At 46.7% G+C, this 141,152-nt stretch overlaps 5 protein-coding genes and 1 pseudogene across 9 annotated transcripts; 3 read left to right on the top strand and 3 right to left on the bottom strand.

The window, feature by feature from the left end:
- Positions 1-8,919: 8,919 nt before the first annotated feature.
- LOC128334411 (dipeptidase 2-like) lies at positions 8,920-29,167 on the bottom strand. Of its 4 annotated transcripts, none has more exons than XM_053271228.1 (11): positions 29,010-29,165; positions 25,510-25,794; positions 23,108-23,234; positions 20,146-20,275; positions 19,107-19,254; positions 18,042-18,111; positions 16,521-16,697; positions 13,973-14,060; positions 11,182-11,257; positions 10,831-10,966; positions 8,920-9,576 (listed from the first exon to the last, which is right to left on the bottom strand). In XM_053271228.1, the coding sequence occupies exons 2-11, from the start codon at positions 25,701-25,703 to the stop codon at positions 9,391-9,393; spliced, it is 1,332 nt and encodes a 443-aa protein (XP_053127203.1). In that variant the 5' UTR covers positions 25,704-25,794; positions 29,010-29,165; the 3' UTR covers positions 8,920-9,390. The 4 variants fall into 4 exon arrangements, with proteins under 4 accessions (XP_053127203.1, XP_053127205.1, XP_053127206.1 ...); XM_053271230.1 differs by lacking the exon at positions 29,010-29,165 and adding an exon at positions 27,998-28,086; XM_053271231.1 differs by lacking the exon at positions 10,831-10,966 and having other exon boundaries at positions 9,415-9,576; positions 29,010-29,167.
- Positions 29,168-32,975: 3,808 nt separating this feature from the next.
- Positions 32,976-53,408, bottom strand: LOC128334470 (dipeptidase 2-like; annotated as a pseudogene).
- A 3,666-nt stretch (positions 53,409-57,074) lies between these two features.
- LOC128334469 (dipeptidase 2-like) lies at positions 57,075-79,341 on the top strand. The gene is made up of 10 exons (XM_053271334.1): positions 57,075-57,214; positions 58,900-59,026; positions 60,552-60,681; positions 63,686-63,833; positions 68,734-68,806; positions 72,498-72,674; positions 73,795-73,882; positions 75,341-75,416; positions 76,563-76,698; positions 79,147-79,341. The coding sequence occupies exons 1-10, from the start codon at positions 57,075-57,077 to the stop codon at positions 79,261-79,263; spliced, it is 1,212 nt and encodes a 403-aa protein (XP_053127309.1). The 3' UTR covers positions 79,264-79,341.
- Positions 79,342-84,613: 5,272 nt separating this feature from the next.
- LOC128334468 (galanin receptor type 1-like) lies at positions 84,614-98,378 on the top strand. Its single transcript, XM_053271333.1, has 3 exons — positions 84,614-85,303; positions 87,971-88,036; positions 98,061-98,378. Exons 1-3 carry the CDS (start codon positions 84,614-84,616, stop codon positions 98,376-98,378), a joined length of 1,074 nt encoding a protein of 357 aa, XP_053127308.1.
- A 3,999-nt stretch (positions 98,379-102,377) lies between these two features.
- DDX28 (DEAD-box helicase 28) lies at positions 102,378-104,617 on the bottom strand. The gene has a single exon (XM_053271300.1). It carries the CDS (start codon positions 104,295-104,297, stop codon positions 102,663-102,665), a length of 1,635 nt encoding a protein of 544 aa, XP_053127275.1. The 5' UTR covers positions 104,298-104,617; the 3' UTR covers positions 102,378-102,662.
- Positions 104,450-134,262, top strand: DUS2 (dihydrouridine synthase 2). Of its 2 annotated transcripts, none has more exons than XM_053271301.1 (16): positions 104,450-104,775; positions 106,237-106,384; positions 107,340-107,385; positions 108,502-108,593; positions 110,476-110,519; positions 112,338-112,402; positions 114,004-114,047; positions 117,310-117,375; positions 119,449-119,519; positions 119,679-119,765; positions 122,654-122,822; positions 123,789-123,910; positions 128,936-129,079; positions 131,443-131,530; positions 132,652-132,725; positions 133,111-134,262. In XM_053271301.1, exons 2-16 carry the CDS (start codon positions 106,259-106,261, stop codon positions 133,337-133,339), a joined length of 1,467 nt encoding a protein of 488 aa, XP_053127276.1. In that variant the 5' UTR covers positions 104,450-104,775; positions 106,237-106,258; the 3' UTR covers positions 133,340-134,262. The 2 variants fall into 2 exon arrangements, with proteins under 2 accessions (XP_053127276.1, XP_053127277.1); XM_053271302.1 differs by lacking the exon at positions 104,450-104,775 and adding an exon at positions 104,806-104,951.
- The last annotated feature ends 6,890 nt before the right edge of the window (positions 134,263-141,152 follow it).

Below are 141,152 nucleotides of genomic sequence, written 5' to 3'. Positions count from 1 at the left end.
CAACTGTAATGAAAGCTTTTTGTGACATAAGTTTGGATGGAAGACAGTGCTCAGTGTTTGTTTGTTTGTTTGTTTGTTTGTTTTGAGTATGTGTTTTCATGAGACAGGAGACCCATAAGGATCTCTGGCCAATGCCTGGTCAATTTCAATTTTGGCACTTTGAAATGTCAGGCAGGATGGCCCTCCGTGTTGGTGTCTGTCTGTTCCAGCACAGGACACCTGATATTCAGAGTTATTTGGAGAAATTTCTCCTCGGCTGTAGCCTTATCAACCCTTTGTAGGAACATAGGAAGCTGCCATATACTGAGTCAGACCATTGGTCCATCTAGCTCAGTATTGTCTTCACAGACTGGCAGCAGCTTCTCCAAGCCTGCAGGCAGGAATCTCCTCCAGCCGTATCTTGGAGACACTAGGGAGGGAACTTGGAACTTAGATGCTCTTTCCAACAAGGAAGTGACATTCAAAAAGTGACAGATCACAGAACTGCAACCCCTTCTCATCATGAATCTAGCGTAGTGTAGTGGTTAGAGTGCTGGACTAGGACCGGGGAGACCCGAGTTCAAATCCCCATTCGGCCATGAGACTAGCTGGGTGACTCTGGGCCAGTCACTTCTCTCTCAGCCTAACCTACCTCACAGGGTTGTTATGAGGAGAAACTTAAGTCTGTAGTACACCACTCTGGGCTCCTTGGAGGAAGAGCGGGATATAAAATGTATAAAATAAAAATAAAATAAATAAATGGACGTTCGCAAAAGTTGCTTGTTTGGTCTGAATTAGGGATATGTGCAGATGGAGGATCATGGTCCAGTCCTAATGTGGACAGAACTTCAGTTCTGTGAACTGGCTCAGTCCAATTCAACCCACCCGTGAACCGGTCTGGCGGTTCGAGGGTTGGTGAGGGTGCTTCCGGAGGCGAGAGTCACACCACCACTGCTCATGGGCTGCCGAGGAGAGGGCCGCCACACCAGGAAACTGGCTGGCTGGAGCAGCAGTCAGGCCTGTAAGGACCTGCTTACTTACTTGTAAAGGTACTGCATGCCACTGCCCTCACCAGTCCTCGAATCGGTTGGGCTGAACCGGTTTGTGGACATTTGGATCGGACCATGAACCTCGGCCCGCTTCCCCCCCAGTCTGAATTACACACACCCCTCCCAAAGACCACTTCTCCTGGTTTTTTCTACTTGGGTAGATTTCTTTTTTATTTGGTACATTTCTATACCATCTCATATGCAAATCTCTGGGTGGAGTACAGTCTAAGACACAATTAAAACATTAACACAAAACCCATGTAAAATATAAAGATTCTAAAGCTTAAAACTTTAAAACTATACATTATGGTCCCAAATGTGTTTCCTGTCAAGTCTGAAGAATGCAGGCATGCTTCCCCCGTATTCTATTTTTAAAATACATGTGGCAAGCGAATCCAGATGTCAGATACAGTTAATAGCTGCTCTTCCTGCATGGATCTTATGTGATGTGCAGCAAGTTCTGTAGTAGTTACTTTATGAAGCCAGTAACATATTTAATTAAAAAAAAAAATCAAAAGTGGACATCCTCTGGATCCTAATGAGAAGCTATAGGCCACACAGAAGTCTCATAAGCCTCCTGGAAAGTGGGCTAACAAGGATCTTAATTGCCATTAAAATCTTGGGCAAACAGGAGGGTAAAAGATTCTAGTGAAGATGCCAGGGAAACAAGGCTAGAGAGAGCCTTTCAAAACAACACCAACACAGAGAGGTCCCTGTCTCTATCTAACCTCCAAAATTGGGGACACTCAGAGCAAGGCTCCAAACCACTTGAAGGGGGCAGGCAACTTCATAGCAGAAAAACTGGTTGTTGTATCACATCGGATAATCAGGTTTGCTATTTAGAACTTGTCCTAAGGGGGGATCCTGTAGAGAAGCTGCCGGGCAGAGATTTGGACAGAGAAGGAGATAAGGAAGAAAGGAGAGGAGTGAAGTGGAGTAGTTTCTTTAAAAGTCCATGATTAAATCTACAAGAGACACTGGCCTAGTTTGCACAATTATTCGAATCTAGGTTTAATGTGGGTTACTGGCATTAGCCTGTGTGAAGACACACCAAGAAGGTTTCTGGCCCAAGATGAATCTGAGATTCCTGCCTTGACGTGGGTGGACATCAGTAACCCACATTAAACCTAGGTTTGAACTGTTGTATGAACCAGGACACATTGTGTTTGCAAGGGAAGCAGATATAAAAGTGGCCCTTTAAAACAGGGGTTCACAACCTTGGGTCCCCAGCAGCTGACTACAACTCCCATCAACCCCAGTCTTGTGGTTGGGAATGATGGCATTTATAGTCCAGCATCTGCACTACGCTGATGACACCACTCTGATAGCTAAGAATGTGGATGATCTGCAAGCTCTAGTAATGAAAGTCAAGGAGCACAGTGAAAAAATTGGATGACGACTAAATGTCAAGAAGACTAAACTAATGACAACGGGTACAGCAACCAGCCTCAGAATTGACACTGAAGACACTGAAGTGGTGGATAGCTTCTGCCTTTTACGATTGACCATCAACAGTCAAGGATCCAGCAGTCTACGCCGCAGACTAGCACTTGGTAGGGTTGCAATGAAGGCCTTGGAAAGGATATTTAGATGCCGTGACGTGTCTATATCTACAAAAATTAGAATCGTTTGGACAATGGTTTTTCCTGTGATACTCTATGGATGCACAAGCTGGACTTTGAAGAAGCAAGACAGAAAAAGTATTGACGCTTTTGAACTTTGATGCTGGAGAATACTTCTGAGGATACCGTGAACAGCCAGGAAAACAAACAAATGGATCATAGATCAAATCAATCCAGAATTTCCACTGAAGGCACAAATGGCCAAGCTCAAACTATCATACTTTGGACATGTTGTGCGAAAACCCAGCTCCCTTGAAAAGTCCATAATGCTGGGGAAAGTTGAAGGAAAGAGAAGAAGAGGATGACCAACAGCAAGGTGGATGGACTCAATGATGACAGCAATGACAGCACCACGGAGAGACCTTAAAGGCCAAGTTGAAGACAGACCATCTTGGAGAGAATCTATCTATGTGGTCGCTAAGAGCTGACACCGACTTGATGGCACTTAATCAATCAATCAATCAATCAATCAATCTGGGGACCTGCAGATGGAAATCCCACCTTTGGAAACATAGTGCCCAAGGACTGAAAGGTCAAAACCAGCACTTTAACTTGTTCCCAGAAACAAACAAACAGTGAAGACTCTTTAATGCTGGAATAAATATGTTCACAATCACAGTCAGTTCTAGTTAACAGCCTGGCCACCCTATTCTGTGCCAACATTTTCTCACAGTTCAACAATACTTGGAAGGAAGCTGGAATGTGCAACCCTCCGAGAAAAAAGGGTCCTTGAGGCAACTTTCAAAGGAAATAGATCTCTTTTAGAAGCTTCCTGGTGGCAGAGATTCTCTCCTCTGTCCACGAATCCGTTTGCGGAGAAAGGGTTTGAGGAGTCCACAGCTTGTGATGAAAGCAAAACAACACCCAGAAAGAGGATAAAACTCAGGCCCATGAGGAAGAATGCCTGCGAGATGGTGTCGCTTTGAATTAAGGGAGATTTTGGAGGAGGGGAATAGCAGGGAAGGCACCCATGCTGGGGACAGACCTCTGCCAAGCAAGGGACTTGCATTTTTAGTTCATTTAAGACACACACAAAGTTAATAGGCCACCTGCGGGAAAAGCCAGAACAATTCCGTCTCCAAGTCATGATAATATCACTGGAAACGCTTCTAAGAGAGCAGTGGGGAGATGTTAACCTCAAAAGACGTCTTTTTAAAATGGAACTTGCTTGCCTAATGCATAGGAACATAGGAAACTGCCATATACTGAGTCAGACCCTTGGTCCATCTAGGTCAGTATTGCCTGCTCAGGGGCGTAGCTAGGGGAGAGGGGGCCCGTGTCTATCTCTCTTTCCTGCGGCCCCCCAGAGTGAGGGAGATAACAAAGAAAATAGGGAGGGATGGAGCTAGAGGGCCCTCAGGAGCTGGGGGCCCGTGTTCTTTGAGCCCTTTCTCTCAATTATAGCTACGCCCCTGTGCCTGCTCTGACTGTCAGTGTCTCCAAGGTTTCAGACAAGGGTCTTTCCCAGCCCTACTGGCAGATGCTGCTTGGAACTGAACTTGGAACTTTCCGCACACAAGTAGATACTCTTCCACTAAGCTACGGCCCCATCCTCAATGTATCCTATGAATAATAATAACAATTAATAAAGGTCTTAGTTGATTTGTATTTGTATTTTGTATTCCCGCCCCCTTTTCGGTCTGTTGTGATTTAATGTGCTATGTGTTTTTATTTGATGTTTTAATGCTGTGTTGATAGCCACCCAGAAACAATTTGTTATGGTGGCTAACAAATAAAGTTTATTTTATTATCATTACGCTATTTACACACAGTCTACCAGATGTTATTGACTGGATTTGGTACTTTAATTATCGGGCCCTTTCCAAGGGTCTAGAAAAAATAAAGGAAAGGAAAAAATTAAAGATAGCGTCGTAGTATTCGTGCTGTCCCGAGTCGTGTGGCCTTCTGTAGTTGATGTGTCGTAATTTATCAGTGCCCAAGGTGTCAAGATGGTGTTCAAGTTCTTTTGGTACTGCACCAAGGGCACCCACAACTATTGGCACCACTCTTGTTTTCTTTTTCCAGAGCTGCTCAATTTCAATCTGAAGGTCCTTGTATTTGGTTGTTTTCTCCAATTGTTTTTCTTCAACTCGTCTATCCCCTGCGATTACAATATCAGTTATCAGAACCCGATTCTTCTCGATGACTGTCCGATCCTGCGTATTGTGCGCTAAATGCCTATCAGTTTGTATTCTAAAATCCTAAAGGATTTTTGCCTCCTCATATTCTGTGCTCTTTTCAATCGGATGATTCCACCAATTCTTGCAGAAGAGAGGGCATGCCTACATCTCCTGCCCGGTGGCTTCCCAGAGGTATATGGTGGGCCACTGTGGGAAGGATGTGGGCCTGAGCTACCTTGGGCCTGATCCAGTAAAGGTGCTGGTGCTCCTCTTCTGATGGCTGATGCATTAAGACAAGTTAAGTTATGATCTGTGGTGGAATATAGAATTAACTTTTCCTTCCTTAGCAGTCCCCCCACCCTCGAAGTGGGGTGCACATAATTCTAGCCTTTGAACTGGGATAAACAGGATTATCTCACAAAATATAAATCAGGGCAACACATTTTGAGCTGGTCATCGGGATAAGCCCTGAGTCAGTCTGAAAGTGATAACAGCTATTGTGGTAAGGATGAGGACAAAACTAGAAATCCCCACTTAAACCTTCTCACATATGGAAAGTTTCATATGTCTTTTTAAATAATTACTGGATTGCCTCTTTCAGAGGTTCACGAAGGGAAAGCAAAAGTTGGGTCTGAAATGTTGTTTATTTTTCCCTTGTGAAGTGAGTCTTGTCTTTTTCATTTTTCTGTTGCATGCAGAAGATTCCAGGTTCAATCCCTGGCAGCATCTCCAGGTAGGGCTGAGGAAGGCGCTTTCCAGTGGCCCATCAGATACCTCTGGGAAGCCGGGCAAGAGAGGTAGGCATGCCCTGTCTTCTGCGCTTGCTCTCCTGCAACTGGTCTTCAGAAGCATCCTGTCTCTGAACCTGGAGGTAGCTATAGCCATTAAGATTAGTAGCTGTTGATAGACATGATAAGAAGCATCTTAAATACACACCTGACAGAACATCAAATATTGAATTTTCTAGAAACATTCTGGTTCTTCTGGTGCAACTCCACTTTCCCCCCACTGAATTATAGGGAAACAAAAGAGAAAAGAATTTGCCTCATTTGGAATGTAAATGTTTTTCAGGTATCTCTTTAACACCCTTCAAAAGGTAAAGTGTACCATTGAGTCGGATCGACTCCTGGTGACCACAGAGCCCTGTGGTTTTTCTTTGGTAGAATACAGGAGAGGTTTACCATTGCCCTCTCCCACTCAGTATGAGATGATGCCGTTCAGCATCTTCCTATATCGCTGCTGCCCGATATGAGTGTTTCTCACAGTCTGGGAAATATCTGTAGAGCCTCAGAAATGTGTCTATACCTAACAAGCTGTGATGTGTCTATACCTAACAAGATTAGAATTGTTCGAGAATCTAGCTATGTGGTCGCTAACAGTCGACACCAACTTGACAGCACTTAATCAATCAATCAATCAATCAAATTTACTTATTCACGTTTTTTAAGTTACGGCCCTAGGGGACCTTTGGAGTTACTTACAAATATCAATCGTTCCATAAAGGAAATTGGTTTTATTTAATAGAAGCCAGCAGAGGGAGCTAATGTCCTGACCATTGCTGTCACAATTTCAAAGCACAAATGTAAGCCACAAGAGAACTGGTGTTTTTCCACCCACCCATCAGACAAATTCATTCATTCATTTTCACATCCTAATGCCGCTCTTCCTCCAAGGAGCCCAGGACAGTGTACATGGTTATGTTTACCCTCACAACAACCCTGTGAGGTAGGTTAGGCTGAGAGAGAAGTGCCTGGCCCAGAGTCACCCAGTAGGGCAGCTCACATGATTGACATTAGAGCAGGAGAAATCTTCTACCCTAATTCAGGAGCTCTACGCACTCTCGATTTTCAGTCGGGTGTTAGATAAAAACCAGGTTGGATGCGGGGAGCTTGATCACCAGCTCAGTCCCAGATGGGTAAGACCATTTTCCTGCCTACCTCGTTCAGAAACTAGGGATGCAATCTGGGTAGGGTGTGCACATCCTACCTAGCTGGGGCTTATAAAGTAAAGTAAAGTTGCGCCATCGCGTCAGTGTCGACTTGTGGTGCCACAGAGCCATGTGGTTTTCTTGGTAGATTACAGGAGGGGTTTACCATTGCAATCTCCCACGCAGTATGAGATTATGCCTTTCAGCACCTTCCTATATTGTTGCTGCCCAATATAAGTGTTTCCCATAGTCTGGGAAACATGCCAGTGGGGATTCGAACTGGCAACCTCTGGCTCACTAGGCAAGTTACTTCCCCACTGTGCTATTAGGTAGCTAGCTAGAGCTTGACTGATGATTTATTTATTAATTGAAGCCATTTCTACCCCACCCCTCCAGTGAGGACAGCCTGGAGAGCTCACTCAAGCTCCCGGCCTCCAACCTTGTTTTGTTCTCACACACCATCGAAAGCCAGGAATGCATCCAGATCCCAGACTAGGGTGGGTCTTTCTGGTTCAGCTCTCTAACCACTACACTAATCTGGCTCTCCTCAAGGTATGTAACTTGTATGCTGTCTGGGTCTGAGCTAGAAGGAGGCCCCACGTGCTTTTCACAAACACTCCCATATGTATTCCATTCCCCATTTCCAGGAGGCTGGAGATAGCTGTGAAAGGTGACAGATATTGCCTAGCTCTGGGGTTCCCAACCTGGTGTGCTCCTGATGTCGATGAACTACAACTCCCATCATCCCCAGCCTGGGGATGATGGGAGTTGTAGTTCAACAACATTGGTGGGACCCCAGTTTGGGAACTCCCGAGCTAGCATGTTTGTTCAAGAAGCATTGCCCTGACTCGGAATCCTTTGCCCTCAGTGATGTTACCAGTCCGTCACAGTATCCCTTATTGACTAGATAAACCCCTCACCGCCCCAGGAGTGGTCCAGGAAGTCTTCCCCCAGTGATTTGGGAGGTGCCCCAGACCTCCTGGACCTCTTCTGCTTTGCCTCTCACCTTGCCTCCCTCCTCCTCTGCCGCTGCTGCAAGGACAGCGACAAAGGAGCTACTCAGGGCTGCCACCAGTGTGTGAAAAGCTAACCGGGAAGTAGAAGCAAGTACATATGCGCCACATCTGGCTGGCTTTTTGTATGCCGGGCAGCAGTGCACAGTTCAGTTCTGCTGCTGCCATGGAGGCGGTGGCAGTGGTAGGCAGCAGCAAGCAGCGGTGAGCAAGTGATGGCAAGTGGCAGCCGGCAAGTGATGCCAGGCAAGTGATGGCAAGCAGCAGTGGGCAAGTGAAGGAGGTCACCCTGGAAAGTTTAAAAAAAAAAGTGTCACTGCACCTGTGGTGCCGCAGCATTCTGGGCCTAGCCCTGCATCCTTTGTGGCGTAGCAATTGTTGGAAGTGAAGGACTTTGCGCTGTCTCATGTCTCAATGACACAGGGGGACAGATTAGTGAGTCAGAGGGCTAGAGGGGTCAAGACATTGGTCATTCCTTCTCTACTGCTCTGACACTATCCCTTTGAGATGTAGATTGCTACTCTCAGGGACTTCCTGCCTGCCTGCCTTCTACTTCTTCCCCATTTTGCTTCCCCCTTGCAACACACATGCTCCTCTCTCCCTGCACCATGTGTGCAGAGATGCAGAAACCATCCCTCTGCATCCAGCTAGCTAGATTAGAGATCTTATTGCTCCACTTTCCTATCTAGAATGGAGTTCTCCAATAAAGACTCCTCATATTGACTTGAAACGATGAACTGGCTCCAAGTTATTCTACTCTCAGCAGACACGCATGCCTAGGCAGACTCTGCTGTGTTGTGCCTCAGCGCACTCTGCTGTAATAAAAGGGTATCTCTTACCAGAGAGAATTCCCCACAGCAATGACCCTGGTTGTCCCCCTGAAAGCACAATCTTTGCCTGAACAATAAAACCACTGACTGACATGAAGTGCCGCATTACAGAGGTGCACCAGTTCTCAACAGCATTGGGGCTGCCTTCTGAGTTTGCAGTAGCAGCCTCGACGTGGCCCTCAGCATGTCCATTATGCTGCGCACCCTGCCAGCCACTGGCCCTAATGTTGTTGTTCTTGGATGTACGAGGGGAAATAAGATATTTCAGAAAGTCAGCATGCATTGGGCTTTTTGAAACAGAGCTGACACGATGTTTGTTTCCTGTGCATCCTCCAAGAACATGGCAATGAATAAACCACCACAGATATCTATCTATCTATCAAGCAATCAAGCAATCATCTTTATTACGGTCCAAGACCACAGAGAGCATTTCCATATCAAATCATATTCCTTCAAACACGGTGCTCTTAATGGGTCGCTTTCTCACACTTGATTACCATCTCGCGTACACTAATCAAGCGATATTAAAGTAAGTGCTACATATGCAGGTGTGAATGCACCCTTTCTCAATGTCAAGTGGGAAGATGGTGGGATGCAAAACAGTAGATTCAAAAATTCAATCCTTGATGTCTGAACACACTGTCCCCTTTATCCATGGAAAATAGGAAGGCCCGACAATTTCCACACACAGCAGAATCCAGTTGCATTGCACATCACACTGAATCTATTTCTGAAGAGGCAATGTGATGAGACACAATCTCTCTACTGAGGGTAGATCCCTGTGAAGCATCGAGCATTCCCCGTCTTGTCACAGGCAGGTAGATGCATTATTCTGTTTCCTGAGATGAACTCAGGCTAGAGTTACATACAACAAGATAGTGAACATTAGACTGCTTGATTGTCCCCAGAAAGGCAATCCATACGAATTGGCTGTCTTCAGAGAAGTGATGTTCAGGTCTAAGCGACAAGGATGATTTACTATTTCAGGAGCAACTTCCACCTCACTCGCCTTCATGGATATGCTCTCATGCTGCACCTAGGAGAATCCAGATCCAGTGCTAATCAGAAAGACAGATTAGGAACAGAGGAAGCTGCCACATACTGAGTCAGACCATTGATCCATCTAGCTTAGTATTGCCTACACTGACTGGCAGCAGCTCTCCAAGGTTGCAGGCAGGTCTTTCCCAGCCCTACCTGGAGATTTTGCCAGGGATTGAACCAGAGATCTTCTGCCTGCAAAGCAGATCCTCTACCACTGAGTTATGGCTCCATCCCCAAAGGGGCATACATGGGTCTCCCATCCAAGCATTGACCACACCCGGATCTTCTTAGCTTCAGCAAAGTGGCTGTATTGTGTGCCCTTAGGCCATTTTCTGGGACCCTTCAGCCTGAAGGCCATTGAGGCTGGGGATGATGGGAGCTGTAGTCCAGAAATATCTGGAGTTCGGAACCCCTGTGCTAATCTATGTCCTAATCTATGTGCTAGTCAATCCATGCCCATCGATTGAGGCAGTATTGTCTTCTCTGATTGGCAGCAGCCCCACAAAGCCCCGCCAACAGATTGGAACATAGGAAACTGCCTTCTACCGAGTCAGGCCCTTGGTCCACCTAGCTCAGTATTGTCTACACAGACTGGCAGCAGCTTCTCTAAGATTGCAGACAGGAGTCTATCCCAGCCCTGTCTTGGGGATGCTAGGGAGGGAACTTCAATCAATTCCTTTATTATGATCACAGGCCAGCACAAGGGAGGGAACTTAGAACCTTCTGCATGCAGATGTTCTTTTCAGAGCGGCCCCATCCCCTAAGGGGAATATCTTACAGTGCTCACACATGTAGTCTCCAAATGCAAACCAGGGTGGACCCTGCTTAGCAAAGGGGTCAATTCATGCTTGCTACCACAAGACCAGCTCTCCTTTCCACTGGCAGTGGCTTCTTCAAGCCATCAACCCCAAGCCATCATTCCCTGCTACCTGTGCAGATGTCAGGGACTGATCCTGAGACCTTTAGCATGCTGCACGTGTGTGCAGTGGTGCTCTTTGGACTGGACTTCCAGGCAGAGGTCCAGTCCCCTGCAGGTCTGGGGGCCCTCCAAATGCTGGCCTGGGGGTGGGGGCCTCCAAATGTTGAGCATGCAAAATGTGGTGTATCTCTGCAAATCAGTGGGAAGCATCTAATTCAGAATATCTTCTAAAAATAAAAAGAGTTTCCAGCTTTCCCTGAGCATGTTCTGGTGTAAAAGAATAGTGCATTGCAGCTTATCTGGTGGTGGCAGTGACAGTAGTGACTTTACTTTTTCTACTTCCTTGAAAACACGAAGGAAATTGTCTCTCAAAACGCCTCGCAGTTCTTCCTTGCGCCAGTCTCTTCTCATCAACTCCTCAATCAAGGCTGGGTATTTGGAAACATCCTCCAGTCCCTTGGGAAATCTGAGAGCAAACAAATCTCAGAATGGCATGAATTGTATCTCCCTTAGGAAAGAATTGCCCGAGAAGGGATGAAATAGGAATGCTTATTGCAGGGGTTCACTTTTTTGGATGACAGTAACATCCTTGTGTGCTGCAGGGTGGACCCAGAACAGATTTAGTGTGTAGATCTGCCATGAGTGGCAAACACACCATGCAATGAATAAATGTTTACTAACCTGACTGCTCCTTCATAGTCGCCACCAATTCCTATTGATTCTGAACCTGCAATTTTCCTGATGTGGTCAAAGTGATCTAGGAATTTTTTTAAAAAAAATTTAAAAGTAAAATGGAAATACATTAATATATGGCTGGGAAAAGGGTTACCACTTAGAAAGACTAGCATATATGTAATGCATCTTATAGTGTATACGTTCAAATGCGATTTGAACCTCCCCATTCTATGCAATCCATTGCCTTTTGAAGACCTCATTCTGCATGCTGAATTTGAGTTTTCAAACATAAATAGCTGTGCATGGAACCTCGTTCCAGATCAGGGGCATGGTTTGGGAAGAGGGGGCCTTTCCTCCTTTGATCCCCATAGTCCCAATCAGGATTCTCCTCCAAACAAGCTCCTATTTGACATGGGGGGGGGGAGAATAACTCTTTGATTAGCATCAACAGGAGCCCTTTTTCCTCTGGGGCATATTGAACCTGTGCCCCCAGCCCAAATCAGGACCATGGGGAGGCAAAAGGTTAAAGCCGTCACCCTCCCCAAACCATGGTCCCAATGTGGATTGAGGCCTCACGTGGCTATTTCCATTTGAAAAATCGTGTGTGTGTGTGTGTGTGTGTGTGTGTGTGTGTGTGTGTGTGTAGATATATATATATATACACACACATATACATATACATATACACACACACACAGTTGCAGGATAGGTGGTTTTTTAGTTTGACTCTAAGGAGACCTGTCCTTTGAAAAAGATTTGGTTGAAGAGTCAAGCTACATGTTCAGAAGAATCAGGTGGTACAGCCCTCTTGGAACTGTATCGCATGCTGGAATGCTCCCATAGTTTAAAAAGAAAAGAATTCACTGCATATAGAAACCTAGCATGCCAAAAAGATGACGCAGCTACAGCCCTTCTTCTAGAGGCTAATTTTCTAGAGGAGGGAGTTTTTGGCATGAAGGCGGGATTTATCACGGCCAATTCTCCCTCTGTATTCTGAAGAGTGCAGAGACTGTACCATTTGATTCTTTTGAACATGTGGGTTAGTGCTAAAAAGAATTAAGGAAAGGAAGCAAGCAGCCCAGCTCTTAACGACAGAATATGAAAATTGTTCTAATCATGCAAGGTGGTTGGTTCAGCAGCATTGGATGATAAGAGAGTTGCTGGACTGGAGTACGGCCCTTCAAGGTTTTATTTATTTTTGCTTTTAAATTTTTTATTGATTTTTATACAATATCTTAACAATCTCATTACATCCAATTAAACAAATGTTGACTTCCCACTCACCAATCTGCGCGAATCACTAACTATACAATTCAACCATTGCTATAGTAATTCAAAACATATATCCTATACCTTACAAACTCAATTTTACTCTACTCAACCTGCTAATATTACTAAATTTCAAACCCTGTTGAAAAATCAATATTAGAAAAATAGTTCTTTAGGTATAATAAGAATGGTTTCCAATCTTCTTTAAAACATTCCCAAGTTTTGATTGCTTATCAGTACTGTAAGTTTTGCCATCTCAGCATATTCCAAAATTCTTATCAACCAATCTTCTTTTGAGGGCAATTAATTATCCTTCCATTTCTGCACATATACTATTCTGGCCACCGTGGTTGCATACATAAAGAATGTTAAATTTCTTGTGGAAAACTCTCCTTGTGTTATTCCCAGCAGGAAGATATATAATGAGTTAAAGAAAATTTTTTAAATGACATTTCCTATGAGACCAGAATCCAAGGTTTTATTTATTAATATTTAAATAACATTGAATAATAACCAAAGATGCTCTGTTGTCAAGCGACACTACAAAGACAGCCATGGTGTTTCGTTTCGTTTTTTAAACTATTGCATCCAAGCTCTGCATCCTCTTATGACATATTTGACATAAGAACTGTGCACCAGTTCTTATAAGAACTGACATAAGAACTGTGCACCTTCAGAACTGCGCACCAGACCATTTCTGTGGTTAGCAGCAACAATGCTGTGATTAATTAAATGAATGAAACAATTCGATGAGATTTTAGGTCATTTCCTCTCTGGGACTGGTTTAATTAATGATCTTTGGCTGCTCTCATGAGTCACCAGCACAGCTTTGCACGGTTGCTTGGCCCCAGTGAAAGGGATTATCAGGAGAGGCTGGAGAAAAACAGAGACACCAGCTACAGCTGAATTTGTCACTGAAGCAGGCAGTCTAATGAAAGATCTCTTTAGGCCTCACCCAATTCCCCCCGCCACACACACACATGTTCAAGGCACACAGCCGGAATGGGGAGTGGGACCACACATTCCCCCCCCCCTCGCCACCCACTGATCCTCCCCTGATGCTGACATGGCCACTGGTCAGGCTTCCTGGTGACCGTGTGTTTCGTTTTTATGAGAAAGATTCGGTCTTATTTTCATTAGGCTTTAGACCTGGGGTAGGCAACCCTGGCTGTCCAGCTGTTGTTGAACTACAACTCCCACCATCCCCAGACAGAATAAATTGTGACTGGGGATGATGGGAGTTGTAGTTCAACAACCACTGGAGAGCCACCCTTGCATCAGCAAAACAAAAACAGATGGAATGCACAGTATTGAAATAATGTCAAGAATAAGATCTCGACTCAGATCGGGGCGAGTTATCCACCCAGATGCCCTGACCGGGACACACTGATTGTGAGAAACTGCACCAAACAAACAAAAGTAAGGAATGGCCTCCTTGGGATGGATTTTATTCATTCATTCATTCATTCATTCATTCATTCATTCGCAGTCCTAGAGAGATTTGAACAATAGTATAGAAGCTGCAAACCTGCTACAGTTGAAATGTTCACCGCTTGGGTACCACAGGCTAAAAACTCAACTGGGAATGTCACCATCACGATCCCACGGTTCTCTTTCTAAAATAAAGGAGGGGGGAATGAGAGTTTTCAGGCTCCACACCTACAGATTCCTGCAGCTCAGGGTTTCTGGCACCCCCTAGGCGGAGTATGGTTTTAGCGTCCCCCTCCCCAGCCGAGAAGTGCAGAGTCCTGGCCTTCCCTTGAGCCAAGCAGGCTGCTCATTTATGAGGCCGAATGACCAGCCTGCATGGATGACCAGTGAATGACTAGTCTATGCTAGTTTGAGGATACAGTGGGAGAGAGTTCCCCAGTCTACAACTGGAGCAAAACTTTAACACTCAGGAGCATAGGAAGCTGCCGTATACGGAGTCAGACCATTGGTCTATCTAGCACAGTATTGTCTACCTAGACTGGCAGCAGCTTCTCCAAGGATGCAGGCAGGAATCTCTTTCAGCCTATCCTGGAGATGCTGTCAGGGAAGGAACTGGTAACTTTCTCTGCTCTTCCCAGAGTGGCTCCATCCTCTGAGGGGAATATCTTCCAGTGCTCACACTTCTAGTCTCTCATTCAAATACAACCAGGGCGGACCCTGCCTGCATAGCTAATGGGACAAGTCATGCTTGCTACCACAAGACCAGCTCTCCTCTCTTCAACACTTCAGAAATGGGGAGATCAATTTGCAATTCGGAAATCCAAAAAGAGACTATTTCTTTCTATAGATGAATGCGGAGGCAAGCCATCCGTCTTCAAGAGAGGGATTGCAGCTTATGGGGCTAGGTTTTTATTGGGGGCAGAGGTGCAATGAGCAAAGAAGACTGGGTTTTGGGGTGCAGAATGTGCTGGGCACAATATAAGGACTTCTTTCACCACTGTGCAGAATTTCAGGGGTACAATACAAGAGGGAGAGGAAGAATAATTAGCAGTGCTATACGGTGTTCCCTCTAACAGGGAAACCCAGATGTTGACTACAACTCCCAGAATCCCCAAGCAAAAGACCTTGCAGCTGGGGATTCTGGGAGTTGTAGTCAATAACATCTGGGAATCCCTGTTGTTGTTGTTGTTGTTGATTTGATTTCTATACCGCCCTTCCAAAAATGGCTCAGGGCAGTTTACACAGAGAAATAATCAATAAATAAGATGGACTCCTGCCCCCAAAGGGCTCACAATCTAAAAAGAAACATAAGATACACACCAGCAAGAGTCACTGGAGGTCCTGTGCTGGGGGTGGACAGGGCCAGTTACTCTCCTCCTGCTAAATAAAGAGAATCACCATGTTAAAAGGTGCCTCTTTGCCAAGTTAGCGGGGGTGTTAGAGGAAACACTGGTGCTATATTCTGGCACAATTTATGTGTCCGTCAGTCCTATCCCCCGCCCCCCCCCCCCCCAAAGGATTGGTGCACTGAGCAAACACCAAAGTCTGCCTAGTGGATGGGCCACCCTGGTTGCAACTAAAAAGGGCTTTATTTATTTTATTTTTATTTTACTTTAGGAGTGAGGGGAGAGATGTAAAAATTGCTCCTCTCTCTCTCCCTCCATGCCTGGACTGCTGTGCAAAGCAGCCTTCAGTGCAGGGATGGTGATGGCAGTTTGTACACTCGAAACCCTCTGGAATCCTCTTCTGGCAAGAGGACTGATGAGCAACGTATTGACCCCAAATGCTAAGACGACAATTCTATGCATGCCTACTCAGAAGCAATTATTACTGCATTCAATGGGACTTACTCCCAGATAGTGTGCATTGCAGGGCTTCTCAAACTTGGGACCCTAGATGTTCTTAGACTACAACGCCCATCATCCCTAAGTCACTGTGGGTGGGGATGATGGGAGATGTAATCCAACAACATATGAAGACCCAAGTCTGAGAACCCCTGGTGCATAGATTGTGCCCTAAGGGAATCTTCCCGCTTCTGTTTAGACTGAATCTAGACTGTCCTTGGGTGATTTTTTTAATGGCAGAAGTATAAGTTCAGGACAGGAGCTGGGGTTGCCAGCCCTGGCAGAAACGATTCCTGGAGATCTGTCCCCCCCACCCAACCCAGTATTTTTTACAATATCAAGTCATTAAAACATCTAGGATTCCCACGCCTGGAAGGTTGGCAAACTTAGAAGCTAGAATCACAGGAGCCTAGGAAGCTGCCATATACTGAGTCAGACCCTTGGTCCATCTAGCTCAGTATTGTCTACACAGACTGGCAGCAGCTTCTCCAAGGCTGCAGGCAGGAGTCTCACTCAACCCTAACTGGAGATGTCAGGGAGTGAACTGGAGCCAGTTGCTTTCCCACTGAGCTACGGCCCCATCCCCTAAGGATAATCCCTTACCGTGCTTGCATGCCGCCTCCCATCCAAATGCAAATCAAGGCAGACCCTGCTTAGCAAAGCAGACACTTTATGCTTGCTTCCACAAGACCGGTCTTCCTCCCACAATGCACCACTAGTCAGTAGTAGTGGTCCATTGGGAAGGCGACCTGTATTATCTCAATTTTGAGGGGGAGCCCAGAGAGAGAAGCTTTCACCCACCAGACGGAGCAGAATATCATCTGGAACATTCCTTGAATGGTTGCAAACAGAGAAGGCTGAGGAATGGCTGAAAATGACGGGTGCTCTGGAGATGCTGAGAACAGCTCTTGCAGTTGCCTCAGAGGTGTGAGATAAGTCTATCATCATTCCCAGGCGATTCATTTCCTCCACCACTGCCTAGCACAACAAGGACATATAGTATAAGTAGATATGCCACTCTAGGTCATAGTTCATGTAGGGACATAAGAAGCTACCTTCTACTGAGTCAAGCCCTTGGTCCACCTAGCTCAGGATTATCTACAATACATTGACTGGCAGCGGCTTCTCCAAACTTACAGGCAGTGGTCCCTCTAACAGGGATTCCCAGATGTTGTTGACTACAACTCCCAGAATCCCCAAGCTGTTAACAGGGATTCCCAGATGTTGCTGACTACAACTCCCAGAATCCCCAAGCTGTTAACAGGGATTCCCAGATGTTGCTGACTACAACTCCCAGAATCCCCAGCTGCAATGGCTTTTGCTTGGGGATTCTGGGAGTTGTAGTCAGCAACATCTGGGAATCCCTGTTAGAGGGATCACTGGTTACAGGCAGGAGTCTTTCCCATTCCTAACTGGTGATGCTGCTAAGGATTGGACCTTGTGCATGCAAAGTGGATCATATCCCAGTTTTACATCATTTAATAGATAAATAGATTTGCAAATATAGCTCTGCTTTATATGTGGCCTTTCTTGATTTTAAATTTGCTTTTTGATTCAATTTCGAGATCTTTGGGGGGAAACTTAGGAAGTCATCAATCAACAGATGTTTACTCTTCCTTATCCAGAAGTTGTATGCAAACACTTCCCTAAGAGTTACAAGGGTTACTCTTGAAAATGATTACCACCTACGAAGGGATTAAACTGGGATGTATCTTGGTACCTTCTTTATTTAATTTTTATATTCACTCGATGGCCAAAAGTTTAGATAACTCAGATTTTCATCCACCTAAAATTGCGGGAATTACTTTTGTATGCAGATCATGTGGCAGTCATTTCACATCATTTGGTCTTAAAAGAGCTGTGAGACCTATAACCCAATACTGTAAAGAGAACAGTGTGAGCACTGTAAGATATTCCCCTTGGGGATGAGGCACTCTGTGAAGAGCGCCTGCATGCGTACATGCAGAAGATTCCAAGTCCCCATCCTGCCGGCATCTCGAAACTCCTGCCTGAAACTCCTGCCTACAACTTTGGAGAAGCCAGTCTTTGGAGAAGTCAGCTGCCAGTCTGTGTAGACAATACTCAGCTAGATGGACCAAGGGTCTGACTTGGTAGAAGGCAGCTTCCGATGTTCCTATATTGTGAAAGAAGTGGTCCAGAACCCCCCAAAAATGATTGAGGAAATGCATGTATTCCTGAGCCATTTTGGACATTGAATAAACAAACAAACAAACAAATATCTACTACTCCACCCACAAGACCAGACTTCCTTTAGAGGTGCATAAAAACATGTACTAATTTTCACCCCAAAGCTTCTCTTACTTTGCCAAAAGTGCTCAAGCCCTTTGTGCTGGGATACAAACGATGTACTTGTTTTGACCATGTACCTGCCCTGTAGGGGGGGAAAAAAGCCCCAATAAATAAATAAATAAATAAATAAATAAATAAATAAATAAATCGGGAGAATGACTCAAGAGTGAGGTTTAAACATAATAAGTCCAACATGGAAACTGTCCAAACTCTAAATGTTACAAAAACATCACATGTAATATCCTCCCAGAAGATATGTCACTTCATAGAAGCAGAAATGACACATTTCTATTTGTATTATTCACAAAAACCACCCAGATCAGGACTGTGGATCTACTGCAATTCCACAAGGATCAAATCCAGTACTAAAATACAGTACACAGTGCAATGACTGCAGCTTGCAAACTCGAGTCCGTTGGGATCGGTGTAGCTGTCATGGTGGGTGTGGCTATGTGATCTGTAATGGAGAGTGCATGCACTTCTGAATTTGCTACTACATCACTCACCGTTAGGGGGTGGCCAGTGGGGCATGGGTGGGCCCGCAATGAACTGCTCAGAGAGAGCCTCCAAACTAACAACTACTGTCAAGCAACATCCATCCCTTCACTTTGGATGGATGAGCAGAGAGGAAACTAGATTGTTCCCAAAGAGAATGCAGCACCCAGATGTACAGAAATGGATTCTTCAGAATCTCAAGACTTGGCCACATGCCCTACATTTTGTGAATGAATCTACTTTCATCACCAGACTGGGTTCTTTGGCATAGAAAGACATCACAACATTTTAACCAGTGCTAGTTAATCCCCCAATACTTCCTCTTCCAAGGGGTAAAGAAAGACTTGAAGCTAACCCCTTGGAAGAGGAAGTATTTGGGGATTAACTAGCATTGGTTAAAATGTTGTGATGTGTTTCTATACCAAGGAAACCAGTCTGATGATGAAGGTAGCAAATCCTTTGTCCATGAGCTCCCGCCCCAAATTGGTACATGCCATTACCCCCAAGAATTTCCTCCATGTTTCAATCCCAGAATGCCTCCCTTTTGAAAGGAAAAAGAAGCAACGCTTGCTTGCTAGTTACCAGGGAGTGTTGCAGTTGTGCGTCAACGACATGTACCGGACTCCCAGGGCGTAATACATCCTCAGGGTTGCAAGACTGCTGTCGATGGAGTGACCCCCTTCAAGGCCGATTAAACATGCGATCTTTGTACTGTCCGTATCAATAATGCCTGGAGTGAAACAGAAGGACAGGTCTGACGTACAAAAGGCACCTTAAGACAGCACAACATGGCTGGATTAATTTAGAGAGTTTCCTGGATTTTAGGCAGCAAGGCAACTTTAAAGTTCAAAGGAGACCCTAATATAGAACCCCTTAACAGATCAGACTGAAGAGTATTTAGACAGACAGAACTATACCATGCACTGACTTTGCTGGTAAGGATCTCTTTCTTTCTGCCACATTCAGGTTGCACATTTTTTTAAAAAAAAAGTACCTTCTGTTTCTCTCATACGGCTAACTCCTGCTAACTGGGCAATAAGTCAATTTAATTCAATTCCTTTGTTACAGCCACAGACCAGCACAGTTTCTCAACCAAAACAAAAAACAAAAAACCCCTACATAACCTACAGGGTTATGATACAGTAGTTAAGCACATAGATAAAGATCAGTTAAGCAGTTAAGTCTGCATTAATAGTGATTACTCTTTTATATTTATTAAGGGGGGAACAATTGTTCCCATTCAACTCGACATTGCATCCCTCCAGTGGCTGTTGCTGGGGTCTCTCTGGAGTTTTTTTCTGAGATGAGCTCCTTTGGGACAGGGAATCAATCACCCCTGCTAACTGGGCAAAGAGGCACCATTTCAAGTGGTGGTTCTCTTATATTTAGCAGAGGGAGAACAATTGTCCTGATTCAGCCCAGCATAATGGTCCTCCAGCAGTTCTTTTTCTTGTGCTTCCAGTTGTGAGCTTTTGAGGGACACAGAACCATTTTCTCATTCAGCGAAAATTGCTCCGAGAACTCTATTTTGTTGAAAAGTGGTATATAAATATTCCTCCTCCTCCTCCTCCTCCTCCTCCCCCTCCTCCTCACTGCTTTATTAAGATGGAGGATAGGTTACCTTGTGCAGATGTCACCAGTTCAAATTCCTCATAGGTTTCACACATCCGCCTGACAAGGTCAATCTGTTCCAGCGTCAAGCGTACGGCATCTTTATTCTGTGCATGGCAGAGAACATACACAGACCAAAACTGAAAGAGATGGATAACATGTATTTGTAAAAATCACATTTCAAATGTAAATATATTGGGGGTTGTAATTTTTATCCCCTAGTTAATTAGCAGAGCACTAAAGAAGCTACCCACTCCAGTTACAGAGTAGGACGCAGAGTTTAGTTGTTGCAGCAACTTAGAGAAGACACATGGAGATGCTTGTAGAATAAAATACGAAGTAGATTTATTGGTGAAGTAAACCTTGGATAGGAAAGACCTAATCCTAATCTAAAGAGCTACACAATGAATAGGGAGGGAGAGAGGGAGCTGTTTCCATCTGCTCTCTAAGAGGAAAGGAAGGGATTCTGACTCTCACAGGAAATACCTGCAGAGTCATATCAGGGGTCATAGAGTAGAGACAGGGAGAACAGTTAGCTGCTACTATTTTGTCGCTTAACCTAATATGCAGTTTGGCATTTAGTGGTTTGTTTAGCTGGTCTTGTGGTCGCAAGCATGACTTGTCCCCATAGCTAAGCAGGGTCTGCCCTGGTTTGCCTTTGGATGAGAGACTACTTGTGTGAGCACTGCAAGATATTCCCCTCAGGAGATGAAGCCGCTCCGGGAAGAGCAGAAGGTTTCAAGTTCCCTCCCTGGCAGCATCTCCAAGATAGGGCTGAGAGAGATTCCTGCCTGCAACCTCGGAGAAGCCACTACTAGTCTGTGAAGACATTACTGAGCTAGATAGACCAGTGGTCTGACTCAGTATTTGGCAGCTTCCTATGTTTCCTATTCTGGAACTGATTATGACCATAAGATGCATGCTGGCTTGGCAGTCCCGCTCTACCCCTTGGGCTCATTACAACATCTCAAAAAGAAATTTTCCAAAGACATCTAATCCAAAACATGCATGCCAATGCACCCCCTAAAGGTCATTTAAGCCACTGATCACAGTCACAAAATGCCTCTCAGGCCGATTGCCAAAGCCACTCTCTTGGTGGTCAAGAGCCTTTATTTCCCTGTCTGGGTCAGACCACATCTGCATCTGCAGCTAATCATTTCAGGCCTCAGGGATGTTTGGCTGCTGACACATCTCCGCAATTGTGCATAATTAAAAAGAGTGTGGCATAGCCACACATCTAGTTTTTTCGCTGCATGCAGGAACCACAGAATTGCAGCTGGGGTGAAGAGACCCTGTGACATGGATGGTTGAGGGAGACTGTTCAGGGCGAAAAGAAACTATGACTCAGCCCCTTGGTGACCTCCATTTCCCCTACTGATAGAGCAAACCCCCATTGCTGGGGTTTGCTTGTTTCTCTTCTTATTACATAGGGTAGTTCTCTTGCTTGGTTACAGAACAGTGTACTTGATCAGTACAGAATACTTTCAGTTACTTCTGGTATAAAACTCCTACGAGTCTGGTTTTACACTCACTTTCTTCCCAGAGCTCATATTCTAGAATTACAACTGTGTTTTATAGAGCCTTCCCTGGTTCTCCTTAACCCATCTTTCTCCCAGGCTGTATCCCAGACATACCAACAATGGCCACATTCACACATAATGGGAAACCAGAGTGGGGGCCATCCTTCATGCCAGAAGGAAGCCCGCACAGCCAGTTCTCCCTCCTCTCCGCAGTCTCCCTGACTGCAGTCCGGCTCCTGTCCATTTCATCCGAACACAGACAGTTAAGTGTGCGGGGGTCGGGGAAGCAGACCTACAGTTCCATTGGACCCTTGATTCCACGTTACGTGTGGATGAGGCCTTTGTGTCTTTACAGTATGAACTCCTCCTGTGGTCACTCTCAGAAATTCAACGGCTCTAGCAGCAACAAGGGTTTTCCCAGACACAGCTGCAGGGCTTGTCTCTTCCAGGTACACTTAGTATGAGATTTAACTTAGTACAGGATAACCCTGGATATCCTATCCAGATATTTCATCACAGAGCTGTCCAAGGTAACTGATGCTCCTGGATCGCTCCCTTGGCAGAGACCCCAGCTTAGCCCAGAGCAGAGATACGTTGGACAAAATAGCCCAACAGCCTGTTCTTGCTGGGATGGGCTTGTGCTGGGATGCTGATGTCCTTATGGCAATGAAAGGGTAGTTGAGGTGAGTCGTGGGCAGGTGGCTGCAGAGGTCAGCAGTGGGTGAATGGTGCTGGCAGCTGCCAAAAGATCTAGCCACAGGCTAATGTTGCTATGCCCTTGCAGAACTCCTTGATCTTCTATGATACCACTGTTCGAAGAAGGCAAGATAAGAAGGTTTACAATATAAGGTTACTCTTCATTTTGATACTGTCGTTGATACTTTGGAGGAAGAATCTGCGTGAACCTTGTTATAAATGCCACTGAGGAAGACCAAAAAGGTGGAAACGCGTTTGGCAGAGATTAACAGGCCACACAGAAATCTGCAATCTTCAGATGAATTCCAATAATAAGTACAAGATAACAAGAGTAATAACTTTTGGTAAAGTCAGTTATACACAACAGCAGCGGCTTCTCTCTACACGAACTCTTTGGTAATAATGGAAGAATGATTGGTTCATGTAGTCACATTTCATTGAATGTAGTACTGTGATTTTATTTATTTATTATTTATTTATTATTAAAAAATTTATACCACCTTTCCAAAAGGCTCAGGGCAGTTTACATCAAAACACCATTAAAATCAATTAACAATTAAACAATTAACAATTTTATGTAGACTTTGGATTGGAGTTGATGCAAGTTCAGATTATTGGTTTTATTCAGGCTATTGGATACATCGTGAAAATAAATACTAGGTCTTTACATTCAAGATAGAACACGTTTTATATGATATTACATAGAGGGTGGGTTTTTTGAATATTCCTACAAGTACATATAATGCCACCACGTACCTGAGCACCCACATGACCAGCCTGAAGCTTCTGGATGTTTGTGGCAGTTGTGTTGAGCGTCCTCAAGTTAATTTGACTCAGCTTGCTTTGGTATAACCATCTCAGCTTTAATGGCAGATCATTGTGTCTGAATGGCAAAGCAAAAGACATTATAATGGTGGCAAAGCAAAGGACAATGTAATCTCTGGTCCCTTCTAAAGGCACATATGCCCTGCTATGCTGCTTCCCTGAGGGAGTCAGGAGGAGAGAGAGGGGCCATGGCAAGTTTTCTGTATAGACTGGTGCACATTCATCAGAAATTGAGATAACTACCTCTGCTAAACTCATTTTGTTTTGGAAACTCATTTTGCTTTGGAAAAACTGGGACTTGTACCTCATTATTTTGCATAGGTTTGAGCTGTATTTTGCGTTATGCTGAGCTTTTTGGATACATGGTTTAGATATTTCACGATAAGAAAACCACAAGATGTGTTCATATGGAAATCAAATAATGGAATCAGAACAAGAATGTGTGTTTGGAGTGCACTAACTCACTCGCAGATGTTGTACTGGAATTGTAAAAGTCCTTTCACAACAGACAGAAAGCTGGCGTTTGTTTAATGTATAATTAGTCCAAGACAATTTGCTTCCTAGAGAAAAGTTGCAAGCAGGATGCTTCAAACTAGCTGAGAGATCAGGTTGCGCTCTGTCTTCACAGCACCAAAGCAGAATCTCCTAAAGGACCCACCCCTTTTGTTTTGCTAAAAACAGGCATAATAGGTACTTGGAAGTCGAAACAATCTGGGATTAACAAAGTCCTGAGTCTCTGGACTCAGGAAGTCCAGACTTTTCTTCTCTGTTCTTCCCACAATTTTATTTTAATCATTAAATAAGACTCCATTACCCACTTATGCATCTTAAAAAAAGAAGTCTGTGTTGATTGGGGCAATCAAGCCCCAAACAAACAAACAAGCCCCCACCCACCACGGCCCCCACAAAAGCATGCCCTTTAAGTATTCTGGAGCTCTGAATGAATTGCTTATTTTAATCATCTGATCAGAATTACACAGAATCCCAATAAAGAAAAACAAAAGAAAAAGATCACTAAATCCATAACTCAGTTAAGGGTTTAACTAATAGTAACACCACCATTAAAACTATACATTAAACTGATACCAGCTTCTGGCAGACTTTCCCAGCTATTGAACAAAACGTGGCAACATTTTGAGAAATTTCATCAGATGTATCAGCTAAAAGCAAATTAAGAGAAAAATTATCGGGATGGCCTGGAAATTCTTTTATGAGGGGTAACAAATCGTAATCTCGAATGTCCCTATAAAAATTACAAATATGGCAGTACATATGCTGTTGTTTAGGGCAAAATCTCTCGGCATAAGGTCTTTTATTGTACCTCCCTTCTAGTATGGCTGTTTGAAGTGCATTGAGACGAGCTAGTGTTAGAGCTTTGCGATACTTGGGAATAGTTATACTAAGATATCTAGCTGATTTATTATTGACATCTTAGTTTCCCAAGATAACACCTCTAGGCATGCCACTAAGCTCTCTCTGCAACTAAGCTCTATCTGCTTCTCCATATCTAACACACATATCTAATACATAGTATTCTTTGTTAAAATGCCCCAAAGGAGTCATCTATGGAGAGATATGCAAATTCAAGTTATTCTTGTGTGAAAAAATTCAAGAGGACAGAGTTTGGGAATTTGGAGAACAATTCTCTGAAATATTCTTGCCCATCTAGGTGATGAATAATCAAATCAATTTGAATTGGAGAATTATTATTTTCCAAGTCTAAAAAGCTGGGCAGTGGAATCTGCCTTGGCTGAATTAAATGTTACTTAAGGTGCATTGTAGAATCTGTGCAGCAGTGTGGGACCCTGAACTGACTCAAGACTACGCTGTGCGGATAGAGTCAATCCTCTTCTTTCAGTGTTCTCAATAAAAATTTCCTCCACCAGCAGCTTCAAAGGTGCACCGCAGCCTTCTCAGGTGTGGCCCGTCTTGACTCTCCAGCTGTTGTTAAACTACAACTCCCATCATCCCCAGCCACAACAGTTCAACAACAACTGGAGATCCAAAGTTGCCTTCCTCTGTGTTGTGTGATGCATATAGCAACCTCAGTGCATGTAGATTTCTAGCAGGAAAGTGGTGTCTGTGGGTGAAGAGATCTCAGGGATATGTTTTTTGATAGCACCGAAGGCTTCTCGGGGAAGGGAAGGGTGTCAAAAAATTGCTGCCTCCCCATCGCACCAGTGAGGTTAGTTCTTTTAAGTTGTTCTGATGCTGCAATCCCTATTCTGAATGTCAGTCAATAAATCGAATCTGTACAAGGATATGAAAGAAGGTGACAGAGACCAGACCATAATGCTTTTGCCATAAATTCATAAACAAGAAATTCCACATACCCATCAATTAAACGGGCTTGCTTCATTAGGTCAAGCGTCTTCTCACTCAAGGATGCATCAGCTCCAGATCCCAAGATGTCAGAAAATAGCAGCAACAGCCACAGAAGCATCATCAGCAAGTTTCTCTTAAGGTCCACAGACATGTTCATCAAATGGAGACATTCATAACATGGCTTCCTGAATAAGGAGCACATACCTCACCAGTATTTCAAGTTTCCAGAAGTTCCATAGGCAATTGTTTCAAACATGAATGATGACCATCACACGTTTTTTACTGGTTTGCCACTGAAAAGGAAAAGAGAGAAAGTGGTAGAAAAGAACCTTGTCATTCCATAGTCTCTTGTAAACAGTATCTTGTGTGTTGGCTCTTAAGTAAAAATGACTCATGGCATTTTAATCCAAACGGGTCACATTTCATGGAAATGCCGGGAACTCTCTGCCACATAGAAAACACATCAACATCCCATTTTAGGAAGTTCAGAATCATATCTACACATGGCATTGTTCACTTCCCTTGGAGGTCAAATGAGGACTTGTGTTCGTAAATCGATTACTGTATATATTTTGAAGAACTTGTTTATTTGTTGGTTGGTTTGTGCACAATAAGGTCATACTTCCTTACAGATACCAAATTTTGCAAGAACAATCCTGCCACTAAAATCAGCTGAATGTTACCTTTTACACCAGAATAAACTTGGTGAAAAATTATTTCATTTTTCATTTTTATTTTTAGAAGAAATGCTAAATAAAATCATCAGATTTTATCTGTTATTGTTCTGAACAGATTTTTAATACTCAATAATCAGACCAATAATTCAAAAGCAACATCATTCCCAGGAGAAGCAGATCTCTTTCAGATTCAGATATGCTATGATTCAAATTTACCTTCTATGGTACTTATTCAATAAAATCCATAATGTTTGAAGTTGAAATCCTACAAATGTCAAACTGTTCTCTTACTTCCTATCTATCTATCTATCTATCTATCTATCTATCAAATTTGCACACCGCCCCAAACTTTTGTCTGAGCGGTTAACAATGACATAAAAACAAGTTAAAAACATAACCAAAAACAACCTCACCAAAACTTTAACACAATTTAGACAATTTAAAATAAAAAACAGATTGAAACCTACTAATTTAAAAAGCTGAAAAAGCTTGGGTGAAGAGGTGGGTTTTCAAATGCTTTTTAAACATTGCCAGAGATGGGGAGGATCGTATTTCAGTAGGGAGTGCATTCCACAATCTTGGGGCAGCAAGTGAGAAGGCCTGTCCCTGTGTGACCACCAGCCGAGCAGGCAACAACTGGAGACGGACCTCCCCAGATGACCTCAATGGGTGGTGATAATGAAGAAGACATTCTCTTAAATACCCAGGGCCTAAGTTGTTTAGGGCTTTATAGGTTATAACTAGCACTTTGTATTTTGCCCGGAAACCTATTGGCAGCCAGTGTAGTTCTATCAGCAAAGGAATAATGTGGTCTCTCCGAGATGACCCAGAGACCAAGCTGGCCACCGCATTCTGTACCAACTGGAGTTTCTGGACTATGTACCAAGGCAGCCCCCACATAGACTGCATTGCAGAAGTCAAGTCTGGAGGTTACCAGCATATCTACCACTGTTTTGAGGTAGTTCATCTCAAGAAATGGAGGCAGCTGGTGTATTATCTGAAGCTGATAGAAAGCCCCTCTGGCCACCGCCTCAACCTGAGATACCAGGGGAGAGGTGTGGATTCAGAAGTACTCCCAGACTGCTTACCTGTTCCTTTTGGGGAAATGTGACCCCATCTAGAACAGGCAGATCAAAATCATCTCTGGAGTTCTGACCCCACACAATAAGTACCTCTGTCTTATCTGGATTCAGTCACACTTTATTCTCCCTCATCCAGCCTATTACTGCTTCCATGTAAGCATTTAGGGAGGTTATGCCATCACCTGACAATGTTGACATGGAGAAGTAGATCTGGGTGTCATCAGCACACTGATAACACCCCGCACCAAATCCCCTGATGATCACTCCCTGCTGTGCACCATTGGTGCATATGGGGCTTATGTGTGTGTGTGCGTACACACACACACACACACACACACACACACACACACACACACACACAGCATATCTGATCCCTTGCTTGGATTTAATTTCTAGAGCAGGGTTTCTTAACCTTGGGCCCCCAGATGTTGATGGACTACAACTTCCATCATCCCTAGCCACAATGGACATGGCTGGGGATGATGAGAGTTGTAGTCCATCAACATCTGGAGGCCCAAGCTTGAGAAACCCTGTTCTAGAGACTTTGAGAAAAGGGCTACCACTGGAGGCATGGCAACTGGGACACTTGTGGTTGACACCATGGCAGCAATCACACGTAACACGAAACTGGAACTGAAAGAAACCTTGTTTAAAATTTGTGTTTGTCTGAATGTGTGCAACCACAGTATGGACAGAAAATGGACCGGCGGTTTCCCTCCCCAGACTCCAATTTGTACCTCCAGTTTGTAGTGAGCTTCACGGCTGTACCTCCAGTTCTGCGGTGTCAGCGTTACATCCAAATGCAGCACCACGGTCTTGCTTTTGGGCAACCAAAGTTGAGCGAGGAAGCTCCACCCTTGCTGTGGCTGCTATTGGGCTCCTCCCTTGCTCCAGGTCTGTCTTTCAGTCAAGAGGGGAGCCCACACAGCCAGTTCCTCCTCCTGTTTGCAGAGAGGAAGCTCTCTGTTTTGTCCGAATTAGGAGGGGAGTACGGTGGTGGAGCAGAACTGAGGATCCATTGGACCTGCAGTTCTGTGTTATGTATGAATGTGGCCCATGTAAAAAGGACACACTTGCAAGACAAACCACAGCCAGCAATTTACTCAAAGGTTCTGGGACTGCCATTTCATCACGTTCCACCCACATGCAGTGTTAACAGCTGGAAACCTTCAGCAACCTGTTTCCAATCAGGCATGAAACCATTCTTTTGGTCGGCAACTTACTCCTCCCACTGACATGTCATGCCTTCGCCCATCTCTCTGCAATTAATTAAGCTTGCAGTATTTAGGCAGGGGCATAGACTAAGATTTGCTTCCATGTGAACATCCTTTTCTAGTCCATGGTTTCATTTATTTCTTCTCCCTCTGATGGCAATTGATAGCCTTCGGTGAAGGTAGTTTGGCATCTAAATAAATATTATGCCGTTTGTTCCAGCTAATGGGGATCAGCTAATGGCATCATATGAAACAGAACACTTAGATCATTGCAGTAGGCTCTCGTGACCCAAGAGTAGTCGCTGTTTCCCTGTAGAATCATAACACCGGAGAATCTGTTGTTTTGGCAGAACTGGAGGGGGTTTGAGTCCACCAGTTTGCTCAGTGAAGGAAATCCAGAGCTATTGCATCCTCAAGAGACGGCCATCCAACCTCTGCTTGAAGGTCTTTAGCAAGGGAGAGCTTTCACCCACCCAAACAGCTAACTGAGCCCCCTCTTGAACTTTGCTTACCATTAAGGAGTTTCTTAACTTACCATTGCGTAGTTTCACAGAAGTGTTGATCTGCAGTCTCACTACATCTGACGACTTATCAGTTGTCCACATCTGTCCTACCCATGGGACTTGGATCTCTGAATATTGCCTATAAAATCAGCTTCCTTCCCATGCGGAAACCCATAATCTTGGGGGAGAGAATCTAATTTTATGTTGCTCAAGAAGCTTCATCTACACTGTCAGACTGCAAGTAATGTTTAAAGGCACTTCTACTGGGACAGCACATGACATTATCTCCAATGAGTGGCCGACGATTAAGAGGGAGTGGTTGAGTCTTTTTGGTATCAATTTCCTTCACCTTTCAGTTCACACAGGGTGGGAGAAGTAATAACGTGCCTTAGATTCTCTGGGCAAACATCCAGTTCTTTTTCTCCTTTCAAAAAAATGGCAGTAACAATTGCATCGATTTATGGACTTATTCCCTCTTCCACCATGGATCCCTGGCAATTATAGTCCAGGAATTATAGTCTGGTGACTATACTAAGGCCACACTTGCATGTGACATGAAACGGGACGTCCCTTCACCTCTGGATTCGGTAGCCATACATCCGGATGCGGGAAACCAGAGTTAAATGGGAAAACAGGCCCGCAGTTCCCCTCCCCAAACGTCAATCTGAACCTTTGGTTCAGAGTGGCGTTTTGCCGCCTTTAACTCCAGTTGTGCGGTGCCACATTACATCTGAATGCTAACACCACAGTTTCTCCCTCATGCAACCAGAGTTGAGGGAGGAAGGTCCTCCCTTGTGCCGGCTGCCATTGGCTGCCGGGCCTGTCCATTAAAGAAGGAAGCCACAGCAGCCAGTTCCCCCTCCTCTCTGCAGTCAGCATGACTGCAGTTAGATTGCTCTCCATTTTGTATGAATGTGGACAGAAGAGCTGGATGGAGGGGGAAAATGGAACTGCAGGTCCATTGGACTTGTAGTTCCACGTTACATCCGAAAGTGGCCTACATGTCAATTTGAGGAAACCCTGACAGTTGAACTGGCCTAAAAAAGAAGTTTGCAATGTGGAAATATGTGGGCATTCACTTCTATTTGGCTGGAAGGTTTTTGCTGAATTAATAGGGAGAGATGTTTTCATGTCAGGTTACAGTAGGAAGAGACAAGGATGTTTTTGTTCTGGGGGCAGGAATCACAGCTAGAGGAATAAAATTTCTGCCAATTCTGAAGCCATGGGGGGAAACTCCAACTTTATTTATATATTCATTCATTCATTCATTCATTCATTCATTCATTCATTCTATTTTCGTTTGTGGTCACAGTTTTCAATAAAATACCTATGTGTGAATATTCAGCAGATTGAACAATAGTATTTGGCACCTGATGATTTGACAGTGGCTGACATGCTGCAATCAGTAACATGGGTGGCAAAAATATATCTGCGGGCCTAATTGTTTCCGTGCATGTACAGAGATGGATGTGGCTGATAACACACTCTATTCCCAGTAGGGATGTGCAAACAGGTTAGATGTCGAATGCAGAAGCCCATTGCACATGCACGGTGGCCTCCAAAATGGCCACCATGAGGGGGAAAGGCCCAGAAAGGGCCGAAGAATGCCCGGACTGGGCAATTTTTCACACGAGGAAGCCCGGCAGGGGGAGGGGAAACCTCCGCAGACACCCTCCCCATAGCCTCCGAGAAGCCCCCTGGAGGGGGTAAGTACTAAAAAAAATGGTGTTTTTTTAAAGTTGACTTGCAAACCCCCGGAACTAAACGGAACGGGGTGGGGGGCCGTTCCGATGGAGAGGCAAAACTGAACTGGCCCGGTTTGAACTCAAACTGAACCAGGCCAGCCGGTTTTGTGCACACCCCTAATTCCCAGATGTCATGACCCCAAATCTGGGATCCCCCCACACTTGAGAGATAGCATGGAGAGTGCAGGAGGGGAAACAGCCTGGGGACAACTGAGGATCCATATCCCAGGTGGCCCCTTGTTGCTGAGGCCCTCCACACCTGCAGAGTTAGGGGAGCCTGAGGCTGTACCCCACTTTGACCAAAGGACACAGCCTTGGCCTCCATCTTGGGTGAGTTCCCTCTGACTTGCCGGCTGCAGCAGAGGGCCCTGAGGGTTGCCAGTGCCTGGAGAGCTAGAGAAGGCCCCTTTAAGAACAGCATCTTTTCGAGGAAAGGGGCAGGGCGAATTCAGCCTGCCCAGACCATGACTATAGGAACCACAACTGGCTGCTAGAGCTTGCAGGAGCAACATCAGTGTATGCTGCATTACCCAGTCTGCTTTCCTGTTTAGCTCTGACAAAGATTTATTACAGCCCTTGGAGCTGCCCGTGGTCATAGGAACATAGGAAGTTGCCATATAGTGAGTCAGGGTGACCATGGGTCCATCTAGCTCAGTATTGTCTTCATAGACTGGCAGCGGCTTCCCCAAGGTTGCAGGCAGGAATCTCTCTCAGCCATATCTTGGTTATTCCAGGGAGGGAACTTGGAACCTTCTGCTCTTCCCAGAGCAGCTCCATCCCTTAAGGGGAATCTCTTACAGTGCTCACACATCAAGTCTCCCATTCAAATGCATCCAGGATGAACCCTGCTTAGCTAAGGGGACAAGTCATGCTTGCTACCACTTCCTCCTTTTAAATGGGAACATTTAGAGACTGGCCTAACTTGACCCATGATACCATTGGGCTATGCATTGCAAGGAAATCTTTGCCACAGAGGGCAAGCTGTGGATCATGGAAGCTGGTCTACCATAACGGACCATTTCACTGAGGAAATCCTTGTAACCTTCACTAGTTTAGAATAGTGGCAAAAGGAAGGGTTCCCAGCCTGGACCCCAGATGTTGGCTGCGTGTGATGGGAGTGATGGCTGAACAACATCTGGGGACCCAAGGCTGGAAATCATTAATGATGCATCCCACATTGTCCCCAAACCTAAAGAGACCCTGCTCCTGCCTCTCTCTGGGGCTTTGTACTATGGGTACATGTGGGTAGCAAGCATGAATTATACCCTTTGCTAAGCAGGGTCTGCCCAGCATAGCATAGTGTTTAGAGTGTTGGACTAGGACCAGGAAGACCCGATTTCGAATCCCTGTTCAACCATGAAACTCACTGGGTGACTCTGGGCCAGTCATGTATCTCTCATCCTAACCTACCTCACAGGGGGGTTGTGAGGATAGAAATAACCATGTACACACTTTGAGTTCCCCAGAGGACGAGCAGGATAGAAATGTAATAAATAAATAAATAAATAATAACAATTTGAATGGGAGACTAGAGGTGTGAGCAATGTAAGACATTCCCCTTAGGGGATGGGAAGAGCCTCTGAGGTTCCCTCCCTAGCAGCATCTCCAAGATGGGGCTGAGAGAGATTCCTGCCTGCAACCTTGGAGAAGCCGCTGCCAGTCTGAGCTGGTCTTGTGGTAGCAAGCATAAATTGTCCCCTTTGCTAAGCAGGGTACACCCTGGTTTGCATTTGAATGGGAGACTACATGTGTGAGCATTGTTAGATATTCCTCTAAGGGGATGGGGCCGCTCTGGGAAGAGCATCTAGGTTCCAAGTTCCCTCCCTGGAAGCATCTCCAAATAAGACTGAGAGAGACTTCTACCTGCAACTTTAGAGAAGCAGCTGCCAGTCTGTGTAGACAATCCTGAGCTAGATGAACCAGTGGTCTGACTCGGTATAAGGCAGCTTCCTATGTTCCTATGACACCCTGAAGCCCTAACCTCGACCCTTTACCTGGGGGATAGACAGCCTCGGCTCTCCAGCTCTTGCTGAACTACAACTCCTAGCACCCCAACCACAATTTATTGCCGTTCAGCAACAGCTAGAAAGCCAAGGCTGCCTGATCCCCTCCAGAGACGACCGGATGCCGCCCACTGCGATCTCTATTCAAGGTGACCGATATATTACTCTCTTTGTTCCACGTAACTTCCATGAAGGCATAGCTGCAGTCACATCTGAGGCTGTCTGGCTCTCTCCGTGAAGAAATCTAACACTAAGCACCAGCTCCAGGAGGAGGAGGCTTCAGCTCCAGACGGCAGGGGTGCTTTACAGCTTCTGGGGAAATTTCCACTTCACTCACTGGCATGGAGAAGCTCTCGTCCCGCACCTAGAAGAATGCAAATTGAAAGCTAACCAGAAGGTAAGATCTCTGTTCAGAATAAGGTGGGATGCAATCCCATTTCTCTTCAGTAGGACCTAGAACCTAGATTAGAATAGTTTGGGCAATGGTTTTCCTTGTGACACTCTATGGATGAGAAAGCTGGACTTGGAAGAAGCAAGATAGGAAAAGCATTGATGCTGTTGAACTTTGGTGCTGGAGAAGACTTTTGTGGATACTATGGACAGCCAGGAAAACAAACAAACGGATCACAGAACAAATCAATCCAGAGTTTTCACTCGAGGCACAAATGACCAGGCTCATACTTTGGACACATTATGTGAAGACCCAGCTCCCTTGAGAAATCCATAATGCTGGGAAAAGTTGAAGGAAAGAGAAGAGGACGACCAGCAGCAAGGTGGATGGACTCAATTACAACAGCAATGAAGGCACCACTGAGAGACCTTAAAGGCCAAGTTGAAGACAGATCATCCTGGAGAGAATCTATCTATGTGGTCACTAAGAGTCGGCACCGACTTGACGGCACTCGGTCAATCAGGACCTAAAAGCATTCTACTTCTCAGGCAGCATAATGGTATCTGGCCCAACATCCCTGCCAGCTGGGGTGGTTGGTGCCGTCTCGGGGGAATCAAAAGCTCATTGTGATTTTTGACATCCCCCAGAAATGTTAAAGAGGTGATAGCATTGCAAGACCTCCAGCTTTCAGTGTGTTTGTCGGGATGCCATGTTACCTGGTTGCCTGTGCAGCCCTGTGGAGTCCAGAGGAGGACGTGGCATCCCTCCTGTTGGACTTCTGTTCCCTTAAGGGGATGGCAGGGGTGAGAAGGGTCCAGGCTGGTTGGGTGCCGGTGGGCTTGAGAGGGGAAGGTCGGGAGAGCTGCAGGGAACAGCTCCGGTGGGGAGTCAGCTAGGTTGGGCAGGGCAGGAAACAGGAAGCAAGGTCAGGAAGTGGGCGGGGCTGTAAGTAGGCTTTAAGCCCTATCAGCTCTCTGCACCTGGGCATTTAAAGACAAGGCAGCCAATGACGAGGGGCTGCTTCTGAGTATGGGAGCCGGGAGTTCCCCAGGGCGCTTTCCAGACTAGCTGCTCAACAGCAGCAAAATACCTCCGTTTAGGCAAGTGGCATTTGAAACATAAACAGCAGGGGGAGCAGTTTCGCGAGAACTAACAACCCGAAAAAACAGCAACTTCCTTACGCCGGATATACGACGTCCTAGCTCTATATTGCAGCAAATAAATTCGAAACAAGGCATTGGAGATGTGAACGGCAGCCTGCTGTCCGCAGAGGGACTGCGGTGTCACAACTCAGGAAGGGTGGAAGCACACTTCACAAGATACAGTGTGACCCCCTTGCAGGGTCTAATCTGGAAAGCGCCTAGTCCAGGAGAGGGAACCGGCTAAATGTGGATATCCCATGTGGATGTCCAGCAAATGATCAGCCCATGCTAGTTTGAGGATCCAGTGGGAGAGAGTTCCCAGACTATTATGGGGGCAAAACACTTCAGCGAGCCAGCGTAGCATAGTTGGTTAGAGTGTTGGACTAGGACCAGGAAGACCCGAGTTCGAGTCCCCATTCAACCATGAAACTCACTGGGTGATTCTGGGCCAGTCATGCATCTCTCAGCCTAACCTACCTCACAGGGTTGTTGTGAGGATAAACATAATCATGTACACCGCCTCTGAGCTCCTTGGAGGAAGAGCGGGATATATAATGTGAAATAAATAAATAAATAAATAAATATTGAAGAGATGCTGCTGTGAATTTGGAAATCCAGTCTATTGCTTTTTGGAAAGCAATGCTGAGACGGGCAATTCTTCTTCAAGAGGAGGAGTGCAGCTTATGATAGGGCTTAGGTACAATGAGCAAAGACTGTGCCATTTGGGGTTCAGAATGTGCAGGTCCTTTGGGGAGCAGAGTGCAGGATGACATCCTTACACCACTGTGCAGTACGTCAGGGTGCAATACGAGAGAGAGAGAGAGAGAGAGAGAGAGAGAGAGAGAATAATTACCCGTGCTACATTCTGGCACTGCTTTTGCACCCCTCGGGAACTGGCATCCTAGGTAACCATCTAGGTCTGTCTCGTGGACAAGGGTCTATAACATTAGTCGGAGCACCTCATCATGTAAGCAGAGATGTTCTGGTAGAGTGTATCAAGCAATCAGCATATCAACAACGACAAATATTTATATACCATTTTTCAACAAAAGTTTCCAAAGTGGTTTACAATGAGAAACAATAAATAAATAAGATGGATCCCTGTCCCCAAATGGCTCACAGTCTAAAAAGAAACATAAGATAGACACCAGCAACAGTCACTGGAAGTCCTGTGCTGGGGGTGGAGAGGGCCAGTTACTCTCCCCCTGCTAAATAAAGAGAATCACCACGTTAAAAGGTGCCTCTTTGCCCAGTCAGCATATCAGGGATTGTTTCTACAGGTCTGTCCCAGCCAGTTGTTCTGGGGGGCAGGCAGTTATTTTGTCTTGGTATTCGCCTTCTCCCTGCCAATTCTGCAAGTACAGGGAGAAATGCTCTATCTGAGAAAGAGAGAGAGAGAGAGAGAGAGACAGACAGAGAGAGAGAGAGAGTCTAACCCTGCAGCCATCATCAACATGAAAGATTCGCCCTTGCCTCCCGGCATAGCCCCGCCCCCTCATAACCCCCCCCCCAATGCCTCGGAAAGCTGAGGGATGCTACCTGCAGGTCTTTGCACTTCTCCAAGCCATTTCAGGAGTGGGTGGCAGCAGCAGCGGCAGGGTAGTATCCTGACCGCTCTCGTGGGCTGCAGTGACACATCCTAAGAGTGGATAGGAGGCTGGTCACAATTCTCCAAGCCGTTTCAATAGCTGGAGGCCTGGAGGAGCGGGCCTGCCTCCCGCCTGCTTTCAGAATGCATCTCGACTGCCTCTGATAGCGGGCAGGATATGACCCTGTTTCTGCCACTGCCGGCTCCTGAAATGCCTTGGAGGAGGGCAGGCAGCCTTCTCCCGCTCTCAGAGGCAGTAGTGCAGGGTGCAAGTACCCCTTGCCTGGAAGTTTTACAGACAGAGCTCCCCTCTCCCCCCGAATCCACTCCTGATTGGAGTGTGCCAGTCCGCATATTCCCTGGATTTAACCTGACCTCCCTGAGGGCTATCAGGGACCAGGACAGACAGGGCTTTGATTCTCCCTGAATGGAGGCTGCGAATTCTGGCTTAGCCCGAGTTATGTCCGGGGTAAAAAAAATCCTCTATTTCCAGCAGCTTTTGGAAAAAAACAACTCCAGGGCTTCTCTGCTTTCTCTAAAGCTGTTGATGGCTATAATGTGACTGGTCCATCAAAAATACCTCCAATCTGCTGTGAAGCAGATTTGCTGTTCAGATACCCCGAGGCATGGAGCCATGTGTGAAAAACCTCCTGGAGGTGAGCAGTGGGGCGGGGGGGAGGAGGCAGCTGGTGGCCCCAGGTTATTGCAGAGCACCATTGGTGCTATGGCCCTTCTCTCCCAGCACTATTTTCCCAGTACCATGGGTGCTGTGCCCCTGCTTCTCCCATTCTTGCAGATGGATAAGAGCCGACCATCCAAGCCGCCAACTTGTGCACACAATAGCATCTCTCATTCGTGACCAAGCCACGCTCCAGCGAAAGGGAAGCGTTAGCGAGCAGCAGCAGCTCAGCTCAGAACTGTGAGGTTGTAGCCTTACTTTTTCCACCTCCTTGAACACGAGAAGGAAATTATCTCTCAGGACCCCTCGTAGCACATCATCACTCCAGCCTCACCTAAGCAGTTCTGCGATCAGGGCTGGATATCTGGAAACATCTTCTAGTCCTTCGGGGTGTCTGTTTGCAAAGAAAGCACAGGATGACTCAGTGCCAAATCCCTGCCCTCCCTGGCTCAATCAGTGCCAAGCGAGAAGTTGGTGTGAATCATCCTCATAACAAGGCAAGGGTTCCTAAGCAAAAACTGCCCATTTGGAGATGTATAGCTTGCTTCAAGAGCCCAGTTGGGTCATCATGCTGCCTTCTAATGCCTTCCTACACTCTGTGCTGTTTGGTTTGGTTCTTTTATTTATTTTCTCCTGGAGAAATCCAAATGGATTGCAAGCGTTAGCATCCTTTCCAGCAATCCAAGTCTGGTCATATTCGAAGAGCATTTATTAATGTCTCCCATGTTATTTAGGCACAGATCCCAAGAGTAAAACACATCCTTCTGTTGAGAATAGGATTTAAAACAAAAAACAAAAACCTGGCAAGACTCACAGGCACAGGCAATAGAAGACAGGAGTTGCTTTCCCTTGTAAGTAAAGAAGGATTTCTTGCAGATTCAAAAGCTCTTGGAGATTCAGGGATCGAGAAAGTTTCACTTGCTGATTCCTACTGGTGTTATGCTGTTATTAATAGCACCATTGCCTTACCAGGGGAAAAAATACAGTCATTCCTTGTCAACCGCTAGGGTTCAGTTCCGGCAAAACCTCACTGTTGGCAAATTCAGTTGGTAAGGCATTAAAATCTATGGGAAACAGGAGGTTAGGGGAATCGTGACTGCAAAAAGACCTAAAAATAAAGGAAAAAATACAAAAGGATTGCTAAAAAAAAATTCACAAAAAATCCTGTACTATCACCAAGAGTCACCAAGAAAAATGAGCAGTTGAACCTCTGGAAACTTTTTGAACCCCCCCCCCCACCAATCACTCAGAGGCATTTGAGATTGGCAAGGGTCAGCAGGGTCACCAAGGGTCACCAAGATGAATGAGCAGATCAAATCTCTGAACGCCCCCCCCCCCCACAAATAGCTGGAAACCACCCTCCCCTCCCAAATCACTAAAAAACCTCACCAACTGCAGATACTCGGTCGCAGCTGGCAAGATCTGCCACATTTTCCCATTTGCAGATACTCAAAACCCGGGTCAGCAAGGGATGACTGAACTGACAACCCAAATCGAGGATAACACACATCGCATGCATTGCGGTTGACACTTCTCTCTGTGGAATACACAGCAGCAGCAGCTATCAGAAAAGTGTCAGTCGTGCTCTGTGCATTTGCTGAGAAAAGCAGCAACTTATACAAGGAAGAGAGGGCCAGATCCTTTCTCAATCACGTCTCGTATATTTTTGCTGGAGTAAGACTCACTGCGGCTGAAAAGTTCTCTGTTGATGCAGTGTGTGTGCTTTGTACTGTACGGCAGGGGCATACCTAAGGTAGGGCAGGCAGGGCATGTGCCCTGGGCGCCACTTGAAGAGGGGCACAAATTCTTAGAATTATTATTATTATTATTATTATTTGCAAATTAAATTTTTATTAATTTTGACAATATTCTTATTAACATTCACAACAAATAAACAAATGTATTATTTGTTACTGTTATTATTTTTTTTAAAAAAATGGCCACCAAAAACAAAATGGCCACTGCACATGCTCAAATGGCCTCTGTGAGGCCCTTGTCCATGCCAGGGCTCACAGAGGCCATTTGAGCATGCGTGGTAGCCATTTTGTTTTCAGCGGCCATTTTTTTAAAAACCCAATTATTTTTTAAAATGGCCACTGAACATGCTCAAATGGTCTCTGCGAGGCCCTGGAGGCCAGCAGTGGGAGGGGTAACCTTTGCAGATGCCCCCCTCCCACGGCCTATAGGAAGCGCCCTGAAGGGGCTACAGGTTAAAAAAAATTAATTTAATATAATATGTCACTGTACACATATTCAGTTTGGCACTATGTACAGAGAATCAGGGCGTGTGAATAATGAGCTGAAGCTTATGAGCTAAGATTGTATTCATTTGCTCTTACTTTGCTTCTTATGATAAGTGAGTTAAATGTGGTGTCTTAATAATATGGCTATTAATGGTGAGTTTGTCTTTGAATCAGTGTGAAATCCTTAGTATTAAGGCCCACTGGGAGTTTCTTTCTCTCTTTCTCTCATTTTAACTGTCTTTCTGAAAGGCTAAAATATATTCCAAGCAGTGACACAGTTGACTCTGCATATCCTTTAATTATTTTCAGAGGAACTGGGAAAAGTCAAATTCTCCATTTATTTTTAAAACTTATGTAATAGTGATGCTACAATGCATAGTAGAGAATTAGACAGGCACTTCTGTTTAGTTTTCCAAGTACACCTGCACATAGTATTTAGGTATTTCATGAGCCCCAGCATATTGAAATTTGTAATTTTCCAGCATTTTTTGGTCTGGCTACGTCCACTGCTAAATAGTTTTTGAAATTTTAAAAGTTTAATGAGCCTGACTTGTATTTTTCAGCTGATATTATGGTAAGGTTATCTGAAAGATGGGTGTCAGATGTTTGGACAGGGGGTGCAATTTCAGTGCTTGCTTTAGGCGCTATTTTTCCTAGATACACCTCTGCTGTACCGACTGCTGCCAAAAATAATCGGCATTTAAAGGTGCTGCAGGAAGCAATGCTTATGGACTGAAGATCACAGAAGGTCAGTTATGCACTGAGTCCCTGGACTTGCAATCATGCAAGGCAGCTACAACCTCACTTTGGTTGACCAAGGTGATCAGGGGCCGGGAGCAGCTTCCTTATGAGGCAAGGCTACAACCCCCTGGCTGCATGTGAAAGGGAGACTAGAAGTGTGAGCACTGTCAGATATTCCCCTCAGGGGATGGAGCCGCTCTGGGAAGAGCAGAAGGTTTCAAGTTCCTTCCCTGGCCTCTCCAAGATAGGGCTGAATGAGTTTCCTGCCTGCCACCTTGGAGAAGCCACTGCCAGTCTGTGAAGATAATACTGAGCTAGATGGACCTATGGTCTGACTCAGTATATGGCAGCTTCCTATGTTCCTATATTCCTATGATAGAGATCTATACAAAGTTATGCATGGTGGACAGAGAGCGGAGAGAGAATTTTTTTTTAACCCCATCTCTCACAACACTAGTCTGGAATCAGGGGCCATCCCATAAAATCATATATTATATCTGCTCATATAAAAGTGGCTTATGGCAGCCTACCCAGGACTCCTCACAGCTAGAGGAAGGATCTTGTATCCCCATCGCCTTTTGATTGTTACAAGGAGCATACACAGAAATCCACAGGAAGCAGATATCCACCAACTGCACAGCTGAGAAAAGAAAGAAACAGAAAACTAAGACAGAGAGCTAACAGAGAGAAAATGGCACATTATTCATTGGACAGTTCTGAACAACTTTTTTACTTTGGAAGCCTATGTTTTGACTCTTTTGAAACTGACTGTATCCTGCTTTGAGGCAAGTCTACAAGTTTTGACATGCTTTCCCTTTTTAATGTGGGCAGGGGAATGACTGTTGCAACCTACCTGAAGTTACCTACCTTGGCATCATTTTGCCTAAGATTTTCAGTTTTGGTTTTTGTATCTTTTGCCAATAAAAAGTAGATAGCAAGAAGAAATCTTCTCGTATTTTAATACCTGTCTGAGTTAACCATTGGATACCAAAAGGATCTAACCGGTCTTCATTTTGCTTGGAGACTAAACCATAAGTTGAAATACAGTCTATGTTCTCAGCAGGCATCTACCTCTCCCTTGCAAAAGCAGCCATACGTGACAGTGTGTTTTCTGAACTCCCCATCTCATACAAATCAGTCTCACACCAAGAAGCCAAGCCATTAAAAGCCATTATTGATGCTATTTTTACGAACATATTCACTCCGTCGTAGTCTGCACCAATTCCTATATATTCTGAGCCTATGGTATTCTTGATGTGGTCAAAATGATCTAAGGGAGAAGATAAGAGATGACACAACATGATTACCCGGCAGAGAAAACAGGTAACTTGATAATAAGAGACTAGCATATATGTGCTCAGGTGGGGTACTGTGTAGTGGACAAATATTTTTACCTGGGAGATCAGAGGTGAACTTGCCACTCATCTATGAAGCTTGCTAAGTTACCTTGGCCAAGTTTCTGTCTTTTACTATTATCTGTCTCATAAGGCTGTTGAGAGGATAACCATATGTTTGCTTCCTTGAGCACCTTAGAGGAAGAGAGGGATGTGGACATGAGATATATAACTGGGGAGTGGCTACAGTCCTTTGGGCTATTTTCTTATTTTTCACAAATGGTATATGTAACTTCCAGGGTCAAGCTCCACCCATGATATATGACTGGATAAGGTAGGATGCTCAAAGGGGGAGGAGCTTCTCAGTGAATGTGGGTGGGGTCACACAAAGCCGGTGTGGTCCAAGGGCACAAAAGTGGTCTTGTCTGGCCTTCCGTTACTCACCCTGGTCCTGCACTGTGGGGACCAGCAGCATTATGGGAGCTCCTGCAAACTCCTGATCACAGCTGAAGGAAGCTCATCATGAGGATAGGACTGACAACCAAATCACTGCCAGTGAAACACCAGCCCCTGGGATCATGCTGTGTAGGATGGAGACATAGTAGTGGCCTCATCTACACAACCAACTGTGTCCACACATTGCTTTAAAAGGGGATTTTGTTTTGTTTTTAGTTTTTAAAATGTATTTTTTTATTTTATTGCAATCTTTTATTGCAATGTTTTAACGTGTTCTTGATTGTATATTTTGTTCAGTTGTTTTGTTGTTTAACTTTGTGAGCGAGCCAGAACACACATGGTCATGGGGTGGCCACCAAATAAAGTCATCTTAGTAGTTGTCTTCATGGGAAGAGAGCTGGTCTTGTGGGAAAGTATAGTGTGCCGTCGAGTCGGTTTCGACTCGTGGCGCCCACAGAGCCCTGTGGTTGTCTTTGGTAGAAAACAGGAGGGGTTTACCATTGCCATCTCCTGCACAGTATGAGATGATGCCTAACAGCATCTTCCTATATCGCTGATGCCCAATATAGGTGTACCAGCAGGGATTCAAACTGGCAACCTCTTGCTTGATAGTCAAGCATTTCCTCACTGAGCCATTAGGTGGCTGGTCTTGTGGTAGCAAGCATGAATTGTGGACGATGAAAAATATTTATATACTGCTTTCAACAAAAGTTCCCAAAGCGGTATACATAGATATAAATAAATGGCTCCCTGTCCCCAAAGGGCTCACAATCTGAAAAAGAAATATGATAGATACCAGCAACAGCCACTGGAGGCATGCTGTGCTGTGACTGGATAGGGCCAGTTGCTCTCTCCCTGCTCGATAAAGAGAATCACCACTTTAAAAAGGTGCCTCTTTGCTCAATTAGCAGGAGACCAAATGTTCCCCTTTGCTAATCAGGGTGTGGCCTGACTACATGTGTGAGCACTGTAAGACATTGCCCTGAGGGGATGGGGCCGCTCTGGGAAGAGCACCTACCTGCTTGCATGCAGAAGGCTGGAAGTTCCCTCCCTGGCATCTCCAAGATAGGGTTGAGAGACCCTCCTGCCTGCAACCTTGGAGAAGCCACTGGCAGTCTGGGTAGACAATCCTAAGATAGATGGACCAAGGGTCTGGATTCAGTAGAAGGCAGTTTCCTATGTTCCTGTGTTCCTATCGTTATCTTCACCCCCTTTGCTTTCTGTGCTGACTCCCCTGAGAATGAACCACCTTAAGACCTGCATTTTTGTGCAGATGCTAAAAGGTCTGAGATGTCCCTCCAGGTGGCAAAGCCAGAACCCTCCTCCTCCAAAGAGGTCTTTGACAAGTTCTGTCTCCCTCCCTTGCTGCACATCTGCTGGATTCAAGGGCCATGAATCCAGCAAGGGTCATACATCCTGGGCAAGATGGTCCACGTCTAAGTTCAGCATCTGTGGGGTCTCTAACTAAGGCATTTGCATCCTAGGCTGCATAAAAGTCCCATAAGGGCCTAATCCTGCCCTCATCCCCAGCTCTAGAAGCATTTTTAGAGCAGCTACAAACCTGCTACGGCAGAAACGTCTGCTGGCTTCTCACCACAGGTCACAAACATGGCGTCAAAGGTCAGCATTATAATCCCTTTGTTTTCTTTCTGCAATAACAACAAAAGGAAGATTCCTCGATTTTCCTGCCACACACACATGCAGAATCCAAAGACACATGCAGGATCCACTGGCACTTTCCTGTCAAAGTATCCCATGGAGTGTTTCATCAAGCATCAAATGCAGATGCAAAATATTTAGAGACTATTTTGCAAATATTGGAAGAGTATATCCAGCACCCATATTCATTAGGAGTTGTGGAGGAGCAATTTAAATTCTATAAGAACCTAAGAACAGCCCTGCTGGATCAGGCCCTAGGAGGCCCATCTAGTCCAGCATCCTGTTTCCCACAGTGGCCCACCAGATGCCTCTGGGAAGCCCACAGGCAAGAGGTATGTGCAAGCCCTCTCTCCTGCAGTTGCTCCCCTGCAACTGGCATTGAGAGGCATCTTGCCTCTGAGGCAGAAGGTGGCCTGTAGCCACCAGACTAGTAGCCATTGATAGACCTGACCTCCATGAATTTGTCCATTCCAAAGTCAAGTTGCTCCATATTTTAAGACACAGCTCTTATTTGTAGCTGAACCTTCTTTGATGTGGCCCTTTGGAGGGGTCATTTCCCTTGCTGACTCTACAGCCGAGAGAACGATCTGTCCTAGCCCCCTTCCGTAACCCTCCTTTGCAAGATTTGTCACAGGCCAGGGAGATACAGTGCACCCACCAGACATTGCAGAATCCTGTCGAGAACATTCTTTGGGTTGTTGCAAAGTGAGAAGGCTGATGCATGGCTGAACATAACGGGCGCTTTGGAGAGGCAGAGAGCAGCCATGGCAGTTGCTTCAGATGTGTGAGATAAGTCTATTACCATCCCCAGGCGGTTCATCTCCTTCACCACTTCCTAGAACAACATGGCAGACGGCATCATCCCTTTTGTTACTCTGGCCAGACACAGAGTCCAACAGCTATTTTGCTTTGGCTATGACCCTGGCAAGGTTCTGTTACTCTACCTGCAGTTTGAAAACACATATTTTTATAATGTGGGGACAGTCGCAGCCAGGATCAAAACTCCCAGGTGTATTTCTGGCATTCAGATGTTGCAGGTGAGGACAAATGTAGGCTCTTGAGAACAGTCACAAGAGGTTCTTCAACCTGCAGTGTTAGCTGGCTTCACATCTTTATTACAGAGATGTAATTGCTTTTAATTGCTCAATTAACTGCTTTAAATATTGCTTTTAAATATTGCTTTTAAATATTGCTTTTAAATAAATAAATAAATTGCTTTTAAATTGCTTTTAAATAAATTGCTTTTAAATAAATAAATTGCTTTTAAATATTGCTTTTAATTGCTCAATTAACTGCTTTAAATATCACCGGTTACATGCGCCTCTTACTCTTTGCTGGTCTAAAACTGTAATAAAGATGAATTGATTAGTATTACAGACATATGGGAGGGCAGAGTTCATGTGACCAATCGGATGTTGGATCTGTGGGACTCTCAAGATTCCCACGCCTGCGCTCCCATAGCATGATTGTGTATACACAAAATTCCCCCCCGATCTCTGATTGGCAACACGCCAACCCAGCATTAAGTCAAGACCTATAATCTTTGATATGAACTCAGCTCGATGATGTTGGGTTGGCAACATGTTGCCAACTTGAAATTGGAGGAAACGTCTGAGTTTGCATGGTTTACATGAGTTTACAGGAGTGTGCATGCTGTGGGAATCTCTAGATTCTTGCGAAGGAGCAGACATTAGATCAAATCCCACCCCCACTCCCATAGTGGGGTGAATTTGGGGTATTTACTGGCCAGGCAATTCTTTTGTAAGTTGATCACTGCCCGATAAGTCTGTTAATAACTGTTGTCATCTTTATGATTCCTCTACTTACTTGGCCAAATTTGCTCAAACCATGAATACTGGAATAGGGCTTCTGTTCTTCCTGTGATGCTGCCTGTGCCCTAAAATGCAGAAAAATCCACTTATTCAAATGGTTGAGAGAACTAAAACAGGGGTTCCCAACCTGTGGTACTCCAGATATTGCTGAACTTTCAACTCACATCATCCCCAACTGCAATTTAGTATGGCCGAGACAGCAACATCTGGAGTTCCACAGGTGAAGAACCCCTGATCTAAAACAAATCATAAGAGGGACAAAGAAACAGTCTCATGTTTAGGGTGAAATTGGATTACAAAAACAATAAAAATTGCTACAGAGGGCACACTACTTCAAATATACAGAAAATTTCACATTGTTCAAAGAAACAAAATGATATTTATGGGATGCTGTGGTGACAGCATAGGGGTTAGGCCAGAGAAACAGGGTTCCCAAGTATTCCAGTATCTAAACTCCATGATTTAACAAACTGACCTCACCTCTTATGACCTTCCTGGGCTATTGGACTCCTCCCATTGTCTTCTTGAGATGAAGGGAACCCACTGAGAATTCTTATAAAAACCCAAACCCACCTCTGAAGAGGAACCCCCAGATGCCCTTTCTGAGGAGGGGTACAGGTTGCCAGCTGCTGATCCTGGGACTTTGGAGTTCAGATTTTTCACACAAGGAGTCTGGAGATTCCATCCCAAGCTTTTGAATGAGGTAGGAAGGAAACCTGACACTTTGCAGTTGATCACATTCCCCACCTCCTCCTTAGGTTTTTACTCACACAGCACTGAAAATCAGGAGCACACACAGCTCCTAAATTTGGGTAGGACACTTGGGTAGGATTCTGTGAACAAGCCTACTGTCTAAAGAATCTTTGCCATTGATGACAATAATGGGAACCAATTTGAAGGACATGGTTCACATAGTTAGACACTTGACTAGAATCAAATGTACAATTGGTCACACCAGCAATGGTGAGTTCATCCCATAATAATTCATAGGGCCAATTCAAATATTATGCAGAACTACAATTAAATCTTGGTTCTGCATGACCACAAGACTCAGGAGCACACCCTCCACCATCTGCATGAGCCTGGTGTCCATTCCCATTCCACAGAACGGAGCTCACAAGGCCTAGCAGCTATTGAGACAAGGCAGGAAGGGTCAGGGTAGCAACATAGACAGCTCCATGGGAGATGTTGCTCCAACAACAGCTGGAGACCGACAGAGCCCTTAAATCTGCGCTCAGTTCTACCCCTGCTGGGCTCTTCCTCCCTGCCTGGAGAGCAGCAGCCTTATAGGGGCATCCCTCTAGCCTGGTGTCTGGCTCTCCTCCTCTCCAGCTGATCTTGCCTCTCTTGACACTGGCACTGACATGCAGATATCAGGAAGGGTGCTGGTGGGAAGGATCTGGCTTGGGTTCCAAGGGTTCCAAGGGTGTCCCAACCCCGTGTGGGGAGGAGTTCAGGCTCTACAGGTGCTATCTTGCGTTGCTCCAACTCAGGAACTCTCTTTCAGTCTCTGGCCTGTCAGGGGCTGGTGCTGATCTTGCCTTTTTGGGGTCAGACTCAGTCACTATTTGGGACTGGGGTCATGACACCTGGGAGAATTCTACTTCTGATTGCAGTTCAAAATAGCCAAGATCTCCTAACCAACCAATCTTGGTTTATTGATTTAATTAATTAATTAAATAACAACAACAAGCACCTCATAACCAATTGTTCTCTGGGTGGCTCAAAACACAGAAGTATTATATCATATCATATCATATTATATTAGTTTTTAAATTTATATATTGCCTTTCATTTTCAAAAATTAAGTCTGAATTAAATTTGAATTAAATTTATTTCAGCCTTTGACCATCATAAAGTACAATACACCGTTCAAATGTATTAACATTCATAAAATCTACAAGAATGTAAAACAACCAATAAAACCGTAAAAAATATAGGGTGCAGCAGCAACTGCAAAAAGAGAAAACAATATTCTAAGCAAAGGCTTGCAAGAAACTGAGCTCTGGATCCAAGGTTGGATTCAGTTCTTCGTTTATTTCAGGCAATTTGGTTAGAAGAAAACAAGACTGGTCAGTTCAGAGGTCACACCAAATCTTGATTTGTTTCTAACCACAGTTGGAAGTAGTATCCTTCAGACAAGCATCTCCAGAGGCCTGGAGACATCACGAAAAATGACAACTCCCATCATTCCCAGCCACAGTGGCTAATAGTTATGGATGATGGGAGTTGTAGTCCAACAACAGCTGGAGGGCCAAAGTTGCACAGCTCTGGCTTAACATATGACATCTGGACTGGTGTTACTTCTTTAGGGGAATCCATCTCATTCCCTTCCTGAATCAATTCAGCTAAATCTGCTCTGCAGCACAAAGATGATGTACAGGTGGTATCTGACACCGAAAAAATTAGCATAAATGTATAAAAATGTTTCAAACAAATGTTGGAAATGTGGACAATGTGAAGGAACTTTCTTCCATATGTGGTGGTCATGTGGGAAGGCAAAGGCCTTTTGGGATATGATATAGAATGAGTTGAAGAAAATTTTTAAAATGACATTTCCTAAGAGGCCAGAATCCTTCTTGTTGGGAATAACTCAAGGAGAGTTCTCTAGAAGAAATTTAACTTTTTTAATGTATGCAACCACGGCGGCTAGAATAGTATATGCACAGAAATGGAAAGATAATAAAATGCCTTCAAAAGAAAAGAAGACTGGTGGTTGATAAAAATTTTGGAATATGCAGAGATGGCGTAACTTACAAGACTTATAAGGGACGAAAACTTGGAATGTTTTAAAGAAGATTGGGAACCTTTCTTACTTTACTCAAAGAACTATTTTTCTAACATGGACTTTTCGGCAGGGTGTGAAATTTAGTATCACAGCAGGTTGGGTAGGATAAAATCGAATTGTAAGGTGGAGTATATATGTTTTGTAATATTATAGCAATGGCTTTTTTGTATAGTTAACAAGAACCGCGCAGACTGGTAAGCGGGAAGTCAATATTTACTTAATTAAGTGTAACTTGATTGTTAAGCTATTGTAAAAATCAATACAATTTTAAAATGGCCAAAAAATAGAATAAAATTCTGCTCTGCAGCTTATGGCTTCCTGGATGTCTGAATCCTTTCCTCCTGCCCTCAATCTGTGGACCTAATGGAGACATGCCACATCGTTTTCCTCCATGTTTCCATCCTCGAAACAACCAGGCTTGCAAAGGCTTGAAGCAACCAGTGCTTGCTGGTTACCAGGGAGTGTTGCAGTGGGGTGTTAGCGTCAAGTACCGCACACCCAGGGCATAAAACATCCTCAGTGCTGCCAGGCTGCTGTCGATGGTGTGCCCCCCATCCACGCCGATCAAGCAGGCAATCTTTGTCCTGTCAGTATCAACAATGCCTGGATGGAGACAGAAGAGCAGAGCTCAGGCAAAATACAGCAATGCGAACTGAGCGATTTAAAGAGGCAATGGAGGGGCAGGGAGGTTAACCTCTATGCCACAGGAACATAAGAGCATAGGAAGCTGCCTTCTACTGAGTCAGACCATTGGTCCATCTGGCACAGTATGGTCGACCCAGACTGGCAGCAGCTTTTCCAAGGTTGCAGGCAGGAATCTCTCTCTCTCAGCCTTATCTGGAGATGCTGCCAGGGAGGGAACTTGGAAACGACGACGAAGACGACGACAACAACAACAGATATTTATATACCGCCCTTCAACCAAAGCTCTCAAAGTGGTTCACATAGAAAAATAAATAATACATAAATAAGATGGTCCCCTGTCCCCAAAGGGTTCACAATCTAAAAAGAAACATGAGGTTGACACCAGCAACAGGCACTGGAGGGATGCTGCACTGGGATTGGATAGGGCCAGTTGCTCGCCTCCTACTCTATAAAGAGAACTACTCCTTTTAAAAGATGCCTCCTTGCTCAGTTAGCAGGGGTTGAGTCTCCCATTCAAATGCAAACCAGGGTGGGCCCCTGGAACAAATTTGGCCAATATCTGAATGTGCACCCTCCATTCTGGAGGACATGTGAACTAAAATCCAGGTGTGGGAGGGGGACAAGGGGACACCGTGGCAGCCGCCTGGCACTGGCGGCCCAGGGACATTTGTCCTCCCTTTTCTAAAGGACGCTATGCCCCTGGACCTGCACATCAGGAGCCCTGCAGCTACAAACATCCAGGAAGGAAATAATGTCTTTCAAGTCACATTTAGTTTGGTCCTGTGTGCCCATTTCCCTCTCCTTCAAAAACCCTTACGTTGCCAGTGGCAGCCCTGCTGTGGTTCAGCATGGGTCATGCTCTCCCCGCTGAAGACCAAAGCCTGGATCCAAACAACCAGGAAGCTCAAGAGAGTTTGGACTGGAGTTCTTCAGTGTTCTGCAGGCCACGCAGCAAACTGCTTTTGAAATGGTGTGAGACTTCAAAAGCAGTTTGTGTTATGATGTGGGAGCGAGAGGCAGGTCTGGGGTTGAGAGTCAAAACCCCACTGAACATATCCAGGCTCTCCAGAATGCTAAATAGCAATCTGGATGCTCTAAACGCACCAATAACAGTGGTGGCACACACCACACACACACACACACCCACACACACACACACACACACCGGGGGGGCACAGAAGAGACAATTTTTTTTTCTGGGAGAGTGGGGGCACAAGGAAAATAATTGTGATTTCTCATTAATGCTCTTATAAAGGTAAAGCTAAAGTGTGCCGTCGAGTCATTGTTGACTCCTGGCTTTGGTAGAATACAGGAGGGGTTGACCATTACCATCTCCCGTGCAGGATGAGATGATGCCTTTCAGCATCTCCCTTATCCTCTACATAAATGGAAGTGAATCCATGGGGACCCCATCCATCCATCCATCCATCCATCCATCCATCCATCCATCCATCCACCCACTCACTCACTCACCCACCCATCCATCTATCTATCCATCCATCCTCATGCTCATCCATCCATCCATCCATCCATCCATCCATCCATCCATCCATCCATCCATCCATCCATCCTCATGCTCATCCATCCATCCATCCATCCACCCACCCACCCACCCACCCACCCACCCACTCATCCATCCATCCATCCATCCATCCAGCCAGCCAGCCAGCCAGCCAGCCAGCCACACACTGAAATGGGTTCATAGCTCTGTGGTAGAGCATCTGCTTTGCATGCAGAAGATCCCAGGTTTGGGGTACAGAAGAATTATTTAGGTCACCTTGAGCAGATGTCCCCATTTCCAGTTCCTCATAAGTTTCACACATCCGCCGGACGACATCAATCTGTTCCAGGGTCAGTCATACTGCATCTTTGTTCTGAGCCTCGCAGAGCATTTGCACGGACCAAAACTGAAAGAAGAACCGACGGGTTGTTTTTATTTCATTTTGGATCAAATAAATGTCTATGCGGCATGGCCCTTTGTGTGAGTGGTTTTTCAACTCCCTCAGGCAGGGATTTGTCTCTGGAGGAGCCTCTGTGCATCTGTGTGGTGACCAGCTGGTCCCCTCTTCCCTTTCATTGGGGACTTCCGTTTAAAGGACAGTTGAGCTTGTCCAGTGAATTCCTTATTGCCACCATTCTGACTCCTTTTCAAGGATCTAGTCTCCTGATTCTGGCTGGAGAAAATGGCACGTGTTTGTATAAGTAAGTAAGCAAGACTTTATTTCAGTCTTTGACCCGCTGATATGTCTGTAGTGATAGTCTGTATAAGAACAGAAAAACAGAAGAAAAACCCTGTGGTCTATCTTATGGTCAATCTAGCCCAGCATCAAGTTTCCCACAGTGGGGAGAGCTGGTCTTGTGGAAGCCAGCATGACTTGTCCCCTTTGCTAAGCAGGGTCCACCCCATTTGCATGTGAATGGCCATGCATGAGCACTGTCAGATGTTCCCCAGAGGGAATGGAGTCACTCTGCAAAGAGCATCTGCATGCTTGCACGTAGAAGGTTCCGAGTTCGCTTCTTGGCATCTCCAAGAAAGGGCTGAGAGAGACTCCTGCCTGCAAACCTGGAGATACCACTGCCTGTGTAGACAATACTGAGTTAGATGGACCAATGGTCTGTGTATGGCAGCTTCTTATGTTCCGATATGTCCACCAGATCCTTCTGGGAAGCCCATGAGCAGGCGATTAAGTCAATAGTCTTTACCTACTGTTGGTCTCCATTATCTGGTCTTCAGAGATATATTGCCTCTGAAGCTTCCACATAGCCATCATGACTAATAGCCAGCAATAGATCTCTCCTCCTCCTCCTCCTCCTCCTCCTCCTCCTCCTTCCTCTGTCCATTTGTCAAATTCTTTTGTAAGGATTAAACAAATGGTCCATCTAGAACAGCACCCTGTTTCCCACAGGGGTCCAAAATATGCCTCTGGGAAGCCCACAACCAGGAGAATAAGGCATTCCCCCTCTCCTGCTGTTGCTCTCTGGCAACTGGTATTCAGAGGCAGGATGCCTGTAAACATGGAGGTAGCCTAAAGCCATCGACTAGTAGCCATTGATAGAATTGTTCTTCATGAATTTGTCCAATTGTCTTTTAAACCCATCTCAGCCATGAGACTTCACTGTTGGAGATGGAGTTCCAGTGCATCAACCTTTTGCACCAACTATCCTAATGACCACTTGGGGCACTGGGATTACAGGTAACTAGTGAGGGTCTCCTTACCTGTCCCTGCTTGCCTCTGCTCTATGACCCCTGCTTTGACTTCTCAGGTACTTCCTGTAGTGAGTTAGTCCTCTTCCTTTCCTCTTAGAGAGAAGATGGAAACATCTCTCTCTCTCTCCCTACCTATTCATTCTGTAGCTGATAGATCAGAGGAGAGCTGGTCTTGTGGCAGCAAGCATGACTTGTCCCCTTAACTAAGCAGGGTCCACCCTGGTTGCATATGAATGGGAGACTAGAAGTGTGAGGACTGTAAGATATTCCCCTCAGGGGATGGAGAAGAGCAGAAGGTTTCAAGTTCCCTCTCTGGCAGCATCTCCAAGATAGGGCTGAGAGAGATTCCTGCTTGCAACCCTGGAGAAGCCGCTGCCAGTCTGTGAAGACAATACTGAGCTAGATAGGCCAATGGTCTGACTCAGTATATGGCAGCTTCCTATGTTCCTATGACAGGTCTTTCCTATCTCAAAGGTCATTCATCAATTTAGTTGAGACTCTACAGTGATCTCCATATGTGTTACTTAGACAGCTGCAACAACTAAACTCTGCACTCTGTAACTGGAGTGGGAGCTTCCTTGGTGCTTTGCTAAATAATCAAAAACCCCAACATTCACCACATATTGTGGAAGCAAATTCCATAAATATATTAGACGCTGTGTGAAAAAGAACCTCCCTTTGTCTTTCCTTAGTCTCCAAGAATCCAATCATATTTCTATAACCCCAGGTTTTAGTACTGTGAGGAGGGGAAAAAAACTTTGATCTAACTTCTCCTCACCATGCACAATTATTTAGGGTGGGGTGCAAGATTTTGTATACGAGGCTGATGGATGGAGGGTGCAGAAAGGGACACAAAAATAGAGGGCAGCTGGGTGTTGGCACACATCTCGTTTTTTCAAGAGAAGTCTACACATTTTCCTCTTACAAAATTGTGGTTTTGCCCTTCCATGGACAGAATCCATTCTCTTTACCGAAGCATATTCACACTCGCAGCCCTAGTTCCCAAATCTACAGGACAGAATCTACCTGAGCACCAACATGGCCTGCTTGCAGCTTCTGAATGTTTGCAAGTGTTTTGTTGATTGTCTTTAAGTCCACCGTACTCAGCTTGTTTTGGTAGAACCATCTCAACTTCAGTGGCAGATCGTTGTGTCTGAATGACAAAAAGATGAGTCACGGTCAAGAGATGGGCAGCAGGCTCTGTGTGGAAATGTTATTGTAGGTTCCAGCCAATAGGTGGTGATGATACCGGTGCTCGGATCACAACTAGTTTCAGCTGAAACCCCTGAGATTTATAGAATAATAGACCAGGGCTGGGCAAACCTGGCCCTCCAGATGTTGTTGAACTACAACTCCCATCATCCCCAGCCACAATGTGGTAGTTCAACAACATCTGGAGGGCCAGGTTTGCCCAGCCCTGTAATAGACCAACAGACTGCCCATTGCATTTGTATTGGGCTGTATTTTATAATGGTCCTTTATTCAAGTAAAAGCAGTGGGCAGGGAGTAGGGTTGCCATATTTAAGCTTCCCAAAGCCGGGTGGCCTAATTTGCATATTATGCAAATCACACTGCAACTAATTTGCATTTTTTATTTATTTGACAAATTTGTATACTTTCCCCTCCTAAACAAGTGGATTCCCCTCCTAAACAAGGGCATTCATTTCCTTGGATGATTCATTGGAGTGTAGAGGTTGAAGGCTGCTCTCTGTATGCAAAATGGAGCCTTTTTGATGGAGAATAGAACCAAGGAGTGATCATCATGCTAACCATAATACAAGAAGTCTCCTTAACAGATTTGTGGGGTGGGGGATGAAACAGAAGAAATCCGACCTACCTGTCAATTAAAGGAGCCTCTGTCATGAGCTCAATGGCCTTCTCTGCATCGTCGTCAGCTCTGGAGTCCCAAAGGTCAGAAAGCAGCAGCAGCAAGAGCAGAAGCAGCTTCCGCTGAACCCTCTTGGAGTCCACAGGCATGGTTACTGAGTGGAGATGCTCATTTGGTGGCAGGGGCTGGAGTTTAGGTGCAGCTGGTGGCTTGGATCCTGAAAGAAAACCGGGGGGTGTGTGGTGGTGGGGGGAATAGGGGTGTGGGGACTAGAACCTCAAGCCCGTGTGGGAGCCTTGTGATTCCACAGCCTTGCTTGCTGTAGCCTCTCAGAGCCCAGCCGCACCTAGCACCTACCCCTGGAAGGGGAACCGTCTGATCTCATCCATCATGACGATGACCCCGCTTCCCTCCCACACAGAAAGCACACGGAGATCCCATTTGTAAGCAGTTCAGCAAGGCCCTTCTGGAAAGACTCCTCCCTGCTTTTATCGGAAAGGCCATCCAACCCACAACTGGTTGCAATAAAGAGCTAAAGGGCAGGGGGATGTGGGAGGAAAGCTCTCCACATCAGCAAGTGTCGAGCCTTGGAATGGGGAGGCCCAGGTTCAAGTCTCCGCTTGGACATGGAGCTCATGGAGTGGCCTTGGGTCAGTTGCTATTTCTCAGCCTCACCTACTTCACAGGGTTGTTGTGAGATTGTTGTGAGGGGTGGGACATACACACACACATGGGACCCTGAGCTCCTTAGGTGGGATAAAGGTGTAGATATCATCATCTCTGGTGGTTTTATGGAGGGGCCAATGATTAGAAGCTGCCAGTGAATGGGAAGACAAAGCAGGGCAAAGGTGCTGGATCATGCTAGACTACTGTAATGCATTCTAAGTGGGGCTCCCCTTGGAAGCTTCTTATTCTAGAGAATGCAACTATTTGATTACAGGTAGTAATCTTCATATCCACCTACTCTAATGGACTGGTACAGTGGTGCTCTACCTCAGTGGTGCTCTACCTGCCTCCTTCTCCTCCCCATTTCTTCACAGCAGAACTGTAAGGACTCAATGAAAATAAATAAATAAATTAATAAATAATAATAATAATAAATAATAAATAAAAGGCAAAACATTCTGGGCATGCCCTTTCTCTTGCTCCTGTGCAAATAATATCACACGCACTCCCCACGCATGCAGACACTTGAACACACACTTGTGCAAACACGTCCCCTGGTTCAGACACATTTTTAAACAAATATGCCTGCTACATCAATTCATATAACATTAACAGTGAAGAGCGTAGAGCAGGCTGTTGTAGAATCCAAGGGCGTGCAAGGACACAAGGCACTGGGGCGGAGTCAGGGATATGAATAGTGTAATGAAATAGATCTTATACACAGAGAGGCATCGCTGCTGCCCGATAGAGGTCTTTCCCATAGTCTGGGAAACCTACCAGCAGGGATTCGAAGCGGCGACCTCTTGCTCGCTAGGCAAGTCATTTCCCTGCTGTGCCATTAGGTGGTATACTTTTGAAAGTAGACCCTCTCTTATATTTAGCAGGGGGAGGGGAGATCAATGGTCCCTGCTCAGCCCAGCCTAATATCCCCACCAGGGGTTTTCCTTTTAGATGGTGAGCCACCTGGGGACAGGAAACACCTTGTGCTATCTATACGATTTTGCAAGCGTTTGTTGTTGTTGAAAGACTGTATATAACTATTCCTAAATGATAAAAACAATCCAAAGATCCTCTTTCCCCTGCAGGGGAAAATGCTGCTGCTCCAGAAGCCTTCTAAAATATTCATATATGTCACAAATGTCATCGATAACATATCAGTATATTTGCTTCCTATTTGGAGGGAAAGCTTTTGCTCCTGCAAATATATTTCCACTTCATTTTTTTGCCTTGGGTTGATGACTCAAGCCAGAGCACCCAACCGTATGAGACAGTTTGGGCTATGTAACGTGGAAATACATTTCTCATTCTCTACAGAACTGCAGGATGCATTGCTGGAATGAGCACCAGGCCCTTTTCCGGAAAAGCCTTTCCTTTGGGCTGACGTTCAGGTTTGAAAGTCTGGCGTGGGGTGAATCTAACGCAGTTGGATCCCGTCAGTGACCAATGATTGTGAAGAGATCACACACACACACGAGGCGTGCACCATTTTTGCTGCTTTAACAAACATTCCTTGCTTCCTTACAAAATAAACATTCTCCACATCTGCCTGCATGCAGTTTCCCACTCCCTTTGCAGAGGTGAATGAGTGGGAATTCGTGGGACAAGTAAGCTTTTTGCCCCCCTGAAGCCAGATAAATATTCCACCTCTCCAGTTACCACCATCACAGGGGCGTAGCTAGGGGAGAGGGGGCCATGTTCATCCCTCTCTCTGGCGGCCCCCAGAGTGAGGGAGATAATGAAGAAAATAGGGGGAGCTGGAGGGCCCTCAGGAGCTGGGGGCCTGTGTTCTTTGAACCCTTTTGCTCAATTATAGCTACACCCCTGCAACATCAGTATTATTTCTGGAGGAGGGGGGAGGGAGGGAGAGAGAGACAAGAATCATTTTTACAGGTATCAGGACCTGTGTGCCCTGTATCAGGGATTCCAGGATGTTGTTGACTACAACTCCCCTGCTAACTTGGCAAAGAGGCACCTTTTAATGTGGTGATTCTCTTTATTTAGCAGTGGGAGAGCAACTGGCCCTATCCACCCCCAGCACAGTACCTCCAGTGACTGTTGCTGGTGTGTATCTTATGTTTCTTTTTAGATGGTGAGCCCTTTGGGGACGGGGAGCCATCTTATTTGTTCATTATTTCTCTGTGTAAACTGCCGTGAGCCATTTTTGGAAGGGCGGTATAGAAATTGAATTAATAATAATAATAATAATAATAATAATAATAATAATAGCAACAACAGCAACAACTCCCATCATCCTCAGCTGCAATGGCCACAGAAATCACCATCAGCCAATTACAAAAAGCAACTTTACTGGGAACAGCCTATATTCTGTGACAATATCTATAATAACAGCAACAACATTGACAATAAAATTCAGCCATCCCAGGTCCTTGGGAAGGACTCGCTGTCTGGATAAAACAAACCAGTCAATAACACCTGTCTGACTGTGTAAACAAGAAATAACAACAACAACAACAACAACAACAACTCCCATCATCCTCAGCTGCAATGGCAACAGTAGTTCTCAGGACCAATGTTCCCTCTAATTTTTTTCATCTGTGCTGATGCCATAGCAGGGCCTCACAACAACCCTGTGACGTAGGTGAGGCCGGGAGATACCAACTGACCCAAGGCCACTACATGGGCTTCATGGCCAAGAGGAGACCTGAACCTGGTCCTTCCGCATTCCAAGGCTCGGCACTTGCTGATGTGGAGCGCTTTCCTCCCACATCCCCCTGCCCTTTAGCTCTTTACTGCAACCACTTGTGGGTTGGATGGCCTTTCCGATAAGAGCAGGGAGGAGTCTTTCCAGAAGGGCCCTACTGCACTGCTTAAAAACGGGATCTCCGTGTGCTTTCTGTGTGGGAGGGAAGCGGGGTCATCGTCATGATGGATGAGATCAGATGCTTCTCCTTCCAGGGGCTGGTGCTAGGTGCGGTTGGGCTTTGAGAGGCTACAGCACAGCTTTTACGGCAAGCAAGGTTGTGGAATCACAAGGCTCCCACACGGGCTTGGGGTTCTAGTCCCCACGCCCCTATTCCCCCCACCACCACACACACATATACACCCCTGGTTTTCTTTCAGGATCCAAGCCACCAGCTGCACCTAAACTCCAGCCCCTGCCACCAAATGAGCATCTCCACTCAGTAACCATGCCTGTGGACTCCAAGAGGGTTCAGCGGAAGCTGTTTCTGCCCTTGCTGCTGCTGCTTTCTGACCTTTGGGACTCCAGAGCTGACAACGATGCAGAGAAGGCCATTGAGCTCATGACAGAGGCTCCTTTAATTGACGGGTAGGTCGGATTTCTTCTCTTTCCTCGCCCACAGGGTCAGCCTGCCCTAGCTGCATAAAGAGAGCCAGAATGTCGCACTGCCAATGATTCTGTCTCGCCCTCTTGTACTCCACTCCTAAAGTGCCACACAGTGGCGTAAGAATCTAGTAGGTAATACTGCACCCTGCTCCCTAAAAGGGACTGCATGTTCTGCACCCTGAAATATACAGTCATTTTTGCTCATTGCACCTCAACCCCCAATAAACAGCTGGCTTCATAAGCTGCACCCCCTCTCTTGAAGGTGAATTGCCTGGAAGATAAGAACTTAGGAAGCTGCCATATACTGAGTCAGACCATTGGTCTATCTGGCTCAGTATTGTCTTCACAGACTGGCAGCGGCTTCCCCAAAGTTGCAGGCAGGAATCTCTCAGCAGCCCTATCTTGGAGATGCTGCCAGGGAGGGAACTTGGAACCAGGGGCGTAGCAAGGTTGGAGTGGGCCCAGAGACAAGATTTTAAAATGCCCCCTCCCTCACTGAAGCTCAGCTCATGAAGAAAAGGATAGATAGATAGATAGATAGATAGATAGATAGATAGATAGATAGATAGATAATCTCCTATGTGCCACAATAGAACATCATCCTAAAGGTTTTGTAAATTGTGAACAATGCAAGTCATTTAATGGGGATAGAGAAAGACCTGCTGTTCTGGTAGCTCCAGGTCTTCACACTCACATCAATTTCGGAGGATGAATACAACTGAAGGAAGCCCAGGTGGGTGCGTGGCTGGGGGAGTCAGTCATGTAACTTGCCTCGGGGGGGGCCAAGGCAGTGGGCCCCCAGACAACTGTCTCCCCTGGCCCTATTATAGTTACGCCCCTGCTTGGAACCTAGATACTCTTCCCAGAGCGGCTCCATCCCCTGAGGGGCATATCTTACAAGTGTCCACACTTCTGGTCTCCCATTCAGATGCAACCAGGGTGGACCCTGCTTAGCTATGGGGACAAGTCATGCTTGCTACCACAAGATAAGCTCTCCTATAAAGAGAGTTCCTGATTATATAGGGAGTATATGGTGGCAGCGAAACAATACCCTGTTGGAAAAAATCCTCTCCTGCCTCAGGACTTGTTCCCAAAAAGAAATGGCCTCCCACTGGATTACCAAATTCACAACAGCATTTCTCCATCTTTGAAATGTTAGAGTTTTGCCCCCATAATAGCCTGAGAGATCTCTCCCAAACCAGCGCAGGCTAGTATTTCGCTGGCCATTTGCACAGACTGGCCACTTGACCTGGTGAATGAGCAGCCTGCATGGCTCAAATTAAAGCCGGAGCTCTGCTGGAACATAGGAACATCGGAAGCTTCCATATACTGAGTCAGCCTAAGGGTCCATCTAGCTCAGTATTGTCTACACAGACTGGCAGCAGCTTCTCCAAGGTTGCAGGCAGGAGTCTCTCTCAGCTATCTTAAAGATGCCAGGGAGGGAACTTGGAACCTTCTGCATGCAAGCATGCAGGTCCTCTTCCCAGAGCGTCCCCATCCCCGAAGGGGAAGATCTTCCATTGCTCACACATGCAGTCGCCCATCCAAATGCAAACCAGGGCAGACCCTGCTTAGCAAAGGGGACAATCCACACTGGCTACCACAAGACCAGCTCTCCTCCCCACACGTTTCCAGTAACTCTTTCACTGCACCTTTCTATCATTCAGACACAATGACCTGCCTCTGAAGCTAAGATGGCTCCACAATAACATGCTGAGTAAAATAGACCTGAGGACCCTCAGCACCACCGTGACAAACATTGAGAGGCTGCAGAACGGCCACGTTGGTGCTCAGGTAGGTGCTGTGGGATCGGAAATGCGGGCCTGCCACCTTGAACTGATTTTATTGGTAGATGGAGTGGCGAATCAGACACTGGCGGAGAGTACCAAAGAGCTGGGGGTGGAAAAATGAGCCACAGGGGTGGAAAAATGAGCCACAGGGGTGTAGTGCATGATGCTCCGATTCCACCTGGCCCCAGCGATCTCTATTAAGAACATAAGAACAGCCCTGCTGGATCAGGCTCAAGGCCCATCTAGTCCAGCATCCTGTTTCGCACAGTGGCCCACCAGATGCCGCTGGAAGCCACAGGCAGGAGTTGAGGGCGTGCCCTCTCTCCTGCCATTGCTCCCCTGCAACTGGTACTCAGAGGCACACCCTTGAGGCTGGAGGTGGCCCACAGCCCTCTGACTAGTAGCCATTGATAGACCTCTCCTCCATGAAGTCATCCAAACCCCTCTTAAAGCCATCCAGGTTGTTGGCCGTCACCACATCCTGTGGCAGAGAGTTCCACAAGTGGATCACGCGTTGTGTGAAAAAGTACTTCCGTTTGTTGGTCCTAGACCTCCTGGCAATCACTTTCATGGAGTGACCCCTGGTTCTAGTGTTGTGTGAGAGGGGAAAGAATCTCTCTCTCTCCACTTTCTCCACGCCATGCATGGTTTTATAGACCTCTATCATGTCTCCCCGCAGTCGTCTTTTTCACTATTCCACTCTCATCTCTCCGCCCCGAGTCCAGTGGTAATTCACCCAGCTGGGGACAACTTGCCAACCCGGCAATTGGTGAGTTCAATCCCCAACTGGGTGAAATATCAACCTGCTGGGCTCAGGGTAGGGTGAGACAAGAGTGGGGAAAGAGATGGGTGAGGCTTGGTGGGGCAGAAGGAGGGGGGTCATGCTGCATGCACTCTACCTGCAGCTTGTTTTCCACACACACCCAGCTGATTTTCCTCCACCACCACCACCCTCAGCTGATTTGTACTGGCTGCCACGGGAACCAGACCAGCTTGTAACCCCCTGAGCAAAATGGAGGTCTGGAAGGCAGCCCCAAAAGGACCCGATAAATCCATTGCGTAGGCTGATCCCTTTGGACTGCAAAACAAGAGCTTGCAGCCCTTCCAGGGGTGTAGGGAGGGGTGCAGGGAGGGTGGCAAGGGATTTATCCGCTGTTCCTTCCGGAAAATTACAGCAAGGGTGGAGAAATTTCCCAGTCCGACCAGAACAATTTGTTAGCATGGTTTGACGAGGACATTATCCGTGGCATTTGGAGGAATGATTAGAAACCCTGGAAAGGGCCCCCCACGAACGAAGGATGTGGCCTAGAACACTCCCAGAATCCTTTGCAATGCAGACAGTTTCTGTGGCAGGACACAGTAGAGAAGTCCCTGAATGTAGTGTAAACATGACTCTGTCTGCCTGTCTCTCTCTCTCTACTTCTACACACACACACACACACACACACACACACACACACACACACACACACCCCTTTAATCCAGGATGAAATAAACATATGGCATCAACTCCCCCCACCCTGCCCCAGTTTTGGTCGGCATATGTCCTCTGCAGCGCTCAAAACAAAGATGCCGTCCGGCTGACCCTGGAGCAGATCGATGTTGTCAGGAGGATGTGCGAAGCCTACGAGGAATTTGAACTGGTGACGTCTGCCCAAGGTGAGCTAAAGCGTTATTCTACTTCCGGTGCTTTAAGAGTATTGAGTGCTCATTCAATGCTCATTGAGCATTGGTCCAAAGAGCTTTTGAAGCTTACTGAAGAAGGGCCTAGACCGCGTGCCTAGTGCAATTTTGATTTTTGACCACAGACCCGTCCCCCACTTCCACATCCTATAAACAAATTGCTTCCAGAATCCCTCCGTTTCAAAAATGGTTTGCTTTGGGGCCTGGAGAGGTGATCGTTGAGAAACCCAGGTCCAAATGAGCTTTGGGTTCAGAGTTCTTTGGTCTTCAAGTGGCTGGTTGCGACCTTGAGCTAAGCTGAAGAGCATCAACATAGGGCTGTGCCTTAGACCAGGGATTCTCAGCGTTGGGTCGCCAGATGTTATTGGACTTCAACTCCCATAATCCCCAACCAAAGGTCACTGGGGCTAAGGATTATGGGAGCTGAAGTCCAATAATATCTGGAGACCCAATGTTGAGAATCCCTACCTTAAGATGCTCCAGTACTGATGAATCTACCACCACCACCCCCTCTATTGTCTGCTCTGATTAATAGTGCCTCTCCAGGGCCACAGGGAGGAATCTTTCTTATTCCTACCTGGAGATGCTGGGGTTTGAACCTGGGGCTTTCTGCATGCAAAACAGATGCGCCGCCACTCATCCTTAAGCATTCAGGAAGAATCTAGCAGAAACTTTCATTCCTCATCTGTCATCAGCAGTGATAAACTTAGCATTTGCCTTATATCTGACAATAACGTCAGTCTAATCTCAGAATGAAACGAATAGAGCTAGCAGGATATGTGAAACAGAGAGAAGCAAACACAATCAGCAATGGGGAACTGCCAAAATCCACCCATATACAGATGGCAGAACGTCAAACCTAACCAGTGATAAGGCTGCTCTATATTTAGGAAGCACTAACACAGCTAAATATTTTCACAGCATAATCCTGAAACCAGAAATATCTCCCCAGAATTCCGGGGAGCACATTTCATTGCTAAACATGGGAGGCTTTACAGACAGGGCTGTCACCCCAAAGCTCCTTCGGAAGCGAGTGTGTGCGTTCACACACCAGCCAGACTTACCCCCAAGTCCCTTCGAGATCCTTGGAAGCACATCTCACACAAATTGGGCTTGGTCTCCTGAATCCTAGCTTATCTCAATGTATTTCTGGGTTTTTAAAATGCTGGTTTTAAGCGATTCTTTTCTGAAAACGCCGGAGCAAGTCGGGAGAGGCACTGACTTAGAATCATCAGCGTGATAAGAGGGATACTCTCTTTAGAAATGCAGATATAGCTCTCTAGAAATCTCCCCCCACCCCATTGGCAAGAAGGAAAACACAGAGGCATGCCAAGTGAACTTGTTTCAAAACAAAACCCAGTTGTATCCACAGATGGTATATGTTTTTTGTTTTGGTCTAAGACCGTAAATAAAATTTGAACTTTGAAGGAAAACACAGAGGCATGCGATGTGAAATTGCACCAAAACAAAATCCGAGAACAGAGGGGAAGGGCTGCTTCCCTCAATGACGTGAGTGTGATTCGAAGTGGCTTCGCTCAACCTTTACCCGAAAGCATGGAGCCGTGTGCAAATAACTCCCTGGTGATGTTGTTAAGAGGGCTTTAGGGATTGCAATGAAGAAGCTAAGACAGTTAAACCGGTTTAGATTTGGAGTGTAGACATGTGCTGGGATACCACTCAGTTTGGACTTTTCAGTTATAGAAGATGTTGAGAAGGCAAACAGATGTTGGTAACTTTTATATATACATGAGACAGAAATAATTTTCACCATTAAAAGACATATTTACACCTTAAACATACTGGTTTTATATCACTTTTACTGCGATGTCTTCGCCAAGGAATCCTGGGAATTGTAGTTGGACCATAGCCCTCTTCATGTGTTATAAAAACACCCCACTGCAGTCCTGTACAGTGGGGCGAAGGGGGAGGAAGTCCTGCCCCCGCCGGGTCACACCCTGCCACTCCTGCTTACAGTGGAGATCACCTGAAGAGGGAAAAGATGGTCTTGTGGTAGCAAGTATGAATTTTCCCCTTTGCTAATCAGGGTCCATCCTGGTTTGCATTTCAATGGGAGACTTTTGTGAGCACTTTAATATTCCCATCCCTTAAAGGATAGGACTGCTCTTTTTCTTGCATGCAGAAGGTTCCAAGTTCCCACCTTGGCATCTCCAAGAAAAGGCTGAGAGAGAGAGAGTCCTGCCTGCAACCTTGGAGAAGTTGCTGCCAGTCTGTGTAGGCAATGCTGAGCTAGATGGACCAGTGGTCTGACTCAGTAAAAGGCAGCTTCCAATGTTCCAGAGCCCTACCCTTTCTTTCTTTATATGTATATTTATTTATATGTATATTTATTTATATTTAACATATTTTTTTACCGCCCAAAACTTACGTCTCTGGGCAGTTTACAACAAAATAAAAACAGAAAAAGTAAAACATTAGTTAAAACATACATTACAACAATCTGACATTTTTAAAACAATATTTTAAAACACCATGACGGCAGGAGCTCCTGTGATTGCAAGACTGGACTGACCCACCCTCGCAATCATTGGTTGGGTTCTAGTGTCTTCAGACAAGCCCCACTGTAAGTGTGAGTGACGGGGCATGTGGGTGAGTGGGGGGGCGGCGGGACTTCCGGGGACGGGACTTTCTCTCCCGGGAGCGGCATCTCCTCTCCCTTCTCCCCACTGTACACAGCTACAGCAAGGCATTTTAATAACATCTGAAGCTGCCACTTGTGGTACCAAGAATTCTCTATCCGAGCCCCCTAGCATCTTTAAACATCTATAGTCACCACCTGGGCATTCTGTGAAGAGGGAAGGATGGTTGTTAGATTAGTTGTACGTCTCTGCTGTAGACTTGCCCATAGTTTCAGTCCACAGTACTGCCTGGGTCTCTAGAAGCCCTCTAATTTGTCCCATCCATGTTGTGCTGTCTTAAGGTGCCTTTTGTACGTCAGGCCTGTCCTTCTGTTTCACTCCAGGCATTATTGATACGGACAGTACAAAGATCGCATGTTTAATCGGCCTTGAAGGGGGTCACTCCATCGACAGCAGTCTTGCAACCCTGAGGATGTATTACGCCCTGGGAGTCCGGTACATGTCGTTGACGCACAACTGCAACACTCCCTGGTAACTAGCGAGCAAGCGTTGCTTCAAGTCTTTTCCCTCTCAAAAGGGAGGCATTCTGGGATTGAAACAAGGTGGAAATGGGTGGGGGTAACGGCATGTACCAGTTGGGGCAGGAGCTCATGGACAGGGGATTTTCAAAATTAGGATCCCAAATGATCAACTTGAGGAGTTCCAAACCAGTGGTATTCCAGATATGGCTGAACTACAACTCCCATCACCCCCAGCCACAATACATTTTGGCTGGGCATGAGGGGAGTTGTAGTTCAGCAACATCTGGAGGACCACTGGTTAGGAACATGTGAACTAGGGAACCACAGGCAACAGAAAGAGGCTGCCGTATTAGTGGATCCATGCAGCAAAGGGACTATATTCCTTGAAGAGGAGGACCTTGAAACAGTGGTGCATCAGCTGGTAACCTCCAGGCTTGACTACTGCAATGCACTCTACATAGGGCTGCCTTTGTATGTAGTTCGGAAACTTCAAAATGAGGCAGCCAGATTGGTCTCGTGGGCAACCCAGAGAGACCATATTATGCCTCTTCTGAAACAGTTGCACTGGCTGCCGATGTTTCCGGGCAAAATACAAAGTGCTGGTTATTACCTTTAAAGCCCTGAACAGTTTAGTTTCAGGTTAACTTAGAGAGCGCCTTCTTCTGCATGATCCCCACTGCACATTAAGGTCATCTGAGGAGGTCCGTCTCCAGTTACCACTGGTATGTCTGGTGGCGACTCAGAGGCGGGCCTTCTCTGTAGCTGCTCCTGGGCTGTGGAATGCACTCGCTGTTGAAATCCATACTCTGAATTCATTATTGGCCTTCAGGAGAGCCCTCAAAACCTAGCTGCTTGGCCTGGCCTTCCAGGGTTTTTAATTTCTTGTAAATGTTTTTAACTTGCTGTAACCTGGTTTTCCAGGGTTTTTAAACTGTGTCAAATGTTTAATTGTTTCATGGTGTTTTATAGTCTCTGTTTTTAATTGATTTTAATTGTTTTGTTTTAATGTAAACTGCCCTGAGCCTTTTTTTTTTGAAGGGCGATATAGCAATTTAATAAATTATTTATATATATATTCCCCTAAATAAATACCATATATACTGAACTGAAAGATGACTAACACAATCACTAGCATAAAAAACATACCATGGAGAGCAGTCACGTATCTAGCTACATGAGCCAGAAAAGTCTTCTAAATGTTTTCATCATTGATAGAAATAGGATAGAAAACCTATAGACTATGCTTGACAGGTAGCAAGCATGAATGGTCCCCTTTGCTAAGCAGGGTCTGCCTTGGTTTGCATTTGAATAGGAGACTACATGTGCGAGCACTGTAAGATATTCCCCATAGGGGATGGGGCCACTCTGGGAGAAGCAGAAGGTTCCCAGTTCCCTTCCTGGCAGCATCTCCAAGAGAGGGCTGAGAGAGACTCCTGCCTGCAACCTTGGAGAAGCCACTGCCAGTCTATGTAGACAATCCTGAGCTAGATGGACCAGTGGTCTGACTCAGTATAGGGCAGCCTGCTATGTTCCTATGACTAGGATTTAAGGTCGCCTTGATACAGTCCCAAAATTGGATTTTTTCCAAAGAAGCTGTACATCCATTAAAGCTAAGCCCTCTGCCACCCCCATCTCATGCACTGCGCCCATCAGCTTGAAGGATGGGATCAAGACCATCCCTTGCATCGCGTACGCACAATGCAGGAATGGCCTGGGCTGGTATCACGATCTGTCCAGTCATTCAGCCTGTGCACAGCCCTCTTGGCCGCCTCCTCAGCTGTGGGCTTTCTAAGGCGAAGGGAAGCCTTCAGGGGTCTGTGGGGTGATGTGGCAGAATGTCCAGACGTCTTAAGACAGAAGAACGTAAGAGCAGCCTGCTGAATGAGGCCAAGGCCTAAATAGTCCAATGCCCACTTGATGCCCTTTATGCTTGGATTTCAGCCCTCTTCAAACCTACCTTTCCTGTGAAGCTTGTGGCACAATCCTGGGACGGCCAACCTGAGGGTCTGGAGCTGTTCTTGGACTATAGAGTTCCCAATATCACCCCCAGCCTCAATGCCCAATCCTAAGGATTATGGGCACCCAACAACAGCAGGAGGGGCTCGGGTTGGCCAGCCCTGATCTGGTCTCCATGGCGGAGATAGGTGTGGACTCCAAGGGAAAGAGTTGTGGTCTGAAAGGACAAAGCAGTGGAGTGGAATCAGGAATATTAATAGTGGAATGAAATAGATAGTATGCACAGAGAGGCAAGTGCAGACTGCTTTTCCATACTCTTGCTGCTGGCTGGGTTTTTTAGCCCCACCTCTACTGCAGGACTGGAATACAAGTCACTAAAGCCCCATTCCAAAGCTGGCCTGGATCAAGGAATGGATTCACCAAAAATACCACAACACACTCTCTTCTTCTGTTTCCAATCTGCATACCAAACTTTGTACATCAACGGCCAACTCTCAACATTGCTTATTACTAGAGCTGCAACAATAGGAACATAAGAACATAAGAACAGCCCTGCTGGATCAGGCCCAAGGAGGCCCATCCAGTCCAGCATCCTGTTTCACACAGTGGCCCACCAGATGCCTCTGGGGAGCCCACAGGCAGGAGTTGAGGGCATGCCCTCTCTCCTGCTGTTGCTCCCCAGCAACTAGTACCCAGAGGCACCCCACCCCTGAGGCTGGAGGTGGCCTACAGACCTCCAACTAGTAGCTGTCAATAGACCTCTCCTCCATGAAGTTATCCAAACCCCTCTTAAAGCCATCCAGGTTGTTGGCTATCACCACATCTCATGGCAGAGAATTCCACAAGTTGATTATGCATTGTGTGAAAAAGTACTTCTGTTTGTTGGTCCTAGATTTCCCGGCAATCAATTTCATGGGATGACCCCTGGTTCTAATGTTATGGGAGAAGGAGAAGAATTTCTCTCTATCCACTTTCTCCACACCATGCATGATTTTATAGACCTCTACCCTGTCTCCCCGCAGACGTCTTTTTTTCTAAACAGCCCCAGGTGTTGTAGCCTAGCCTCATAAGAAAGGTGCTCTAGGCCCTTGATCATCTTGGTTGCCCTCTCCTGCACCTTTTCCAGTTCTACAATGTCCTTTTTTAGATGTGGTGACCAGAATTGTACACAGTACTCCAGGTGTGGTCGCACCATAGTTTTGTATAAGGGCATTATAATATTAGCAGTTTTATTTTCAATCCCCTTCCTAATGATCCCTAGCATGGAATTGGCCTTTTTCACAGCTGTCGCACATTGAGTCCACACTTTCAACGAGCTGTCCACCATGACCCCAAGATCTCTCTCCTGGTCAGTCACCGACAGCTCACTTCCCTCAGCATATACAGCAGATACAGGAGTTTTGCTGTATCTGCCAGCAAATCGTTCGGAGGGGGGGGCATTCATCTGGACCCTCGAGAAAGCCCACCTATGTTTAGGGAGAATAAGAAAGAATAAATCTGCTGGGCGGGTCACCGAGCAGTGGGAATGTCCTAGCTATCCCAGGCAATGTAGGATCCAGGGGAAAGCATTGTGGCTTGCAAGGACAAGGAAGTGGAGTGGAATCAGGAATATTAAAAGTTTAGTGAAATAGATCTTGTGCACAGAGAGGCAGATGCAGACTGCTTTTCTGTGCTCTTGCTGCTGGCTGTTTGTTAGCCGCGCCTCCATTCCAGGTCTGGAATAAGATTTAACTAAAGCCCCATTCAAAAGCTGGCCTGGATCAAGAAATGGATTATTCATTGATTGATTGATTGATTGATTCATTCATTCATTCAATTTTTATACTGCCTGACCAGGGGTGGATTAAGCGTATTGCCACCCATAGGCAAAAAGACTATTGCAGCCCTTTTATCTTAAAAACAAAACGGCACTGCAAAGCAAGAGGGGATGCTTTGGTGGCCGCAGTGGCTGTGGGGAGGAGGGGGCTCTGAAAAATGCTGCTGTGTGGCATGGGGGTGGCAAGAATGGCGAGTTCCTTCCCGTTCCCCTCCTCCCAGATGACTGCACAGGCCTCTCTCTCTGCAGCCCCTTCTGGGCTTTCGTCTGCATGCGTTAAACCGTCAAAACACAATTTAAAACATTCAAATATTACTAAAAGCTTGGCTAAAAAAAAAAGTGTCTTAAGGGCTCTTTTAAACGCTGGTAAATATGTTAAACCACGAATTTGTTTGTTTGCTTATCAGATTTGTACACTGCCCCAAACTTTCGTCTCTGGGTGGTTAACAATCACATAAAACAAGTTAAAAACAGACACAAAACTTAAAACAATTCATACAATTTAAAAGTTAAAAAAAGATTAAAACCTAACAATTTTTAAAAGCTGAAAAGGCTTGGGAGCAGTTGGGGGAAAGGCTATAGGGAACGCATTCCACAGCCCAGGAGCAACAACAGACAGACCTCTCTCAGTTACCTTAATGTGTGGTGGGGATCATGTAGAAGACACCACAGTAGGCAAACCTGGATCTCCAGCTGCTGCTGCTGAACTACAACTCCCATCATCCCCAGCTGCAATTTATTTTATACTAGGCCAAAGTATAGGTAACTGCAATAATTGCACATTCTTCCTCTGTATACCTCTGCCTCTATTTCTCTCTGTTCCCTTCCTTGTGTCAGTTTCTAGATTGTAAGCCCTTCTGGGCAGAGAATTGTCTTCTCATTCTTTTTAAAGTGTTATGTATGGATGGTTAGGTATAGAAAATAACCACAATAATAGCCACAATTTCTTTATATTGGTTCCTTTGAACAAGCTGAACTTTTCTGCATATTTGAAGTGAATTTTCCTCTGGGTAGCACACTCAGATTTTTGTAATCTTATCTGGCTTTAAAGTTTGGAAGATTCTGTGTCTGCCTTATGATGCATTTTAGATCTTGTCCATGTGAATAATGGAATATTTTTGCATCTTTTACTTTTTAGGGCAGAATCGTCCTCAACACAGGCACCAAAAAGCCTTTATCATGACACTGAGGGCTTGACTCCTTTTGGAAAAGTAAGTTAACACATAGGAACATAGGAAGCTGCCATATACTGAGTCAGACCATGGGTTTATCTAGCTCAGTATTGTCTTCACAGACTGGCAGCGGCTTCTCCAAGGTTGAAGGCAGGAGTCTCTCTCAGCCCTATCTTGGAGATGCTGCCAGGGAGGGAACTTGAAACCTAGATGCTCTTCCCAGAGCGGCTCCATCCCCTAAGGGGAATATCTTGCAGTGCTCACAATTCAAGTCTCCCATTCAGATGCAACCAGGGTGGACCCTGCTTAACTAAGGGGACAAGTCATGCTTGCTACCACAAGACCAGCTCTCCTCTCCTGCACCTCCTAGACATGCCTCCCTTGAGAGCGGACTTGTTGTTGGATTATAACTCCCATCCTCCCCTGCCTCTGGCTATTGCAGTCAGGGATGATAGGAGCTGTAGTCCAAAAACAAGTTACTCAAAACTGTTTGACAGGATTTACTTCTCATCCTCTTCTAAGCTAGCATCCTGTAGCAATGAAAGCATTCTTGATGTTACATCTGAGGGTGCATTTGCCCTGTATCCAGGTTGTTCTCAGAATCATGGTTTCTTTCAAAGAATTCTGGGAGTTGTAGGCCCTGAGAAGTCTCTGGTTGAGATCCCTATAAGCTCCTTGTAGGGTGGCTTCACACACACACACAAAATAATAGGGTTTCTGATCCAACATGACTCAACCTAGCAATTTTGGGAGGCATTGTCAGCCCTTCTGGCATTTTCTCTGTTCGGTCAGATCAGACTTGACATTTTTAGCCTACTTTCCAGTAGGCGTATGAGATCACCCGGCATTCCATGTGTCTGTGTGGGTGTTCCCCCACCCCCACCACCACCACCATTTTAACAACACTTGGACCAATATGAACCAAATCAGGTACAGTTGTAGGGACACCTCAACAGCGTAGTTTGTGATGATGCCATCCACCCTGATTCAAGATGGCGGGCGCATAAACCTTTGAGGCACAAGTGGGCTAACTTGTAAACTGCTTAACCAATTTGAACCAAATTTGCTACTCCTGTAGGGATGCATAGGGGTGCCCCAATGGTGTAGTTTGTAATGATGTCATCCACCCTGATCCAAGATGGCGAACACGTGAACATTTGAGGCCCTGAACATGAACATTTGTCCCCCTGCTAACTTGGCAAAGAGGCACCTTTTAAGGTGGTGATTCTCTTTATTGAGCAGAGGGAGAGTAACTGGCCCTATCCACCTCCAGCACAGTACCACCAGTGACTGTTGCTGGGGTCTATCTTATGTTTCTTTTAGATGGCGAGCTCTTTGGGGACAGGGGTCCATCTTATTTGTTTATTATTTCTGTGTGTAAACTGCCCTGAGGAAGAGCGGTATAGAAATCAAATAGATAGATAGATAGATAGATAGATAGATAGATAGATAGATAGATAGATAGATAGATAGATCTAACATGTGGACCTTGATTTGAACCAAATTCAGTCCAGTTGTAGAGATAGTGAAAGGAAAGTAGACAGATTAGTTCTTGCCAGAACAACTTGTTTAAGGTTGCACAGGCCTGGTATTGGGATTGTTTTAATGAAAGGCAGTATTCAAATTTAACCATTTAAAAAATACATATACATACTATATAAACTATTTGTTTGAATACCTGTTTGACATTTTGATTTTTGTATTTCTCTATAGATACAGATATATGCACATGCTATATGGCCCTGATATCCTCATAAGCCCATTGCCTCTGGGCCAAGATTGGCAGATCCATGGCAAGAGCCGAGTTAGGTTCAGTTCAGACATTGTTTACCCAGCATTGCATCAAGGGTGGAGGGAAAGCACATCCCTCCCCATCCTACCCAGACTGCAGCTAGCACAAGTTCACTTTCCCACCCTCCTACCTCAATTTTTGCAGACATATGGCCAGTTCTCAGGAGCATGGATGGGTCTGGGATCCTTGCTGGCTACTTGTCATGGCTCAGACCTCTGAGTCAGAGGAGGAATGGGAAGACTCGGTTGGGAGTACAGGCTCAGAGGCACAGCAGCAGGATTTGGCTGGGAGAACAGACTCTGGAGCTGAGCTGGAAAGGCAGCATACAGAGGAATCTTGACAGTTGGCAGACATGAGGGTTGAGGAGACTGATCAGGAGGAAGCTGGAATTTCACCTGTGTTAAGAAGACATCTCAAGAGAAAGGCTCAGTGGGACACACACAGGCACAAGATCTCAAAGGAGAGGAAATAGAAGTGCTGAGTCAGGAAAACCTGATTGGCTGCCGGTTATCTGGAGCCCTATATTAAGCAGACTGTTCTGGGCACAGATTGCTGTCAGCAACTTTGCCTTTCTTTGCAGACAGTTCCTCATAATTGTACTCAATCTTCCCTGTTTCAGCCTGTCCTTGTTCTGTGCTTCCTGCTCCATTATTTCAGTTATCGTAGAGGGGGGGTACCTAGTTTAGTTTCAAGGGACTTTCTTTTGTTTATAATGCTTTATCTTGAGAATCATTGTTTGCTTTCATTTGTACAACTAAGCTGCTTCTCTTAGCTCCAGAACTTTATTTTGACTCACACAAATAGAGCTGAAGGGATCATAAATCCTGTCGGGTCAGCCGTGCCAACAGATCTACAGCACTACTGCTCCTACCCAGTGTTTGGTCATGAGAATAGGCTTACGATCTGATACAGGGTAGGGATGTGCCAACCTGTTTGATTTGATGGTTCGGGGTTGAACCAAACCATCCCCTCTTCGGTCCGACCCCAGCCCGAAACACACACCCCCAGCCCATTTGGGGGGTTTGCAGGGTTTTGGGTTTTTTTAGAAAAAAAATAATTTTTTGTTAACTTATTCCCTCTGGGGATGTTCTCTGAGGCATCGGGGTGTATGTCTGAGGAGGTTCCCCCTCCTTCTGTCCAAAACAGGCCCGCTTGGCCATTTTTTGGCCCGTTTGGGCCTTTCCTCCCTACGCATTGGCCATTTTGGAGGCCAGCACACCTGCACAATGGGCCTCTGTGTGGCCTGGGTCATGAGGGGGGAAATCCTCTTGCGATTGTTCTCACGAGCCCATATTTATCTTCACCCTTGGACATCTGAATGCTGGAGACGCTTCTGGGAGTTTTGATGCTGTCTCTGACCAGGTGACATTTACAGCCCAGGTGACATTTACAGGTGGTGCCATTACCTTAGAAGAGGAGAACGGGTCTTGTGGTAAAGGTAAAGTGTGCCGTCGAGTTGGTGTCGACTCCTGGCTGCTGCCCGATATAGGTGTTTCATACCAGCGGGGATTCGAACTGGCAACCTGATGCTTGCTAGGCAAGTCATTTCCCACTGCGCCATTAGGTGGCTGTAGCAAGCATGAATTGTACCCTTTGCTAAGCAGGGTCTGCCCTGGTTTGCATTTGAATGGGAGACTACAGGTGTAAGCACTGTACATTTTCTCCTTAAGAGATGGGGCCGCTCTGGGAAGAGCACCTGCATGCTTGCACGCAGAAGGTTCCACGTTCCCTCCCTGGCATCTCCAGATAGGACTGAGAGAGACTCCTGCCTGCAATCTTGGAGAAGCCGTTGCCAATCTGGGTAGACAATACTGAGCTAGACGGACCAATAGTCAGACTCAGTAGAAGGCAACTCCCTATGTTCCTAAAATGCCTATCACGCTCTGCATTTGCTCAGAGTAACAAAGCTGACAGTGCTCTTTGTCTGTGATGTTCTAGGAAGTGGTGAAGGAAATGAATCGGCTGGGGATGATGATTGACTTATCTCACGCGTCCGACGCGACAGCAATGAAGGTGCTCAGCATCTCCAAAGCACCAGTCATTTTCAGCCATTCTTCAGCCTTCGCGGTTTGCAACAACCCGAGGAATGTTCCCGATGATATTTTGCTAAGTCTGGTGGGTGTGATTTGTCTCTCTGGCCTACATTTAAAAATTCACGTGAAAGAGCAACATGGTGGAGATGCTTGCAAATGCTGCAAAATCCCTCCTGCAAAACCATCAAGGGAAATAAACAATGTGCCCTATAATGGGGATTCTCAGGTGTGGTTGACTACAACTCCCAGAATCCCCAGCCAAAGACCATTGCAGCTGGGGGTGATGGAAGCTGTAGTCAACAGCACCTGGGAATTCCTTTTACAGGATTGACCAATGAGGAGGACCAATTCAAAGAAAGGGCAGCTATAGGGAAACTCCTGGGTTGCTTCCCAACTAGAATACTCTAATACTGCTGAGGCATGGTTTCCCCACAATTTCTTGGAAACTGAATTAAAACTCGTTACACACAGCATGTAACATGGACTTCTATTAATATCCAGCAAACCCATGGCCAAGATCTATCTACTATGTTTACTCATGTTGGTCACAATCAGCCCAAGTCCTTTCCAATGTTAATTTAAAAGCTCCTGTTTTGCAGGTTCTAGCCAGCAGGCTGTGTTTCTCACGGAGTGTGTGGCCACATTTGCACGGAACACACCATGACAGCTTCCATGGACCCATGGTCCTGCACCCCACCTCACCCCTGCTCTCCTGTCTGAATTCGGATGTAACAGAGAGCACTCTCTCTGTAGTCAGTGGGACTGCAGAGAGGATGGGGAATTGGCTGTGTGGGCTTCCTTCTGGCATGAAGAACAGCCTGCACAGCCAATCACAGCCGGAGAGAGGGAGGAGCTTCCTCTCTCAACTCCCATTGAAGGGAACACAGCCTGTGGTTCTGAATTCGGACACAACGCAGGCTGTGTTTAACCTGAGGTTGGGGTGACGGAACTCACTACAACCCGAGGATTCAGACTGGAGTTTGAAAAACAGAACCTTGCGGTGGTCGCCAGCCACACACACACACACACTCTCTCTCTCTCATGTAATGTTGTATGTTTTCTGTAAAATCTGAATGAATGAGATGCTTCCACACCACATTCCAAGAGACTTTTTAACAGGAAAATGCTAGAAAGCACTGAAAGTCACTTTGACCTAATTGGAGCAGGGGGCAGGGGCATTCATTCTGTCATCCCTTTTACAGAAAGAGAACAATGGAATTGTGATGGTGACATTCCACGCCAAGGTGATGGCCTGTGGTGAAAGCCCAGTTAGCATTTCAACAGTAGCAGGTTGGTGGCTCCTCTGGAAATCCTTCTAGAGCTGAGAAAGAGGGCAGGATTAGTGACCTGTGTGGCTTGTATGGTCCAGGAGGAACTATTGAAACCTGGGTTGTAGAACCCTCAGTTAGAGACTCCACAGATGCTGACCTGGACCATCTTGCCCAGGAGGTCTCACGGACCCTGAATCCAGCAGATCTGGAGCAAGAGCTAGAGACAGGACTCCCCAAAGATGAAGGTCACGGTACCAGGCTCTGCTAACTGGAGGAACATCTCAGACCTTTTAGAGTTCACCCACTACTCAAGGTGGTTCACTCTCAGAGGATCCTCCAACACAGAACGTAAAGAGTACACTCCAGGCAATGATTGGAGAAAGTTGGTTGTGGGGATGCCATCACAAATGTGGTTCCGACCCACACTAGCATCATCCCAGGGAGAGATCTATCAATGGCTATTAGTCTGAGGGCTATAGGCCACCTCCAGCCTCAAAGGCAGGATGTCTCTGAGTACCAGTTGCAGGGGAGTAACAGCAGGAGAGAGGGCATGCCCTCAACTCCTGCCTGTGACTTCCAGCAGCATCTGGTGGGCCATTTTGTGAAACAGGATGCTGGACTAGATGGGCCTTGGGCCTGATCCAGCAGGCCTGTTCTTATGTTCTTAGGGTTGAGTAATTTCACTGCCAGCCATGTCCTCATGATCGGCTTCCTTGGAACATCATCAGGACAGGAGTTTGCAGAGGCTCCCATAAAGCTGTTGGCCCTACCAGTCTAGGATCAGGGTGAATAACTGAAGGTTGGCCAAGACCACTTTCATGAGCTTGGCCCACACTATGTCTCTGGTCCACGCCTTCTTTATGTAGCCCCACCCACTTTCACTAAGAAGCTCCTCCCGCTTTTGAGCATCATACATTATCCAGTCATATATCCAGGGGCGTAGCTAGGGGAGAGGGGGCCCGTGTTCATCCCTCTCTCTGGTGGCCTGCTCAGAGTGAGGGAGATAATGAAGAAAATAGGGAGGGGTCGAGGTGGGGGGCCCTCAGGTGCTGGGGGCCCGTGTTCTTTGAACCCTTTTGCTCAATTATAGCTATGCCCCTGCATATATCGTGGGTGGAGCTTCCATAAATGGGTCTATGAAAAATAAGATAAAATGGCTCAAAGTACTGTAGCCACTCCCCAGTTATATATCTCATGTTCACATCCCCCTCTTCCTCTAAGATGCTCAAGGAAGCAAACATATGGATATCCTCTCCACAACTTTATGAGGCAGATAATAGTGAAAGACAGAAACTTGGCCAAGGCAACTTAGCAAGCTTCATAGCTGAGTAGGAAATTCACCTCTTCTCCCAGGTCAAAATATCTGTCTACTACACAGTACCCCAGCTTAGCACATGTATGTTAGTCTCTTATTATCAAGTTACCTGTTTTCTCTGCCAGGTAATCATGTTCTGTCATCTCTTATCTTCTCCCTTAGATCATTTTGACCACATCAAGAATACTATAGGTGCAGAATATATAGGAATTGGTGGTGACTTCGATGGAGTCTCTAAGTAAGTAATGATGATGGGAAATGGAAGATGTCTCTGCTCCTTGGTATGAGACCAGTTTATATGACAAATTTGATGGCTTGTGGGTGAAAATGCTGTGGTCCATTGTGAAAAATGTCTGCCCTTGCCTCTCAAAATAGTCCATTGGGAATCCTTTACTAGGTTTCATTTCAAATAATGCAAACTATAGACAGGACGATTCATTGATGTCCCTGTTCAGAACAGATTGGGACTGAGTTGACTCAGTCATAAGGATCCTGCTTTAAAAGTTGATCAGAATTAGTGAGCCCAGTAGAGCTGATTGTGTGAACTCAGAATTTCAGTGCAATCCTGGACAAACCACTCTGGTTAACCAGCTTTTAACCAGCATAGATAACTTGGACCTGGTTCACACAATCATTCAAATCTACATTTAGTGTGGGTTACTGACATTAGTGTGACTGCATGCACTCATGCCAAAATGGGAATCTCAGATTCATCTTGGGCAAGAAACACTTTGATGTAGGTTCACACAATCACACTGATGTTTGCAACCCAAATTAAACCTAGATTTGAACAATTGTGCAAGCCAGTTCTAGGACTGAATCCTGGTTATATATCCTGGTTCAATGCTGGTTATCCGGAGCAGTTTGACCAGGATTGCCCTGAAATTCTGGGTTCTCACAATCAGCCCTGGTGGGCTCACTAATCCTGATCAACTTTTTAACCAGGATCCTTGTGATTGTGTGAACCCAGCCAACATATGTGTGGGGTAGCAGCACTGGAAGATGTGGCTCACTATGGGGCTGTTCACATGAGCGGCACTTCCTGGGCTGGCACAGGTAGGGCTGCTTGTGTGGAGCTTCCTGATCTCGGTGATGCCACACCCGGTAGCCCAGGTTCCACCCCACCCAGGCTTTTACTGAGGTAGGGCACAAGTACACCCTCGTACTCCATCCCCAGTCATGTGGCAGCACAGATTGCCTGCAGCCTTGTTCAAACAGCCAGTAGCCTTTTGGGCACAGGTCCCAGGGCGTCTGAACCCCCCCCCCATTCCTGCCTTTAGTCAGTCGTCCCACGTAGTGTCCCCTCCAACTTCATAGTGCTCTGATCGGGTGACTGATTAATACAATAAACGATTCCAGCTTTCTTTGATTTCTTTGGGGACAGATATCCAAAAGGACTGGAAGATGTTTCCAAATACCCAGCCTTGATCGAGGAACTACTGAAGAGAAATTGGAGTAGTGAAGAAGTGAAGGGCGTTCTGAGGGAGAATTTCCTTCGCGTTTTCAGGGATGTGGAAAGGGTAAAGTTAAAACGTTCCATGCTGGTGCCAAAGCTGCCCTCAGAAACGTCAGAACTGTGAAATGGCGTGCGAGAGCAATTCATGCACGTGTAGCATATGCCACTACAACACACACCTGTGCATGCTCCTTCTCTGGGCACACATTCTGTGGTGCCTGGAGTCACATCCCATGACATTTAGGAGCCTATATAGAGTGGGAGAAAATCCTCAGAACTGGGAATTTGATAGCACAAGGAGGCTATTTGACTGTTGCAGGAGAAGGTTCTCTTCACTGAAGACATTGTGGGGTATAGCAGTGGAGTCTGTCGGAAGCATCTTACACAAGAACATAAGAATAGCCCTGCTGGATCAGACCTAAGGCCTATCTAGCCCAACATCCTATTTCCCACAGTGATTATCCACCAGATGCCTCAGGGAAGCCCATAGGCAGGAGTTGAAAGGGGCATGCCCTCTCTCCTGCTGTTGTTCCCCTGCAACTGGTATTCAGAGGCATCTTGCCTCTGAAGCTGGAAGTGGCCTAAAGCCATCAAATGAGCAGACATTGATTGACCTGCCCTCCATGACTTTGTCTAAGCCCTGCTTAAAGCCATCCATGCTAGTGGCCATCACCGCATCCTGTGGCCGAGAATTCCATAGATTGATTATGCGCTGCATCTTTGGCAGTGGGAAGAGAAATTGATATGTTTGAATTAAAGCCTAGACTACTCACGTTACTTTTCTCATTTGCTTTCAAGCCCCCCCCCCCCACTTTTGGTATCATCTTACCTAGGACAATTTTGTAGGAAATTATAGCCTTTGTCTCAGAGCAAGCTGACGTGAGGGGAAGAAAAATGCTGAATCATCCCCTCTATGCTTTCTGAGCAAGGCTTTCCCCTAAACTTTCTTGTAACTCTGGTAGTTTCAAAAATGGCTACCACTACCACCCCTCTTTATCACAGAGCTTGACCCTCCCCGTGCTTGGGTGGAAATCCCAGGGAAACAATCTTTCTTCTGCTATTGGAAAAGTATACAAAAACCTTCCACATCCAAGACTACATGTGGTGAAAAAACTGGTAGATTGCTGACCGTCTGAGGCATGTGTGCGCCAGAATGAGACCCCCTTTCTCCTGAGTTAAAAACGCACGTGGATGAGGCTTGTAGATGATGAAGAAAACAAAAAGAAAAACAGTTTTCATTCAAAAGTTAGATTGCTTCCGTCTGTGGTCTTCTCAGCTTTTAGGTACAGGTAAAGATACTTAATAGGTCACAAGAAAATCTCAAAAAGTACCCCAGATGATGTTGAGGCAGCACACTTTAAAAATTGTGGTTACCCAGTTGCCAAGAACATGGATGTAGGACAATACAAAAGCACCTTTAAAAGCTTACAGAGTCTTTTGCAATGCCCTGGCTGGATGGGCAAAGGCTAGCATTTTTTAGCTTAGTTACATTACAGGTAAACATCAATAGACCAGTATCAGAAATATGCAAAACACAAAAAAGAAAACAAACGTCTAATGCCAAGGCTGACTAAATGAATTTTCCCCTAGACTTCCCAAAGCCAAAAGCCCTGGCTTTCTTTTCTTCCTGAACTCACCAAACCATGGTAGAGGATTCAAGTTTCCTTCCCTCCTAGCTTCCCCAGACTTGCAGAGAGATTTTCCTGCAGCTAGACCTCATGGCTACATCTCCTCTGCTCCTCCAGCCAGCTCCTTCTAACAAAGAAACCCTTCTTCCTCTCCAACTGCCCTCTAGGTCCCACTCACCTGGTGTGCTGGTTGGCTGATTCCTGGAGTTCACCAGCCTGTCAGGACAGGGTTCACTTCTGGTTAACTCTTTAGCGTGAGGAGCAGCTGGTCACTACAAACTTCTGCATGACTTCAGTTTTTGAACACATTTTCTTTGGGAAGTCCTCTTTGTTGGGGGGAGGGGTGTGCACATTTTGTGTCTGGTTGCATATTTAAAACAGTCCCGAGCTTTAGCATTGCTTGGCCACAAGTTGGTGTCCAACTGGTGTCCAACCAGCTGTTTGGATGGTCAGCTCTTACCCACCTGCAAGAGTGGCAAAAGGAGTTTGTGTGTGTTTTGGGGGGAAAGGCTGCAGCATGAGATGGCTAAAACAGAAACTGGAGCCTCAATCTAAAACCAAGATACAAACCAAAATCTAGGCCACATTCACACATAACATGGAACCGCATGTCCAATGGACCCGTAGTTCTGCACCCCACCCCATGCCCTGCTCAGGGAGGGAACTTGAAACCTTCTGTTCTTCCCAGAGTGGTTCCATCCCCTGAGGAGAATATCTTTCAGTGCTCACACTTCTTGTCTCCCATTCATATGCAAACCAGGGCAGACCCTGCTTAGCTAAAGGGACAAGTCATGCTTGCTACCACAAGACCAGCTCTCCTCTCATATAGAACAGGATTCTTCAGGGGCATCTTTGACCTCTGCTCTGACTCTGAATTCTTCTAGGTAAAGGAAGACAGTGTCGAGGAGGCAGCAAATGAAGAGGAAATTCCGGCAGAAGAGGTGCAGAATTCCTGCCGCCTGGAGCTGAAGCCCCCTCCTGGAATGCCCGTGCTGCAGTGACTTTGAGCCAACCAGACAGATTATATTCCACTACTCCTCTGCCTACTTCCGTGTTCATTTTGAATAAAGTTACCTACTTAAGCAAATCCATGTGTTGGTGGCGCCTGGGGATCTTGAGAGGTGATGAGGGTAGGGATATGGCAGGTGCCAGGCTTCAAGATCATCGGCTTGTTTACACAACCCCCGGCAGCGTAAGAGAAGCTCCCAGCCTGGGTCGGAGTACTGGGCATGCTCCTGATTTTTGATCACATGCTTGCAAACATTAAGGCAAGAGGCGGGGGGAATGATTGTGTGCAAGGCACCGGCTGGGTAGGATGGCTTTTCTTCCTACTTTACTTCAAAGTTGGGGACCATGCGTGTAGGGACAATGGAACTGGGGAGGGGGACAATTGTCCCTGGGTCCAAGGCACCCCCTTGCCCCTACTCCATTTCCTCTCACCCACCCTGTTATGAGTTTGGAGGGCTTAGATTATTTATCTGCCTCCAGTTGCAGCAGAAGTGTACAGGTAAAAAGAGCATTGGTCATTAATTTTGTCTGGAGTCATGGAGTTAAATTTCTAAGTAAAGTAGTTTATTTAGGAAATACACCAGAGAGATAGGAACATAGGAAGCTGCCATATACTGAGTCAGACCACAGGTCCACCTAGCTCAGTATTGTCTACACAGACTGGCAGCGGCTTCTCCAAGGTTGCAGGGAGGAATCTCTCTCAGCCCTCCCTGGAGATGCTGCCAGGGAGGGAACTTGGAACCTTCTGCTCTTCCCAGAGTGGCTCCATCCCCTGAGGGGAATATTTTACGGTATTTCCCAAAGTCTGGGAAACATACCAGCGGGGATTCGAACTGGCAACCTCTGGCTTGTTAGTCAAGTCATTTCCCCACTGTGCCATTAGGTGGCAAGCCAGTACATAGATACATTCAAACAGAGAAGCATGAACCAACAAATAACTGAGACCATGCCTATGGAAAAATCCCAACATCTATGTAGGTTCTTCTGCATTTGGTCTGTCATTCCTCTCCATTAGCATCTTATCCTTAGGGCCATCTGACAGCATCACCTCACCTCCATATTATCTTGAGAATCCAGCCTCTCAGGCTCCTCTTTCAATCCACAGCAGAGATTCCACAGAAAGAAGCATGCAAATGGAAATGTTTTCGTGAGCATCCTGTTCAAAGTTCTGCTGCCGGAGAAGCCTACTTAACCCATCTCTGCATCAAATGTACTTGCAACCTATTCTGCTAAATTATCGTGGTGTGCTGTCCATGATTTTTCAAGTGTTTTTTAATATATTTTTTAGGAAGTCTGATGAAGGGAGCTCTACAGCGTCAGCATTCATAATCAAATCCAGGCAGCATAATAAAAGCTCTTCAGCAACCTGAGACTGCCACACTCAGGTGAAGAGCATCTAAAAGAACCAAAGCTCTCTGTTATATAATCCTCCAGTTAGCATTTGTTTTAGAAGCTGTTCCGGCCAATTTACATACTCTGTCCTGAAGAGAGAGGACGTAATGCAATGATACTCCTGGAGTTGGGCCGGAGGTCCATCTGGTCTAGTGGCTGATTAGATGCCTCAGGAAAGCTCAAGAGAAGAGAACACCCTCCTTCATTTTCCTGTTTTCTTTACATGTATTTCTTGTCCTTCCTTCAAGGACCTCTGGGCACTATTCATGGTTCCCCTCAGGGGTGTTGCTATAATTGAGCAGATGAGTTCAAAGGACCCAGGCTCAACAGCTCCCGAGGGGCCCCCAGCTCCTGAGGGGTCCCCAGCTCCACTCCTCCCTATTTTCTTCATTATCTCCCTCATTCTGAGCAACTTCCAGGAAGAGGGGTGAACACGGGCCCCATCACCCCTAGCTATACCCCTGGTTCCCCTACCACTTTGTTCTCCCCATAACCCTTGTACTCCCCCATCCCAAGACCCATAACCTGTTCTCCCCCATAACCCAAATGGCCATAGGAATGCATGGAATTTTTGAATAACCATTGGCCATTCGGAAAGTCAATGCATCCCATGGCCATTTGGAAGGATCCAGCGCATTGCAGTGTCATTCATCTTAGTCTCCCTATAGGCTACATCAGGCCTGCTCAACTTAGGGCCCCCAGCTGTTGTTGGACTACAACTCCCATAATCCCCAGCCACAGTGGCCAATAGCCAGGGATTATGGGAGTTGTAGGCCAACATCTGCAGGAGGGCCAAAGTTGAGCAGCCCTGGTCCACATGATCAGGTGCATGGAATCAGTCTAGTGGACTAGGAACATAGGAAACTGCCTTATACCAAGTCGGACCATGGGTCCATCTGGCTCAGTATTTTCTACACTACTACTACTTATACTTATATACCGCTTTTCAACAAAGTTTCCAAAGCAGTTTACTTAGAAAAATAAAGAATACATAAATAAGATGATTCCCTGTCCCAAAGGGGCTTACAATCTAAAGAAGAAACATAAGGGTAAACACCAGCAACAGCCACTGGAAGGATGCTGTGCTGGGGTTGGATAGGGCCAGTTCCAAGGGAATTGTCCTTTAATTAGTCCAGAACATTTAACTCAGGAATTTATCCCTCCCCCTCCCTTTCTGGACTCCCTCCCCAGAATTTCACCAATCTGCCACAAACCCTCCCCCCCCACACACTTGCAATTGCAAATCACTCAAAGAGCAGTCCAGACCGAACACAACTGTCAAACTCCCCTGCATTTAGCCTTGTGAAAGTGTGAGGGGTTTGGGGGGGGGCGGGGAGCCAAATTACTGTCAATGGCCACTCCACACATCACTCCACACATGCACATAGTTTGGCCCAAATTATGTCCGGGGTTAAAAAAAAATCCTCCATTCGCGGCAGCTTTTTAAAAAAGAAAACCTGAGCTTTCTGGTATGCCCCAAAAATGTGGAGCAAAAATTCTGGTATACCCCCAAAATGTGGAGCATACCAGAAAGCTTGGGTTTTAAAAAAAAAAAAGCTGCGGCAAATAGAGGAATTTTTTTTACCCTGGACATAATTCGGGCCAAACTAGAATGCGCAGCAGTAATTTGGGGAAAAGCAGAATCATGTGTGAACTGGTCTCTGATAACTCGCAGGGACTTCGGGGTGAATCCAGCTGATATGTGGATTCGCATCCTCCATTCCGGAGGAGATGCAAACTAGAAGCCATGTGTGTAAAAGTCCCAGGTGAGAGCATGAAACCTGAGACTATATCAGTCTAACAAAGGGGAATCAGAGGACAGAGAAAGCATGGTCGGAGGGGAAATGCCATTCCTGGCTGTCTCTACCCTTAATGCCCAAGTAGTGGTCAATAGGGCTGTTGGTGCTAGGAGAAGATGTCGTCAGGAGCTGCATCTCCAACATTCCCAACCTTTATCCAGATACATACAATAAATTGTTGCTGGGGTTGATGGGAGTTTTAGTTCAGCAACATTTGGAATACATCTGGTTGGGAACCCCTATCTTAAAGGATGAGGCCATCTTATTTGTTTACTTAATTTTTCTGTGTGAACCACTTTGAGGACATCTGTTAGAAAGTGGTATATAAATAGTAGTAGTAGCAACAAAGCACCTTCAGGTTCACTCCCTGGCAATTCCAGGTAAGGCTTGCAGAGATTCCTGCCTGTAACCAAAAAAGCTGACCAGCAATACTTCAGTTCGCAAACTGTTCAAAGGTTTGGAGCTAATTTTGCATATTCAAAGAGGGCATATGCAAGAATACGAACAGTGCTGCCCACTTTTATTTGCGTTATTATCACAGCCCTCCATAAATGTGAAATCCTCCTGGGAGCTGTCTCAGAAAACCTTTCAGAAAATAAGATCTCCTATTTGCTGACCGAATCCCAGATCATGTAAATGTTATTTATTATTATTTTTATTTATTGCATGGTACCTTCAGTGGAGTCAATTGCATTGACAAGAGTGAGTACAGCAAGCTCACTTTTGCAAAAATCTCTTCTTTGGTCAGGAAAAGGGTGAGACAGGTATAAAACAGAAGGGGGAAAGTGCACAAGTTAGTTCAGGCTATGAAGGGAGTTGAGCCCTGAGCTGATTACCAAGGCCAGATCTGAAGAAGAGCTCTGTGCATTTCAAAAGCTTGCTATACTACTCTTCAAACACAGTGGCTTTACTAAAAAGATAGAGCCCACATTTTGTTCTGTATTTGGCCTTCTTTCCATGAATACAGGGAAATGTGTATAATGGTTGCCCCATTTTAACTTCTCACCAGGCCTTAGAGATGGGTTACAGGTGAAGCGACTTGACCATAGCTGCCCATTCAACTTCCTGATTGACACTGCCCTTGCAGTGTTCTCCCCTGCTTTGCCTCTCGGCTCACATCTTTGGAGTCCCTCTAGAGGTGCCTGTCTCCTTGTGGTTTATTTAGCATGTTGTCGCACATGACACGAAAGGCATTTTTTCCAGCTCTTATCTCTCTGTCTTGTGGATGCAGTGCAGAGTATGGAGCACAAACGAAGCTGCCTTGCGCTGAGTCAGACCATTGATCCACCGAGCTCAGCACTGTCTACACTGACTGGCAGCAGCTCACGATGGTGTTAGGCAAGCATTTCCTCCAATCTGGAAATGGCTGGAGATGAATCTAGGATCTTTTGCATGCAAAGCAGATGGTCTCTTCCACTGTGCTACAACCCCAACCCCAGAAGTCCCACCTCTCCAAGGTACCACAATGGCAGGGCGGCAGGGGAGTGAGCTATCTTTGGCATTGCCTTTCTCTGAAGATGTCAGGAATCGAACCTGGGACCTTCATCATGCAAGCTTTGTGCTCTACCACTGAGACATGGCCCCATCTCCATCTGACAGCAACGTCCATCACGGTAGGTTTTCTACTTGCATGCTGCAGAAAACAGGAAGGGAAATTGTGCTGGTAGTAACATGTGTAAAAACACTCCAAGTGCTTTCTCTGCTCAGCTGAGAGCCTTCTCCCCTCCCTCTGGCTACAGAGCGAGGGAAGGAGGGGCTGGAAACAGCTCAGCCTGCTGCTCTCTGTCTGATTCTCCCTCGCATAGCCTTAAACCAACAGCTTCTCTAGCATCAGCATCTGTTTAGCTCTCTTGAGCCCAGATTTCATTCAGACGAAGAGCAAACCCAGAAAAGATTCTTACCCAGCTGTCTGGACACACCCGCTTTGGGGAAAATCCTAGCCTTGGCCGCCCCACTGGAGGAGGCATCTGGAGAGAGAGAGCATCTGGAATCTGATAGGTCTTCTTCCTGGAGGAGGCACCAGGCACCAGGGCCCCCAGCCTCCAGAACAATGCACAGACCCATCGTCTCCCTTGAGGGACCCAAGACAGCTAGGATTGTCCCCTTGGGACTGTCCCCTGCCATGAACTGACCCAGATCCACAGAGGAGAATATGTTCTCCCTCCTGGCCAACACCACTACTTGTGACCAGGACTTGAGGACCAACTCAGGCAATGCGTCGTCTTGTGGACTGAGCATGTCCAGAAGTGGCCCGGAGATGGTGATCGTACCTGTCTTGTTTGGAGTGATCTTCCTTCTGGGCATGTTGGGGAACTCCCTGGTGCTGGTGGTCCTCGGGCGCCCCCGGCCAGGTGGGCGGCCCTCCCGGAGTGCCACCAACACCTTCATTCTCAACCTGAGCATCGCCGACACCTCCTTCCTGCTCTTCTGTGTCCCCTTCCAAGCCACCATCTACTCCCTGCCAGAGTGGATCTTCGGCGCCTTCTTCTGTAAGTGGGTGCACTACCTAGCTATGGCGACCATGCTGGTCAGCATCTTTACCCTGGTGGCCATGTCGGTGGACAGGTACATCGCCGTGGTGCACGCCCGGCGCTCTCTGTGCATCCGCAGCCGGCGTAACGCCACCCTGGGCGTGGGCGCCATCTGGTTCCTCTCTCTGCTCATCGCCATCCCCGTGGCCCAGCACCAGGCCCTCGTGATCGGGCCGCAGCAAGCGCCCAACAGCTCCTTCTGCTGGGAACTCTGGACTGGTCTTTCGGCAGCCAAGCATATCTACAAAGCGTCCATCCTGGCGGTGGGTTATCTGCTGCCCCTTCTGCTCATCACATGCTGCTATGCCAAGGTGGGTGATGGGGCAAGCGGGGACAGAGGTGAGGGGGGGTGGTGGTGGGGGTCGGATGGGACACCCCGATTCTTCTCATTGTGGATTAGTTTGGAAGCAGGGTGTCAGGACCAGTGAGTGTCCCCAGTAACAGGGAGCATGGGTGTCCAGAGCGGGGCCACGGGGGGCAGTGCCCCCCTGGATTGAGCCAGTCCCATTGCATTCAATGAGGCTTTTTCTCAGGTAAGATTACAGCCTCCCCCCCAAAAAAAAGTCCCGTGGGTACGCCATGATTCCAGGTGTTGTTGACTACAACTCCCGTAATTCTCAGCCAAAGGCCATTGCAGTTGGAGATGTCGGGAGTTGTAGTTAACAGTTTTTGGGCATTCCTGCTACAAGGAACACTGATCAGAACCAATGGTCCCTGTGACAGGGATTCCCAGAAGTGGTTGACTACAACCCCTATGATCCCCCAGCCAAAGGTTGTTGCAGTTGGTGATGCTGGGAGTTATAGCCAAAAAGATCTGTGGATCCTGTTACAAGTGACCCTTGCTAATACCCACCCAGACTCCAATCCAGAGTAGGCTCTGGGTTGGACAGGACTGTTCAACTTTGGCCCTCCTGCAGACGTTGGCCTACAATTCCCATAATCCTTGGCTGGATGCCACTGTGGCTGGTGATTATGGGAGTTGGAGTCCAAAAACAGCTGGGGGGCCTAGCGTTAGTTGCAGACCTGCTCTCGGAGGATGAGCATGGTCCAGCTGAGACTTCCTCTCCCTTAGATTTGACAGACCCTGAGCAGACAGTCCTTGCTGCCCCTCCTGCCGTTGCAGGAGCTCTGAGGACCTGGTAACCCTAATGGGGCCAAGTGCTCATCCAGTTGCTTGTGGCCTCTCACCCTATGGACCTATTCCTGAGGAGCGGGGAGGCCAACTTCCTCAGGCATCTGCTATGGATCGGGGCCAGCCTGAATTCGAGGAGAAGCCAAAGCTCCGGGCTTCTAACCCCTGCTTACTTAGGGTTGCCATGTCCCCCGGAATTTAGGGTAGCCCCCAGATTTTGGCTCCTCCACCCGGCTGCTAAATTTCACCCGGATTTACATGGATTTCAAATGCGCTGCCCTGATTGCCCAGATTTTACTCTGGATCCAATCACATGGGAGGGCAGAGAAGGAGGGGAAAGTACACAAATCTACCTAAATAAATACATATAAAATGCAAATTAATTGACGCATGGTTTGCATAATATACAAATGAGGCCACCCGGATTTGGGAAGAATGTGGGAGAGCAACTGGCCCTATCCAACCCCAAGCACAGCAGCATTCCTCCAGTGGCTGTTACTGATGCCTACTTTGTGTTTATTTTCAGATTGTGATCTCTTTGGGGATGAGGGACTATCTTTTTTTCTCTTACATTTATTTTTCTATGTAAACTGCTCTGAGAACGTTTGTTGAAAAGCATCAGCCCATTCACACAACCATATCTACCTGGGTGCAGCCTCTGACCTGGGTATGCATGGTTGTGTGAATGGATGTATTCACACACATATCCATTCATACAACCATGCATACCCAGGTCAGAGACTGTGCCCAGGTAGATACGGTTCTGTGAATGGGGTGAGTATATAAATATTCATACTAGTAGATGATGATGATGATGATGATGATGATGATTGATGATGATGAAGCCTCCTCCATTTGCAATCAGCCTTAACAGCTCTTTCTTCATGCTCTGGCCCCAGATGCTAACGTGTTAGACCGGGGTACACAGATACAGGGCTTGGTGCTGGATTGCCAGAGTTCAGCTCTGAGAATTAAAAAATGGAGAAGAGAGCGCTCCTCAGCCTGCACAGAGTCCTTCCCCCTCACTTCAAAGCAGCCACAACCAGCCTGTCCACATCCTGAACTATACGCAGAGGTGGCCACTTGTTTAGGCTTCTCCAGGTGAGATAGAACAGTGGCCTCTCCACACATAAGTAGAGAGCGGGCACCCAAAATCCACTCGGTGGCTGCTTCACTATGTGAACAGATGGGCCATACCAAAGATCCTGTATCGACACCAAACTTGCAGCAGTTAAACTGAGTTCAACTCAGCCGTTGAACTCAGTCCTTAAACTGAGCCACTCCCAAGTAGCTCTCTGATCTCTGGTTGCATTCCGGTGCCATCCATTGCACAACCCGAGGATTCACTCTGGAGTCTCCAGTTTAGGAACATAGGAAGCTGCCATATACTGAGTCAGACCATTGGTCCATGATCTAGCCCAGTATTGTCTACACAGACTGGCAGTGGCTTCTCCAAGTCACATCAGTTGTGGTTAACTAATTTTCATTAGTTGTATACTAATCTGCAATTAGTATATAAGTACAAAAGCCATCAGAATGCCCAGGATGTAAACAAAGAAGAGGAGATGTAAAAGGAGCTGTAATATCCTTGTAGAAGTTACAGTACAAGAGAACAGGAGCCAGGGTTTCCATGACACCACTTCCACATGGATAAGTTCTTAAATGCCGGGAAAGACTTTCCATGATTGCTGATGGCAAAGCCCTGTGCCTAGCCATAGCTGACAAATGCTGGGAGAGATAATGATCATCGTTCTTCTGAAAGTCAAAACCTTGCAGACACTTCTCTGCAAGAAACTTCTATCATGCAATAAAGCTAGATGTTCTTTTTCTTCTTCTCTCTTCTCAGGTTTTATATCATCTTCATAAAAAGGTGAAGAATATCTCCAAGAAGTCAGAGAGATCAAAAAGAAAGGTAATTTTTTAAAAAAAAAAAACCAACAAAACCAAACCCTCAGCCAAGCACTTTGAAACACTGAGATGTTGTATTTTTATTCAGAAAACCTTTTGTACTAGCAGGCAAAGCCTGTTGTTTACCAGGCAAAGTAATTTTGCCTAGATTACGCTTTGAGGAATAAAGAACCAATAGGAACGCCAAAATAGATAGCTCCTATCAAGGGAAGCTTCTATTACTGTTTCCGTAACTATTTTCAATCACGTTGCTTGTGATTTGTAACAGTAAATCTGTCCTTTGCATTGCGATGACAGTTGAATGGTAACTTGATTTGAATTTTGTTAGCACATATGAACTCTAATAATAATCATCATGACTTTTTCCGATGAAAAACAAAAAATAATTATTTAAATGATTAAATACGGATTGTTTATGCAAAATTTGGTAGGTAATTGCAAAGTATGACTTTATTTTGCACAAACAAATCCACAAAGAACCAAACGCAGGGGCGGAGCTATAATTGAGCGGGGTTCAAAGAGAGACCCAGAGACCCCCCCCCAGCTCCAACCTTCCCTGTTTTCTTACTTTTCTCCCTTACTCGGAGGGGTCGCTGGGGAGAGGGGCGAACAGAGGTGTCCCCCCGCCCAGCTACGACCTTGACCAAACTCTTCAAAATGTATAATAAGTATCAGGTGCTAAAGTGTAATTGATTCAACGGGGTACTTAAATTTATTCTGATCTCCTTGACTGAAAGGCTGTGAAAATCTATACTTGTGCTGCAGTGTCAACTAAAGTAATTCACCTTCTTTACAGTTGACTGTTGCTTATACTGTAATTATTATTATTATTACTACTACTACTACTACTATTACATTTATATCCCGCTCTTCCTCCAAGGAGCCCAGAGCGGTGCACTATATACTTAAATTTCTCTTTCACAACAACCCTGTGAAGTAGGTTAGGCTGAGAGAGAAGTGACTGGCCCAGAGTCACCCAGCTAGTTTCATGGCTGAATGGAGATTTGAACTCGGGTCTCCCCGGTCCTAGTCCAGCACTCTAACCACTACACCACGCTGGCTCTCTGGTTCCACTTCCTTTTCAATAATATATGAAATGAGCCATTTCTGTAACAGGCAGTTGACTTACCTTGCAGGTACTTAAGAGGGAATCCTTTGCAATTTAAAGCCTCTGTGAAATTAAATTTGCTCTGTTAATTTGCTCCTAGTGGCTGCCCTTCAGGTACTTGATGACTGCTATTATTTATTTATTTATTTATTTAATTGATTGATTTGATTTCTATGCCACCCTTCCAAAAATGGTTCAGGGCAGTTTACACAGAGAAATAATAAATAAATAAGATGGCTCCCTGTCTCCAAAGGGCTCACAATCTAAAAAGCAACATGAGATAGACACCAGGAGCAGTCACTGGAGATACTGTGCTGGGGGTGGATAGGACCATTTACTCTTCCCCTGCTCAATAAAGAGAATCACCACGTTAAAAGGTGCCTCTTTGCCAAGTTAGCAAGGGTTGACTTATCCGCTATCATTTGCTATCATTTAGCCCCTTCCTTACTGATCTTCAAATCTCTATTGAAGACTTTTCTTTTTTTGCCAGGCTTTTGCCCTGTAGTTTACCTATTGGTTTTTTGTTAGTTACTTTAGTTTTTAATTTAGAATGAAATTTTTAATGTTGCCTTGTTTGCATGTTTTTGTGCACCGCCCGGAGTCTTCGGAGTGGGCGGTATATTAAATGTCTCTAATAAGTAAATAAATAAATAAAAATCATGGCCCCCCTCCTACTCAGTTTTCTCTTCAAGACTGTTTAAAGTTTTTACTAGTCACATGGTGTGGAAGTTAAGGTAGGCACCTGAACTTGCAATTTCCATGCTTTTTAGAACATGCGTGAAAATTGTAAGTACTCTAACACTCAACCCAAAGGGACTTCTAAAGACTTGAGGGAGATCGCAAATAGCTAGAATACTCTTTTTTTCTTTGAACTTTTATTAAAAATATATTTCACTTAACACAGTAAATTTAAAGTTACTCTGTATAGCATAGGTAGATACTGTTAGGTATAGTTCTTATGTCAGTCGTGCTACTGTATTATGTTCACACACTTGTCTTGTGGTAGCAAGCATGACTTGTCCCCTTAGCTAAGCAGGGTCCACCCTGGTTGCATTTGAATGGGAGACTTGATGTGTGAGCACTGCAAGATACTCCCCTCAGGGGATGGAGCCGCTCTGGGAAGAGCAGAAGGTTCCAAGTTCCCTCCCGGGCAGCATCTCCAAGATAGGACAAGATTTATTTATTTGTAAATAGGACAAGATTTTTTTAATTGAACCAACAGACTACCAAAGCATACAGTATGTTGCCAAAGCACAATTATATACAAAGTGGTTGTTTGTACATCATATATCTACAAAGATTTACACACAAGGATTTGGAAACCAACAGGGTTATAAAGTATATGCAGGCAGTACTGTAACTCGGGGGTGGGGGATTACAAGGCACATCAGGTAATCGGGGGGAGGGGGCGGTTGGGTTACATCCAACGTCCAAGAGAGGGCTGAGAGAGACTCCTGCCTGAAACCTTGGAGAAGCCGCTGCCAGTCTGTGAAGACAATACTGAGCTAGATGGCCCAATAGTCTGACTCAGTATATGGCAGCTTCCTTTGTTCCTATGACCTGTATTGGGTTGTTTGCTCGTCTGTGACTGTATCAATAAAGATTGATTGATTGATAGTAGATAGTAAATGACAACACATGAATAAAAATATTAATAGGTATACAACTGTGTATCAATTATTCAATAGTACTTCATAATTAATTCTAAATTAATGGTTTTATCTCCTTAATCAACAACTCTTGCATCACTTTTGTAATAAGTCTCTCTTATCCTCCTCTTCTATCCTATACTTAACACAGTTATTCTTAAAGTGAACCCAGTAGTCCAAATGGCTAGATATTACCCTGAAATTATCTAATTATTTAATTAATTAAAGATTCAATATACCGCCCAATCCACAGACTCAGGGCAGTGTACAAGGCAAGAACAGCATCTGAGATGATGATGATGATGATGATGATGATGATGATGATGATGATGATTGATGATGATGATGATGATTAACAATATTGATAATAAAATTCAACCATCCCAGGTCCTTGGGAAGAACTTGATATCTGGATAAAACAAACCAGTCAATAACACCTGACTGACTGTGTAAACAAGAAATCATCATCATCATCATAAGATTTAAAGGGCAAATACCTGGCGGAAAAGAAATGTCTCCAATAAGATCTTAAAGGCTGAAAGGGAGGAGGCAGACCGAATTGGGTGTGTGTGGAGGGGCGAGAATTCCAAAGTGAAGGGGCAGCAACAGAGAAAGTCCTTCCACGGGCCCTAGTACTACGGACCTCTCTGAGACCAGGGACCGAAAGAAGGGCAACCTGAGAAGATCTCACAGAATGGGACAGGACTATCCGGGAAACACAGTCCTGAAGGTAAGCAGGTGCTAAGCCCTGAAGGGTTTTAAAGGTGAGAGCCAGCACTTTGAATTGGACCCGAGAGCAAACAGGTAACCAGTGCTGTGACCGCAAGACAGGTGTCACACTATCATATCTCCTAGCGCCTAGAATCAGGTGGGCCACCGCATTCTGGACCAACTGAAGCTTCCGGGTCATTTTGTTATCCCAGTATTGGTTAAATAAGGGCAATTTCTGCACAAACTCATTGGTTTGCTGTCTGCCTTCTCTATATTGTGTGCAATTTGTTCATTCAATGTCTTGTAGCTCCAAAAAGCCACCATGATGGAGGCTTTGAATTAATCCAGCCTCTACAAATGATTACTCTAACTGCAGATAAAAGGTGACATATCCTCTTTCCAAATCATTGGCCACGTTTGCACGTAATGGGGGACCAGAGTTGCAGGGACCCATGGTTTCCTTTCTGTTATGTCCGAACGCGAGCAACTCCGGTCCCATCCTGAGGTTGCACTCAGGAGACTCCAGTTTGAACCCTCGGTTGGTAGTGAATTTCGCTGCTCCAGAAACTGGTCCAGGCAGCCTCCATTGTGTCCAAATGCAGCATTTGGCCGGACTGGAGTTGAGGGAGAAAACTCCTTCCTCTCTCTCTCCCTGATTGGCTGTGCGGGCTGTTCAGAACATAGAACAAAGGAAGTTGCCTCATACCGGGTCAGACCATTGGTCGATCTAGCTCAATATTGTCTGCACAGACTGGCAGTGGATTCTCCAAGGTTGCAGGCAGGAGTCTCTCTCTCTCAGCTTTATCTGGAGATGCTGCCAGGGAGGGAACTTTGAACCTTCTGCTCTTCCCAGAGCAGCCCCATTATCCCCTAAGGGGAGTATCTTACAGTGCTCACACATGTAGTCCCCCATCCAAATGCAAACCAGGGTGGATCCTGCTTAGCAAAGGGATCCATGTCTGCTACCACAAGACCAGCTCTCCGCCCTTTTCAGTGTTGAAAGGCATCCAACAGGGCTGGCCTTTCTTTGTCTCTTAATACAAACACAGAAGTTATTTTTCATTCATGCGCACCCCTGCGACAGGCTTCTCCATTCATCACAACACGCTGTGTTCTGTAAACAGCTTTCAACATTTAAACAGCTTTCAAGGAGGATAAATGGAGGGATTAACTGTATTAATGAAAGAAAACACATTGGATGCAATCCTTATTGCTTTTGTTGCATTTCTGTTTTCAGGGTCCTAATTCAGACTTTATAATCCCAGGGCTAACATAGGAACAGAGGAAGCTGCCATATACCAAGTCAGACCATTGGTCCATCGAGCTGAGCAAAGAGACACCTCTTAAAGTGGGGGTTCTCTTTTATTTAGCAGGGGGAGAGCAGCTGGCCCTATCCAACCCCAGCACAGCATCCCTCCAGTGGCTGTTGCTGGTGTCTATCTTATGTTTCTTTTTCAGATTGTGAGCCCTTTGGGAGCAGGGGGCCATCTTGATTATTTATTTATGTATTTATTTATTTATCTATCTATTTATTTATTTCTATGTAAACTGCTTTAGAAACTTTTGTTGAAAAGCAGTTTATAAATAGTGGCGGTAGTAGTAGGAGCCCTATGCTAGGGAGAGCCAGAGAAGCCAGGGAGGAAATTTGGGACCTTCAGCATGCAAGCATGCAGATGCTCTTTTCAGAGCGGCCCCATCCTCTAAGAGGGATACCTTCTAAAGCTCAGGCAGTAAGAATTAGTGAAGGGACTAGAAGCAGGGACTTCTCCAGTATGGCCCCTTGACCTTGAAATGGAAAAAGACACCCTATATATAGAGAGAAATAACTGCTGGTAGTTTTAGCAATGGGCTTAAGATCTTTGCACTTCTCAGCTGGGAAGGTGAGCAAAAATCAGGCTTTGCCTAGCACACCCCAAACCCTGTTTCCCCTCCAGACACCAAGCTTGTGTTTGTGTCTCTAGACAAGTGTGGTGCTGGAGAAAAGAGAGTGCAGGAAAGCAGGAGAAGGAAAGAAATTAAATGCATTCAAATGCAAACCAGGGCAAAGCCTGCTTAGCAAAGGGGACAATTCATGCTTGCTACCACAAGCCCAGCTCTCCTCCCATACTCCTCCTATGGTAGTAGTAATTCCCTCTCAATCTCGCCTAGACTGGATACCGTCTTCTGTTAGACTGTTTTGTTTTGCTGTCTCTCAGTATTCAAGCTGATGCTTCTGCTCAGTTTTGTTGACCTTCTGTTAGGATGTAAATTGATTTATCTTTCTTTTGGACAGATTGTTCTGTGGTATTATAAACTGCCTTGAGTTTCTTGAAGCAGGATATAAATTCCAATAAATATGTTTTTTGGTTGTTGTTTTTTAAAAAATGAATCATTACATGAATGATTTTTGAATTTTATTTTATTTTGGTCTTTTGACCCCTTTTGAGAATAGTAAACAGATTTTCTTTGCAGTATCCAAAAAGCTAAGGGCTGCAGAAACTAATGACAGACCTCCCAAGATTATTTCAGTTCACCAGAGGAAAGCATGCCAATAAATTTACCCTTATTTACAACTCTGAATTTAAGATGACCCCCCCTTAAAAAGGAGAGGTTAAATACAGGTTGTACCTGCATTTACTCGAAAGGAACAAGATTCTGAATTTAAGATGACCTCCTGATATCTAATATCAAAAAACTTGGGCAGGGAGAACTACTCTTGGATTCTGGTAAATACAGTATGTTGCTATAAATGTCCTCTCTCAGTACATCCAAGAATCAATTCATAGATCATTACTTGGGCCAAAGCATAGCATTAATTGTGCCTAAATGTTAAATGTCTCCCTTTTGGATCTCAAGCTTGGACTCAATCCCAGACCAACAATTTTGCAGTCAAGGAAAGAATGACAGAAAAGGGCATGGAGAAAGCAGCCAATTATCACACCTGGGAGTTATTTGCACATGACTTCATGCTGCAGGGTAAATGTTGAGCAAATCCACTTCAAATCACACTCACAGCATTGAGGGAAGCAGCCCCTCCACTCTGCTCTCAGGGTTTTGTTTCGGTGCAGGTTCACATGGCATGCCTCGTTTTCCTTCTAGCCAATGGTGGAAGAGAGATAACTTTCTATAGAGAGTATCCCTCTTATCATGTTAATGATTCTATGTCTCTCCCTATTTGCTCCGGCATTTTCAGAAAAAGTTGCTTAAAACCAGCATTTTAAAACCCCGGAAATACATCGAGATAGGCTAGAATTTGGAAGGCAAAGCCCGATTTGTGTGTAGAGTGCTTCCAAGGATCTCAGAGGGACTTTGGGGCAAATTTGGCTGGTGTGTGAACACACACACTCTCTTCTGGAGGAGATTCAGGGTAACAGCCCTGTCTGTAAAGCCTCCTGGAAGTTTTTCACATGGGGCTTTCAAAGCTCTTTAACTCGCATCTCCTCGGAGGGGGTGTGTTCACATATCGGCCAGATTTAACCCGAAGCCCCTGCAAGTTATCAGAGAGCATTTCACACACAATTCGGGTTTTTCACTGTGCATTAGAGTGTAGCCTGATTTATATCCAGGGTAAAAATATATATATATATTTGCACCATTTTTGGGGGACTACTTTGAGATTGCAGTAAAGATTGCAGTAAATCTTCTTGGTAAAGCCTGCTGTGTGTAAAAGTCCCTGGTGGCACTTTCTGGCATCTATGTTTATCAAGTGCTTTTTTGTTAAAAGTTGCTCTAAGTGGTGAGCAAGATCGAAAACCAGAGCTGTACAATGTTAAAAAAGAAAGATATAAACATTAACTGCAATAAGCCATAAAAACACCCACGTTCCCAAACATTTAAAAACCTGCCCTATGTAAAAAACACTTGGCTTCCCTGCCTAGAGAGGTGGTGATGTCTGCAGCTGTTTCTCTTTAACTTTAGAAAGTCCAACAAAGATGTAGCACATAAAGAACTTACCACCCTGGTTGTGGCTTCTATGGAAATAGCCAAACACTGGAAACTATCTTGTATGAGTTGATGGCTCCAAGATATGGCGTATTGCCTTGGCAGAAAAATTAACTTTTTAGGGGACAAGCTCTGGCATTAATAATTCCAGGAAACAAGCCCTGGAATTAATAAAAGAAAATAGCTGTATTCATATTTGGCTCCCTTTCTTTCATTATGTTAACAGTGGCTTCATGTGTCCCTCCCCTCCTAACTTCCATATGATTTGTGGAGTGATGTACTTAATCATAGAAAAATTAAAAATTGAATTTACAACCTCTTCCTTCTCCCTCTCCTTCTTCTTCATTTTATAAGCTTCAGCTTCTCAGGTCTCAAAACAACTCTCTCAGGCAACAGTTTTACAGACCCAGTTGGCCCAAATGGATTCCTCAACCCACCTGGTCTGACAGGCTGGTAAGCAGCAGTACCCTTTTTGGCCAGTGTGCTGGTGGCGCTGTAGGACAAAAAAGATCAGCCCAAGAACTCCCTGGGCCTGGTGGTGCAGGGAACAAGATAGTCCACGAACCAGGCCCACAAATCGTGGCCATCAGTAGGATCTCAGGGGAAGAATACTCATAGCGAGTTTTGACCACACCTTCCCGCCACCCCCCGACCGCCCGACATGGAAAATGGGTGATAACACTGTTGCACTTACAACTTTCTCTGTGTTATTACCCCTTCTTTATCCCTGCCCCCAAACAATTTGGGTAAAATTGCAGTCATTTTTGCCCAGAGGAAATTTAGAGTGAGGATTAGAGTCGGGGTTAGGGTAACAATGAACACATTATTGTGCTCTCTGCATGGAGTCATCTTTGGAGAACTTTCCTGCCAATGTTCATTTCCATTCCTCTGGCAACACTGCAGCAATTTTGTAGTATTTTTCTTGTGTTCTGAAAACTTTTAAAAGCTTTTAAAACACCTTTGACTGCTGCTGCAGGCCTGATGGTAAGAACAACCCAAGCACGATAACACACTGAAAGCTGAAATGTTTGTAATCCTGTTGTGTATTTCCCACCTCTAGGGGCATAGATCTTGTCAAAGATCACAATGAGAGTCCACCCCACCCCCTGCCCCCCAGCTGGCTCATGTACTAACCTGGGTACTGTTTCCCTGTTTCTTAATGAGAGAGAGAGAGAGAGAAAGACTTTTCTCAACCTGTGTTTCCTCTTGCACCTCCCCCCCCCCATAAATTGCTTTGTACAGTAATTACTTTCCAGAATTATTGAATAAATAATTGTCCTGCTGTGTGTGCTGTTGAACATCTATTCAGCCCCAAATGGCTCTGTATCCTCCGAGCCTAACACAGGGCATTCAGAACAAAATGCCTGGATTCAGAGAGGTAACCAAGAGCGACATAATTACACCGTATTTCCAACAGCACTTTGCTGCTGCAAGGGCCAACGTGAGTCTTGTACTTCTGCCATGACGCTGGGATGAAAAATCCAATGCAGCTCCAGACGTCGACACTACACATCCCAAAGGAACCAGCGTGAAAAGGGCCATGCCGAGAATACCGTGGTATTGGGTGGAGAAATCCAGCTCAAATGAGTTGAAAGGGCAAATTTCCCTCCCTCCCCAACCTACCTGCCTTTCTCTTCTGCAAAAGTGGAACCCCAAATTTTGGCCAAAACAGTCTGCCTTCCTTTTTAAAAAAAAAAACCTGTTTTATTTGCCTTCCTTGGAGGTTTTGTAAAAGGATTGTTTTTGTCATCTCTCCCCCCCAACCCCATACTATATTGGCTTGCTTTAATATATTGATGTTAGCTATCTGGAGCATTATTGTGAATGGGAAAGGTAGCCAGGGCTGGGCAATTCAGTAAAGGGGGATTTCCGATGACAGAAATCCCGGGCCCTACCACCAGAAGGCATCAGAGCAAAAGAACTTAGCACGTGGGCAGAGGGCTGCTCTGTCTCATTTGCAAGTAAGCCGGGCTTGAGGGAGGACCTCTTTCGCCACCGTCCTCCAGTGACCGACCTCACCTCCTGTGATGGTTTAGGAGGCGGGTGGAGCCTCCTCCACTACACAGCAGCATTTATAAAGATTAAAAAGAAAATATAGTTTCCCTCCAAGATGCTGCTCCCCAAGATTTGCCGCCATAGGCGACTGCCTATACTGCTTATGTGGTAACCTGCCATTGACAAGTTTCCCTTTAATTGCCCACCCAGCACTGGTGCGGGCGCGTGTTGAGAGCTTGCAGGGGCGAGCAGGGAATGGTAGTTCTGCTCAAAGCTTCTTCAGTGACTGGAGCAGCCTATCTCATCACTGTAACATTTAAATTTGTGTATACACCTCTATGGCATACCTGATCTGAAGGTTTGTGACAGAAGGGGTGATTAACCTTGGTTTAAAAGGTTGGGAACCGCTGAACTAACAAAGGCCTGATCCACGTAATTGTTCAAATCTAGGTTTGGTGTGGTTGTGTGAACCCAGACCAAGATGGTTTATGACCCAAGATAAATCTTAAAATTCTTAACTTGGCCTGGGTTCACACAATCATACTGATGCTGGTAACCCACATTAAACCTAGATTTGAAGTACCTACGCAGCCCACATTGTACTGCACATGGATTTAACATCTGGTTGCCTGTCTTTTTTGCAGACAGCACAGATGGTGTTCCTGATGGTTGCCGTTTTCCTGATCTCCTGGCTACCCCACCACATCATCACCATGTGGGCCGAGTTTGGGCACTTCCCACTGAACAATATTACCTTCACGTTCCGCATCGTCTCTCACTGCTTGGCCTACGGGAACTCTTGCATCAACCCCATCATCTATGCTTTCCTGTCGGAGAATTTCCGCAAAGCCTGCCAGCAAGCCTTCACATGCAAAGCCTTCCGTCAGCCGGCCCCTGCCACAAAGCTGGCGAGGGTCCGCATGGAGAACCTTTCCACGACTCACTCAACAACGACTGTGTGACACAGAACTGGAAAATCAAAGTGTGGCTGGAAGAAACCACCTCACTGTATTAAACCTGAATCCGAGGCTAGGTTTCCCCCAAGTTTTTTGATATTAGAAATCAGGAGGTGGTTTTAAATTCAGAGTCCTGTTCATTTTGAGTAAATGCAGGTATAAGTATATTTAACCTCTACTTTCTAAGAGGATGGTCTTAAGTTCAGAGTTTTCTTCTATTTGGAAAAATAAGGTATTGTATTTATTATTTATTTTTATGTGTATACCACTTTGAGAGCTTTTGTTGAAAAGCACTATACAAATATTTGCAGTGGTGCTCTTAGAAGGCAAGGTTACAATATTTGGGACTGTTTGATTTGGAAGGAAGGCGCATAAGACACGGGCATGATTGAGGCTTATAGAATAATGCAGGGTGTGGAGAAGGTAGGTAGAGGCTTTTCTTCAGCCTTATGCGTGCTTGCATGCAGAAAGTTCCAAGTTCCCTCCCTGGCATCTCCAGATAGGGCTGGGAGAGACTCCTGCCTGTAACCTTTGTAAAACTGCTGCCAGTTGGTGTTAATACTGAGCTAATGGACCAAGGTAGGGTTGCCATGTGCCCCGGAATTCAGGGTAGCCCCTGATGATTTGATTTTGGCTCCTCCATGATTTTGGCTCCTCCATCCGGCTGCTAAGTTCCACACGGATTTATACAGATTTCAAATGCGCTGCCACTATTGCCCGGATTTTACTCTGGATCCGATCACATAGTAGGGCAGAGAAGGAAGGGAAAGTATACAAGTCTGTCAAATCAATAAATAAACGCAAAGTAGTTGCTGCATAATAATTTGCATAGTACCATAATATGCAAATTAGGCCACCCAGATTTGGGAAGCTGGAATATGGCAACCCTAGACCATGGGTATGACTCCATATAAGGTAGCTTCCAATGATGTTGTATGAGTGTACAAACACGTCTTCACACTCTTACATGCTTTTGTGTGAATGACTAGACCTGTGGTCATTCTCAAAGGTACAAGGCCCTGAAATGAAGAGTACAGAGAGAAAGTGGACTGTGTTATTGTGTTCAACATAACGTGTGGATAATTGTACCTGTGGACATTGTACCACAATTGTGCAAGTATTCAATAAAATAAGGCAGTTCTTCTGAGCATAAACTGGGTAGGACATCCTACCCAGCTTCAAGGCTACATGCATTCTGGATTTTTGGTCATCTTTCAGCAAAAATCTAGGTAGAAGGGGGAAGTGATCATGTTTTTTAATTGTAAACCGCCCTGAGCCAGCTCAGAAGGGCGGTATAAAAATCGAATAAATAAATAATGGGGGAGGCAGGCCCAGGCTCCATTGTCGCAGTCCTAAAGGTAAAATGTGCTGTCGAGTAGATTCCAATTCCTGGTGCCCACAGAGCCCTATGGTTGTCTTTGGTAGAATAGAGGGGTTGATCATGGCCTCCTCCCACGCAGTACGAGATGATGGCTTTCAGCATCTTCCTATATCACTGCTGCCCGCTATAGTACCAGTGGGGATTCGAACCAGCAACCTTCTGCTTGTTAGTCAAGCATTTCCCCACTGCGCCACTGAAGGTGGCTTATCTAGCACTTATACGCAGCACATTAGGGACATAGGAAGCTGCCTTATACTGAGTCAAGCCATTGGATCATCTAGCTCACTATTATCTGGATCAGGGCTTCTGAGCCTGTAGTACTCCAAATGTTGCTGAACTACAACTCCCATTAACCGCAGCTACAATTTGTTGTAGCCAGGGATGATGGGCATTGTACTTCAGCAACATCTGGAGTACCACAAGTTAGAAACTCCTGGTCTATGGACTGGCAGCTGCTCTCCAAGGATACAGGCAAGTAGGAATCGCTCTCAGCCCTACCTGGAGATGCCAAGGAGTGAACCTGGGTCTGCCTGCATGTAAGCTTGCGGATGCTTTTCCTCTAAGCTATGACCCCATCACCTAAAGCAGGGGTGGGCAAACTTGGCCCGCAAAGCCGTTGTTGAAACGCAACCAGCACCCTCCCCAGCCACAATGGGGAGTTGCGAGGATGATGGGAATTGTAGTTCAAGAACAGCTGGAGCGCCGAGTTTGCCCACGCCCTCCCCCCCGGCCACCCACCACTTTCTCCCTCACCCCACCCCGCACTGGGGCCAAATAAGAAGCCTCTCTGCACCTGACATTTGGCCGAGCAGGTGGGCCAGAGAGGGAGGCCGCACTGCCCTCTCCGCTGCCTGCTCAGCTGTTCACCTGGACAGCAGTTTCTTTCCCCCGACCTGCCCATCCCCGCCACTATCGGGCAGCTGTTCATGAACTCTCGTGAGAGCTGCCATACATGGGATTAGCGACAGGTAGATCTTACACGAATCATAGCCATTGTCCACACGTATACAGATGTCCACGCGTAGCCACCCACCCCAAAGCAAACCAAGCCAGACCTTGCTTAGCAAAGCAGCTAAGTTTCAGGTTTGCTACCACATGACCAGCTCTCCTCACCATTATTGAGGGTGGTGGAAATGCCTGCTCTTGAATCAGCCTAATGTCTGAACAGGGCTTTCGTGTCCCAAAAATGCTCATAATCTAAATTCCACTGCATGTACGGAGCAGGGCTGGCAGAAAGCACTCAAGAGGCAGCAGGGAAGGCAATTTACAATTTGTTCTGTAAAGAAGGAGCTGTATACTAGTTTCTTCGGAATGCTAATGTGTCTTTCTGCTCAAAGGCACTGGCTGCAAATGGCTTTGCCGTCTTCTATTCTTGTGTTTTGAGCAAACATTTCGCTTTGCATCAAAAGCTGAATTTGTGTTTTATCCGTCCAATGGCTATACTTTATACAGTAGTTGCAGCATGCTGCTGCTGTAAGCAAGGAAGCTGCCATATACCGAGTCAGACCATTGGAGATACTGCCAGGGAGGGAACTTAGAATCTTTCTGCGTGCAAAGCAGATGCTCCAGAGAATGAACTAGAATGAATAACACGGAATGCCCACTGAAAAGCCCTGGTTCCTTCCAAAGGGTCATAGGAATGCATGGAATTTCCAAATGGCCATTTGGAAATTCCATGCATTCCTATGACCCTTTGGAAGGAGAAACATAGGAAGTTGCCTTACACAGAGTCAGACCATTGGTCCATCTAGCTCAGTGTTATCAACCCAGACAGGCAGCAGCATCTCCAAGGTTACAGGCAGGGGTCTCTCTCAGCGCTGTCATGCAAGCATGCAGATGCTCTTCCCAAAGCAGCCCCATCCCACCAAGGGGAATCTCACACATGCAGTCCCCCATTAAAATACAAACCAGACCAGACCCTGCTTAGCAAAGGGGACAATTCAAGCTTGCTACCACAAGATCAGCTCTCCTCCCTGTGTCACCCTGATTCATCTAGGATGGAAAGCAATGTCTCCTGTTTCATTCTGCTGTGTCAACATTAAAACTCTGTGTGCAATAACTGAGGTTCAGCTTTGATGAATCAAAATGTGTTCAGGGCATTACCATTGTCATGGCAAGTGAGACTAGGTCTTTTGCCAAATCAATAGTGCAACTGGCGACACTGGAAGTAAGCTTTTGAGTTATACAGATTTTTTTTTCAGTTCAAGTGGACAAAGTAATAATCCAATAGTCCAACAACATGTTCTGGCTAGTGCTAATTTTGATGTTTCTAACCATCTTCAAGAGAAGCATGATCTGCAAAGGAGAACTGAGACAACCTGTTAGACTTTACAAACACTGAAAGTTTCCTCCTTCTCAACCCTATCTTTGAAGGAATTCCAGTTTTCAATAGATTTTATCTGCATTTAGTAATCTGATCATAGCCAATTCAGGAAGTGGCAGTGAGTGGAGGAGGAGCAGCAGGTATGCACCTGCTCTCCTGTTTTAAAGGTGCCAGGTGGTGCCAATTCAAATTGTGATTCATGCACATCCCTACTGGCTAGTGAGCTAAGCCTAAATCTGTGGGTCCCTGGATACATTCACACACAACCATGTACAAGCATACAGATTTGTACAACATAAAATCCAAACAGGACTACTAGTTTTATTGGCTAAAACAGATGGTCAGGCAGTATGCACCATTCTCCATGGCCTATATGGGATGGATATGGTGGGATACCAATCTACAGAAAATCAGACAGCTTCACAATGGCAACTGTTTATATGCTTGCAATTCTATTTATCCCAAGATTCTTAGGCTGGACTCCCAAGACTGTGGCTGTACTACCTTTTTGCTCAGGTCCTTGACTCGAAAGTAGAAAACATCACCAGAAATGAAAATTCATATTATTCCAGGCATTATTTAGATGCTAGTTATTTTGGTTTTTTCCTTTTGATAAAGGCTGCTTAGCAACTGGCTCCATGCCTGGGAGTGGAGCCCGTTTGCGAGCTGCCGTTTCTATTTTCTGGACAAGGTCAACGTCCCACCGGTGAGTCACAAAACTGATCACGGTCCCAGGAAAGTTACTCCCCACGCGGCCAACTCGCCCCACCCGGTGCAGGTAGTCGTGCAACGTTGGCGGAAAGTCATAGTTGACCACTAACTCCACCCGCGTGGTGTCCAGTCCTCGGGAGGTGATGTCAGTGCAAACCAGGATGTCACACTGCCCCTTTTGGAAGCTGTCAAAGATGCCGGCCCTCATGGCCGCAGGCATCTGCCCCTGCAGGCGCAGGTGCTTCACGCGGTGGTCGTCCAAAATGTAACCCAGCCAGTTGACCGTGCTAGCGCTGTTGCAGAACACGAGCAGCGCGCCGGAGGAGGGACCGCGGTCTTTGATGAGCTGCAGCAGCTCCGAGGCTTTGTCGCTGCCTTTCAGGCGCAGAAATTTCTGCTCCACGTGAGGCTGAAGGCGGTGCAGGCTGTGGCTGGTCAGGACGCTGAAGCCGCCCAGGTCGGTGACCTTGCCCAGCAGCTCCCGCAGCCCCTTCGGGAGGGTGGCTCCCATGGCCACCAGCTGCATTCGGGGGCCCAGGGTGTCATTTGCTTCGGCGGCCTTGGCTGCCAGCGGGGCACGCTGGAGAATGTCTCCCACCAGGTCGATGAAACTGGGGTCCAGCAAGGTGTCGACCTCATCCAGCACCAAGCAGAGCAGCTTCTCCAAGGTCAGCATCCGCCTCCTCAAGGCCTTGCACAGCACCCCCGGCGTGGCCACCAGGAGGTCGGGCGGCCCGGCCTGGCACTGCCTCTTCACGCTGCCGATGCCCCGGCCTCCGCCCACCTCTCTCACCTGCAAGCCCAGGAGGGCGGCCAGGCGGGCGGCCACGCTCCGCACCTGCCCGGCCAGCTCGCGGGAAGGCACCACCACCAGAGAGCGCGGGGAGGCCCGGCCAGTCTGCCCAAGGGGGCAGCCCTGGCCATGTCGGAGCCCCTGGAGCAGGGGCAGCAGGTAGGCCAGGGTCTTGCCGCTGCCGGTCTCGGCGGCGCAGAGGGCGCTCGACCCGGCCAGCAGGGTGGGGATGGTGCGCTTCTGCACGGGGGTGGGCTGGGAGATGCCCAGGGCCTCCTGGAGGGCCGAGGCCAGCTGCGGCTCCACGCCCAGCTGCGCGAAGGAGGAGGGAGAGGAGGCGTCGGGGAGCTCCCGCTCCTGGGGCGGCTCCTGCCGCCTCCGCTCCAGCAGGAAGTAGTCCCCGCGGGACTGGCGGTTCTTCCAGCCGGTGGACACCAGGCGCGGCAGCTCCCAGCGCCCCACCGTCTGCCGCGCGGCCTGGTTCAGCTCCGGCCGCCGGCTCCGCAGCATCAGCCTCCCGCCGCGGGCCAGGTGGGTGGTCGGGGCCAAGGGTCTGCGGCGCGGCTCCTCCAGCCGCCGCTGCCAGGCGCGGGGCAGCCGCACCACCTCCAGCCCGGAGCCCGAGCACAGGAGCCGGCGCTGCCAAGCCAGCGCCCGCCGACGCGGGGGGAGAGGAAGCCGGTTAGCCACCCAGGCCCCGAACGCTGCCAGCGCCATTGCAGCGCCGGGAGAGAGACACAGGGAAGGCGGCGTCGCACGCCGATGACGCAACAAGGCCGCGCGGCGAGGCGGGTGGCGCTTTTCTAGAGAGAGCGTCGGCCGCGGCGCCGGGACGGGCGCCTAGACTCTCACTGCATGCTCCCTCCTCCGGGTTCCTTTCCGACGCTTCGTTGTCTTCGACGTTTTTTCAAGTGCATTTATTTGTCAAGTAGCCAGAGATGCAATTTATTGTGGCTAAGGGTCCTGGGAGTTGTAGTCCAATAGTTTCCGGAGAGACGGCGCTGGCAACCCCGGCTGCTGCCTGTCTTTATGGTCGGGGTGTGATGACGTACCACGGAAAAGCTCCACGCTTCGTGAGGGGAAAGGACGGACTGCGCCTGCGCAGCTGAAACGGGAGGAGGGGGTGTGGTGGTGGTGGTGTGCTTTGCGCCTGCGCCGAGAGAGTGAGCGCTTGCGGCTTGAGTCTCTTATCCAGGTGGGTCTTTTCCCTCTTCTGTGGATCTTCTCGGGGACGTCTGGGGGAGGCGATGTTGGTGCCCCTCTTGCTCTGTCTTGGTTTCCCCCTTTTCTAAAATCCCTTTCCCCAAGGAGTTGGAGGTAGCCTGTGTGGGTTCCCCCTCCCCACTTTCCTCCCCACACCAGCCCTGCGAGGTAGGCTTGGGAGTGAGTGAAGGAGTGCGAGTGGTTTGAGGTTGCCCAGCCCCCTTCCTCACTGAGTGAGGATTTGAACCCAGGTGCCTCTCCCCCACCCCCATTAAATCCTTGTAGCAGCCTCATGAGATAGGTGAAGGATCCTCTGCTTTGCACGAAGAGGAGAAGAGAGCCAGCGTGGTGTAGTGGTTAGAGTGCTGGACTAGGACCGGGGAGACCCGGGTTCAAATCCCCATTCAGCCATAAAACTAGCTGGGTGACTCTGGGCCAGTCACTTCTCTCTCAGCCTAGCCTACTTCACAGGGTTGTTGTGAAAGAGAAACTCAAGTATGTAGTACACCGCCCTGGGCTTCTTGGAGGAAGAGCGGGATATAAATGCAAACAATAAATAATAATAATAATAAATTGCATGCAGGAGGTCCCAGGTTCAGTCCCTGGCAACATCTCCCCGTAGGACTGGGAAAGACCCCTGTCTGAAAATTTGGCAAGCCGCTGCCCATCTGTGCAGACACTACTGAGCTGGATGGACCAAGGGTCTGTCTCAGCATAAGGCAGCTTCCTATGTTCCTGTGGTCTCAGTCAGTGTAAAGTGGCTTCATGTGATCATAAGAATGCACCATGGGGAGGGGAGCTGGTCTAGTGGTAAGGCAAAATAAAGTGTGCCGTCCAGTTGGTGTTGATTCCTGGTGACCACAGAGCCCTTGTCTTTGGTAGAACACAGGAGGGGTTTCCCATTGCCATCTCCCGCACAGTACGAGATGATGCCTTTCAGCATCTTCCTATATCACTGCTTCCTGATAGAAGTGTTTCCCATAGCCCGGGAAACATACCAGCAGGGATTCGAACTGGCAACCTCTGGCTTGCTATTCAAGCCATTTCCCCGCTGTGCCATTAGGTGGCACTTGTTATGTATTACCCAGGTGTGTAGATTGTGGGGGGGGGGGGGGAGTCTTGGATAGAAGTGTGGATTTTAACAGTGGGATGTAGAACAATGAATCTGATGTACATACGTAGAAACGTCTGTTCTTTGTTGCAGTTCCCTCTTTCTGTGTTCTAATTTATGCAATAAAAGAAAAGGTCTGGAGAGAAGTTTTGTAGCAGATCCACCAGCATATTGCATCACCATTATATCAACTAATTCAAACATTTGGTTTTAAATAATATGACTGTGCATGGATGAGACAATAATATGTTAGAAAGTGTTTAGATTAATTGCTTGAAGATAACTTGCAAGCGAAATAAGTGTCAATATTTTCATTTCTGATTTTTGTTTGTTTGTTTTCAGATTTCCAGGCCAGAAAGACGTTATGACCGTGAACACAACATCACTCTGTTTCAGAAACAAAGCCATTTTGGCTCCCATGGTGCGAGTTGGAACCCTTCCAATGAGGTTGCTGGCTTTAGATTGTGGTGCTGACATTGTATACTGTGAGGTATGCTGGATAAGTCACTAGGGCAAGAGAAAATTTTAACGTTTTCCTCAAATCATTTTCATTGTCTGGAAAAACCCCAGGTGTTTGGTTACCTAGGAATCTAACACTTACAGTTGGTAGCTAGAAATCTGAATCCACTGATGCTGAGAAATGTTCGAGATGGTTGGCCATATGTTTATTTTGTTTTGGAGAAGCTTAGCTTTTCCCCCTGCTCTTTAGCAGAATCCCACCCCCTTTAGATGAGTTATTGTTTACGGAACCAGGAGCTTTGCAGAGAAGACTCTCCTTTCTCATCTCACTTGGTTGGACTATTGAACATGTCAGATGTGCAGGTCAACAGAAAGTCAATATATTTGCAATGTTTTGCTGACAATTTATTTATTGTTGTTTATTGTTTGCTGACAATTTACCATAGTTAAGGATATTTTTATTTATTTATTACATTTATACCCCGCTTTTCGTCCAAGGAACTCAGAGCAGTCTCCATGCTTATTTTTATCCTCACAACAACCCTGTGAGGTAGGTTAGGCTGAGAGATACATGGCTGGCCCAGAGTCACCCAGTGAGTTTCGTGGTTGAATAGGGACTCAAACTCAGGTCTTCCTGGTCCTTGTCCAACACTCTAACCACTATGCTATGCTCTTAACTGTGGTAAAGAGGGGAGTGGGGAAATTCTGTCTCTTAGCCTGTGTGTGTGCATCTGCACATGTATGTTTCCTTCTGTTGAATGAGGATGCCTTTGTGTAAACCAGGCCTGCTCAACTTAGGCCCCCCAGCTGTTTTTGGACTACAACTCCCACAATCGCTAGCCACAGTGGCCAATAGCCAGGGATTATGTGAGTTGTAGGCCAACATCTGCAGGAGGGCCGAAGTTGAACAGGCCTGGACCAATACAGCTTTTTAACCAACACTCTTGGTCTGATGCATTTTTGCCATTTTTATCTTTCTTCTTTAGGAGCTGATTGACATAAAGATGCTTCAGTGCAAGAGAATTGTAAATGGCAAGTATCTGTTTATAGATTAGATGGCTTGAGTGAAAATAAGAAAATGTTATAGTTGCTGAATTGTTTTCTTAAAATTATTTCATTCATATTACTGATAGCTCCACACTGCTTTTTTAATTTAGCGGAAGGCCCTGTAAAACAAATAAAAGAACGTATTTGTAAAAACTGGGAGGAAAACAAAGATGACAAAATAAAATGGTGGTCAGTCTCCAGATGTAGGAACCCCATGCTATGTTGTGAATATTACAGGATAAATTCGAATTCCTTTGACTAACACTTTCAAAACAATTGCTTTCTATTGCAAATGTATTAGATTCAGTGGACCATTTCCATGAACAATTCCTTGCACAAGTGCTGAAAATGTCCTTGCTTTAAACTATTTATTTTATGTGACAATTTTCATCCCTCCTTTATTGTTAGATAATGATGACTTTAATCGAGGACATAGCTAAACATTCAAACTAAATAAGTCCATAAATAAATGTATGCATGGCCTGTTTTATTCCAAAGGACGTTGGGACTTTGAGCTGGTCAGGTTTGCTGCTAAGCAGAAGTAGCCATGTAGACCCATTAGGGAAAAAGCCCAAAACTTCCTGGAGCCTCAACAACTAGTGAACAAGATCTTAAACAAGCGTTCGGGTTCTTGTTGGTCCTTTATCCCTTGGTGCAGCCTCAAATCTGTTTTGCAGCTTGCATGGCCTGTTCTTAAATCTACATGATTCCTCCTGCACTCCATCTTACAAACAGCTACAAACTGCAATCTTTGAGGCCCAACGGTTGATCTCTGTCTCCCCCCTCTCTGACCCCCGTATCTTTGCTTAGAATCCAGCCTAAAGCAGCTTGCTCCCTGTTTTGTGACATTGTGATTCGTCTGAATATAGCTCATACTCTGCAGTGCCTTTAGGATTGCTACTTTGTATTTTAAATATCATTCATTTTGAGATCTAACTGAGTCAATAACGTATCTTCTTACCGTGAAAAGATTTGATATAAACTCTGAGAGTGTATCACCTCGCACTGGTGGGGGGAATATTTTAACATTGAGACCTTGAATACAGATGCCTCTTGTGTGATGGTGTATATAAGGTTCTGATTCCCTTCTCTGTGTTGTAGAAGTGCTTGGCACAGTGGACTTTGTTGCTCCTAATGAGAGGGTTGTGTTCAGGACCTGTGAGCGGGAAAAGAACAGTGTTGTCTTTCAGATGGTAAGAGATGACTCAAACTTGGCTCCCTGCTCACAGGGTTGGTGGTATTATTATTATTCATTCGATTTCTATACCGCCCTTCCAAAAATGGCTCAGGGTGGTTTACATAGAGAAATAAATAAATAAGATGGCTCCCTGTCCCCAAAGGGTTCCCAATCTAAAAAGAAACATAAGACAGACACCAGCAAGTCACTGGAGGTACTGTGCTGGGAGTGGATAGGGCCAGTTACTGTCCCCCTGCTAAATAAAGAGAATCACCACGTTAAAAAGGTGCCTCTTTGCCAAGTTAGCAGGGGTCTATCTAGCTCAGTATTGTCTTCACAGACTGGCAGCGGCTTCTCCAAGGTTGCAGGCAGGAGTCTCTCTCAGCCCTATCTTGGAGATGCTGCCAGGGAGGGAACTTGGAACCTTCTGCTCTTCCCAGAGTAGCTCCATCCCCTGAAGGGAATACGTTAGAGTGCTCCCACTTCTGGTTCCTACTTCTGGTGGTAGCAAGCATGAGTTGTCCCCTTTACTAAGCAGGGTCCACCCTTGTTTGCATTTGAATGAGAGACTACATGTGAGAGCACTGTAAGATATTCCCCTTAGGGGATGGGGCCGTTCTGGGAAGAGCGTCCACTTGTTTGCATGCAGAAAGTTCCAAATGCCCTCCCTGACAGCATCCCTGGCTGAGAGAGACTCCTGCCTGCAACCTTGGAGAAGCCGCTGCCAGTCTGTGTTGACAATACTGAGCTAGATGAACCAATGGTCTGACTCAGTAGAAGGCAGCTTCCTATGTTCCTAAGGTTCATAAATCAACTAATAGACATCGTGGCCCAGTTCAGGGTTCTGCACGGTGCCCCAAACACTCTGGCTTACCATCCCCACTCCACCCCTTCTCTGTATCCAATTCCAGTTTCATAACCTGCCTTGTTGTCAGATGTAGGTACAAGCGGAGATTTGCTGGGTTTGAAAATCGCGGTGACGTCATAGGAACACAGAAAGCTGCCATATACTGAGTCAGACCATAGGTCTATCTAGCTCATTATTGTCTACACAGACTGGCAGCAGCTTCTCCATCAAACACCTTCCTTCCCTTGCACGTTAAGGGAGGGGAGGAGAGCTGGTCTTGTGGTAGTGAGCATGAATTGTCCCCTTTGCTAAGCAGGACCTGCCTTGCTTTGCATTTGGATGGGTGACTACATGTGAGTGCTGTGAGAGATTCCCCTTAGGGGATGGGTCCCTAGTTCAGTGGCAAAGCATCTGCTTGCATGCAGAAGGTCCCAGGTTCAATCCCTGGCAGCATCTCCAGGTAGGGCTGAGAGAGACTCCTGCCTGCAACCTTGGAGAAGCTGCTGCCAGTCAGTGTAGACAGTAAGGAGTGAGATGGACCAGTCGTCTGACTCGGTGTAAGACAACTTCCTGTGTTCCGAATGGGAGCAAAGTGAATGTGAATCTGAGGCCAAGGGCCGGGAACATCGCATGGAGCTATGTCCCATCCTGGTTTTGCATGATGTTGGGGCCCTGTAGGAAGAACAGGAACATCTGTCACTAACCATTCATTGCTCCAAAGGCTCCAGCCTCATTGCCACTCATTGTCACTACTCCCTCTCAGATATTATTTATTTTTTATTTATTTATGTGATTTATTTGATTTGTATACAACCCTTCCAAAATGGCTCAGTATTGCTTTGAAATGTTTCAGTGAACTGAATCTCCTCCCATCCATTTCTGCAGTCTCCACTGTAATGTATCCCAAAGAGAACAATCTGTGGAATTCCATTTTCAGAATTAGGCCTTTTGGGTTCCAAAACCGGGGCATAGTTTTTCTGTGTTTATTTTAACCTCCTGGCTAGAAGTATCTCATTGTCGTCTTCCCCCCCACCCCTTCTCTGGTCTTCAGGGAACAGCAGATGCTGAGAGAGCCCTGGCAGTAGCCAAGCTTGTGTGAGTATCTGTCAAACTTTATCTTTTGATACCCCTTCGCCACCCCCCACCCCACCACATTAGGTCTCCAGATGCTGTTGGACTACAACTCCCATCATCCCCAGCTGATGGGAGTTGTAGTTCAACCACATCTGGGAACCAGAGGTTGAGAACCTGTGAGTTAGCCCAAATCTTGCAAATCAATCCACACAAATTAGTAGTTTGCACATATTTGTGTGCTTATCTTCCTGCACATATACTTTTCACACACCAGGAGCAAAATTCTCCTCCTCTTACCAGCCTTAAACACCATGTGTGGCAAAGGGCTTTCCCACCTCACTCCTTGCTCTAGACCCCTGCCCCTCAAACACCAGTCCTGTGTGTGATATGGTCTGGGGTCCTGCCGATGGAAGGGGAAGTTGATGGAAATCGTGTGTCGTTTCTGTGCTCCCCTTGCACAAGGAGAGGAGAGCTGGTCTTGTGGTAGCAAGCATGACTTGTCCCCATAGCTAAGCAGGGCCTGCCCTAGTTGCATCTGAATGGGAGACCTGCTGTGTGAGCGCTGTAAGATATTCCCCTCAGGGGATGGAGCTGCTCTGGGAAGAGCAGAAGGTTCCAAGTTCCCTCCCTGGCAGCATCTCCAAGATAGGGCTGAGAGAGATTCCTGCCTGCAACCTTGGAGAAGCCGCTGCCAGTCTGTGAAGACAATACTGAGCTAGATAGACCAATGGTCTGACTCAGTATATGGCAGCTTCCTAAGTAGAAATGTTCCATCGAACCCTACTCTAGATCCAACCCTGCCCCCTTTTCCCCGTCTTGAATTGGTTATTTGTTTTAATTCCTGGAGGAGGGAATATTTAAGAAAAACTAGGCTTCTGTTATTCTTGGTGAAAGCAAGATGACCAAATGGGTCTGGGAGTGATTGCTGTGCTACATACAGAATGCACAGGGTCCAAAATATACAGTGGAAAATATAAATGGGAGGGGGGCGGGACTCTTTGCTCTTGACGTTCTGTAGACCCTGTGAAGGAGGCGGCAGCAGCAGCAGCGAAAGCCTTTAACAGCACATCCTGCAGTCAGTCAGTCCATTTTTTATTCCAGTCACTGACCAGAAGCCTTGTCACACCCAACAGAACGTAATTGACAATCTTCCCCAGCTGAGAGCTCGTTCCTCCCTTCTGGATGAGCAGAAGTCCGGCCTCCTAGTCCCAGTCCATGCAGTGCCGCTTGGCAACACCACTTCCAGGAAGGGGCCGCCGTTTCCCCTGGCTTGCTCCAGATCCTATAAGGAGGCGGCAGCCATGAGGGGAACCCCAGAGAGCTGGGGAGACATTTTAATGTTCCCCCTGCTAGTGCTTCTCTTAGTTGCTGCACTGTTGGGAGGCTGGCAGTTGCTTTCTGTTCTGCTCTTGCAGTTTTTTTAATCTGTCGTGAGCTGTCTTGATCATTTAATCAAAAAGGGACATAGGAAGTGGCCTCCTGTTGAGTCCAGCCATTCCTCCATCTAGCTCAATACTGTCTGCACTGACTGGCAGCAGCTCTCTGAGGTTCCAGGCAGGAGTCTCTCCCAGCCCTACCTGGAGATTGAACCTGGGACCTTCTGCATGCAGAGCAGATGCTCTACCACTGAGCTGCAGCCTCATCAGGCAGCGCTCACAATGTAGTCACCCATCCAAATACAAACCAAGGTGAACCCTGCTTAGCGAGTGGACAGTTCGTGCTCACTACCGCCAGACCAGCTTAATCCCATAGGAGGGATATGCATATTTTAAATAAATACATAACCTGCCTATTCATGGTCTCGGGGTCACATTTCTGATTTTCCATTTGTCTTTTCAGAGAGAATGACGTAGCGGGGATTGATATCAACATGGGATGCCCCAAAGAATATTCCACTAAGGCAGGTTGAACTGTATCCATCTTCCCACTCCTCCCCCTCCCCTCCTGACCTACTTGAAGGGTCAGACCAGAGATCTGTGTAAGCCAGTACTGTCTACTCCAGGGGTTCTCAAACTGGGGTCCCCAGACATTTTTGGACTACAACTCCCTTTATTCCTTGCCACAGTGGCATTCAGGGGATGATGGGAGTTGTAGCCCAACAACCCCTGGGGGCTCCGATTTGAGAACCCTTGGTCTACACACTGACAGTAGCTCTCCAAGGTTTCAGGTACTTCTGCTTGCTTCCAGTCCAACGAGGGGACAGGGTGGCAGAGAGGTATGCTGCCACCCCACTGGGCTGGCTTACAATGGAGCGCTGGTGGTGGGAGAAGCGGAGGGAGGGGTGTGCCCCCCCGCCCTTAAAGTACACCCCCCCCATCTCCGCCTTCAAACCGGTAGAACTGCTGGTCGTTCGAACCAGTTTGGAGGCCCGTAAAAGGCCTGTGACCCAGTTCCATGCACATCCCTATCATGGACTAGGAAATGTATACTGTATTTACCTGAATCCAAGACTAGTGTCCCCCCCCCCCCGCCCCAAGTTTTTTGATACTAGAAATTGGGAGGTTGTAGTTGTTAGATTGTGTTGTTACAGCATGGTGTAGTGGTTAGAGTGCTGGACTAGAACCGGGGAGACCCGAGTTCAAATCCCCATTCAGCCATGAAACTAGCTGGGTGACTCTGGGCCAGTCACTTCTCTCTCAGCCTAACCTATTTCACAGGGTTGTTGTGAAAGAGAAACTCAAGAATGTAGTACACCGCTCTGGGTTCCTTGGAGGAAGAGCGGGATATAAATGTAATAGTAGTAGTAGTAGTAGTAGTAGTAATAATCATCGACATAGCAATACCAGGGGATAGCAGAATAGAAGAAAAAGAAATAGAAAAAATCACCAAATACAAAGATCTACAAATGGAAATTGAAAGGCTGTGGCAGAAGAAGACCCAAATAATCCCAGTGGTCATTGGCGCCCTGGGTGCAGTTCCAAAAGACCTTGAAGAGCACCTCAACACCATCGGGGCCACAGAAATCACCATCAGCCAATTACAAAAAGCAGCTTTACTGGGAACAGCCTATATTTTGCAACGATATCTATAATAACCAACAGTATTGATGATAAAATTCGGCCATCCCAGGTCCTTGGGAAGGACTCGATGTCTGGATAGAACAAACCAGTCAATAACACCTGTCTGACTGTGTAAACAAGAAATAATAATAAAAATAATAAATTCATAGCCCTGTCCCTTTTGAGTAAGTGCAGGTATAACCTGTATTTAACCACTACTTTTTAAGAGGCTCATCTTAAATTCAGAGTCCCCTTTGGTTTGGATAAACATAGCCCATGTTTTTGAACAAAACTTTCTGTCAGGCGTGTTAGAACAAGAGAAGCATTTGTTGCGCAGAAGCAAATGTTACCTTCCAGTAAGATTTGGGATGCTCCCAAGATTTCTAGGTGCCTGTGGCTAAGCAATTCTTCTTGAAGGTAGCCTTTTGTAATGTTTTCTGTGCTGCTGAGATAAAGACTGTTTTGAGTTGGTGGCTTTCCCTCTCTTTCTGCATTTCCCCAGGGAGGTATGGGAGCAGCACTCCTGTCTGAACCTGACAAAATAGAATCGGTAAGTAATCTCCGTGTGGGGATTTACTTCCCCCTGCTTATAATTTTGTTCCATTTGGAGGGACCGGATGTTGGGCGGAGATGCTAGGATATGTCTCTATAGATAGGAGAATTTCGTGGCGGGAACTGAGAAGCTATAAGGGAAGGTGGTATAGTTGCCTAAAAACTATTCTAGCTCCTTTAAGAAGATAGGAAGCTGCCTTATACTGAGTCAGACCCTTGGTCCATCTAGCTCAGGATTGTCTACACTGACTGGCAGCAGCTTCTCCAAGGTTTCAGGCAGGAGTCTCTCCCAGCCCTACCTAGAGATGCTGCCAGGGATTTGACCATAGACTCTACGCTGAGCTACAGCCCCGTCCCCCGAGGAGAATATCTTGCAGCACTCTGCTGTGGACACCCTTCCCAATTCAAACCAAGGCAGACCCTGCTTAGTAAAGGGAACGATCCATGCTTTCCCAGCTGACAGGGCTTGGGTGGGTGTAATGACAGTGCCACTAGCCTGTGGCTGAAAGCCAGATGGGTTAATAATTTTTTAAAAAGCCATAGCCATCGTGAATGAGTGGGCCACCTTGGCCTCGAGGCCCCGTCGGAACAAGCTGTAGGCGCGAATCTCTCCCAGCTGCAGCACATTTTGAGGTGCTTCAGCACCTGAAGCCGCAGGGGTGTGTTGGCAGGCTCACGGTGTCCTCTCGCGATTCAGTCCCCCGGCCAGATGTTCTACCCTGCCCTGCCACCGCTTTCGTTCTGAGGGTTGGTTCCTGATGCCGTGCAGCGGAGGCAGGATTGGGACGCTGGTGTTCGCCCTGCTGCCTACCATGCCTGAGCTGGCTGGGCTTGACCCACAGGGCAGCAGGTGTGGGGGTCCTCCAGGCTGCCAGGACTTGGGTGGGGAGGGGTGGTCTTCACTGTGTGCCGGGGGGTTTTTTTTGGTTGCCATGGCAACCACTAGCCCGTTAAAATGGCCCCCACTGTGGCCTTGGTGTTTCCAGACACAGTTCAAGGTACTTGTCATCTTCTGTAAAGCTTAAGGCCTGGATACTTCAGGGACCTCCTCTCCCCAAATGAAGCTGTCCATCTCCTAAGATCACTTGGAGGTGCTCTTCTGCAGCCTCTGTCATTTCTGGAAGCTCAGTTGTGGGTAATATGCGGGGCTTTTCTGTCACGCTGTTCATGTGGAACTCCCTGCTACATGACATCCCGACGGGCCTGACTCTTTCTGTTTTCCATAGAACCATTAGGATATTTCCCTTGCGACTACTGCTTGGCCTAGTCTCTGTCTCCTTGCTGGGTTTATCATCTCTGGTTTTTCTTGCGTAGTTGTTCTTACATGCTGCTTAATCTTTTTATTGATTGATTTAATTTTGAATTGTCAGCAGCCTTGGAGAAGGAAGGTGGCATGCACATATTTCTGTTTTTGTGCTGGTATTGAAAAAAAGAATAAGCCGCTCCAGAAATGGGAAGGGGCTGTAACAAGAGGCATACCACGAGAACGTGGGGTTGAATTCTAACCAAGGTTCAGAGTGTGAGTGTGTCTTGTCTTCCTACAAAAGGCTAGAGGTGCTGCTTTCCTCTCTTGGCATGTACAATTACCGTAGTTCTTGCAAGTTGTCCAGATAGTGGGTTCCCTGTATTCCAGGTTGATCAATGCAGTGTGCAACCAGTTTGTGCTCGGAAATTTTGATTCCTCAGGATTTCCAAGCATGGATTGGCCAGCAGGCTGACTAGATATCGAAGCATTCACAAGAGCACGGTCTTGTTCACATGATCAGCTACTTAAGACACCCTCAGGGCTGAGGTTCTCAAACTTGGTTCCCCGTGTGGTGTTGGACCACAACTCCCATCATCATGCTGGGCACTTGAGTTTGAGAACCCTTGCCTTAATGCAATTTGGCCATTGTGGCTGGGGAGGATGGGAGTTGTAGTCCAACAACATCTGGGGACCCAAGTTTACAAACCTCTATTCATATAATTTTAACTCCTGCCGTATTTCTCACGGAGTGGTGTGGGTTTTCTGGATACTCTGAACTGGAAGATTTCCCAGTGTCTAAAATTGATGGGGATCTAGTCTAGCATGTATATTTGACTTATATTTAGTAAACAAAATTTTAAAAAGAAACATAGGCCAGGTTAGTTTTACATGCTGCATAAATACCTCAGATTTTCTTACAGCCAAAAGTAGTTGAACAGAATTATTGATTAGAAATCGAAAGATTAATCATGTGCCTGTTTAAAGTAACCCACGGGGGTGTTCAATTGTATTCCAAGCCTTTCTTAGAAATGGCTTTTTGTTAGACTGTTTTTAAATATTCCAGAACATCACGCATTTTCACACCATGCATAATCCACTTGTGGAATTCTCTGCCACGAGATGTGGTGACAGCCAACAACCTGGATGGCTTTAAGAGGGGTTTGGGTAACTTAATGGAGGAGAGGTCTATCAATGGCTACTAGTCAGAGGGCTATAGGCCACCTCCAGCCTCAGAGGCAGGATTTCGCTGAGTACCAGTTGCAGGGGAGTAACAGCAGGAGAGAGGGCATGCCCTCACCTCTTGGACTTGTGGACTTCTCAGCGGCATCTGGTGGGCCACTGTGCAAAACAGGATGCTGGAATAGATGGGCCTTGGGCCTGATCCAGCAGGGCTGTTCTTATGTTCTTTTGAACATAGTTTGAGCAATACATGAGGTATGGTACTGAATGGTCATGTTTTCAGTACCATACCTCATGTATTGCTCAAATTTTAGGGGATAAATTGAGACACTGAAAACCATTAACATTTTTGCTCACCCAGAGAGCGGCAGCTTTAAAGGGATCACACTTACCCTGATCTCTGCCCATTCATCCAAAGATGATAAGAGGTTCTCCGGGTGCAATGCCCATTCTCACCTTTTGCTGAACATGCAGAGGATTAGTGGGCAAAGGCAGTGAATAGGTAGGGGTCAGGGTGGGGCCAGTGGCCACGATCCTCTCCCCCCCCACACACACACGTTGATTGAATATGAGGTGAGGTTTCTAGTTACCTGGAAAAAGTGAAGTACAAGTTTGAAACTGCCCCCTTTGACTGGCATGCTATCAATTAATTATGTTACTATTTACATTGCATTTTTTACATCTGGGACACTTTCCACCCTCGGAACTACCGAGTAAGCAATTGAAATGGGCAGGATCAGGAGTTTGGGGGCTTACTGGTAATAGCGGTCATGGTATTTCAAGACGTGCCGCATGCGTTTGGCTTCAACCATGCTTGCTGTCTCCCTTTCTTTAGATTCTGACAACACTCGTCAAAGGGATTTGTAAGCCGGTGACCTGCAAGATCCGGATCTTAGCATCAGTAAGAACAAACTGTGATGTTCAGCTGTCTGATTCGAGCAGAGAGAATAGTCGCTAGTGATTAAAAAAAACTTGAGCTGAACAGCAGAGAGCAAAAGAAAGCTACCAGCCTGACTGGCTATGACAAGGCAGTCAGCTGTGGAGATTTTAAACAAATCCCATTCATTTATTATTAGTATAGTAGTACTAGTAACTTTAAGCCCGTTAAATTAACGGGCGCTAGTAGACCGCTATTGCGTCCCGCATCTTGCCCTTCCCCCTCCCCCTCTTGCCCTTCCCCTTCCCCCTGCCCCACTCCCTCTTGCCCCTCCACCCTGCCCCACTCCCTCTTAAGTAAATAACGGGTGCTAGGAGGGGGCGGGGGGAGTTGGTCTAAGGGGGCGTGTGCGAGACAGAGAGAGAGAGAGGCAGAAGCAGAGAGAGGCCCTCCCAAAGGAGAGGCGGTGTGGGGAGGAAGGAGCGGGACCTGCCGGACTTGCTGAAGTCCCTGCTTGGCCAGGAGGCTGATTCGCAGGGCCGGTGGCTCTTCCAACCTAACCCACCTCGAAGGGCAGTTGCGAGATTATGACCCTACAACAATACATTATAGGCCATTTACGGGCCCTGCTTCTCCACGCACTGGAAAACAGACAAACCCGCCCGCTGCCCGGAACTGGCAAAGGGATCCCCCTTCCAAGTTCCCCTTTTCCAGCACTCCCTGCATTGCGATGGTTACCCCACCTTGCGTCGGCATTCGTCGCCATTGCCGCCTCCACCCGCTACCTGCCTGTCTAGACGGGGAAGGGGTGAGGAGGGAGATTCTCGTTTTCTGCCTCTCACTCGCTGCGTGAAGGCTGCGCTGGAGGGTGAAGTGAAGGAGACAACTTGCCCGCGCGCAAGGCCCCTCCCCTCCCCAGAGCCAGAGCTCCCGCCACCGCTGGCCTCCCCTTTCCGGGCCAGGCAGGCCGCCGAGGCCCTCCTGGCCAGGTGAATCACCTGCTCTGGCTGAGGCCGCGGCTCCGCTGCCGCCGCCTCGGCCATTCTGGGTTCTCTAGCCGAGGCCACAGCTCCGCCACCGCCTCGACCGCAACGTGTTCTCTGGCCGAGGCCGCGGCTCTGCCACCACTGAGGCCAGCTGCTCTCCGCCACCGCCGCCGCCTCTGTTTTTTTCGGCAGGCGGGCCAGACCCGCCGCCGCCTCTCCTCTCCCCGCGGCCGGGCTGGACCCGCCGCTGCCGCCTCTGCCCTCCCCGTGGCCGCCTCTGGCCTTTCCACGGCTGGCCCGGCCAACATGGCTGTCTGGTGCCGGCGGTCGTGTCTCCCTCGGCTGTTCTGGGCATGCGCGGCGCGCATGCCCAGAACAGCCGAGGGAGACACGGACGCAGACACCAGCCTTACAGACATGGACGGACACGCCAGGCACTTTATTATATAGGATTAGTATTATTTTTTAGAGTGCATCTTTTGATGCAGCTGGCCAGGCCTAGCCAATGCCTGTGCAAATGAGCCGATTAGTTAGGAACAGTGCAATACTGCTAGAAGAGAGAAACCTGAAATCACCCCTTTGGTTCTGTGAACAGATGTCCTCCTCAACAGCGTTCCCTCTAATCTTTTTTCATCTGTGCACAGCATGGGTTTGGTTCTGGGTGGCAGGATCAAGGCAGTGTGTATGCACCTGCATTCAGAATGGGACCTTCCCTGATTCAACCTGCGTGGGAGCTAAAATGAACTGAGCGGACATCCTAAAGCCTGTGTGCACACACGCGAATACGGATATTTATATGATGCTTTTCAACAAAAGTTCCCACAGTGGTTTACATAGATAAAAATAAAATAGCTCCCTGTACCCAAAGGGCTCACAATCAGGGAAAACAAAAATACAAGACAGACACCAGCAACAGCCACTGGAGGGATGCTGTGCTGGGGATGGATGGGGCCAGTTGCTCTCCCCCTGCTAAATAAAGGGAATCACCACTTTAAAAAGGTGCCTCTTTGCTCAGTTAGTGGCCAGGGGCAGAGACTGTAAATGGCTAACTGTAGTAGCCAACTTGGGTTGCAGTTCTGATTTTCCTTTTTCTTTCCCTCCCCACTTTTAGAATGAAGAAACGATAAGTCTAGTAAAGAAGATTGAGAAAACTGGAGTTGCTGCCATTGCAGTTCATGGGAGGTAATGCATCCATCTTTCTGGGGCAGGCATGGAATTTTGGTTAGCCCTTCTTGAATGTAGCCCTGCATCGTGAGTATCCTTGTCTGTGCTAAGAGGAATGCTTTGTGCTGGTCATCTTACATCTGTTTTGTTTCCTCTCTGGCTCTCGGCCTTGCAAAGGAAGAAAGAGGAGAGGCCTCAGCATTCTGTCCATTGTGATGTGATCAAAGCCATCTCTGAGGCAGTCTCTGTTCCGGTAATAGCCAAGTAAGTGGGCTTCTCGTTCGACGCATCTGTATCTAGTGCCTCTTTTGCATGGGCTAATTGCTTGCACTTGTTTGGATTCTGGTCTGTTGTCCTGTTTCTGCTTTGATGTTTTATTGATTAGAGTTCAAGTGATTCTTGCTGCTCGTTGCATCTCTTGCTTTTAAAAAAATACTTTGTCGTGTTTCTGTTTTGGGATTTGTACGTTGTTGTGGGTTACCTTTGGGAAGAAGAGTGGGGCATGACATTTAAGAAATGGATACAGCGAAAGCATGAATCCGGAGTCATTGGAACAATGCAAATCAGGGTGGCGGGGGTTGTTGGGTTCCCGGTGGGTGTAAAAAGTCCTGGAAATGGGGGTTAAAGGCCCTGGAGATGTGGGGGGAAGTGGTTTACCATGCATCCCCAGCAATCCAATATTAAAAAATTGGCCCCAATATTTAAAAATTGGCTGAAAATAGCGAGTTTTTGTTTTGCAAAAGGAGCCATTTTGAGGCTCCCAATCTCAAAATGGTGGCCGGGAAATGACCTCCGAGGCCACCCCCAACCTGCTGATACACAAGGTTAAACTACCCACCCACCCCATTTTTCCCCACGTAAATGGAGGTCGGATGTCAATTACCCGACCGCGGATACGCGAAACCGCAGATACGGAGTCCGTGATTAACAAGGTTCTCCGGAAATAGTAAGAAGTGGGATGTTAAGAGAAACAGCCCAAGGCAGGTAGCTGAAAGGTCCATGAAAGAAAAATGGCATTGCGATGGCAGCCAGGGTCAGATGTTGTTGATGTCCACTCCTGGTATGTTCAGCTCCTGTGGCCTTTGGCAACATCTGGGATTCCCTGCTGCAGGGGACATGGACTAGGACTAAGTGTCAGTGCTGAAATAAACTCAAATTCTGCACCCATGTTGTCTAAATGCAGCACCAAGAAGACTTGAATTCTGTGACCAACATCTATTATGCAGAGCTGAAGAATTTCCGCTTAGTTTGCACAGCCCTGAGTCTTGTGGAAGGGTAAAGATTTATGTGAGGCACTGGAGCATAGGAAGTGGCCTTATACTGAGTCAGACGCTTGGTCCATCTAACTTAGTGCTGTCTACACTGACTGGCAGCAGCTCTCCAGGATTTCGGGCAGGAGTCTTTCCCAGCCCTACCTGGAGATGCTGCCAGGGATTGAAGCTGGGACCTTCTACATCGCAAAGCGGATGCTCCACCTCCTAGGGCAGGGGCTCTCAACCATGGGTCCTGTGATGTTTTGGGACTATACCTCCCAGTGGCCTTTGGTCATTATGACTGAGGATGATGGGAGTTGTAGTCCAAAAAACATCTCGACCCAAGTTGACAACCCCTGCCCTAGGTCGTTCACTCAAACACTATCAAGCCTATCTGTGAAACCATAAGGTCTAGAAACTGGCTGGTGCTTGTGTTTCCTTAAAAACTAAGATCCTCAAGAAGTTGAATTCGAAACCTTCTGCACTGCTGTGGAATTGCAGTCCACCTCAGATTCTGGCTGAGGTGGTGTTGACTGCTTCTGAAATATCCCTGATATGAGCTTTGTTCTGGCTTGGACCCTCAGGCATGAATCAGAACTGCTTGTGCAAGTCTTTTGGCTGCCTTGATGACCAAGTTCTTTAATCGTCCTGGCTGATAAGAGCCTCTGAACGCCAGGGGTGGCTTGTTAGCAAAGTGTTTCCTGCTAACAACAGTTTAGCTCTTGGCTTGCCAAGAACAGCACATAACAAAACAGCACAAAACAGCACATAACAAAATGCCCCTGCCAACTGAGCAAAAAGACACTTTTAAAGTGGAAGCTTGCTTATATTTACCAGAGGGATAGTAGATTTCCCTATTCAGCATAGCACCCCTCCAGTGACTTGTTGGATTGGGAGGCCTTTTGGGAGAAGGAATCATCTTGTCATTTCTTTTGTTCTCTGTAAGTTGTTTTGGGGACTGTTGGTTGAAAAACAGTATATACATACAGGCAAACCTCGTTACTCGCATGGGTTTTGTTCCTCACTTACTACCGTGAGTAACGAGGCATTATGCCTATGGAGAAAGGGGGGTTCGGTTCTGGAATGGACCAAAAAGGTGGAAAAAAGTGGAAAAACAGCAAAAGAAAAAAAGGTGAGAATAATTGAAACTGTTTACTATACTGTGCTCCCATGTGCTAAGGAATGCCCCCCCCCCTCTGCTGAATGCCCCCCAAACTGAAAAATAGCTGGGAAAATGTTTGTGGGGTTTTTTTGTTTGGTTTTTTTGTTTGTTTGTCTGTTTTTTGAAGAAATGAGCCACAAAATGGCTCCTCCTGACAAAATGGCAGCCAGAAGGGACCTCCGTGGTCACTTCTGGCCCTCTAGGAACCGTGGATACGTGGGTTTTAACCCTTTTGTATCCATGAATAAGGAAGCCGAGTGTCAATTAGAATACGTTAAACCACAGATATAGAGTCTGCATCTAATGAGGTTTGCCTGCGTCATCATCATCAACAAAAAGCAATTTAAGCACTGAGCACATAATGTAGCAGCGCAGCAGGAGGCGGGAACTTTCAGTGCTGCAGCTATTTGGATGTCAGCCAGTTTGGTTTTAGAAATGGAAATTTTTCTATGGGAAAATAAAAACATGGGGAACTTTTCCACCCCGCATCTCTGGGCTCTGCTTTCAGCAGCTCTGCAATCCATGTGATTTGTTGTTGTTGTTGAGTTTCTTTTCTGTATGGTTACAAACAAAGCAACTTGTAAGATAAAAGCAACATCTACAATTCAATAAAAGCACAATTAAAACACAAACACGGCACCTTCCTACGCAGCTTTTACTGATACTCAGAACCCATCCTGTCTTCTGCACGTTGTCTTTTCTCAGTGCTGATGACCACAATGCTGTTGTTCTTTCAGCGGAGGCTCTTACGACTTCATTAAGGAATATTCTGACATTGAGGTCTTCCGGCAAGCGACAGCAGCGTCTTCTGTAATGGTCGCTCGCGCTGCCATGTGGAACCCCTCTGTCTTCAGGAAAGAAGGTCCATGGGCCCTGAAGGATGTCGTGCAGGAATATCTCAAATATGTATGACTTGGGATTCTTGGCGTTGGTATTCCAAATGATCTTGGGCAGTAACAATGGTTGCAATAACCTAACATCCGTGTAAGGCAGGGCTTCTCAAACCTTGGTCCTCCGATGTTGTTGAACATTGAACTCCCGTCATCCTTCAGCCCTTGTGGCTGGGGATAATGGGACATCTGGAGACCCAGTTTTGAGAACTCCGATGTAAAGGGTGGGTGTGCGCACATGTGTATATGTGCATTTCATTGTTCCAGATTTAATGGGCACAGACCTTAGATATTCTATACAGTCGTTCAGGTTTTTTATCCAGTGTAAAGTGGGCAACTTTATGTGTATCGCCTAGAGTCATTTGGGTGAGACAGTATAAAAATTTGCTTATTTATTAATTAAGCTTCTCTCTGTTTGTCTGTCTGTCATATTTCTATACCACCTAATATAGAGATCTCTAGGTGGCGGACAAAGTTAAAAACATAGCAAATATAAAAACAATATAAAACTCTCTTTATCTGTTTTATGAATTTTATCTGTCTCAGTAAGTAAAAAGATTAAAATTTAAACTTCAGTTAAAAGCCTGGGAAAACAGGAACATCTTGAGGGTCTTCCTAAAAACAAGCAGAGAAGAAGATGCTCTTATTTCAACAGGGAGTATATTCCAGAGCCAAATTGTATCTGGAATGGAAAGAGTTAGAAACTGACCTTTCTTGGACACAAGTTCTTGGGATGCCGTTTGTGTCTCTCTCTCTCTCTCAAGCTGGCTTCAGAAATGGAGGTCTGATCAAGCCCTGTTTTTTGGATTGCACTTCTCTGACTATTAGGTTATAGGCAGCCTAAGAATTTCAGACCAAGAATATAAAGAAATACGTTTGCATGGCATGACTAGAAGCAAATGCCTGAAATACTTGAATTGATTTCAGACTCTTTTCTTCACTGTAACCATACTTCTTCCATCATTTCTTCTCTCTTCCTCAGGCAGTGAGATACGATAACCATTACAGCAACACCAAATACTGTTTGTGCCAGATGTTAAGGGAACAGTTAGAAAATGCACAAGGCAAGAAGCTGCATGCCACGCAATCCATGCAAGAAATCTGGTAGGCGGGGTTCTTATTTTTCATTAACATCCCTTGGTAAGGCTCCTGATGTTTGGGATTTGGAATATTCCTCATTACAGACACCAAAGTGACGGTATTCAAATGGTTATTGCACTATTATGAAGCATGTTCCAAATCCTGTGAAGGCATGGAAACGGATTTCTGCTCTGCTTACCTTTTTGTTGGAAAGCTATACTTGACTCCCTCCTGAAAGACAGAGGCTAGCATCATAACGAATGGAGCACTTGCGTAACGAACATAGTTGTAGTCATGCAACAAGATTGCATTGATGCGCTAAAAACCAGCAATTTGCAGAACTGCTCTCTTCTGCGGAACTTCCCCTTAAAAACTGCTGGGGTTGGGCAGTATAAAAATATAATACTGTAACTTTGGGGAGAAAGGCTACATTGGCGTAAAAGCTGCGGGAAAAGGCTGGAAAATTGCAGAAACGTGGCATGGCTGTAAATGCCAGTTAGTGGGGGACGTTGTGCATTATTTTTTCGGTTGTGTTGAACAGTTAACATTTTACTACAGCTTGATCCTCAATTCTAGTGTAAACGCTGCATTGGCATGAACGCCACAGGTGGCAGTAAACTTATAACGTACCCGCTGCAGCCTTTCTGCCCCAAATGACGGATAAATGAAAATGTAAAAAATGAGCCGTGCTACAGGCTGTGCAATATCAGGCGCAACTGTGTTTGCCGCTAGTGTGACACTTGTCTGGAATGCAAGCTCCAGGCTTAGCACAAGTAGTTAGCGCAACTGCTAATTAGCAACTGCTGATACTGCCCTTATACAAAACGATGGTGTGGCCACACTTGGAGTACTGCGTACAATTCTGGTCACCCCATCTAAAAAAGGACATTGTAGAACTGGAAAAGGTGCAGAAGAGGGCAACCAAGATGATCAGGGGCCTAGAGCACCTTTCTTATGAGGCAAGGATACAACACCTGGGGCTATTTCGTTTAGAAAAAAGATGACTGCAGGGAGACATGATAGAGGTCTATAAAATCATGCATGGCGTGGAGAAAGTGGAGAGAGAGAAATTCTTCTCCCTCTGACATAACACTAGAACCGGGGGGCACCCCATGAAATTGATTGCCAGGAAATTTAAGACCAACAAACGGAAGTGCTTTTTCACTCAATGCATAATCGACTTGTGGAATTCTTTGCCACAAGATGTGGTGACAGCCAACAACCTGGATGGCTTTAAGAGGGGTTTGGATAAACTCATGGAGGAGAAGTCTATCAATGGCTACTAGTCTGAGGGCTATAGGCCACCTCTAGCCTTAGAAGCAGGATGCCTCTGAATACCAGTTGCAGGGGAGTAACAGCAGGAGAGGGGGCATGCCCCTTTCAACTCCTGCCTGTAGGCTTCCAGCGGCATCAGGTGGGCCACTGTGCGAAACGGGATGCTGGGCTAGATGGGCCTCCTTGGGCCTGATCCAGCAGGGCTGTTCTCATGTTCTTATGTAACAGCTTTATGCTAGTGCAGCACCTTGATTAATTCATTTTATTTAACATCCTTTGCAAGTGCTGCTTTAGCAGGATGAAGCACTTGCATTCGGTAGTGGCTGATCCTAGCGAGCCGGGGGTGGGGGGACCAAAGGAGGCAGCTCGGGTGACTCTTCCTCCCATCCTGCCTGATCCTGCCTCTGCCTGCAGGCTGGCCACGCAGCAAGTAGAGCTGTTAACGGTGCAGCTCTACCTGACGGATTCCAGCCTGCAGATGGGGTGGGAGAGGGAGGAGCAGCCTGAGCTGTCTCTTTGGCGCCCGTCTGGCTCATTAAGATGGAACACTACTACTTGCCTTAGCAGCCGTTATATTTGTTAGTGCTGGATACAGACTTTGGAAAGATGTTATTTAGGTAGAGTTTGGTGCAAGGAGGGGCCGCTAATATACCTGTGCAGCTTGTACTGCGACAAGTCCATCCTGAACCTTAGCAAGACCTGCCAATCTCCTTTGGAGCAAATATGAATCTGTCGTCGTGACGAAGCGGGGGTGACTCTATGCTTTCCTGGAATCTACTCTCAGTAGAGAGCTTGCTCTGATCCCAAATCTAGGAGCACGCCGCTCCTTCAAGGTAGGCTGCCACAAGTTAAAGACTGATCTAAAGCCAGGCTTAGACACAGCTTCAGCAACCTAGAACTGTCCTCCTTGGGACTTGCAGGCGCTGTGCAGCCAGAGTCCACACCACCCAGCTCTAGACAACAATATTTTATTCTGCAAACAACTCAACAGTAGCGAGTGACCTTGCGAGGCACATGGGGAAGAGTTTTGCAAGTAACCCTCCAGGACCTGTTAAATCAGACTGAAGCCGCTTCTAAGTATCTCAGCTTTATTAAGAAACAGTGGTTGCACACAGAATAAGGAATTGGGGGGAAATAGGGTGAAACTGGGAGTAAAGAAAGGAATACAGGAATGCAAAAGAAAATACAAAAAGCGTTTACTAACTGACTAGCACGGAGTTTTACCTTAGTCTATCAGTAGGCAGGTCCTTGGCTGAGAGAGCGTTAATCTTCTCTCTACAGCTTCTCCTGTGGAATACCCATTTGCAGATGGAAAGGGGTGAACACTGGCCAGGCCTTTGTCTTCTAGCTTTAAAGCCCTGACTCGGGAGGGGGTGAACTAGGCCCAGGGGCTGTGGGTCTCTCTCCTGTCCCTAGTTCAAAGAGCATGCTCCTTTCCTCCCCTCTGAGTGATGAGATGCAAAGTGGCCCTATGTCTTGTGTCTGAATAAGATTAGGGAATTGGTGAACTCTCGCTTCAAGATGATAGGAGGTCTGCATTTGCCACAGTCATTTTTTTAAAAAAAATTGTTACATTTTTCTACCGCCTTTCAATAAAATAATCTCACGGCAGTTTACAAGACATTTCAAGCAATATAAATCTATAAAAACTGCACAATAAATATGACATTGGGATATAAAAATACAAATCTAATCAAAAGATCAAGTTTGCAAACTTAGACTGAATTTCAAAGATTTTAACGGGTGCTTTCTACCATCCTGGTGTATGCACGCACACACCAGGTTTTCAGATTTCCGTTTGTGACCATAGTTCCTGGCGTTGCATCTTTAGATCCCCCAAGTTTGGGGAGCGTCTTCTCAGTTTGTGACTGGAAAGGATCCAGTTTGCATAGGCATCCCTTGATTAAATGTTTAAAAGTCCTGATTTTAACAGTTGAGACATCTGGATTTTTCTGGCTCTCTGTTCCCAAAATGTAACATCCATCATTCCTGAATGAGTCATGGTTGTGAAGTAAATGTCTGGGCACCAGCTAACTGAAAAATGTTCAGTCTGTGTTGTTTCAAGCCAACGTGCCTGGCCCTTTGAATTCAAGAAGTGTTTTGGGAGGACCGCCTAGTGGTCAGCTAACATATTGCATCCACGGGAGAGAGTTCTCATCACAAATAGGTCTTTGAGATCTATAGAGCTACAGCAACAGACCCAGGTCTGCAAACCCGAGTGTACAGGTGAAACTCGGAAAATTAGAATATCGTGCAAAAGTCCATTAATTTCAGTAATGCAAATTAAAAGGTGAAACTGATATATGAGACAGACGCATTACATGCAAAGCGAGATAAGTCAAGCCTTAATTTGTTATAATTGTGATGATCATGGCGGACAGCTCATGAAAACCCCAAATCCACAATCCCAGAAAATTAGAATATTACATGGAACCAAGAAGACAAGGATTGAAGAATAGAACAATATCGGACCTCTGAAAAGTATACAGTGTACTGTGCTTGATTGGCCAGCAAACTCGCCTGACCTGACCCCATAGAGAATCTATGGGGCATTGCCAAGAGAAGGATGAGAGACATGAGACCAAACAATGCAGAATTGCTGAAGGCCGCTAATGAAGCATCTTGGTCTTCCATAATACCTCATCAGTGCCACAGGCTGATAGCATCCATGCCATGCTGCATTGAGGCAGTAATTGCTGCAAAAGGGGCCCAAACCAAGTACTGAATGCATGCTTATACTTTTCAGAGGTCCGATATTGTTCTATTCTACCGTCCTTGTCTTCTTGGTTCCATGTAATATTCTAATTTTCTGGGATTGTGGATTTGGGGTTTTCATGAGCTGTACGCCATGATCATCACAATTATAACAAATTAAGGCTTGACTTATCTCGCTTTGCATGTAATGCGTCTGTCTCATATATCAGTTTCACCTTTTAATTTGCATTACTGAAATTAATGGACTTTTGCACGATATTCTAATTTTCCGAGTTTCACCTGTATATTAAGCAGTGGCAAAGCAACAGGGCCAGTTATAGCTTCTGATTTCTATCAGGAGCTTGCCTTAAATCGGAGTCCTGTTCCACTTGAGTAAATGCAGGTATAACCTGTATTTAACCTCAACTTTGAGGTTAAGGGGGTTGTTTTAAATTCAGAGTCATCTTTTATTCGAGTAAGTATGGCCTCTCTCTCTCTTTCCGACCTCTGCTGTAGGGATGTGCATGAACCATTTCAGTGCCTCTTTTGGGAAGCACTAAACTGGCTGGGGCACTTATAGCAGCACCATGCTTACCATGCAAATGTGCAGCAGAGCAGGTTAGGACTTGCTTCTTAAGGGAACTCTGCCCTGCCCTGCCCTGCCCTGCCCGTGTCTGCATGAGCCATTCGTGCACATTCCTGCCTGCTGCTTTGCAGCTGTTCAGAGACCAAGTCTGCTATCAAACGTGGGGTTGCAGTGAGTGTTTGAACCAAACGGGGCTTTCAGAATCCACGTCCCCACCATAATTGTCCATGCTTTTAGGGGAATGCAGTCATCTAAAGAAGCAGGTACAATTTCCCCACTTCGTCAGGCATTTGCCTCCACTGCTACTGGGCTGGTCTCCACCTGCAATATAGGGGAAATAATCCTGCCATCTCCAAGACAGACACCAGCATTAGCAGATTCTACGTGATTTAAAGTTGTCTTTGAAATCTGTTACTTTGTAAATTTTCCTTTCTTTGTTAGATGGGGCGTGTCTCGCAGTAACTGGAATGTTTTGTGGCTTTGTTTTGAATTAGCGAAGTCTTCGAAATGAGCAGCTTCTACAAAGAAACATCAGCTCTTCTGGAGGCTAAAAGAGCTTCATTAGAAGCAAAAGACCAAGGTGAAGATGATTCCACGGAAGACGCAGATGTCATAAAAATGGCAGTTAGGTTTGACAAGTAAGGAAAGTGATTGTCTCTTTGATTCAGAGATGTCCTGTGTTCTTGGACAGGCTGCTTTACAGTTAAGAAAGTGATTCCACAAAGCAGTTGGTGCCATCTAGCAGAAAGAGATTCACAATTATTGAGTGTTGAAACACTTGATAGGGCTGCCAGATAAAATTGCTTAGGGGATTGGCTTGGCTTGCGGGCCACCAGCTCACTGCTTGTTTTGATGTATCGGTTAAACATAATCTTTGCCATTTTGCTGGACTTGTATCCCGTGTTGGCAACTGAGAAGGCTTTGTGGCTTTGTATACAAAAGTTTGGCAAGTGGAATTGGGGCTGAGTGGGGGATGTTTTTTGATCAAACAGAGAAGTCCCTGCAGATACATATTAAGCCAATGAAGTGTGTATATTTTAAGAGCGCTAGACTGGTGTCAAAGTACATCTTCCTAGCTGCCTTTCCACACACGACCTGCCCTGAAATGAAGCTGACGTGCACATACGGAGGTCATTCACACAACCAAAAGTTTGGGTAGGGCAAGTGTCCTTCCCAGGTTCAGGAGCTATTTGTGCTCCCGGTTTTTGCTTGTGTGGGAGCAAACAAATAGGTGGGAGGAGGGAGATGTGATTGGGTGGGAAACAGGAGCTGGGTAGAGCAGTGCCATCCTACCCGGCTTTCAGACCCAGCACTTGAGCAAGGTAGGAGGAAAAACTGGCCTACCCGGCTTTCCCTCCTACCTTGATTCCACGCAGTCACTTCTCCCTCTTCCTCCTCCTTAGTCGTTTGCTCCTACACAGATAAAAATTGGGAATGCACACAGCTCCCAGACCTGGGTAGGATGCTTGCCCTCCCCAGTTTACAGTAGTTGTGTGAATGACCTCCCTCTCTTCTTCTGCTTGGGGGAAGCAGTATGTGTTGCCATATTTTTGGGTGGCCAAAATTACTTGCCTGCCTCTAGGATCTGCACAACGCAATGTGGCAGCTAGGGGACATCGGTAAGAAAGGAAAGGTTGTACCGTCAAGTCGGTGTTGACTCCTGGCGACCACAGAGCCACATGGTTTTCTTGGTAGAATACAGGAGTGGTTTACCATGGACTCCTCCCGCGCAGTAGGAGACGGTGCCTTTCAGCACCTTCCTATATTGCTGCTGCCTGATATGGGAGTTTCCCCATATTCTGGGAAACACATCAGGGGGAATTCGAACCAGCAGCCTCCTGCTCTCTAGGCAGGTTGCTTCCCCGCTGCGCCATTAGGTTGCATGGGGACATAGGCAGGTGCGGTATACCGAGTCAGATCCTTGGTCTATCTAGCTCAGTATTGTCTGCACAAGCTGGCAACGGCTTCTCCAAGGTTGCAGGCAGGAATCTCTCTCAGCCCTACCTTGGAGATGCTGCCAGGGAGGGAACCTGTAACCTTATCTTCTTCCCAGAGCGGCTCCATCCCCTGAGGGGAATCTCACACATGTAGTCTCCCATTCAAATGCAAAGAGGGCAGACCCTGCTTAGCAAAGGGGACAAGTCATGCTCGCTACCACAAGACCAGCACTCATATGATGCAGTGCAAGTGGTCATGGCATATGCTGCTTGGGTTTGCTATGGCCCTTAAACGTGTTGCGACCTGTAGTGGCCGCTGGCCTTGCTTGTATTTCCACGCCAGGGCGCCATCCTCCCGAGTAAGATCCCTCCACAGTGGACATCACTAGCTTTCATGAGAGCTTTCAGCATCCTGTGGTTTGAACACAGGGATATAGGAAGCTGCCTTCTACCCAGTTGGACCATCCAGCTCAGTATTGTCTGTGTTGACCAGCCGCAGCTCTCCAAGGTTTCAGGCAGGAGTCTCTCCCAGCCCTACCTGTAGCTGGGACTTTCTGCACGGACAATAGGTGCTCTTCCACTGAGCTATGACCCCATCCCCAAAGGGCATGTCTTACAGTGCTCACATGTCGTTCCCCATCCAAATGCAAACCAAGGTGGACCCTGCTTAGGAACGGGCCCCCAAGACCAGCTCTCCTCTTCCAGCACATTATTCTATTTTATTAGCCATGTTAGTCCAATGTTATGAAGTGTCTGTAAATAATCAGTAGTACGCGGAGACTCACAGACAGGTTTAATATTGCTTCAGCTTTCGTGTGTGACAGCACACTTAATCATATGCTAAGCTGTTCCTGGAGAAACACAGGCAAACGAGCAATTTGCAATTATAAATGGAATGTTATATTAATTTGGCAAAACTACATCTCATAGTATAGTAGAGCCACCTAATGGTGCAGTGGGGAAATAACTTGCCTAGCGAGCAAGAGATTGCCGGTTCAAATTTTGGCTGATATGTTTCCCAGGCTATGGGAATGCATAATTGTTTTCATTTTTTTCCCCTTCAGACGAGAGTATCCCCCGCAGATTACACCCAAAATGTGTCTTTTGGAATGGTGTCGGAAAGAGAAACACCCCCAGCCTGTTTACGAAACGGTGAGTCTGCTTTTCGGCGGATTCACACGTGCACAGACATGACCCTTGCACTCTCGCCCTTAGGCTCCGCCTCTGCCTCCAGGTGTTTCCTGGTACCTGCCGAAGGGGAGGAGGCAGAACAAGCAATTGGGGGCTCCAGCCGCAGCTGCCACTTGACACACTTCCACTTTGCCTCCGTGGAGATTTCTTTTGTGTAGGAACATGAAGCATAGTTACATAGGAACATAGGAAACTGCCATATACTGAGTCAGACCATGGGTCTGTCTAGCTCAGTATTGTCTTCACAGACTGGCAGCGGCTTCTCCAAGGTTGCAGGCAGGAATCTCTCTCAGCCCTATCTTGGAGATGCTGCCAGGGAGGGAACTTGAAACCTTCTGCTCTTCCCAGAGCGGCTTCATCCCCTGAGGGGAATATCTTGCAGTGCTCACACATCAAGTCTCCCATTCATATGCAACCAGGGCAGACCCTGCTTAGCTACGGGGACAAGTCATGCTTGCTACCACAAGACCAGCTCTTCTCTCCGAGTTGGTTTCTTCTCACAGATGTGCCGCCCTGCAGGCAGGCCGACCTGACCGCCTGTCGCATTTTTCTCCACCGGCTGGCCTCTCCCACTGGGTTTTTCCCCTGCCGGCCTGCACCACTATTTCCTTCCTTCCCACCCTTGGCTATCCAGCAGCTCTCCGAACTCTTGCGAGAGCTGTCATGCATGAAATTAGCCATGGGCACGTCTCAGAGAATTCAATATATAGATGCATGAGGTGTGCATATCTTAAGGGTCTTGTGCTGTTGCGTCTTCTCCTGACTGTTGGTTGTAACACACAATATGACACAGGTAATGGAGGCAATCTGTTCCATAGGAGTCCACCTTCTAAATCAGGGCTGCATACATTAGGCCCTCCAGCTGTTGATGGACTACAACACCCATCGTCCCCAGCCACGGTAACCAAAATTCGGGGATGATGGGAGTTGTAGTCCATCAGCAGTTGTGCAAACCTGTTATAAATAGAGAGTACGGAAGACCATACAGGGAGGAAGAGAGAAGGTTAGGGAAGTGCCCGTTGGATTGGACCGCAGAGGATACAGGAGCCTTTCTCACAACTTGATTTCTTGCCTTGCTCCAGGTTGAAAGGCCGCTGGATAGACTCTTCCGCTCTGTTGTCACAGTAGCAGAACAAAAGTACAGATCGACCATATGGCAAGTCTTTTTGGAGATATGTTTTGCAAGGGGAACGTGGCGGGGCGACGGGGACATGTTTGCATGAATTGATTCAGGTTTGGATAATATGTGTACCTGCAAGGAGAAGAATCGCATTTTTAAAAGTACTGGCACTGATTTTATGACACTTCAGTGATGAAAGAAAAAAATGATACACCCCACCATATTCCTGCCGTCTCACACCGTCCACTTGCTCGCCCACCACTTTCCATAACGCTGTGAACACTTTGTGGGTGCTGGGTGGGTCCCTTTTCCACCCCGTTGTCTCATAGGACAAGCAAGCTGCAAATGGAGACTTCTGCTGAGGTTGACACGCAGGTTGCTGTTGCTGCCGCTGTGCTCACATTGTTCTTCCGTTTTTCAGGGAAAAGTCAAAGAAGTTAGCGGAACAAGCTGCAGCGATTGCCTGTTTAAGGACCCTTAACCTCCCGGAGGGGAAGCGGAGCGAAGAAGCAAATCACCTGGTAAACAAACGCAAGAGGCCAGATCAGGAACTTTTGAACAATGGAGAACATGGCAACGATCATGTAATGGAGGCTACTTGCAAGAAACCTCATTTTATGCCAGGAGCTTCTGACGCCAGTGTTTTATGAGTGCCCCAAGAGCATGGAAGTTGACATTGCACAACTATGCACCTGTGTTGACTCCCCCCGCCAATAATTTCCCTTTCATTTTGCCCGGATGCAGTCCAGTGGAACTGGTATAGCGGGATCTTCACTCCGCTTTCCGAGGAACGAGAAGACTGGCTCAGCCGTAAATCCTCTTTAGAGCAAAATGTATTTGAATGTGGATGGGTGATCAGTGAATGCACATTTCTACAATGGACCTGGAATTTTCTGGATGGAAACTGGCTGCTTACTTGGCAGGCTCCAAACGTACACTTTTATTATTTGTCAATAGATCTGTCTGGCAAGGCATCTGTGGGACAGCCCACATAATTGGCATTCGGGGAGGAGGAGCCTCTTGACCGATTTCAGGAGCTCTGCGCTGTCCCAATTTTCAATCATACGTCGACTAAAAACAAGGTCAGAAGTGGGGAGCTTGATTGAAAGCGAAGCCCCAGTTGGGTAGGACGTGCCATGGGTACACCCTGCCCAGATCCCCTCTCCAGCCTTGGAATGAGGTAGGAAGGAAAACCATCCTACCCACCTGGAGCTTGATGGGCATGCAAGCTTTCCGCCTCTGACCTTGCTTTTATCTAACACACAATCAAATGCCAAGAGTTTGCACAGTTACAGATTAGGGGAGCAAGGGCCAATGGTGTCAACACCGGAACTGCCCTTGGGACAAAACTGAGCAGTAGCCTAAATGACATCTAATGTCTGATGTTCAGTTGCAAGCTGGTGATAATCCGCTCCCAAACACACACACAAATGTGTCGCTATACAATAGTTCCACCTTCCATTTAACAGCCTCTGTAAAATGATGGCACTCTGAACCTGTTTAAAATATTTGACCTCTTGTAATGGTCTGTCTTCTGTGCCCAATGATAAACCATCATATCTTGTCTCCTAAAGTATGATATTTGTCTGTTTTGTCTAGGTTTTTAGTTAAGTGTTGTTGTCTTTATTTTGATTCTGGGCCAAAGAAGGAAGAACGGCTTTGGCGAGGGGATTATTAACCGAATCCACGTTTTCTGATGAGCCACTTTTATTTCCATTACGGACAAAATGTTGGCAAAATGCCTGTCGTTCCCCAGAAACACATCTTACGGTGGGATGAGACATTGGCTGGTTCAGGGACTCAGAAGGACAGAGTCCAGAGGATGCCAACTGGAACACACTTAGTAGGGGGAAATATGTACGTTGCCAGGAGTCCCTGATGGGCGCAGAACAGTGGAGGCTAGCCTGCAAAGGTGTCCCTGAGTGCAATGGCTTGCATTTTTATCCATATAAATAAATACATGCCGATTGAATTCCATGGGAGAAAGGGAAAGGGGTGTCCTTAGGGACCTCTCTAGGGTGGAGGCTACGCCTATCCCTGGGGGCCTCAAATGTCTCACTTGATCACCTGGATATTCCATTTAACATAGAAAGCTGCCTTCTACTGAGTCTGGCTGTTGGTCCATCTAGTTCAGTGTTGTCCTCTGGTAAGGGTTCTCCGTGGTTCTAGACCAGAAGTCTTTCTCCGGCCTACCTGGAGACGCTGCCAGGGAGTGAACCCGGGGCCTCCTGCATGCAATGTGCAGATGCTCTTCCCCTGAGCTAGGGCCCTGCTCCCTAAGGGGAAGTTCTCACACTGCTCACATGTCGTTACGCTTCCAAATGCAAACCAAGGCAGACCCTGCTTAGCAAAGGGGGCAATTCCGACTTGCCACCACGAGGCCAGCTCTGCTCCACAGAATTCAGTCAAAATTAACAACCAAGTCAAAAGAGAGATGCCCTTCACTCTTTTCTGTGCTCTGCTAGCATTTCTACGGAAGGTGCTGTGCTTCATCTGCCCACTGAACTGGGTGTGGAGGAGCAGCAGTAGTAGTTGTACTCCTTGCTTCCACCAGGGGGAGGTGTGGGCCACGTCTTGGCTGTCTTCGGTGCTCAGCCCAGGTATTCTAGTAAGGCACATGGAGCACAGGAGGCCACATCCAAACGAATTCCACTTTCAGACACACACACCCTTGCCATGAAGCAGCAGCCGCAGCAACAAGAAGGTTCAGCTTCTGATTCGAGCATGAAAAGTAGGTCAGGATCAGAGATGCACAACTGATTGCATTTGACCACTGCTTTGAGAGAGGCTAAGGTTTCCTTGGCACAACGTGTCCAGTGTGTGGGTGGATGTTGTGCCAAGCTTGTGCCACACAAACATGCTGGGTGTGTGTGTGTGTGTGTGTTCGTTTGTGTGTCCATTCGTTCCATTTGTGGCTCTTTCCAGACTCTCAAAGTCCACCAGGGGCGCCCTCTGAAGACACCAGCATTTCTTTCCCAGTTCAGCCAGCAAGCAGCCCAAGGAGAGGCTTTCCCATCGGATCTCTTCCCCCACCCCCTCCATTATGGTGGATGTGTCCCCCGTGGTTGTATTTCCAAAATCCATGCCCGGTTAGTTTGAGCAGCATTGTAAGGCCTCCTGTTGGAGCCGGCCCCTCGCGCTCGGGGTTGTCTGGAAAGAGTGGAGAAGCGAAGTGGAAACATTCATCTCAGTCCAGTGTGTGTGGGGGGCTTACCCACTTCAAGCTTCCAGAATGGGGCAGGCTCAGTGGCAACACCAGGGGGGCGAGTGAGGGGGGCCCAGAAGGGCCAAAGTGCATTTCTGAGTGGGCGAGCTGTGTCCTATGTGTTCGATTTCTGAAACAGCAATGGGGAACTACTTCTTGGGAGGGGGACACTTGCCCCCCCATTTGCCCCCCATTTGCCCCCCATTTGCCCCCCATTTGCCCCCATCCTAGAGTTACCCTCGGAAGGCTAGAAATGCCAATTAAGTAAATGGAAAGCAAGCAAGACCTTTCAAGATGGGTGTATGTAGGACGTTGCCTTGCACCAAGTCAGACCGTCCATCCATCCATCCAGCTTAGTATTGTCTGCACGGATTGTCATTAGCTTCTCCAAGGTTTCAGGCAGGCCTGCCTGGAGATGCCAGTCAGTAAACATAGGATCTAGATGCTCTTCCACTGAGCTGTGGCCCCAGCCCTTCATGGATGGGCATCTTACCGCGTCCCTACCTCCTCGCCCATCCAAATGCAAGCCAAGGTGGACCCTGCTTAGCAAACATGGACCGTGTCTGCTTGCTGTCGCAAGGCGAGCTGTCCTCCCCAACAAAGGCACCTGCCTTTGACTGAGTCAGACCCTTGGTCCATCTCGCTCAGTATATTGTCTGCACCTGGGATTCTCAACCTTGGGTCTGACTCAGATGCCGTTAGACTTTCATAATCCCCAGTGGCTTTTGGATGGGGATTATGGGAGTTGAAGTCCATCAAGATTGATTGATGGATTATTTATTTATTTGATTTATATACTGCCCTTCCAAAATGGCTCAGGGCGCTTTACAGCACAATAGAAACAATTAAAACAAGTTAACAATTAAAATCAAACTATTAAAACACAATTAAACAACTAAAAACCCTGGAAACCAGGGCAACCATTGAAAACAGTTTGTCAATCGTCTAAAAACCCTGGAAGGCCAGGCCAAACAGATAGGTCTTCAGGGCTCTCCTGAAGGGCAGTAATGATCTCAGATTACGAATATTCTGCCGGGAGTGCATCCCACAGGCCAGGAGCAGCTACAGGGAAGGCCCGCCCCTGCGTCGCCACCAGACGGACCGGTGGCAACTGGTTGGACCTGTGGGATCCAAGGTTGGGAACCCCTGGTCTCTACACCAACGGGCAGAAGCTTCTCCAAGCTTTCAGGCAGCCCTACCTGGAATAGGGACGTGCACGGAACCGCGGTGGGCAGGCTTGAAGGTAGCAGGAGTGCCACTTTAAGAGCGGGGGAGGGTGCACTTACACCCCCCGCTCCCCGGCGTCCATTTTTCCCCAAGCCCATCGGGGCGACAGCATACCTCCCAGTTGCCCCCGTTGTCCGAATATAACCGGAAGTCTCCAGTGCACCTGTGCATGCAGGCACAGGCACGCACACAGGCACACCGGAGACTTCCGGTCATATCCGGGCATCGGGGAGGTACACTGCCCCCCCAAGGGCTTGGGGGAAAAACAGACGCTGGCAGGGGGAAAGCTGCGGGAGGGGTAAGTGCGCCCTCCCCCGCTCTTAAAGCTATACACCCCTTGCCGTTGAACCGGTGGAACGGCCGGTTCTTCGAACCAGTTCGGAGGCCCGTGAAGGGTTTCCGAACCGGTTCCGGGCACATCCCCTCACCTGGAGATGCTGTCAGGGATTGAACCTGGGGATCTCCGACATGCAAAGCAGACACGCTACCACTGAGCTCCCCGCAACAGAGATGCAGGTTCCCTCTCCTCCGGCTGCGTCGGCACAGACTGTCCATGTGTCAGGCGTGGCTGAAGGGACCCTTCTAAGCGACTCGGCCTGGGAGATTCCTGCCCTGGGGACTCCTTTCTCCCGAGGAAACCTCGGTGGCATGCTCTTTGGAATGTCCCCGGCTCCCAGCCGAGCCCTGCCCTGGAATCCAGCCCAGGACAAGGAACCGTGTCCGGGCAGAAGCACAGTTGGGAGAGCGAAACCCGAGCACGTTTTCAGAGGCCAGGCAGCCCCAGGGCAGTTCAGCTGCTCTCCGACTCAGACTCCAAAAATCCCCGGCGGGTGGCTGGGGGCGGGGGGGGGGGGCGGCTCTCTGTTTCCCTTTCAGCTTCACCCACCGTGACCTGCAGCCCACATTTTGGAAGGCTTCTGGCCGCACCGCAAGGCAAGGCAAACAGGTGGTGGCTGCTTCAAGGAGGCCTCGTTCACAACAGGCTTTTGTCACCACTTGGGAGGCGACAACGAAAGATCGCCAAGAGAAAGCAGGTGGTGGGTGCGCATTGGGGGGCATGGTGGGGGGGACACACGAGGGCACACAGAGAGAATTGCAGCCCACAAAGGAGCCTGTTCTGCACTGGTGACTAGAATTCTCAATGCTAGCTGAGCAAAGAGGCACCTTTAAAAGTGGTGGGTCTCTTATATGAAGCAGGGGGGGAGCGATTGGCCCTATCCGTCCCCAGCACAGCATCCCTCCAATGGCTGCTGTTGGTGTCTACCTTATGTTTCGTTTTAGATTGTGAACCCTTGATGGACAGGGAACCTGGATTGATAGGGACATTGGAAACCGCCTCAGGTCATAGGTCCATCTCGCTCAGTATTGTCTACCCAGACTGGCAGCGGCTTCTCCAAGGTTGCAGGCAGGAGTCTCTCTCAGCCCGATCTTGGAGATGCTGCCAGGGAGGGAACTGGGAAGAACCTTTTGCATGCAAGCATGGAGATGCTCTTCCCAGAGTAGTCCCATCCCCTAAGGGGAATATCTTACAATGCTCACAGATTAAGTCCCCCATTCAAATGCAAGCCAGGGTGCGCTCTGCTTGGTAAAGGGGACAGTTCATGTTTGAACATAAGAACAGCCCTGCTGGATCAGTATCATGTTTCCCACAGTGGCCCACCAGATGTGTCTGTGAAGCGCACAGGCAAGAGGTATGTGCATGCACTCTCTCTCCTGCTGCTGCTGTTGCTCCCCTGCAACTGGGATTGAGAGGCATCGTGCCTCTTAGACTGGAGATGGCCAATAGCCACCAGACTAGTAGCCATTTATAGACTCGTTCTCCATAAATTAGGCCCTTCTCAAAGCCGTCCAGGCTGTTGGCTGTCGCCACATCTTGTGGCAGAGAATTCCATAGATTACTTCTGCGTTGTGTGAAAAAGTATTTCCTTTTGTCCGTCCTGAATTTCTTGGCAATCAGTTTCGTGGATAACCCCTGGTTCTAGTGTTATGAGAGAGGGAGAAAATTTCTCTCTTCACTCTCTCCACACCAAGCATAATGTATAGACCTCTATCATGTCTCCCCTCAGTTGTCTTTTTTTCCGTACTAAAAAGCCTCAGATGTTGTAGCCTTACCTCATAAGGAAGGTGCTCCAGGCCCTGATCATCTTGGTTGCTCTCTTCTGCACCTTCTCTAATGTCCTTTCTGAAGTATAGTGGCCAGAACTGTACACAGGACCCCAAATGTGGCTGCACCACATATTTATGTAAGGGCATTATGATATTAGCAGTTTCATCTTCAGTCCCCTTCCTAATTATTCCAAGCATGGAACTGGCCTTTTTCACAGCTGCCCCACATTGAGTCGACACTTTCAACGAGCTGTCAACCACGACCCCAAGGTCCCTCTCCTGGTCAGTCACTGGCAACCCAGACCCCATCAGTGTATGTGTGAAGTTGGGGTTTTGTACCCCAATATGCATCACTTTACACCTACTAACATTGAACCTCATCTGCCATTTTGTCGCCCACTCCACCAGTTTGGAGAAATCAATTTGCTCTGGGCGGCTCTGTTTCTGTTCTAAAGATGTTATTTGTAAAAGGAATAAAAAGAAGATCATTTCCACCCCCAACACACAACGTCAAGTAATTCTGTCAAGTGTCCATTGTCTGACTCCTAAATTTTGGGACTGGCTCCTAGATGCAAAGGAAAATGGTCAAGGCCTGATTAGCCACCCTCCTGAGTATTTTACTGAAGACTTCAATACAATTCACGATCCAGTGAACTTCTTGTGAACTATTTACCAAATAATAATATGCACCATTATAGTTTGGCCTCCATTGGGTTGGACAGAAAGGAGAGCTAGTCTTACAGTAGTGAGTATCAATGGTCTCCTTTGCTAAGCAGGATGATTCCTGGTTTTCATTTGGAGGGGTGACTACATGTGAGCAATCTGCTGGAAGATATTCCTCAAGGCAGGGGTAAGCAACCTTGGCTTTCCAGCTCTTTTTTCTTGTAGCTGGGGAAGATGGGAGTTGTAGTTCAACAACAGCGGGAGAAGATCCAAGGGTGCCTACCCCTGCCTTGGGGGATGGGGCTGCAACTCAGTGGCAGAGCATCTGCTCGCATGCAGAAGGTCCCAGGTTCAATCCCTGGCAGCATCTCCAGGTAGGGCTGGGAGAGACACCTGCCTGCAACCTTGGAGAAGCTGCTGCCAGTCAGTGTAGACCAGGCCTGCTCAACTTAGGTCCCCCAGCTGTTTTTGGACTACTGCTCCCATAATCCCCAGCCACAGTGGCCAATAGCCAGGGATTATGGGAGTTGTAGGCCAACATCTGCCGGAGGGCTGAAGTGGAGCAGGCCTGGTGTAGACAATACTGAGCTAGATGGACTGATGGTCTGTCTTGGGTCTAAGGCGGCTTCCTACGTCCCTGTGACTTTCAGAACCAGAACTCTTTTGTCTCTTGGTGGCATTTTGCTCACTTGGGCATGTGCTGTCATTCCTCTTGCTTTTTTGAATTTTAGGTTTCCCCCAGTGTTGAGTGGGCTGGGATCCACTTGAAACGGAGATTCTCCAGGCGGGAGGTTGCCTCTCTCAGGCAGGCAAAAGAGTGTGCTTAGAGTCAAAGAGAAACATGTAGCCGCTGAGCCTATTAATAGCTTTCCCTTCTGTGGTGCGTGGACATGGCCGTGTCCTCAGGGCTGCTACGACTGTTCATAATCGGTGTGATCAATAGGTCATGATGGGAATGTTTTCCTTGCCATTATTATTATATCTTGCTTCGTTCTCAGAAATCAGCGGCTTGGAGCTGGCACGAGGGTAGCAGGAGAGACAGTCTGTGGTTTCTCTTGCTGACTCCGAATGGCTTTTTTCCACTTTTGCTGTCCGGAATCAAATCGCACAAGGCACTCTAGGATAACCTCCCAGCTTGCTTTCTGGCTTTTACGGGTCCCAAGACTTCAGCGAATGTCTTGATGCGTGTGTGCGTGCTCACTCATTTTTTGGATGTCCACTCAGTTCATTTTAGGTCCCGCTCAGGCTGAATCAGGAAGGTC

Source organism: Hemicordylus capensis, chromosome 9 (genome assembly GCF_027244095.1).
Source record: "Hemicordylus capensis ecotype Gifberg chromosome 9, rHemCap1.1.pri, whole genome shotgun sequence".
Taxonomy (NCBI): Eukaryota; Metazoa; Chordata; class Lepidosauria; order Squamata; family Cordylidae; genus Hemicordylus; species Hemicordylus capensis.
This window is presented reverse-complemented; position numbering and strand designations above follow the sequence as displayed.

Excerpts from the sequence above, each read along its gene's own strand:
- LOC128334411 (XM_053271228.1), bottom strand. The coding sequence starts at position 25,703 with ATGTGCTCCTTATTCAGGAAGCCATGTTATGAATGTCTCCATTTGATG. Across the intron at positions 19,255-20,145 it reads ACTGGTGACATCTGCACAAG|GCATTATTGATACGGACAGT; the intron begins GTAACCTATCCT and ends GTTTCACTCCAG. Across the intron at positions 10,967-11,181 it reads GACTATGAAGGAGCAGTCAG|ATTTCCCAAGGGACTGGAGG; the intron begins GTTAGTAAACAT and ends GTTTGCTCTCAG.
- LOC128334469 (XM_053271334.1), top strand. The coding sequence starts at position 57,075 with ATGCCTGTGGACTCCAAGAGGGTTCAGCGGAAGCTGTTTCTGCCCTTG. Across the intron at positions 60,682-63,685 it reads ACTGGTGACGTCTGCCCAAG|GCATTATTGATACGGACAGT; the intron begins GTGAGCTAAAGC and ends GTTTCACTCCAG. Across the intron at positions 73,883-75,340 it reads TAGCATTTCAACAGTAGCAG|ATCATTTTGACCACATCAAG; the intron begins GTTGGTGGCTCC and ends CTTCTCCCTTAG.
- LOC128334468 (XM_053271333.1), top strand. The coding sequence starts at position 84,614 with ATGTTCTCCCTCCTGGCCAACACCACTACTTGTGACCAGGACTTGAGG. Across the intron at positions 85,304-87,970 it reads TCACATGCTGCTATGCCAAG|GTTTTATATCATCTTCATAA; the intron begins GTGGGTGATGGG and ends CTCTCTTCTCAG. Across the intron at positions 88,037-98,060 it reads CAGAGAGATCAAAAAGAAAG|ACAGCACAGATGGTGTTCCT; the intron begins GTAATTTTTTAA and ends TCTTTTTTGCAG.
- DDX28 (XM_053271300.1), bottom strand. The coding sequence starts at position 104,297 with ATGGCGCTGGCAGCGTTCGGGGCCTGGGTGGCTAACCGGCTTCCTCTC.
- DUS2 (XM_053271301.1), top strand. The coding sequence starts at position 106,259 with ATGACCGTGAACACAACATCACTCTGTTTCAGAAACAAAGCCATTTTG. Across the intron at positions 107,386-108,501 it reads GTGCAAGAGAATTGTAAATG|AAGTGCTTGGCACAGTGGAC; the intron begins GCAAGTATCTGT and ends TCTGTGTTGTAG. Across the intron at positions 131,531-132,651 it reads CCCAGCCTGTTTACGAAACG|GTTGAAAGGCCGCTGGATAG; the intron begins GTGAGTCTGCTT and ends GCCTTGCTCCAG.